At 38.0% G+C, this 142,287-nt stretch overlaps 1 protein-coding gene, 1 long non-coding RNA gene, 1 other non-coding gene and 1 pseudogene across 5 annotated transcripts; 2 read left to right on the forward strand and 2 right to left on the reverse strand.

Annotated features, from left to right (window-relative positions):
* Positions 1 to 6,975: 6,975 nt before the first annotated feature.
* On the forward strand, positions 6,976 to 7,458 carry LOC125168886 (peptidyl-prolyl cis-trans isomerase A-like; annotated as a pseudogene).
* A 21,813-nt stretch (positions 7,459 to 29,271) lies between these two features.
* LOC125168890 (uncharacterized) lies at positions 29,272 to 54,871 on the reverse strand. The gene is made up of 3 exons (XR_007153331.1): positions 54,789 to 54,871; positions 49,813 to 49,932; positions 29,272 to 29,400 (listed from the first exon to the last, which is right to left on the reverse strand). It is a non-coding gene; the product is annotated as an uncharacterized LOC125168890 (long non-coding RNA).
* A 229-nt stretch (positions 54,872 to 55,100) lies between these two features.
* On the forward strand, positions 55,101 to 113,584 carry CLINT1 (clathrin interactor 1). 3 transcript variants are annotated; one of them, XM_047864773.1, is made up of 13 exons: positions 55,101 to 55,312; positions 86,531 to 86,635; positions 87,175 to 87,271; positions 88,701 to 88,809; positions 89,760 to 89,924; positions 92,726 to 92,903; positions 96,281 to 96,527; positions 98,453 to 98,522; positions 105,582 to 105,656; positions 109,396 to 109,688; positions 110,388 to 110,438; positions 111,324 to 111,474; positions 112,495 to 113,584. In XM_047864773.1, the coding sequence occupies exons 1-13, from the start codon at positions 55,272 to 55,274 to the stop codon at positions 112,839 to 112,841; spliced, it is 1,929 nt and encodes a 642-aa protein (XP_047720729.1). In that variant the 5' UTR covers positions 55,101 to 55,271; the 3' UTR covers positions 112,842 to 113,584. The 3 variants fall into 3 exon arrangements, with proteins under 3 accessions (XP_047720729.1, XP_047720728.1, XP_047720730.1); XM_047864772.1 differs by lacking the exon at positions 110,388 to 110,438 and having other exon boundaries at positions 55,102 to 55,312; positions 111,270 to 111,474; XM_047864774.1 differs by lacking the exon at positions 110,388 to 110,438 and having other exon boundaries at positions 55,103 to 55,312.
* Positions 93,315 to 93,418, reverse strand: LOC125147326 (U6 spliceosomal RNA). The gene has a single exon (XR_007145150.1). It is a non-coding gene; the product is annotated as a U6 spliceosomal RNA (small nuclear RNA).
* Positions 113,585 to 142,287: the final 28,703 nt, after the last annotated feature.

The raw sequence follows: 142,287 nt of genomic DNA on the forward strand, positions 1-142,287 counted from the left end.
GGGTACTTAGTGTCAGTTTGGAAAGATGAAAAAGTTCTGGAGATGGATGGTGGTGATGGTTGTACAACAAGATGAATGTATTTAATGGCACTTTAAAATGGCTAAAATGGTCAATGTTATGTTATGTATATTTTACCACAATAAAAGAATATGAAGAAGTCAAGAAAAAAAACATACAATGGGCCTTAACAAAAACAGTAACTGACTTGGATATCCCTCTTACAATAATTTCTGGAAAGAAAGTGTGGAATATCCTCAATCCTTGGGCCAAATTTCCTTCTTATCATCTTGTTTTCCTCCTAAAGCATTAGAATTTGTGACAGGTCATGTTCATTATGCCAAAATGTTTTCCATTTGCTTTTGGAGTTACACTAATGTAGGAGAGATCAGTCAAGCGAGCACATTTTTATTTGGGCCTTTGGTTAGTTTACTTTTCTAAGTATCTTCATGTGTCTGCATCACAGTTTTAAACTCATACTCATCCATACACTTCCTCTAACACATAAACACAGTTACATACACACACATAAACCTGCGCAAGAAGTTAGTGTTGCTCAGACCCAACGAGTCTGTGAAGTGAATTTTTCACTGATTTATCAGTTCATTTGAGCAAACTGCAGACACAGCCTCAGAAAGACCATTCTCAGAATAGATGATCAACTTTTATCCCAGAGCAACAACTAGGAACCAATTAGAGCCATTCTCTTCAATGGGGCTTATTATTAGTGTTAATCTGTGAATAGAAGAGTCCAATTGTGAGGAAGGTTAGCAACCCCAAATAACATGCCAGTAAGGTTTATTAGGCTTCCGCCAACACCTTTAGGCTGCCTTAATTGTTTCTTCAGGGCTGGTTTCACACAGAGAATGGAGTCATTTCCAGTGCTCCAGCCTAGTTTCTCAGCTTCAGGTGCAAAAGGCAGGGAAGAGCCCAGAAAACTTGGGTCTCTCTACTAAACCTATCAGAGAGGTATTTTAAGGCACATACACAATGTTGCACATCTAAAATCAGTAGAATAGAACCTGGAGCCCAAATCTGTCTTACTCGAAGTCTATTACATTTCTACTACATCACACACTGACCCACTGCTGAAGAGTCAGTCCTCAGAAAAAGACCAAGCCAATGTATGCCTTCAACAACTCTTCTTCAGTCCTTCCCCTATATCCTGTCCCCCTTCCAGCAGCCCTCCCTCTCATTCTTTTACAGGAGCCTAGTCCCCTGCCATACACACCCATTAACGAATAAGGCAGTCAACCTCAAGCCAACCTTTCAAGCCAACCTCATCTAGAACTAACTGGGTGCTTTACTTTGGGCCTGAACCTGTGTTAAATGTCTCACATATGTTATGAAAAATATTTTGTAAAATCTTATTCTTGGATATGATTGGTGATGCTGAGGTCTGAGAAGTCATCAGCAAAACCAGAGCCTGAATTTATGACACCAGACCAAGTTCCAGGCCTTTCTATTCTACCACATTGCCCTTGGGGCCAAAACTTACAACTCCATCTTCCTTACCACAGTGAATGTCAGTAAGTGGAGTATAATATTGACTTTGTCATATAAACAAAGCAGGCAAGGGAGAGAATGGAGACGGCAAAGAAACAAGGAGCCCTTAGCCAAGGGAAGAAAGGACTTTTCTATAAACAAAGCTCTCTTACATTTTGCTTTCAAAGAATTTCTTTATAGCCGCAAGGACTCTATGAAATACATTTGTGTTGGAAAGCACAAGAATGTATCAATATTTCTTCTGTGTTTTCTATGCCTTGGGTTGAAGGAGCTTGGCAAAAATTGTTCCTTCCAGCAGGAAGCTGACCCTGATCCCAGCAGATAAATAAGGTAAGATGGATCCAGAGCCAGTCTTGATAGTGTCCCAAAGCCCTCTCGCTCCTCTGACCAATATCTTAGAAAACGAGATCAGACGTTTCCCAAGAGATTTGCCCACAAGAGGCTCATTATTCTTTGAATCAGTCTGGAGTAAAAATCCCTCTGTGAAAACAGCCTTCCCTTGGAGAGCTTAATGTTATTTCCTGTCTCAAGATCACCAGGGCTGAGAGTACTCACTCATGAGCACCCCTTTGCAAAGTTGGGAGCGGTGTGGTGTGCAGGGAAAGACTTTTTATAGAGATTCAGGTCAAGGAGCAAGAGAAGATTCAAGCTGGATCTTGATTTTTCTTTTCTTTTCTTTTCTTTTCTTTTCTTTTTCTCAGCCAATAAAACTATCCAAGAAATTGCTTCCACAGACCAACAAACTGAAGGTTTGAAAGGAGGGATTCTAAGCTCTTAAATCTTTTTCTCTGAAATTAAACACAAAAGCAAACACTACCAAACCAGTAGTAAACAACTTTGATGAAAACTAATCAGTCAAATCAGTGTGGCAGGGATATTTGGTCTCCTTTGAAAGTGCCAGAAAATCAGACAGTTATCAGACAGTAAGTCTCTAGCCTGCAACCCAGGACAATGGAGGAAACTTGCCGTGGATGAAATTGATACACAGAAATCCCTCCCTGGGCAGCATGTACTTACCAGGGAAGTTGGCGCCTGAGCTTGGGAAGAATCAGAGTCAAATGTAACAAACAGTTCCAGGGCAGAGCTAAGCTGACCAACAACATGTGTTTTGTTTGTTTGTTTGTTTGTTTGTTTGTTTGTTTTTGCCTATTTTACAAACTCGAGTTTGTAAAACTTATGTTACAAACATAGTTTGTAACTATGTTACAAACTCGAGTTTGTAAAATTTAAAGAGTTGAAGAGAAGAGTTAAATCTTCCACTGACAAGTCTCCTGGAGAGCTTGTTTCTATTCTCTTGCTGGTTATGGCATTTGAAAACCCCAAGCCAAGTGGTCCTCCTCGTGGAATGTGCAAGGAAAATTCCACTTCATCTGACTGACACCACACTAGAGTCAAATTGTAAAGCTGGCCGAAGCCTCATGATATACGCGGAAAACAAAATGCCTTGGGTTCCCATACTGGCCTTGCCACCATGTCCATGGGAGATCAATGCGAGACCTTATTTTTCTCCTCTGCAAAATGAGGCTTTGGATTAGATCATCTCTAGCATTCCTTTAAGCCTTCACAATCTAGATTTCTAAATTTGTCTCTGGCCCTTTTTATTTCCCTCTATTCCAAGTCCTTCTCCCCAAGTTTTGTCACTTGCCTACTACATTCTAAGGCAGAGGACAAACCCAGACATTTCTGTAAATGGTAATGTCTGTAAATATTATGATTTAAAATACACACACACACACACACACACACAAAAGGATAAAGGTTTTGTGATCTTTGTTTTGCGGATGCAGAAGCTGAGAGAGATTAAAGCACTCGCCCAAGGTCAAAGGTCAAGGAGAGGGTTGTGTCTGAATTTGAATTCAGGACCATCAAACTCTGAAGTTCACATTCTCTTCGCTATACCCTGCAGTCTCCCTCTGTGGCCCTGGACCTTTTCTAAGAGTCCCGGGGCAAATGGCTCTTTTTTTTCTCAACTTGAAATTCCTAAGGAACAAACCTCTGTTCCCCATCAAAGCTTATATGTCCTATCTCTCACTTCCTCAAATGCTTATCAGTTTTGCACACATTTTCTTTGTAACTGAGATAGAATAACCTATTCTGATAACTTATTCCAACCCATTTATAAAAAAGAGGAAGAAACTGAAGCCCAGACAGGAAGCATTTTGCTCATACTCACAGAGTATTTACACATAAGACCCAAATATAGCCCATCAAACAAGCCCAGTAGTCACATTTTAAACTTTTTAAAGCTTTAATTTGTCACACAGCCATGACTACTAAAATGTCACTGAATTACCTCAATTAACATATTAACTCTCATAGGTAATATTTTTTTATAAATAAGATATGTTCTCTTTCATAATAAAAATAATACATGTTTATTTTTGACAATCTGGAAATTAAAGCAAAACAGGACAAGAAAGAAATCCATGTACAAATCACCCAAAAAAGAGGAAAGTTAATTTTACCAAATTTACTTCCAGTACTTTCACTTTCTTTTCTTTGGCATCATTTCAGTTTTATTGTTTATAAAACTTTTTTTTCTGATTTTAAAAATATGTGGTCCACAAAGAGACACCACTGCACCCCCATCAGAAGGACTAAAACTTAAAAAAAAAAATTTTTAAAAAAGACTGACACCATCAAATATTGGCAAGGATATGGAGCAACCAGAACTTGCTTATATTGTTGGCAAGAGTATAAAATGATACAACCACTCTGAGAATGGGCCTGGCAGTTTCTTACAAAACTAAATATATACCTACTCTATGACCCAGAACTTCACCCAGGTACCTACCCAAGAGAAAAACATATGTCCATAAGTGACTGTATAAGAATGTTCATAACAGCTTTATTTATAATAGCCCCAAACCGAAAACGGACTAGGTGTCCGTCAATAGGAAAACGGAAATACCAAAAGTGATACATTCATACCACCCTCACGACAGAGAACAACAAGCCTCTGGTACATGCAATAGCATGGTTGAATCTCTAAACATTACGTTGAATAAAAGAAGCTTTACACAAAAGACTATATACTATACGAATCTATTTACATGAACTTCTGTAACAGGCAAAACTAATCTATGCTGGAAAAAACGAGAACAGAAGTTGCTTTGGGGAAAGGGATTGACTGGAGGTGAAGGAATTTTCCAAGGTGATGTCAATGTTCTGTGTCTCGCTGCGGATTTGTCAAGTGGATGTATTTTCAGAACCCACTGAATGGTACATAGAATCTGTGCATTTTATCACAAGTAAATACTACCCCCTAAGGGAAAAAAAAAGTACCCAAACAAATTCTTAATTTTAAAAAATGCATAATTAAGTATTTGGGCAAATGTATAGAGGCCAACGATGTATCTTGAAACGCATCAGAAAATAAAATGGATAAACAGAGAAATGGATAGATCAGTGATAAAACAAATATAGTAAAATGTTAATTGTAGAATCTAGGTTGTGGGTATATGGGTATTCACTGTAATTCTTCCATATTTTCTGTATGTGTGAGAACTATCATAATAAAATGTCTGGGGGAGGGGCGCCTGGGTGACTCAGTTGGTTAAGTGTCCGACTTCAGCTCAGGTCATGATTTCGTGGTTCATGAGTTCGAGCCCCATGTTGGGTTCTGTGCTGATGGCTCAGAGCCTGGAGCCTGCTTCAAATTCTGGGTCTCCCTCTCTCTCTGCCCCTCCCCAGCTTTCACTCTGTCTCTCTCTCTCTCTCTCAAAAAATAAATAAACGTTAAAAAAAAATTTTTTTAATGTCTGGGGGAAAACTTAAAAAAAAAAAGTAGAATATATGGGAAACTCAAAAAGTTCAAAGAAAATAAGCCTCTCCCAAAACACTAATGCCCAACAACAATATTGAAAACAACGGTGAATTGCCTTCCATCCTTTTCTTCTGGATTTATGGGTTAGGTGGGTGTTTTTACAAAATTAGTATCAAGCAGATATAAATCTTCCTAGTATGAAGTAGCAATTTATGAATGACACTTTCCCAGATCATTAAATACTCTTCAAAAATATTGTATTATAATTTATTTAAATTTATTTTGAATATTTTAGGTTAATTTTCCACTACTATAAATAACACTTTCATGAACATAGACAAGTAAATATGCATTTTGTCTAGGGCCTTACAGCCACCCCACGCTATTACCAAAAGGAAATACTTTTCAAAACAATATAGCATTGTTGTTTAACAGGTGGAAATATGTCTACCTCCACCACCTACTAAACGGAAATGTGCTAAGTCTCCCTAGGTCTATTTCTTCTTCTGGGTTCCAAGGTAGTTATTACTGGAAGTGCCTAGCACTGTGCCTGGCACATAACTAACTCCCAATAAATGGCAGCTATTATATTTCACCCAGTCATGTTACTTGTGCACTGTGACAGCTAGTTGAGAATATTTCTGACAAAGGAAATATTTCGGGAAACACTGCAAGAACCATAGACATAACAAAAGCCTGTCTGATTTGACTTAGTATCACCACATCTCGCACAGTTTCAATCCTATAAGAGGTACTCAATAAATATAAGCTAAATAAATTAGTAATGAACGAACGCATAAATAAAGGGCAGCTACCTGACTTTAATTCACCTAGGTGTGATGGCAGCCTCAACTTCCCCTGTAAGTTTTTTTCTGCCTCTGTCCCTCTGGAAGCAGCTGAACACATCTATCCTTTGTTAGCTGAAATTGTATGACATGCCTCAACCAGGAGACCAGAGTTCAAAGCCTGGTTCTATCTCAAACTAGCCACGTGTCTTTGGACTGCTAAAAACATACCCATTTTTCTATTTGACTATTACAATAGTCTGTAATGAGGAAGGGGTAGAGAGCATGTCATTATTCCCCTTGTTCAGATGTGGAAACTGAGGCCCAGAGAAGTGAAATGATTTGTCCAAATTCCCTCCTCTCCTCCAGACCAGGAGGCAGTCAGGTAAACAATTTCCACAGGCCTTTCTGGCTGTAAGGGGCTTAGGCTGCATTGTTTCCTTTTGACCACTGCCTGGTTGCAAATAGATCCCCCCATCTACTGTTCTTCATGCTACATCCTCTTGTGTTCCCTCTCCCTGCTCCCTTTCCCACAGCCAGCTGTGTCAGGTTGCGCTAGGGATTTTTGACAACAGAGGGGGCTGCTGAGCCAAACTGGGCTTTCTCCAAATAAGGAAGAAGAGCTTGCCTGCCTGCTTAGATGTAGCCTGAGTTCCTCATTCCATCCTGAGTTCTGTGAAGCCTCTTAGGTCACAGTAGCACAAAATATTCTAGGGATTTGTGGTACAAAATATAATCCATGAAGAACATGTGCTCTGGTCCTAGCTCTGCTAGTAACAACTTGTCACCGCAGGAAAGTCCCTTCATAGAAATGTAAAAAAAGTCCTAGCGCAGGGGCTCTTAAACCTGGCTGCACATCAGAATCTCGCAGGCTGCTTACTGAAACACACAACCCTGGCAGATGCCCGCACTACCCAGCTATGGTCATCCCCTCTGTGTTCTTAGACATTGTCAGGCATGGTGAACCCTTGGGCCATTACTCCTTCGAGCTGTTTGCAAACAAAGCTCTAAAGACAGCAGAAACCATTTATGCTCTGAGCACCTGGAAGAAAGAATTTGGAGAAGGAATTACAGAGTTATTCTGGGATTTCTGTGCCAGGATGGTGACTTCACATGCTTTATTGGCACTGGTGGCACGTCCTTCTATGGGGAAAAATCTAATGGTGAGAATTTCATCCTGAAGCATATGGTCCTCAAATCTTGTCCATGGCAAATGCTGGATCCCACACAGAGTTCCCAGTTTTTCATCTGCACTGTGAAGATTTAATGGATGAATGGCAAGCATGTGGTCTTTGGCAAGGTAAAAGAAGGCACGACTTTTGTGAAAGCTAATGGAGCACTTTGGGCCCAGGAATGGCAAGACCAGCAAGACGATCACCATTGCTGACCATGAACAAATCTAATAAATTTGACTTGTGTTTTATCTTAACCATCAGACCATTCTTTCTGTAGTTCACAAAAGTACCCCTTCACCCTCATCTGCTCAAAATAACCTATAATCTTTGTGATCTCACTGCAAAGAATATGGGTTCCATATTTTTCTTATCCCCCTCCAAGTCTAGCTGGATTGCAGCGTTAAGTTTATTATTATGAAATAAAAACTAAACACAAGAAAAGGAAGAAAATACACAATCCAGGGCCCCATCTCAGACCTATTAACCAGAATCGCCAAGAGTGGAACCTGGAAATCTCTAATTTTATAATTTCAGATCCCAGGACTTTCTGATACAGAGACATGTTTGGGAACCACTAAATTACATAAACTCAAGCTCTTTTTTTTCATTCTAGATGTAAACTCGAAATGTCAACCTCTCTTCTGCTCCCCAAAAAATACAACTCCTTTAATTTCTGGTTTATTGGTCATTGAATGCCTAAAGAACTGTCTTAATAATGATTTGAAGGCAGCATTATACAGTGGAAACAGAACATGAGCCACAAATGTGAGCCACATTTATAATTTTACATTTTCTAGCAGCCATCAAAAAACAATGTTAAAAGAAATAGGTAAAAGTAAGTTTAATAGCATATTTTAATTATTATATGCAAAATATTATTTCAACTTGCAACAGATATAAAATTATTGAGATATTTTACATTTTTTTCTTTTGTGGTGTCTCCATGATCATTATGTATTTTACTTGTACAACATTCATCCATTTGGACTAGGCACATTTCAAATGCTCTGTAGCCACATGTACCCAGTGGTTCCCCATTGTAGGGCTGGTAAGCTGCATCAATAGCGGATAGGGCAATAATCAATTAGCAGTATCCATGATGAGCAGGATATTGCAGGCGAGACACATGTGCCCTATAGTTGTCATCACTGGGTAGTAAACACCAAATGACCTAATTTCCAGTTCTCTAGAGATCAGGCAAAAGGACAAAGGTCAAAGAAGACTCCGCCTACGACTCATTCATGATGAGGAGACAGGAAATCCACACTAGCGGTTAGTGGTTAGAAGCACTGCAATAGAGTGTAACAAATATTAAAATAAGTAAGACAAAGACTTAGCCAGGAGTGGGTAGAATAGCCCAAGCACTAGCACTTGAGAATATATGATCTTCCTAACTCAGGGTCAGTATAATGTGCCTATTGAAGGGCTATTGATTGATTTATACGGAACATTCCAGTGTGGTTGAATATCCACTATGAGAGATAGCCAGCTGATACATTGCAGAAAAAGGAGGGGAGGAAGGTACCTAGGCCACAAAAATAATAACATAATCAGTAATAACAATAGATCACATTGAAAAATTATAATTTTAAAAAGCACTTTATTATCCATTTTCATTTGTTCTTTATGACATGGGCAGGCAGATGAGATGTATGTGCCCATTTTAGACTGGGGAACTGAGGTTCAGAGAGGTATGTGTTTGCCTAAGTCTCAATAGCCAGGGAGTAAATAGCATAGTTTCTCCACATGAAGCTCTCTGGTCCATATAGGAATTCAATCCTGGTCTCATTATCAGTGAACTCTGGCCAACTACTTACCTGATGCAGCTATAAATATCATTAATTCACTTTTCAAAGGCCTTTCCTCTTCTAATAGATTAAGTCCTGTTAACTTCCTATCCACTCCCTCCTCTGTGTCTGCGTCTGCCACCTCCTCTGCCCCTCTGCTGTCTCTAATCATTCATCTCCCTGGAAGGTGTAAATGCCTTTGCCTGGGGCAAGGATGCCTTTTCTACAGCACCACGTGGAGCTGACAGCCCACGGGTAATACAGAAAGCAGCACTTTCCTCTGCTGGCTGAGCCCAGATAACAACTTGCAAAGTCACTCGTGGAGGCATGGAAAGGTTTTGAGCATGTGATGAAATGAGCCGATGTGTAAGGCAGACGAACAGTTGAAGTGGAAAGAGGAAGAACCAGAAATAAAAAGAGGAAGAAGGAAGGAATAGTAATAGTCAATATTGGCTCTTTTTCCCATTCAGCTCTTAGCTTCTATTAGTTCCTCAGAGAGGCCTTACCTGTATAGGCTACCCATCACGTCACTCTCTATCAGATGATCATCCTTTGGTTCTGCACAGCATCTGTCACTCTCAGATGTCTTTGTTATTACCTGTCCCCACCCCAGATTGACTATAAAGTCCATGAATACACAAATCATATCTGTTTTGTTCACTGTTCTATCTGCAGATATTAAAACCACACCTAGACCATAGTAAACGCTCATTAAATATTATTTTAATGAGCGAATGAGAGGTTGGGCTAAGTACTTAACACCATTTACAAGTCATATCATTGAGCCCTCACCTTAATCCAAGGAATGAAGTATTAACCATCTGCATTTTACATGTTCCAATAATCTAAGCATGAGGTGATAAGAGTTTATAACCTATATACTGTAAAGTCACTAGTAATTTCCTAATCCCTCAAATCCAAGCCCTTTTCTCAAAGAAACCTTTTCTCATTCATCCCAGCCTTGTTTTAACATTGGGAGACTGTTGACCTTGGGTTCCTCCTAGAAAATCTCTTTTGGATTCCACACATTCAGTCATTTAACAAAAGTTTATTAAGCACTGACTATGTGCCAATCGCTGTTACAAGGGTTGAGGGTGCAAAGTTTTGGCCAAGTAGAAATTAAGAAGGGACCTAATACAATAATGCTAGTTTTCTCTCCATCATTTCTTCTCAACTTCCTCCACTTTCAGGTCCCCATTTTTCCTCAATCTCTCACATGTGAGTATCCCCAAGGTCCAGCTGTAGGCCTCTTTTTATGCACATTCCCACCTGAAAGAAAATGGTGATTTCAATCTACCATTGCCTCTTAAGCAGTCACCTATATGCAAATGCCTTCGAAATCAATAATCTCCAATGCAAACCTTTCTCCTAAACTCCAAATCTACATCTCTTTTCTACTAGGACATCCCATAATCACCTCTTCTCAACTCTACAACCTGCAAACGGAATCCATCAAGTACCCTGCCCTCCCAAACTGGCCTGAATTCCTGGCATCTATTTCTACAGAGAGGTCACAAGGAAGAAACCAAAGAGACCCAACGATTTTTAGCTCCAATTAAGTTTATTATCAGCAATAGAAGCATCTGCTCCCTACCAGGTCTCTAACCCTGCCCTCCACCTCTCCAAATGTCATGGCAACCAAAAAAAAAAAAAAAGGTAAGTTTTCCATGGCTCAGCATGAGGAAGAGTATCCATAATGCACTGAGTCAGTCCAGTGGTCTGAAATAACTGAAATAGCAAACTAGTAGTAGGAGAGCTGGCCTCATAAGGTGACATACAGATTGGGAGAGTGGTCAAGTGCACTAGAAGTCAGGGCTGTAAGTACAATGGACGCATTTTCAGCTGCACTGTAGAGTCAGCAGAGGGCCCAAGGCCTTAGGCTTCAAGGTAGGAGGTGGGAACAGGGGCTCTACAAGAATGTTAAAATCCTTGAAGTTAAGTCATTATGTACTATTTAAAGGCTCTATTACACTGAGTCCACTTTGACCCCCATGCAGGGATGTGCTAGAGTCAAAAATGCACATAGAATTTGAGTTGCAAAACAAGTGGAAAATCCTTGGCTTAGCAGATTCTGGTGTAAGGAATGAAAAGTTGACAGACTTTAGCATTAGAAAAACTTCTGCAAGTTAACTCAACCCCTTGGAGGAATTCTCTCTACTGCAGAAAAGGTAAACTGAGTTTGAGGACCACCAGTAATAAGTAGTATTAAATAAACAGGACCACTGCTAATAAATAAATAAATAAATTATAAATAAATAAATAAATAAATAGTATCTATGTATACATTCTTTGAGAAAGAATGGCATGATTGATGATTTCTGCCATAACAAGGAATGAGAGGCAAGGTAATAACAGGATTATCCCACTTATTTGCCATCCCAAATGGTCAGGCATTTTTAGATGTATTCTGCTAATCATAGTCAATAAACAACAACATTTTATTTTTTTTACTACACAAAAATGTGGATTTAACTTAACAAAATACATTTTATTTGAATCAAGTTAAGGAACAGTTGCTAACATTCCATATTGCTCAGGACAAAGCCATGGGTTCAGTCTCTGAGGGCTAGTTAACTTTGCTCTGTCAAGCAATACCTGATTTCATCCCTTAAAAAGTCATAGATTTACTTATAAATATGTACTATTCCATATGGGAAAAACAGATCAAAATGAAATGCACTGTCAATATTAAGATGTCAACTCTTCCCAAATTCATCTACAGTTTCAGTGCAATCTCAGTCCAAAATCCAAGCAAGAAATTTATTATTTAAATTTCTATTCAATTCTAGAAATTGACAAACTGATTTTAAAATTTGTGTTAAAATGCAGATAGGCCAAATAATTTTTTAAGGAACAAAGTAAGGGAGCTCACACTACCTGATTTCAGGAATTACTATAAAGTTATTACAAACAATAAATATGATATTGATGAAAAGACATACTTATAGATCAGTAGAACAAAATAGAGAGCTCAGAAACAGATCCACACATACAAGTTCAACTCCTTTATAACAAAGATGTCAAGTCAGTCCAATGAGAGAAAGGATAATCTTTTCAACAAATGGTACACCAAAATTAACCACACCCTTACATTATACTACACACAAAAATAACTCAAAATGAATCAAAGAGCCAAATGTAAGAATCCAAACAATAAAACTTCTAGAAGAAATCATACAGACTTTGGAGTAGTCTTAAATCAAAACATGAATTTAATAAGTTGGACATCATCAAAATGAAATTTTTTTGCTATATAAAAACCACTATTAAGAAAATGAAGGCAAGCAAGCCCCATACTAGGAGAGAAGATCAGCAAAATAGATTGAGAAGGATTGTAAACATATATAAAGAATACTTACAACTCGGTGATTATTAATAAGAAAAACCAATTGGAGCCTAAATAAAATATTTGAACAATCATTTCACCAAAAAAATACATACATACACACACACACACACACACACACACACACACAGATGGCAAACAGGCACACAAAAATGTGCTGATCATTATTAGTAATTAGGGGAATGCAAATTAAATGACAATGAGATATCATTACAATTCTTAAAACGGTTAAATAAAAAAACGGACTATACCAAGGGTTGATGAACACATAACTGAAACTTTCATACACTGCTAGTGAAAATGCATAATGACAGAACCACTTTGAACAGTTTGGCAGTTTCTTAAAAGTCAAAAATACACAGGGTGCTTGGGTGGCTCAGTCAGTTAAGCTTCCGACTTTGGCTCAGCTCATGATCTCACGGTTTGTGAGTTCGAGCCCCGTGTCGGGCTCTGTGCTGACAGCTCAGAGCCTGGAGCCTGCTTCGGATTCTGTGTCTCCTCTCTCTGCCCCTCCCCAACTTGTGCTCTGTCTCTCAAAAAAGAAATAAATGTAAAAAAAAAAAAAAGAAAGAAAGTCAAAAATACATCTGCCATACCATTCAGGCATCCCTCTCCTAGGTATATACCCAAAGAAAAAGAAAGCATATATACATACAAAGACTTGTATGTGAATGTTCATAATGGCTTTAACTGTAATAGCCCCAAATTGGAAAAACTCAAATATCCATCAATATGTCAATGGATAAAGAAATCAGAAATCCATACAATGGAATACAACTCAACAGTAGAAATGAACAGATTATTAATACACACAACAGGGATAAACTTCAAAATAATTACGATGAATGAAATAAATCAGACAAAAAACACTATATACATGTTTGATTCCATTTATATGTAATTCTAGAAATGCAAAAATAATTTACAGTAGAATAAAACAGATAAATAGCTGTTGGAGAATATGGTTGGGGAGAGAAGAAGGAATTTTTTTGAATTTTTTTAAAGTTTATTTATTTATTTTGAGAGAGGGAGAGAGAGAATCTCAAGCAGACTGCACGCTGACAGCACAGAGTTTGAGGTGGGGCCTGAACTCAGGAACCATGACTGAGTCGAAATGAAGAGTTGGTTGCTTAACCAACTGAGCCTCCCAGGTGCCCCAAGAAGAAGGAATTATAGTGAAACATAAAGAAACTTTTGAGAGGTATGTGTTCATTACACTGATTTTGGTGATGGTTCACAAGTATAGACATACATCTACACTCATCAAATTGAACACTTTACATACATGCAGTTTATTTTATGGTTTTTATATTTCACAAAGCAGTTTTAAACATTTTTTTAACGTTTATTTATTTTTGGGACAGAGAGAGACAGAGCATGAACGGGGGAGGGACAGAGAGAGAGAGGGAGACACAGAATCGGAAGCAGGCTCCAGGCTCTGAGCCATCAGCCCAGAGCCTGACGCGGGGCTCGAACTCATGGACCACGAGATCGTGACCGGAGCTGAGGTCAGACGCTTAACTGACTGAGCCACCCAGGCGCCCCTCACAAAGCAGTTTTAAAAGCATGAGTAAAGACTAGAAATTTAAATAAACTAAAATGTTTAAAAAATTATATTTTATTATTGAAGTATGGATATCATGTATTTTATACATATTTCCTTTGCTCTATTTGCATTTTCCAAAATTGTAATACACTATTTTTAAGTGTTTTTCTTTTTTCTCAAATATACCTTTGTATTTGCTCTTTAAAAAAAATTTTTTTTTAATATTTATTTATTTTTGAGGGAGAATCAGAGCATGAGCAGGGAAAGGCAGAGAAAGAGGGAGACACAGAATCCGAAGCAGGCTCCAGGCTCTGAGCTGTCAGCACAGAATCTGATGTGGGGCTCAAACTCATGAGCTGTGAGATCATGACCTGAGCCAAAGTGGATGCTTAACCGACTGAGTCACCCAGTCACCTCTGTATTTGCTCTTTATAACAAGGATAAACAACAAAGAAGTTTAAAAGGCAAAATCTACTTACCATACTCATCATCACTGTCAAATCCCAATTCCAAATTAACCACCATTAACAATTTCATGTGGGGCTTTCCAGGGTTTTATCCATGAATATAAACTGACAGAAATTGTGTGTGTGTGTGTGTGTGTGTGTGTGTGTGTGTGTGTGTTAGTTTGGCAGTAGGATTTGGTGGTGGTAGTGAGTAATGGCCCCTCTTAACTTAAACCTTCCCAATCTCACAAAGCTCCTCTTTTGGCCAGCTTTAACATAGGATCATACAGGGAAGGGAACTCTGGGAAACAATTCTTAGCTGAACCAAGCAGACCCAGTATAATCTAACACATATAATACAGTATATCATGCTTTATTTCTTTATTCCTTTATTGATTATATGTATTTAAGTTGATTCTATGTGTTTGCTGTTTAAAATTGCTATTGGGGAGCCTTGCTGGCTCAGAAGACCATGCAGCTTTTGATCTGGGAGTTGTGAGTTCAAGCCCCACCTTGAGTGTAGCGATTACTAAGTTAATTAATTAATTAACTTAAAAAAATAAAACAAAATTGCTACAATAAATGCCCTTGAGTATTTCTATTTTTGTACCAGCGTTCTTTTGTAAGATAAATTCCTAGAAGCGAAATTGCTAGGTCAAAGGATATGTGCACTTAAAGTATTTATAGATAAGTCCAAATTGTCCTCCAAAATGGTTGTGGTAGTTTACTTCCTTTTCTATATTGCTTCTTTGTCAACACTGGATATTACTTACCAATATGATAGAGGGAAACAGTACCCTGTTTCATTTTGCATTGCTTAGCATATTAAAAATGATTTATGTTTCATATGTTTAACAGGTTTATCTTTCTCCTTTGGGTTGCCTGTTGATATTCTTTGCTCTTTTTTTATATATGGAATTGTCATTTTCCTGTTTTCTTGCTGTTCTATTGTGCTTGGCTTTTGTTTTATTTTGTTTTGGTTAGGGTCATATCAACTTATTTTATAATAAAAAAAAATTGTAACGTGTGCTGAAGGACTAAGTCATTTAAGTATGGTTCTATTAGTGTAAGGATTCTCCACTTCTAGAAAAACCAGAGATGTGCAGATTCTGTTGGTGGCAGGTCAGATGCTAAGCCATCTCAAATGAAGCAAAGAATTACAGTTGACCCTTGAACAACATGGGGGTTAGAGGTAACCCCCCATACAGTAAAAAATCCACATATAACTTTGGACTCCCCAGACACTTAACTGCTAATAGCCTACTGTTGACCTACAGCTTTACCAATAACATAAACAGTCGATTCACATATTTTATGTTATATGTTTTATATATATTATATACTGCACTCTTTTTTTTTTTCAACGTTTATTTATTTTTGGGACAGAGAGAGACAGAGCATGAATGGGGGAGGGGCAGAGAGAGAGGGAGACACAGAATCGGAAACAGGCTCCAGGCTCTGAGCCATCAGCCCAGAGCCCGACGCGGGGCTCGAACTCACGGACCGCGAGATCGTGACCTGGCTGAAGTCGGACGCTTAACCGACTGCGCCACCCAGGCGCCCCTACTGCACTCTTAAAGTAAGCTAGAGAAAAGAAAATGTTATTAAGAAAATAAGGAAGAGAAAATACATTTACAGCACTGTACTATATTTATCCAAGAAAAAATTTGTATAAAACTGAACCCACAGAGTTCAAATCCTATTCAAATCATGTTATTCCATAGGTCAACTGTAGAGCTATTCTGCACTGAGCAACCCAACTATCATTTTGGGGAAATCCACAGAATTCTAACTCCAAATATAGATACTCTCTCTGAATGTTTAACCAATATTCACATTGTCTGAGAACTCTGCTTGGAATTTTTCAGAGCCTATTCAACCAAGGAATACTAAGAATGAGGCATCCATACTATCATCACCACCATCCCCTTTTTGCACTCATGGTAGACCTTGCTAATTGATCACTCTTTCTTCCAGAGCTCAGATGTAGCCTAAAAAGCTTTCTCTATGGGTGCCTCGCTGGCTCCTTAAGCATGTGACTCTTGATCCTGGGGTTGTGAACTGGAGCCCCACATTGGGTGTAGAGATTACTTAAAAATAAAATCTTAAAAAATAAAAAGCTTTCTCTATGCAACATCCCAGGGAGCTGCTACCAATCAATCAGAATTGGTGTTTAAGATAAAACTTGTTTTGCTGCCCTGGTTCTAGTTCAAACTTCTGTTTTTTAGAGAAAGAAATGAAGACCCAGGGTGGGGGTGTGACACACACAAAAACACGCAGCAAGTTACTTGCAAAGCCAGAACTCAAAACTAGCCTTCTGCTTCCCAGCTGAATGCTTCTTCCCTGGCACCATTGTGTCCTATCTCTTCTGCTACCACCAGGGAAAGCCTTTTCATGGAGCATTTGGTGAAGAAGACCCTTTTACAGAGTGACTAATACATGCAAATGGTTTGATCACACATTTGTGTCAATAATATCCTGATAGGCTTACAGCTGGATTAAGAAGGGGACTAGTAGGGCAATCAAGAATCTATTAAGGGGCACTGAAAAAGAGGGGCAAATGTAAGAAAGTGGAGAACTCGTCTCAGCAAGACATCCTATGGAATTGAATGAAATATCAAATACATTGTGGTGGAAGTGGGGAGCTAGGGTCCCCTCAAAGAGCAGTCTCAGTAGCAACAGATGGTCTCTAACCAGTAATCTGATTAACTTTTATTTTGCAGAGTCGAGCAATAACAAATCCTTGGGGACAATAAAGAAAAGAATAAAGACGGACAAAAGCTAGCCTTCTTCTCTCTACTTCCTCCATGCATGCTCCTCTACACTAATGAACAAATATCTGACTATCAATTTAAAGGAACACTATATTTTTGGTGTGCTCTGAGCATCAAATCATTGATCCTCAAGGTGCAGTCATATGTCTCCAACCACCTTTGTTCCCTTACCCCCACCCCAACTCCACCCATCCTTCCATCTTACCTGCTCTGCAAAGGCTTCCCTAATTTGCACACTGCCCGTGGTTATGGGTTTCTCCTTGGGAGTATCATCTGCATTTTAATTAGGCCTTGGGAGCACACCACCTGTTATCAGCAAGTATCTCTGTATGGAAGGACAACCTGCTTCTTCTCTATCAGGCACAAACTGTGCCTTTTCTTATTTGTATGCCATATAGCACCTGGTTGATTTTGCCACTGCTCAAAAAGTATTTGGTGACTAAATGGCAGAAGGAAAAACTCCCGTTAACTTCTGGGTTTCACTTTCAAAGGGTCCATGGAGATCTTGGCAGCACACAGAATTTCCTTTCCTCAAAGGCCTATCTGATTGGGTCCTGTGTCAGTCATGCAAGGATTCTGCTTGGAGAGGCATGATTTTGGCTTGCCAAAATTCTTTCGTTCTTTCTTTCTTTCTTTCTTTCTTTCTTTCTTTCTTTTGTTATTTTTTTTTTTGTGACTGACTCTCATTTTATCATAGTATTATAAAAATTTGTTTCTACTTTCTCTCATGCCTAGGCTAACAACAGTTTATGGTGAGGCCTACAATGTAATTTATTTTACCCTTTATCTGAAGGCCAGATATAGAGAGAAAGAGGAAAAAGAAAGAAAAGGGGAGCAGGAATGAGAGAAGTATGAGAATAATGTGAGTCCAATGATAAATGCAAATCTTTATCTAGAATAGTGGTTCTTAAGTAGGGGGAGAGTCTGTCCCCCAGATAGGTGCCAGATTAAATATAGTACCCCCAGTTAAACTTATACATTCTAAAATTTATTCATTATTTCTCTGAAATTCAAATTTAACTAGGCATCCTGTATTTTTATTTGCTAAATTCAGCAATCCTATCCCAGGGGACACGTGGCAATGTCTAGAGGAATTTTTGATTGTCATGACTTGGGGGTTGTTAAAAGATAAACTGAGACATATTAAAATTATTAAGAGTTTGTTTGAGCAAAAATTGATTCAAATCTGTAGCACCCAACTATAAGTGGCTAGAAGCATTCCTCCAACAAGCTCTAGTGGCAAGACTTTTATGGAGAATACATGCAAGAAATGCAAGGATTGATTGGCTGTAGCTTGAGCTGTTACCTTATTTGGGAAAACCTAGTTGGCTATTTATGGTTGGTTGTCCTCAGGTTTTGATTTCTTAACCTTGAGGCATTTATAGGCTTAGGTTTTGGTTTGCTTATGTAGGCTGCTAAGGTTTTAGAAACACCTCAGTCTAATGGCCTCCTTGTTTAATCAATTTAACAGGGTGCTACTGGCAACTAGTAGGTAGAGGCCAGGGATATTGCTGAACACTCTATAATACCCAGGACAATCCCCCCACAACAAAGAATGATGTGGTCCAAAATGCCAATAGCACCACTGTTGAGAAGCTTTGGGTAACTTTTATGTCTGAAAAGCACGCAGTCTGGCTAAAATGGCATCGTAGGAAAACAGTACTCATGCGGGTATGGATAAGCATATATTTTTCCTCCAGAAAACTATTTGCAAAGTTTCTTTCTTTTAAATCTACGTACTATGATAATCTAGAGTTTCATAAACATAATTTCTCCAATTTCTCCCTGGGGAAATGTGACAAAATTCAGATCACATTTGGGGGGAAAAATACTCAGAAATATTAAGTGATTTTCCAGGACCCCACAGAGCCCAAGGAAAATAGAATTAAAACTCAAAACTGCTAAACACATCTCTCATTGCAATAAAGCCACCCTATCTCACTTCTCCTCCATTCTCACCAGACTCCGAATAAGGCAATTGCAACAGAGTTTTAGTTTTCAAGAGGAGATCAAAAGTTTTCACAACTGATTAGCATCCATCCAGAAAGCAATAGCTTCCCTTAACCTTGAGATGCAAATAGCCAAAGATTGTCAAGGGATCTGAAGGGCTGGAGGATTTGATGGAAGATCAAATTCCCGACATTTCCAGGGCAATTAGTTTCACATGCAAAGTCACAGGAAGGTCCTGCCTACTCTCCAGGAGCAGAAAAGCTGTAATAAGACCCTGCCTGAGCTTTACAAACTTGGACTAATTGGCCTGCATCTACCCAGCAGAATACATTATCGTTATCCCCATTTCATAGAACACAGAAGGTGGGTAGAAATCTTTTTATGCCACCACCACTAGGCACAGGCTTCTTTAATATTTCCCACTATGGATCACTATACATAAACTCTGGGTACTGGGACTGCTTAGCTAATTATTCATAGTAGTGGAAAGGAAAGACCTGAAATTAAGTCAAATCTCTTTGCAGGTGCCTCTTAAAATTCCACTTGAAGGTGAATCCTGGCCTCAAAAGGGTTTAAAACAGTTTAACATTTTTATCTGATAGTTAAGGAAACCATGGAGGAAGTTGTCAGTTACAGCCAGGACTTTGGAGCATGAGCTAAATTGATTTTGAAAGATCTGATTACTGAACCACTTCCCTCACACTGGCGGCCAGGGCTGGAGCCACGGCTGACTTCTCCGGACGTGCTGTGGCAGTCAAGATCCAGCCAGGTGGCCGCATCCATTTGGTGACTCAAATGCAGCCTGTTGTCATGATGGATTTTCTGCTCACAAATGTACAGTTATGTCTGCACGTCTTTTTGTTACCGCCATGGTTCTCTCAAGGACAGCATGTTCGCTTCCTCCAGGGCCATTTAATGACTGGGGAATCTTCCACTGGGTGACCCTGCCTGACTGACAAGGGATATGACAACCCCAAATTCTCTAGGGCTTTCACCTTGATGCTTCTTTTCCTCTAGCACTGATGAGGCTTCACCTTATGCAAGCTGGCAGCCTGCTTTCTCAAATCAGCCAAAGGACACTGGTTGCAAAGACTTGCCCAGAGAGAATGTGGCCAGCCAAAGATGCTGGTGGAATCCTTGCTGGCAAGACTGACTCCTGACTGAACATCTTAACATTGAACTACCTTTCATGAGACAGGTAGGGCTGATAACAGGAGGTCTAGGTCCTACAAAAGTTTCTGGCTTCTTTACCTCTCAAGGATGCTGAGTCAGGTGTTATGGTTAAGAACAGGGTGCAGTCTCTGACATTTTACTAGCTTTGTAACCTTACACAAGTTATTTTTTAACTACAGTTTCCTCATCTATAAACATTGGATAATTGGGACATCTGGGTGGCTCAGTTAAGTGTCCAACTCTTGATTTTGGCTCAGGTCATCATCTCAAGCTCATGAGTTTGAGCCCTGCGTTTGGCTCCACTCTGGACTGTGAGTCAGCTTAAGATTCTCTCTTTCCATCTCCCTCTGCCTCTTCCCTTCCTTAAAAAAATGTGAGATAATGATACTGAGACTGCAAAGAGTTGTAGGGAGCAATAAATGAGCCACTGGCACATGGTAAGAGCTCAATAAATATGACCTTATATTTATTAGTGGTGGTGGTAGTGATGGTGTTAGTTTGGGCTTCCACTATAAATCAAAGGTACAGGCAAATTCAAGCCTTCAGGCCCACTCTATAGCACCCACAAAAATGAAAGAAAAGAAAAGAGAAAAGAAAGAATGAGTCATAAAGGGGATTAAAAAAAAAAAAACCAAAAACCTCCAAGTTGCTGCATTTCCTTATTGCCTGTTGCATTCTAAAACCTCTCTCTACCCCCACCCAGTCCCAGTGCCCTCCTCCTGCCCTGTTTTTACCAGAAATCTATACCACCCATTGACCTTTACTTAGCCCTCTGACATGTGCCCTGGCACACATTAAACTCCTGCTGTCCATAACATCAAAGCTCCCACTAGCTCATTGCTCGGGTCTCTGCCATCACAGTATGCTCACTGGAACAGCATTGCATACTGGCAAATAACAATGCTACCTTCAAAGGGTGACCTGAGGAGTGCCAGGAGGCCATGCTTGCCCAAGAACCTCCCTGTACTGGTATGCAGTAGACCTTCCTTTTGTCCTTACTGGCCTGAAATGTCCTGTGTGAAATTTCCAGTTTAGGCAACATCATCCCGTGGACTACTACAGAGAGAAATCATTTATTACATTAGAGAAAAGCCACTTCCCTTTCTAAGTACTCAGTAACACACTGGTTCACAAGAATTGAGCTGATTAGAGAGTCGAGTGAGACCTGGGCCACAGGATGAGGAAGTTTTGATGGTATCTTAGAGAGAAAACATTTTACTGCAAGAAAAGCAGGCAGCTCTGGAGACCATAATTACTGGGGGAAGAATAAGGGCTTGATATCCAGGAACTTAGAAGGTAAGATGCCCAAGATTGTAGGGCAGATATATAGGAAAGGTCACCTTCTCCCACTTTTCGTAGATGCGTCTTGTCTCCCTGAACAAGAAGGTAATGCTGTCTGGCTGCGTATGCATATTCATGGCCCCACATTGCTGCAGATAGAAAGGCATGAATATCTTAAATCTATGTTTTCTGTTTCTGTCATGAGTGTGGAAACTTTTGCAATCACATTGTGGAAGGCAGGAGGTTTGAGGGGAGAAATCAATTACCTTTTGAGCTTTAAGAGCAATAAACTTTTTCACCTGCAGGGTCTGTTGGGTAACTGATATCAAAAAAAAGGGGGAGGAAGAGGAGAGGGGTGCTCCATGTGGGGCTTTTATCATGTCCCTGTAGTGGGTCACTTTATATGGGAAAAGGACCTAAGGTAGAAAGAGCAGCAATAAATGCAGACCAGAACAGTCCAGACTTCTAAAGTATCTCAATTTATAAAGTCATTACTTTGGGTTACCTGAAGCACCTGAATTATCAAATGTAATTTTTATTGGCTTGCATAGATGCCATTAACGTTTGGCACCTAACTCTTCCATGCCTGCACGCTTAAAAAAAACAATCAAAGAGGGGGGAAAAAGGCAGGCAGATGTATGAGGATAACACCTCTCCCCACAAAATCTCAGTGATTTGAGAGATAAAGGCTTATTTCTCATTCTCATCACAGTCCAATGTGAGATGCAGTCCCTCGGGTACCCAGATCCTTCCAGTGGATTCCCTCTTTGGAATGGGTCAAGAAGAAAGAAGGAGAGAGCACAAAGAAGGCTTCTCTGTGCTTAACCAGCTCAGCCCAGAGGCAACTTACATCATTTCAGCTTATATCACATTTGTGAGAACCAGTCAGATGCCCCAGATTTAATGCAAAGTGCTGGAGAAACAGAGTCTAGTATGTGCCCAGGCAAAAGAGAAAATGGATTGGTGAGCACTTAGTCTCTACCATAGCAAGTGACATTAATTTTAGCACCAAGCCAGTTTAACATTTGGTTTTCCCTTCATTAACACAATATATAATGCAGATATGACTGGGCTGAGCAAGATTCAAATTCATAGTAGCTGAATCAGAGAAATAAATCATCTTTCCCTAGATTGGCACGTCTTTGGAAGACTTACTGTCACTTCCTATTTCCTGACCATGGCAGACATAGCTAATTAATTATGAAGTTCTCCCCTATAACTCTGGTCACAGCCTCATAATCGCCTCAGTATAGAACTGCAGATGTTCACAACCAAGGGGTCAGAGTCAACATACAAAACAAAACCTATTTTTGTCCCTGATTCTTTCCACCCCTCATATTTTATAAAGGATGAAACTGAAACTTGGGAAAGTAGAATAACTTCATTTATTCATAGACAGAGTTCTATTTTGTCCCTACTATATACTAGACATTATGTAAATCTTAGACAATATTCCTTCAAACAAGATGCAGGCCTGCCCTCAGGAACTTAAAGGAGACTAGGAAGTCAGATGAGAAGACAGGTAATTACAATACAGTATGACTACTGCCATGAAGGGGGTAAGGGCAGAACACTATGGGAGAACACGGCAGCGACAGCTAACCTACTCTTGATGAGGTTAAGGGCAATCTTGCTAGCTGTCTAGCATTCATGAAAAATGAATAGACTTTAGCCAAGTAAAGGGTGATGCTGAAGGGCAAGAACCAGCCTGTGCAAAGACCAAAAGTAAAGATGAAGATGGCATATATAGAAAACTGGAAGAAATTTATCCTGACTGGAGCCATAGTGCAGAGAGACAGAATTAAGGGTGTATCAATTAGTCATCGCTGCGTAACAAACCATCCCAAAACTCAGCGGTTTAAAATAAAGAGCATTATTACTGCTCATGAGTCTGTTGGTCAGCTGAGTGGTTCTTCTAGCCTCAGCTGGGCTCATACACATATGAGCAGTCAGCTGAGAATAGGGCAGATAGCTCTCTCTCGCATGTGTGGGCATTAGCTGGCTGTAGCCTGGTTTCTGATAGCCCTGGCTATCACAACTGGGCTCTCCTCCAAGTAGTCTCTCATTTCCCAGCAGGCTAGCTGGCTTTGTCCACACAACAGTGGCAGGATTCCATAAAAAAGAGCAGAAGCACTCTAAGCCTCTGCTGCCCAGACTCAGAATTGACTCAGTGCCACTTCCAGTGCATTCAGTAAGCCAAAGCAATTCACAAGGACAGCCCAGAGTCAAGAGGTAAGGAACCAGACTCCACCTCTTGATAGGAGAAGCTGCAGTCTTTTTGCAAAGCATATGGATATAGGGAGGGAGAATTTAGGCCATTTCTTAAAATCAATCTACTACAGAAGGAAAACAGTGGCAAGAAGTAAACCTGCAAAGAACATAAAATGGGCTGTTTTCCAAACTCAGGTGCTTAGAGAGACAATAGAGAGCCATGGAAGAGTGAGATGTTCAGATACAAACTCTACAAAAGCATTGCTTTTTTATTTTTTATTTTTTATTTGAGAGAGAGAGAGAGCGTGCGCACACACAAGTGGGGTGGGGGAGAGGGAGAGGGAGTGGGAGGGGGAGAAAGAGAGAGATTGTTCAGGCTCCACACTCAGCACAAGGTGAGGCTCGATCCCACAATCCTGGAATCATGACCTGAATCGAGATCAAGAGTGGGATGCTCAACTGACTGAGCCACCAAGGCACCTCAAATCCAAAAGACAGTTGATAAAGGACTAGATCATGGCAGGAAAGATGCACTGCATAGTGGTTAGGTTCAAGAGAAATTATAGATACTACCTATTGTGGGGGTTAAAAGAAAGAGAAGCCTCTACAATTACATAGCTGGTGAAAGAGATAAAATTAAAGCCAGATCTTCTACATCCCAAACTGATGTTATTGCCATTCTACCCTAGGTACAATATGTTAACTTCAGAAAAATTTCCACTACTCCCCTACCAGTTACAGTGTTTCCTTAACTTCTTTCTGAATCCATCACCAGAAAACAGGGACACCAAGGTCATTCTAAGAAGTAAAACTCATTGAGATATGAAGCCCTGCTTATCACACTAACGGTCAGTAACAGAAAGCTTTTAGAGATAGAGAAATAACAATAGACCCTAATAACTAGCATGTCTACTAGGTGTGGTTTAAAGAATCATTAACCATTGTTAGATAAATAAATGAAGGCGGTTACTTACCCAGAAGCATGCTTCTCAGAGTTGCTTATGTGAGAAGAATCTCAGTTGCAAATCAACACTTGCTATACATCCACCCTTTTGACCTTCAATTTAGGGCTCCCATTGAAACCAGTTTACTTTCTCTGCCCACACCATCTCCATCCCTTGGCATGTCTCTCCCAGCCAGCAGCCTGCAGGCCTCAGTTTAGCGTCAACTGCACTAGAGAATGACTTCTCCCGAGCTCCTCACCGTGAATCACATGCATGCCAAATAAATATTGCCTATATTTTGTCTAATCATTGCAAACCTACCCTCCAAATCTGATTAAGTCTATCTAATCGATTTTGTGGGTCATGTGATAATAGAAACTACCTCTGTTTATGTTTCATGGATACTTGCCCCTGTCCTCTCACTGTACACTGCACTTTTCTGCCAAGGGGATCAAAACATTTTGTGAATGTTGTTTCATTTGACATTAGATCTTTGGGGTTAGGCTCACATCAGCTGTCATTACTCCTTTTCTTCCCCCAGGTCCAGTGTGACAGTTGGTTGCAAAGATGACCTCAGTAATTCTGCCCATCCCTTATACTGCACACCCATCAGCAGCAACTCCCACCAAAAGGTGGAGTCTCTGTCCCCACCTCTTGCATCTGGTTTGGCTTTATCATTTGCTTGAACCAATAGAAGTTGGCATATGTGACACTGGGCAACTCAACAGGCCCTGTAGCTTCTGGTGTGTCTCTCCTGGAGCTGAGGCCATGGTAATTAACGAGAGGCTGCCAGACAGCCTGCCAAGCTACGTTGCTAGAGGATTAAACAAGAGGATGTGTGCTGGGTCCCCAGCACATACTTGGTGTTACAGTCTGTGTGAGTTTCTTGCCTCATTTTCTATAGTAATCAGTTTCTATCCAGGTAAAGCTTGAATTAAATTAGTCATTTTTGCAACCTTTCTTTTTAAGAGTAGGAGAATAGTTTCCCCCTCTTCCTTGTTCGGAAATGTACTAAGGACCTGGTGTGATGATGGCCAGTTGGTATGTCAAATATGATTACAATCTGAAGGACAGAGGCAAAGCTCTTCAAAAACCTTCTGCCCCTTACTGAGAGAAAGGGTTCACTTTGTAATATGTTCTCAAGCAATGAGCACAAAGAGGACTTTGAGTTCTGAATACTAAGTATAGTTCAAACATCCAACTCATTGGAAGCAGAAAGGAAAATCACAGGCTTTACAACAAAGTCACTCTTCAGGTTCTCAGAATCACTTGAAAAGACCAATTTTACTGTTTGCCTGCCAAACCTGAGTTTTTTGTCCTATGGCTGCTAACCATGTAGGTCTCCGTGGGTCACCAAGGCCTCAGAAGCAGAAAGACTGGGCTGTGTGCGGTAGCAAGAAAAACCAGTCAAACTGGTGGAGGGCAGAGCAGCAGGAGGCAACTTGCTCCTTCCTTGGAGTTCTTTGAGGTTTACAGGAGAAAGGGGTGTGGTGGGCAGATGGGGGCAGTGGAGAGGGTGGTCTGGCAGTGTCTTGCCAAGACTGTATGTGTGAGGGCAGCAGCAGCAGAGCTGATAACGGTCTAAAGCCATTAACAGAAAAAGATACAGTGCCTGCTAAAATATCCAGACCACCAACAGGAAATACAATGAACCAAGGTCAGCCGTCTCCAGAAGCACCCACCCAATGCTCCCATACATGTTCCTCCCAGCACATAGGTACTGTGGGCACTAGGGACAGAAAATGGAGAAGGAGAGAACAGAGAAAATCAATAGCCCCCACAATGAGATGTTTTTGTTGGGGTGGTAGGGTGGAGAAGGCTACTCTTATGCCAGTTTTCTTTGGCATCTGAGTTGATGCTTGCCAATACTTGCAATGAATTGAAGTCTGTATGAAAGTTATTTTAATGAGTAGAAATTGTGACTCAATACTCCATTTTTGAGCAATGTCATATGTTTTTATTTTTCTAAACTACACAGAATCCACCTTCCTGCACCATGCAATCAGGTCAGTGAAAAGACTGGAATCTGTCATTTTTGTGGCTTCCTCTCTCTGCCTTGGTTTGTGTCAGAATATGGGGAAAAATGGAGATAAGAGCTCTAGTTCAGTCCCCATCGGTCACTGTCATCACACTAAGCCCTCTAATATGCACACATGGCTGACAGCTGTTCCGTCCATTTGTTGGCACTTGCTTCTCTGCCTCTTCCTTCATCCTTCCTCTCCCTAGGTCCTCAGGCCACAGAGGCTGAGACACTCTTCCCAAGAGCACAGCATCCACACAACCACCTGCTGGCCAAGGGCCTGCCATTTTTGAAGGGCTTTGAGCAAGAGGCAGCCTAGAATTCAGACACCCTACACAGAAGTTTATAATCCCTATCCCTGCCAATCCCCAGGACAGAACTTCATCACAGCCCTCCTGGCTGGAAAATGAAGAAAGTTGTCAATGCACCTTTGGATCAGGGAACCTAAAATTCAAGTCTGTCTGCCCTTCCTCAGATGTGAATGGAAAATTTACCTATTCATTCTTTGTCTCTGAGTTTACCACAATGAATAAAACAGAGCATAAGCTAAATAATAACTTTTAATGCTTATTTATTTTTGAGAGAGCACAAGCAGGGGAGGGGGTAGAGAGAGGGAGACAGAGGATCTGACAGTCTGACAGCAGCAAGCCCAATGTGGGGCTTGAACTCACGAACCATGAGATCATGACCTGAGCTGAAGATGGATGCTCAACTGACTAAGCCACCCAGGTGCCCCAAGTTAAATAATTATTAGTGACAGCCTGCTTGATGTCAAACCAGGGTAATTTCTCTGCCCTCCCACTTTGGGTAAATAATAGTAAACCTTCATTGATAAGCATAGAAATGCAAAGTTGCTTACACAACTTGTTCATGCTTTCTTTGTTCAAGTTAGTACCGTCAATAAGACAGTAAATTCCCTGGGAGTCATCATCAGATCTTTACTTTTCAGTATAATGACAATATGATGCACAACTAGGCAGCTATTTATGATAAACCCTTCTAATGATAGTTGTCATCATCATTATTGTCATATAGTTCCACTTACTGGGAGCATATTTTGCAATAAACAGTACAACAAGAGTTATACATGCATTACCCCATATTTCATCCTCAGAACAAATCATACAAGTAGGCATTATTATCCCCATTTCATAGCTGTGAGAATTAAAGCTCAGAAGAATTACATTGCCCATGATCACTAGCTAATACATATAAGAACTGGGATCAAGGACACAAGGTCTGACTTAAAATCCCAAGCATTGAACCTCTGTGATATGTAGTCTTCCTACCACATACAGGACACGTCCAAGTGTGGCTCACAAAGTTCCTGCCCACATTTCCAGATTTATGGACAGCCACACATCATATTTCAGGTCTATTAGAGAACACTCAGACTCTGAACACACTCTGCTGTTTGACACATTGGAGCCTGGTTCATATGGGTCCCTCTGGTAGGATCACTTGCTTCCCACTCATTTTGATCATTCATCTCACAAAAATCAGCTGAGACATAGGGTCCCTAGAAAACCTTCCCCAATCCTTTCCCCAGGCTGAGTTTGTGTCTTCACTCTGTTGTCCCCTAGTACCAAAGGCATTCCTCTGTCACTGTCCTTACCACACAGTATTGTAGTATTATATTTCCTGTTTATTTGTCCTACTAGACTTTAAGTTCCTTAAAAAATAGGAGATGTGTGTATATATTAGATACACACACATATATATACACACACATATACATATCCTTTTATACATAAATGCATTTCTTATTATATATAATATATATCCTATTACCTATAAAATATATTTAGGTATATTTCATATATTCATAATATACACATAGTTTTAATCTCCAACACTTAATATATTCTTTATTATGTATCAGATACTCAATAAATATTTTCTGACTTGCATTGTCAACAACGTTCAGTGATTTTCCAATGCTTATCTAAAAGTATTACCCACAGCTTTGGAACAATAGGTAAAAAGTGATCACCTTTTAATTCAACCAATATTTATCACAAAATCACTTATGAAAAGAGCATGAAGGGACTTTGGAGAAAATTTAGTTCCAAATGGTATATAGATGAAAGACTCTGAAACGGGAAACAAGGAACTGAGTTCAAGTCCCTCAGAGCTACTTTCCAGCCCAGGCAAACTTGTGACTGCTCTACATTTTGGGTTGCTTATCTATGGAATAGTTAGATTAAGTTAGATTAAGTAACTTGCCTAAGATTCTCCCTAGACTGTAAACTCACTGACAGCAGAAGGTTTTCGTTTTGGTTTTTTGTTTTTGGGTTTTTTTTATCCCCAGCTTCTATCACAGTGCCTGGCCCATGGTAGGTGCTCTGTGAATGTTTATGGAAGGAAGAAAGGAAAAGAGGAAAGGAGGAATGTCATACAACTAGTAGTAACTGAAAGCCCCAGAGTGCTGATTCTCAAGTCATAGGTTTTTCCACTTGATCATGGCAAGAGGTGCTGTAGGTCAGTGGTTCTCAGTGTGGTCCTGAGAATCAGCAGAATCAGCATTACTTGAGACCTGAGAAATGCAAATTCTCAGGCTCCATCTCACACTTGCTGAATCAGAAACTCTGGGGGTGGAGTAGAGCAATCTGGGTTTGAAGAAGACTTCCAGGTGGTTCTGATGCGTGCCAAAGTTTGACAACCATTGCTGGAGGAGAAACTCTTCATCTGCCTATATTTGAGAATAAATGGACAGAAAAAGGGTGAATTTATTTATAGCTTTTAAATAATTTATCCTAGAAATCTAATGCACATTATTTTCATTGTCATTTCCTACTAACTTGACACACTTATGATACAAGGGGGAAACATTTCTGGAAAGATTACATCAATAATGCAATACATTTGTGGTTAAAAATAACATTTAGTAAATTGTTTTCTAAGCATAGAAGACTACATAATCATGGTTAATAATATGGATAAAAATGAAAATTGTAATGACACTTATATAGAGCTTACTGTGTACCAGGCACTAGTCTGAATCTTATTACTCAGAACAATTCCATGAGACAGGTACAGTCTTTATCATCCCCATTTTATAGGGAGGAAATTGAGACATAATGTAGAAGTTATGTAACTTGCCAAAGGTCACATGGCCTCATAGATCCAGGATTTTTATCCATGCAGACCAGCTCCAGGGTCCAATAGATTAACCACTATGCTATACAATAAATCATCCATAATTGAGAGATCATCACTGACTATTATCAGTTATGGAAAATTTGGTATTTTCCTTCAGCTTAGTAGATGTGTGTGTGTATGTGTGAGTGTGTGTGTGTGTGTGTGTGTGTGTGTGTGTGTATACATCTGTGCATATACAAATGTATATATGCTATATTGGTAAATATACTTATTTATAATTGCTATATTTACATGTAAATAATTTTAACATAGTTTTTTACATTTTTAACATTTTAAAAATATTAACATATTTATTACAATTTAAAAAATGAAATCAGGTCATCTGCTACTGTAAGCTAATTCCTTTATTTAATAATACATTGTAGAGGTGCCTGGGTGGCTCAGTGGGTTAAGCATCCGACTCTTGATTTTGGCTCAGCTCATGATCTCATGGTCCATGGGTTTGGCCCCACGTGGAGCTTGGGCTCCATGCTATTAGCAAAGGGATTCTCTCTCTCTCCCTCTCTCTCTGCCCCTCCCCTGCTCTCAAGTGCATGCACACACTGAGTTGTTTTCCAAGTGCTCACACAAGCACAGGCATACTTGCTCAAAAATAAATAAACTTAAAAAATGATATAATGTAAATAAATACATTCCAATATTATAATTCTAAAACAATTGTAATGCTGTACTTAATTCTCTTCTATGATTTAATCAATTCTCTAGCAGTGGATAATAAGATCATATCCAATGTTTTGTATGATAAATAACATGTTAATGAACATCTCTGAACTCAAAGTGTGATGATTATGCACTTCATTTTTGAATCTCTGAATAAGACTCCAATGTAGGCTCACACAAATAATGAAAGATAACTCTCTCCAAATAGTGCATATGGTCCTTAAGCTTTCTTACTTAAAAACTTTATGATAAAAAAAAAAAGGGGGCGACTGGGTGGCTCAGTCGGTTAAGCGTCCAACTTTGGCTCAGGTCATGATCTCACAGTTCGTGAGTTCGAGCCCCGCGTCGGGCTCTGTGCTGACAGCTTAGAGCCTGGAGCCTGCTTCCAATTCTATGTCTCCCTCATTCTCTGCTCTTCCCCTGCTCATGCTCTGTCTCTCTCACCTTCAAAAATAAATAAAAACATTAAAAAAAAAAACCTTTATGATAGCAAAATTGAATTATACCCCAGATCCTAGCAACTAGACTATCTGATAATTATATTGGTCATTTAAAAATACTCTGAATGACAATTTCATTAGCTTTATGTTAAAGAAACCACAGATACTGTATCATCAGAAATTCAGAGATGCAGTGATGGAAGAACTGAATAGCAGTCAAAGGTCAAAATATTTGTGAAGGATATAAGAGCTCTCCTTGCATGTAGATTCATCACATGGTGAGACAGTATCTAGAACATAGCAAATGTTTTATAGCTGAATGAATATTAAGGCCTAGTAAATAGATGAAAACGTGAGGGAAACTATAGACCAGGAGAAGAACATAGGCCCTCTCTCCTGACTTCTCTGAAAAAGCTATTCATTACACTGTGGCAAATAACTTCAATATTATTCACATACCAACACTATAGAGAAATATAAATAGCAAAGCATTTCGTTTACATACAACCACATTCCTGGTACAGACTTCTAAGGCCTCAGCAAGTTTGGGTTTGGCCTGAGGTCTCCCAAAACCAATTTCCCAAGGAGTTTGAAGAAAACCAAAATACTTAAGCCAAACTGGAGGGACCCAGAATGTATGCTACAGGCCCCAAAATTAGGATTTCTGTGTTCACACTTATTACAGTAGGAAGGAGAGGCATGATTCTGCTAGACTTAACATGATTCTCCAGACTTAACTAGTGGGTCAGTGCTGGGGAAATACATGGGGAGGAGAAAGGCTGATAATGCCAAAATTTTCAGGAAAGCCCCTCTTTCTTTGCTGTGGGAGTGGGGGGGGGGTAGCAATCTGGATAATGAAATACCCCAAAATTCCCAAAGTCAAAATGATGCTGTCGTACAGGACTAGGGCTTATACTCAGAGTAGATATTATACATGAAATGGGAGAAGAAAAAAGTCATTGTTAAAATAAAGATATATACCGCCAGAAGAAAGCAGGTTATTTTGGTGTCAGAACCTAAGGAGACCTTTTTCCCCTTAATTATCTCATTCACTTTTGCAATCCAGAGAGATGGGTTCTTCCAGTATAACTGATCTTCTTGGATCATGTAACTTTTAAAGGCGTGCCCTTGATGTAAATGTTTGAGAATCCTTAAATACTGAAATTGGAAGGACTTTCATATTCAACAAATCTCATTCTAATATTTCTCAAATGAGAAAATTAAGGCCTAAAGGGATGAAGCAGCTTTTCCAGAATCGCAGAGCAAGTCCAGAGCAGAGCCAGGATGAGGTTCACAATCCTGATTGCCACTCCTACACCACATGGCCACTGCCCCATGTCTGTGGTCTTAGCCTAATTATATTACTTCCCTCAGACCATCAGCCAACAGATATTATTTTAGCCGAATGCTGCTTAATTCCTTTGCATTCCTTATTCAACACCTATTTCTGAGTACTTTCTACATGTCAGTGTCCTAAAGGCAGGTGAGAAATTAGCAAGATAGGTCAAGCATTCACAGAGTAGGGAAATAAACAGGCAATAAGCAGGTAAACATATAAAGAAGATAATTTCAGGTCATAATAAATGTTATGAAGACGACATAATAGATTAACATGGCAAAGGGTGTCAGGGATTGGAAGAGGCTACGTGAGACAGAGTGGTCAGGACAGGCTTCTCTGAGCAGGTGACATTTGTGGTAAAACCTGAAATATGAGTAGGAATTGGTCAATTAAAGATCTAGTTGAACAGCATTTCAAGCAGAGAAGAAAATAAGTGCAAAATCCCTGAGGCAGGGGTTCCAGTTCCAGGTGCGATGCAGTAAGCACATTCCACTCTATCTCTCCCTCCCACTACACATAGCTAGACACCAGGGTAGCTGTCTTAATTTAAACAGCAGAAGGCAAATTGAAGAAGACTAGAATTTAAAGCACCACCAGGCTAGCTATTAATTTCCTTTTCTTCTTTTCTGGTGTCCCAACCTGATTTCAAGGTATTTTGATATCTGGAGCTGGGCACTGAGCACAGAAAAAGGTCCAGAAGAAGCCCTCCAGCTCTGGCCTCAGGAGACAAAGGGGAACTCCTAAGGCTAAAGGAGACTGTTAAAATTGTTTGGAATTGTTCTGTTCTCTGTCCTCTCATGCACCAGCCCCCAGGTCATCCCATGGTGGCAACGAAAAAACAGTTTGACAGTAACAGCAGCCAGGGACTACAGATGCCTAACCTTGTGAGGAGAAGTGCCTTCCTCTCTGATCAGAGAGGCAGTGGTCCCAGGGAGGTGGAGAGAACACCTGTTGCTTCTTTTGTCTCTCACTGTCCTCCCACCATGTGGCCCCGACATAGGGGAAGCTGCAGGAGTCCAGCACTGAATGTTGTACCTAAAGGCCTGATGACTGAACAGGCAAGCACCAGGAACCTGGAAAGTACTGGAGATTATGGAAAGGGAGGAGCCAGAAAGAATCCTCCCTTCATAAAAAAAAAAAAAAAAAGAAATGCAAATGATTCAAACATACAAAAAAGATGCTCCATCTTGCTTATAGTGAGAGAAATGTGAATTAAAACAATGCTGAGGGGCACCTGGGTGGCTCAGTTGGTTGAGCGTCCGACTTGGGCTCAGGTCATGATCTCGTAGTTTGTGAGTTCGAGCCCCACGTCAGGCTCTGTGCTGACAGCTCAGAGCCTGGAGCCTGCTTTAGATTCTGTGTCTCCCTCTCTCTCTGCCCCTTCCCTGCCCGTGCTCTGTCTCTCTCTGTCTCTCAAAAATAAATGAATATTAAAAAACTTTTTTTTAAACTGCTGAGATACATTTCTCACATATCTTTTGCCACCTATTTGGCAAAAAATCTAAAAGATGAATGACATATTCTGTACAGATATTTGGGGGAAACAGATTCTTTTATTCCTTGATAATGGGAAGGCAAAATGATACAACCTCTATAGAGGTGAATTAGCAATATATTGAAAGTTTTCATTTTCTCTTTAACCCAGAAATCCCACTTCCAAGTATCTATCCCAAAATAACACTTATGAAGTATGAAAAATTGTATGCATATTTTGCCAAGTGTAAACTGGCATTATTTGGAATAGCAAAAAAATGGAAACAACCCAAAAGTTCACCAGTAGGGAGCTGGCTGCATAAATAATAGTACGTGCCTGCAGTGGAGTTCCCTAAGCTGTGAAAATGCTGTGAAGTGATCTCCAAAGTATAACAATGAGTAAGAAAGCAAAGCAGAGAAAACTTCTTTTAGTAAACTCCTGTTCAAATACATACATACTTACACAGACACTATGTCTATGTATAATGCTTATATACATTTAAAACACATTGTTACCTATTTAGGAGGGACAAAACAGGGTAGAGGTGATAGATGACAAACTAGACTTCCAAATATAATTTGTTTTGTAGATTTGACTTTCAACCATATAAATATCAAATGATTAACTAACAAAAATAAAAATAAAAGCACTCCCAAAGAAACAGAAACAAATAAAACAAAAGCTAACCGTATATTGAAAAATTATTTCACGTGACTTAAAACATAGTAATTTGACCATATATCCCTGGTGGAGAAAAAGAACTGCAAATACTTCCTTCAACTATTTTTAAAAATCATATTGTTAGCAATAATATTGCTATGATTATCCTGAAACTATTATACTCATGGTAGAATAAAGCAAACACATAACTGCTGATAGGAACCAAGATTTTCAGAATAAGAGAAAAGAAAATCAAATATATAAACCAAAGAAGTTAAGTAATATGCTGTAATAATAAACTTTGAATTATTATGAACTCATAATGTCTTTCTTCTTTAAACAAAAAGTATTTCCAAGCTCTTTCCATTGAAAAGTCCTAGAAACAATAAATCCAATAGTAATGAGTACTTCCAATCTTCAGATTGTGGCCTCTAAATATCATCTCCTTAAAAAAATGGCCAAATCCAGGTTGGGATGGGAAATATAAAAGATACCCTGCATAACTTGTCATAATAAAAAACAAGGAAGCAACAACAAAAAAAGTCTAGCATGAAGTCAAAATGACTCAGAAACCATAGTGAAAAAACTCCCCCTGGCCAAAGTTGGGATAATTTGAACATCAAAATGAATGGTAACAATAGTAACTGATTAAAATAAGTCAAATGTATTAAACTCCAGGAGTTCATTTTTAAAAATTAAAAAAAGAAAAGGTGGGGGGGCGCCTGAGTGGCTCAGTATGTTGAGCATCCAACCCTGGCTCAGGTCATGATCTTGTGGTTGGAGGGTTCAAGCCCTGCATCAGGCTCTGTGCTGACAGCTTGGAGCCTGCTTCAGATTATGGGTCTCCCTTCTATGCTTCTCCCCCACTTGCACTCTGTCTCCATCTCTCTCAAAAATAAATAAATATTAGTAAAAACAATTTTTTTAAGGCTTCTTATTTTTGAAAGATGCTAGGGAATGAACTTATTCTTCTCATCACTGGTGAATAGAGAGTATCAAGCATTTATCCTTGTTCTCAGAGTTTCCAAATAGTTGATGAGAGAAAAATTTCTCTTTAGAAAAGAATTCCAGTTAAATGGAGAAAGAATGATAGAATTAGACCATGACCATCTTTGCCAACCCTAAATGAAATAATGGATCTAGGCAGTAATCATCAATGGCAGCTAGTATTACCATGGAAGAAGACAACCTCTCACTATATGCCTCTCAATGGAAATTCCCAACACCACCTATATTAGTTTTCTAGGGATGTCACAATAAAGTACCACAAACTGGCTGGCTTAAAAACAGAAATGTATTTTCTAACAGATCTAGAGGCTAGAAGGGTGAAATCACACTGTCAGCAGGTTTGGTTTCTTCTAAAGCCCCTCTCTCATCTTGGCCTGTAGATAGCCATCTTCTTATACCTTCACATCGCCTTCCCTCTGTAACTGTGTCCAAATTTCCTCCTCTTACAAGGACAACAGTCATAGGTTAGGGCCCACCCTAATAGCTTTATTTTATTTCATTTTTCCTTATTATTTCTTTAATGTGTACATTTTTTAATGAAATTTATTGTCAAATTGGTTTCCATACAATACCCAATGCTCATCCCAACAGGTGCCCTCCTCAATACCCATCACCCTCCCTCCCTTCCCCCCCACCCCCCATTAACCCTCAGTTTGTTCTCAGTTTTTAAGAGTCTCTTATGTTTTGGCTCTCTCCCTCTCTAACTTTTTTTTTCCCTTCCCCTCCCCCATGGTCTTCTGTTAAGTTTCTCAGGATCCACATAGGAGTGAAAACATATGGTATCTGTTTTTTCCCTGTATGACTTATTTCACTTAGCATAACACTCTCCAGTTCCATCCACGTTGCTACAAAAGGCCATATTTCATTCTTTCTCATTGCCACGTAGTATTCCATTGTGTATATAAACCACAATTTCTTTATCCATTCATCAGTTGATGGGCATTTAGGCTCTTTCCATAATTTGGCTATTGTTGAAAGTGCTGCTATAAACATTGGGTACAAGAGCCCCTAGGCATCAGCACTCCTGTATCCCTTGGGTAAATTTGTAGCAGTGTTATTGCTGGGTCATAGAGTAGATCTATTTTTAATTTTTTGAGGAACCTCCACACTGTTTTCCAGAGTGGCTGCACCAGTTTGCATTCCCACCAATGCAACAGGGTTCCTGTTTCTCCACATCCTCGCCAGCATCTATAGTCTCCTGATTTGTTCATTTTGGCCACTCTGACTGGCGTGAGGTGGTGTCTGAGTGTGGTTTTGATTTGTATTTCCCTGATGAAAAGCGACGTTGAGCATCTTTTCATGCGCCTGTTGGCCCTAATAGCCTCATTTTAAATAAATTACCTCTTTAGAGACCCTGTATCCAAATACAGTCACATTCTGAGGTACTGGGGATTATGACTTCCACACAGGGATTTGGGGGAGACAGGTTAGCCCATAATATCACTCATTAAATATTCTTGCCAAAAACTAGAATCCAAATCACATCAAGTCTCCAGAACTAAATATCAGTTTACAGAGAACACAGGGAGAAGAGAAACATGTCATACAACACAATAAAAATGCAATCAGCAAAAACCAGAATTTGGAAAACTCCAAACTTTCCAGACAATTGACGGATGTGTTTCTGCAAAAAATACACTGCAAAACAAAAGAAATTGGGGAGCACCTGGGTGGCTCAGTCAGTTAAGCCACCGACTCTTGATTTCAGCTCAAGTCATGATCTCATGGTTTGTGGGATTGAGCTGCAGGTGGGGCTCCATGTTAACAGTGCAGAGCCAGCTTAGGATTCTCTTTCTCTCTCTCTCTCTCTCTCTCTCTCTCTCTCTCTCTCTCTTTCTGCCCTTCTTCTGCTCTCTCTCTCAAAATAAAGAAATAAACCTAAAAAAAAAAGAGGGGCTCAGTCCAACAAGCGTCCAACTTCGGCTCAGGTCATGATCTCACAATTTGTGAGTTTGAGCCCAGCTTCAGGCTCTGGGCTGACAGCTCAGAGCCTAGAGCCTGCTTCAGATTCCGTGTCTTCTTCCCTCTCTGTCCCTCCCCTGCTTGCAGTCTGTCTCTGTCTCTCTCTCTCTTTCTCTCTTAAAAATAAACATTAAAAAAAAGAAAGAAAGAGGGAAGGGGGTTACCTACAGGTTACCAGAGACTTAAGAAATTATGAATCAAAGCTGTCTATGCACCTCATATGGATCCTAACAACTTTTTAATGACAATTTTTTAAAGATGAAACACAGAATCGGAAACAGGCTCCAGGCTCTGAGCCATCAGCCCAGAGCCTGACGCGGGGCTCGAACTCACGGAGCGCGAGATCGTGACCTGGCTGAAGTCGGACGCTTAACCGACTGCGCCACCCAGGCGCCCCAATCTTTGTCTTTTAAAGATACATATTGAAATACTTACAAATGGGTGATATGAAATCAGGGATTTATTTCAAAATAATACAGTGGAGAAGGAGGCTAAGAGAGTATAAATGAAACAAGAGTGGCAATGAACTAATGATTATATCTGAGTGGTAGGTACACTGGGCTTTATTATATCATGCTCTTTATTTTGGGGTATGTTTGAAGTTTTCCATAATGAAAATAAATAAATGAATGAATGGATAAGTGGTCATACCAGGCATCCTACTGGGCAAGAGCAAACCAACTGGGATGAAAATAGGTAACACTAATGTACTAAAGGAAGTAATTGGAAGTAAAATGTGATTAATGAACAATTGCAGCTACCCTTTGTAAAATGTTAGCTAGACTCCATAAAAGAAACATTATCTGTCTGTATGTAAAATCACAAATCTCGACTGTTTTTCCTCTTTATAACATATCTGGAGCAGGGGGGAAATTGGGTTATTTCACAAATAGAGAACTTAAGACTCAAAGATGCCTGAAACCACAAGCTGGTGAGGACCTGAGACAAACCATGACTTTGGGCTACAACTGGTTGCACTTTTCCTTTACCACTTACCCTACTCTGCCTCTCCGGTCCAAACAAAATGAGAGAGGGACAGCCACTTGAGTCCATAGAATTTTCTTTCTTTGTTCTTAAGGAAAGCTGTTTTAACAGTTTACCTTGCTTTGTCCTCTATTAGTGCTATTTATTTTTTTTAAAGGTATTTAAAATAGTCCTTATCTAACAGAAATGTTTGTAGTCACATTTCTTCACTTCTACAGTAATGAATATAAAATCTCTCCTTTATGCCCATGGTGACATAGTTTGAACTATGACAACAACAGGGAGAATATGAAGGAAACAGAGATCATATGGAAAATACTCCTGCACTACTGGTCTTCTGCTGTGAGTTTCAGGTATTCCTCCATGGCAAAATGATACTCCTCAGACATGACTCACATGCACAGTATCTCAAACAAAATGGCACCCACCTTTCTCATTTGGAGAGGTTTTATTTCCATTTTTTAAATTTTTATTACACTCTTCTTAATAATGTGGGGAGGTAGACTCCATTTCAGAAAGATTTCCATCAAGACAGATAAAAATGAAAGGTTCACCAGAAACAGACTCTTAACCATAGAGAACAAACTGATGGCTATCAGAGGGGAGGGGATGGGGGATGGGTTAAATCGGTCATGGGAATTAAGGAAGGTACTTGCTGTGATGAGCACTGGCTGTTGTACAGAAGTGTTAAATTATTGTATTGTATACCTGAAACTAATATTACACTGTATGTTAACTAACTGGAATTAAAATAAGAACTGGAAAAAAAAAAAAAAAAAGGTTTAGCCCATGAAGCTGAAGCCTGTCTTCCCTGGCTTGCCTGGCTACAACCAGGCATTACTCAAGCTATGAATGTCACCTTCTCTCTCTCCCCAGATTTTTAACTCCCTCTGAATATCAGGAAAAGAGCTGAGGTGGGCATTAGTGATTTGTCCTTTTTGGAATCACCCTCTTGACACTGCTCTTTCAAGCTACTTGTTCTCTGGCCACTTCTCTCTCCACAAAGGTGGTGGGGGGAGGTCTGGAGAGAGGGGCGCTTACTTCCCTTTATGAATCCACCTAAAGCCCAAAGGACTGGGGATAGAGGGGTGCGAAAGGGCCTTTTGATTTGGTCTCCCATTCATGAAAGGACTAAAATTTGTCTTTAAAGTTATTTCCAAATGAGGTCATCTATAAAGATAAATAGATAGGCTGGCAGGACTGGAAGATACTGATGCTCGCCTTGCAGATTTAGGCTTGTGTCCTAACCTCCATGTACTGTGTAATTACCCTGTGAAGAGAACAGTTTTATTGCTCACATTTGTGTGTGTGTTGCAAAGCATTAATTTGTTGTATGTAAATGTTTAAAGCATACCACAATATTTTGCAAACACATTTTGTAATTTCCTTATTTTTTAATACACCAGTGGCCTCAAAAAATGAAAGTGGCCCTGGCCTCCCTTGATGTTTGAAGGGCCTTGAGAAGGGAAAGAGGAAGACAAGGTGTGGTAATAATAGTCACAACAGTTAACATATACTGAGCACTTTTATGTGCTAGGCACTGCCAGGAGTCCTAATTTAATTTACATTAACTAGCACATTAATTGACATGTACTAATTCTTTTAATCCTCACCTATGAGGTAGGTATTATCTTCATTGAACAATAAGAAAATTAAGGCACAGTTGATAATTAGCTGTGTATCAAACTTCACTGAAGGGTTAAAAGAAGCAAAAGGGAATTAAAGAGTATGAAGAAAATAGTGTAAAACTATATATACTAAGTATGACTTTTTGTGGTTAAAGGGGAAAGCACCTAAGAGATTAAATCCTTCATAAAGGGAGCTTTCTTTCTGGAAGCTCCCAGATCCTCACCTTGTTTCTGGATCCCCGTATTCTCAGATGAGAGCACCGTCTTCCTCTCTACTCTGGAAAATTTCACTCATCCTCACAAGGGCTGTTCTTGCCCCCAGGGTCATCCCTCTTCCTCAACCAGGTGATGTGTTCACCATAGGTGAAATATCTCAAAGTCTGAATTACTAAGTCTAGAATAACACTCAGAAATTTGTCCAGAGGTGGGTAGTAGAGGGGGGAGTTGTTGGTACTCCAAGTGTCCTGTCCTCTTTGGTGTCTCTCTGACACAATAGGTGACAGTTAAAGATCTTTATTCTATCTTGGCCTGTCAATAACTGTTGTATCTACTTGTATCTTCCAAATATTGGCATTAATTGTCAGAAGCAGTTAAGTATAAACCAACCCATAGGGATATATAGCATCATCTCTAAACACTTCATAATTTACAAATACATCTTTCTCAGCAAGGGAGTCAGTGCTTTAGATTACTATGTTTTGTTTGTTTGGTTCACTGACCCCTCCAATCAAATTGGGTTCCCCTGGGCATAAATGCCTGGGAGAGATGGGCAGTGAGTGGGTGAGGGTACACAGGCTTAGGTCTTCCAGCTCCACCACAATATCAATAAGGTTGTCTTTTTTAACACACTTCCTCTACATTCTAAGTGACCAATAAAAGACTGTGGTTGATAGTCTTTGGTCACATTTTACCCTAGCACCAAAAGCATTCACTAAGAGTTCCCTGAGGGCCTGGCTGTTATTAAACATTGTATAACTACTTTCTTTGAGCCAAGTACCAGGGCCTGGCCCTCACCCAGCTAAGCGGTGAGAAATCTCATGTTAATGTTTCATTATGGTAAACATTACTTGGAGCTGACCCAAGCAAAGGGAGAAATGGGTACTATAAACAATTCAAAGTCATTTTTAGAATGAAAGCAAGCAATTCTCTGTGAATTGTTCCCAATGCCCAGAATAACAAGTTAAGTTCTCCAAAGCACTTTTATACCTACTACATTGTTTCAATCTCACAATTATGCAGAAAGGTTGTTAGATTTGGCTTGACTACCTACATTCAATAGACCAGGAAATTGAGACTTGTGAGTTTAAGTGATTGGGCAAAGTCACCCAGCTAATTAATCATAAAGCAAAGCTTGTTTCCTGACAACCTAGTCCAACTCTTGCCAAAGCACTGACATTTACCTTCTTTGTATCTGTAAAGTATTTCACAGTTATTCCTCCTGTACATTTCCATAGTCATCTTTTTCTTTTTAATTTTTTAATGTTTATTTATTTTTCAGAGACAGAGAAAGACAAATCATGAGCAGGAGAGGGGCAGAGAGAGAGGGAGACAGAGAATCCGAAGCAGGCTCCGGGCTCTGAGCTGTCAGCACAGAGTCCGACGCGGGGCTCAAACCCACAAACTGTGAGATCATGACCTGAGCCAAAGTCAGACACTTAACCGACTGAACCACCCCGGAGATCCTCTATAGGCATCTTTTTAAACTCATTTAATCCCTGTGATAATTAATTTTATGTGTCAACCTGACTGGGCTAAAGGAGGCCCACCACAGCTGGTAAAACACTATTTCTGAGTGTGTCTGTGAGGATGTTTCCAAAAGAGATTAGCATTTGAACTGGTGAATGGGTAAGCAGATGGCCCTCCCCAATGTGGGTGGGCATCATCCAATCCACTGAGGGCTCAAATAGAATAAAAAGGTGGAAAAAGAGCAGATTTACTCTTCCTCCTTGTGAGCCATGATATCTGTTTTACCGGGCCCTTGGACATCAGCACTCCTTCCTGGATCTCGGGCCTTCAGACTTGAACTCTTAAACTGGGAATTACACCCTCACCCTCCCTCTGCCACCTCCTTTGGTAGGTTCAGTGTTGTTTTAATCAAGAATACAAGTTTGAGACACTGGAATGATCTCTGAAACAAAAGTGCTCGAATGGAAGGAGACAAAAGTTCTTCATGTAAACCAGGAGCCAGCAATAATTCTAGTCATTGTTATTAACTTAGATATAACATGAAAATCACATGTAACCAAAGAAAAAAATGATAAATTGGATTTCATCAAAACAAAAAATTTTTGTGCGTCAAAGGGCACTACCAAAAAAATGAAAAGACAAATCACAGAATAGGAGAAAATAATTGCAAATCATTTACCTGATAAGAGACATAAATGAAATATATAAAGAACTGTTACAACTCAACAATAAAAAGACAATTCAATTAAAGTATGACTTGAATAGACAATTCCCAAAGAAGATACATGAATGGCATACAAGCACACAAAAAGATGTTCAACATCATTAGCCATCAGGGAAACACAAATCAAAGCCACAATGAGATACCACTACATACCTATTGGAATGGCTGTAATCAAATGCTAACAAGGATATGAAGAAATTTGAACCCCTCATACATTTCTGCTGGGAACGTAAAATGGTGCAACCACTTTGGAAGACATTCTGGCAGTTCCTCTAAAAGTTAAACATAGAATTACCATATGACCTCATAATTCCACTCCTAGCTATATACTCAAGAGAATTGAAAACATATCCACACAGAAGTTTGTACACAAATGTTCATAGCAACATGACTCAAAGTAGACAAAATGTGGAAAGAATGTACATCAACTGATGCATAAATAAAATATGGTATATCCATATAATGGAATAATAGCCTTAAAGGAGGAATGAAATACTAATATATACTACAAATGGACGAACCTTGAAAACATCATGTGTAGCTTAAGAAGCAGACACAGAAAACCACATATTGTATGATTCTATGTATATTAAATGTCCACAATAGGCAAATTTATAGAGAGGAAAGTACATTAGTGGTTGTTAGGAGCTAGAAGGAGATGGTGACAGAAGGTAAGTGAGTGCTAATGACTGTGGATTTGGGGTGGGAGGAGGGACTGATGATAATGTTCTGAAATTAGATAGTGGCTTGTTTGCATACCTTGTGAATTTATGAAAAATCACTGAATTCACACCTTAAAAGAGTGGATACATACCATGTGAGTTATATGTCAATTTTTTTAAAAAGCGTAACTTCTGGCTTCTTGTGGTACTACATTAAAGGAAACAAATAAATCACTTAATTCAGGGCACCTAAGCCCATCATCAGGGAGCCAAGTGAGAAAAGAACAATGTTCATAAAGTCACCAGGGAGATCAGACTGGGTGTTATGACTCCAAACATATTCTAGTAGCAGTCCATGTCAGTCTCTAGGGAATTTGCATTCATGCTTCATACCATGACTAGCCCCAAAGTAAAACTGTGGCCTTAAGATCAAGGTGATCTCATTTGTCATTTAACCTCCATCTTGCCATCTTTCAGATGTTTCTTCTTCAATATCAGAAAGAATGAAGATCAAGTTTATGACTCTTCCTCAGATAACTGAACTCAAGTCAATTTAACACATTGTACTGAGTACCTGGGAAGTGGCAGACTCTTGCTAGCCCCAGGGAATCAGGATGGATGTTCCCCTCCCTTGATGAACTTTAAATTCTGATGTAAGAAACAGATAATAAAAAAATATTCTGGTTCTTCTTCAATGGTCCAATCCATTCCCAGTCCATTCAGTGGCCTTTTCCAGCCTTCTTTGCTTTCTGGGGAGGTGGGGTTGAACTCTGAATTACCTTAACCAGGCTGCCATGTACTAGTAGGAAAGAGATCAGGGTATTTCTTTTGTACTTCTCTGCCTCAGCCCCATGGTTCTGGCAGTATATTTCAATTACTGTATCTCCTGTAGGACAGATCTTCCTCCACAGTGCCAGATCTCATTAGAAATTCTATTTTTTCCCTTCGTCTTTTTGTACTAAAGCATATGTAGTAGATTATCTGCAAAGACAGCTACTAGTGATTCATCTCAACTCTGTATGCACATGCTCTCCTCCCCTTAAAAGGTAGTATCTATTTCACCTTCCCTTCAAGCTGCATTTGCCTCACAACTTGCTTTGACCAGTAGAATGTAGTAAATGGGATGTTTGGTCAAGTTCTTAAAAGGCCTGGTAGCTTCCATTTTGACTTTCTTGGGATCTAGCCACCTATTAACAGCTCAGGCTAATTATGAAATGAGAGACTCCATGGAAAGAGAGCCAAGCCCAGCTCACCCCATACCATTCCAGTCACTCTAGCACAGGTACCAGCTATGTAAGTGAACCCATCCTGGATCCTCACCCAGCACCACTTGAGTTGCCCCAGAGAACTCCACCAAGTGCAGAGTGGATAAGCCATTTCCACCAAGCCCTGTGCAAATTGAAGAACTATGAGAAAACAAATGGTGATTGTTTTTTTTAGACACTAAATTGTGTGGCAATTTGCCACACAGCAATAAATAATTGAAACTGATGGTAATGGCTCCTCACCACTGCAAGTTCCAAGTGCTTTGACATCCTTATTAATACACTTAACCCTGATCTTGACTCCATAAATGGTCTGTTTGCTTCATTCTTTTCAATTAAACCTTTTCAAGTTAAGTTATGTTTTCTGTTCTAAGTTCTGTGGCCCTGCCTAATACAAGCAAATAAATAGACAATCACAGATTCTTGTTGACACCAAGACGAAAATAAGCAGGCTGCTGTGACAGGGGATGACAGAATAGAGAATTCTTCCTATTAGGCTGAGTGTTTGAGTTGGAAAAGAAACAAACAATGGGAATAGCACTCTTGGCCATGCCTGCCTTCTATCTTCCAATATACTTGAAAGTGCAGTTTTGAGGGATGTGAGCCATACTGACCTAGAAAAACAGGACTGAAAAATGGGGGAAATGTTAAAAGAGACTTTTATACAAGGTATGAAAGTATAGGTTTATCTCAGTTAGAACTACTTTGAAATTAAGGCAACATGTTTTTATCAATCTAATGGGCAAACATTCAAAGGAGCAGCAGAATCTCGTGCTATGAGGATGTGACAAAATAGGCTTTTCAATATGTTGCTCAGTGAGAGTGAGAACTGCTATAATCTCTTTGGTATACAATCTGCCAATATCCAATTAAATAAAAAAAAAACACTTATCTTTCCCTACTCCCACTTTTTTTTTTAAAGTTTATTTTATTTTGAGAGAGAGATTGCACAGAGGAGAGGGGCAGAGAAAGAGGGAGAGAGAGGGTCCACACTGTCAGCTCAGAATGTGATTCAGGGCTTGAATTCATGGAACCTTGAGATCACAACCTGAGCTGAAATCAAGAGTCAGAGGCTCAACTGACTGAGCCACCCAGGTGCCCCCCTGTTCCCACTTTTGAGACTCTCTTCTAAACACCATATGTAAAGATAGAAGTACAAAGATATATTTTATTGTAACATTGTTTACAATGGCAAAAACAAAAAATAGAAACAACCTACCTACCCATCACCAGGAAAATGGTTTAATGAATTTTGGTGCATTCACATTAAGGAATTATACCAATATTTAAAAGAACGAGTTAGATCTGTATTTATTGAGCTAGAAGGATATCCATAATGTATTATTAAGCAGATATTTTAAAAAGCAAGCACTGTGTATAGCATGATCCTAAGGCAAAACCTGCATCTATTCACATGTAATTGTTTATATCGTAAGCAAGGGAAGAGTGTGAAAAAGTACATATCAGGCTTTTAACAGGATTACCATAGTGGGGTGAAAATAAATGGTAAAGGATTAACTTTTCCTTATGTATTTTTGGATTGCTTCACTTGTTGAAATGAGGGTTTATAACTTTTGTCTTTAATTCTCCTGTTTCCACCCCCGTCCTTCCACCTCAAGCAACAACAGCTCTCATTTATTTCACTTTCGATTAATTTTGCCTGTTCTAGAATTTTATATAAATGGAGCCATAACTTTTTGTGCCTGCCTGTGCCTTTTTGCTGTTATGTCTGTGAGGTTCATCCAGGCTGTTGTATATATTCATAGATCATTCCCTTCTATCACTAAATCATATTCCATTCAAATGACACATCACAACTTGCTTGTCCATATCCTATTGATGGACACTTGGATTGTTTCTAGATTTTGCTATTGTGAATAAAGCTTCTATGAACACTCTTGCACAAGAATTTTGACATAATTTCCATTTCCCTTGGATAATTACCTAGGAATTGAATTGCTGGGTCAAGGAATAGATACATGAGGATGTATGAACATATTTTACTTTTCTAATTTAAACAACCTAATAAAACATTTCAAAAAAATTGAAGAAAGAGAATGAATCTGTATTTTAAAAAGGTAATAATACTTGCTATCTTTTTTCCACTCCTTTCCCTCCCAATTGGTGTTTGTGTCTGTCAGATTTTAGGCTTCCCAGGCCAGGTCAGTGACCCACCACTCTTCGGGGTGAATCATCAAAGATGGGGAAATTCTAATGTTATACCTTCCCAACAAGAACTGTGTTTAGAGGGGTACCTGGGTGGCTCAGGTGGTTAAGCTTCCAACTTCAGCTCAGGTCAGGATCTCAGGGCTTGTGAGTTCAAGCCCCTCATTGGGCTCTAGGCTTACACTTCAGAGCCTCGACCCTGCTTCAGATTCTGTGTCTCCCTCTGTCTCTGCCCCTTCCCTGTTTGCACTCTGTCTCTAAATAAATAAATAAATAAATAAATAAATAAATAAATAAATAAAATAAAATAAAAAAAGAATTGTTTAGATACCACCCACTAGAAACCATAAAACTCACGTGGTAATTCAAGAAAACTGCTAACACACACACAGGAAAGGCAGCTTCCACACTTGGAAACCACTTGCAAACAAAACAAAAGAAAACTCATGGCACTCCTTTTCTATAACAAGGCGTCACCAGAATAGATATTTCACGTTAAAAAGAAGAAAAAGAAAAGAGTATGTTCTGAAACTAATCAAATAAACATATCAACAATGAGAGTAGAAGTAACCTCAGCACAAGGAAAGGATTTATAAACAAATTGTGAACCAAACCTTAGTCACTTCCAGATCTAAACTGAAAGTCCAAGATGCTACAATAATCCACTCACTACCATGAAGACCTACCCTTAGGAAGCACTGGCTGGAATATACCTCTATTTTTAAATGTTTAAAAGAAATAATACTGCAACACTGCCAATGACAGATTTTAGGGATACCTGCAGGGCCCATGGCCACCACCACCTCCCTTTTTCCTCAGAACTGGCCTTGGGTCATAGCCCACATGAGGGTGACCGTATCCATCTTCCTCCAGGATAACAACTGTTTGGACCAGGGATCGACTCCTGATAGGTTAAGTTTGGATTCTAACTGTCATGAAAAGCAATTGAAGTATTTTGTGCAAGTGGTAACATGGTCCAATTTATGATTTGAAAAGATGATGGGGGGACAAATTAGGAAACATTTAGTTCGTAAGAGATGATTATGGCTGGCATTGGCAATAGAAAAGGAGAAAGGTAAGTTCTAGAGAGCCCCGCAACATCCACAAGCTGGGGAGAGGAACAAAATGTTTCTAATGAACCCAAAATGTAGGAAAGACAAGAAGTCTGTAGGGTCGTGAAAGCTAAGAGAGCAGGAAGTTTTGAGAAGGAAGAATTGATCAACCGTGGCTTGAGAGGTAACAAAGAAGAGCCTGTTTGTGAAGACTGACAGCCTTCCTGTTAAGAAGAGATGAGAAGCAGGTTGTAGCTGTAAGAGGATGATGTGGCAAGAGAGTAACTATACCATGTTTGTAGCTTCCCACTGCACTTCAAATAAAAATCTGAAAGACCAGGTCCTATCTGGACATACAAGTCACCCCATGACACCCGCAGTGCCCACAGAGGGACTGGGCTCCTGCCAGAATCATATCGCTGAAGCAGGAAGGAAAGGGAAGAAAATAATATCAGGACCTAGCTCTCCATCATGTTCTGCTCTGCCCTCACAACACTGACAGAGCCCAACCAGAAGCCAGAAGCATGAGAATGTAGGTGATGGAGTTCAGAGAGGGAGGTTAGGAGGCACAGGGCAAGGCAGAGCAGGCTGGAGAGTGCACTGGGCAGGCAAATAAGCTCATCCTTGTTCACCTCCCCCTCTCATATTTGATCATTCTCCCCATCTCCCTCCAGCCTCACTGGGCCTTCTTTCATGTCCCGGAACATACCAAGCTGCATCCTACCTTGGGCCTTGGCACAAAGTGTTCTTTCTATCTGGAATACTCTTCCTCTCTCTACCTCATTAACTCAGAATCATCTTTCTACCTTCACCTTAAATGTCACTTTCCCAGAGAGGCCTCTCCCGAGAATGAAATATGAATAAAGTATCATTGCCACATTCTCCCATAGCACCCCATTCTTTTCTTCTTACAGCTTTCATCATTGTTTGAAATGATAGATTTGTGAAGTCTTATTTGCTCTACACCCATCTCCTCCCTCAGACTGCAAACTTCACGAGAACAGGAATGGTATCTGTTTTTCACAGTACAATTCTTGGCAATGGAATAACTTTCCAAATATATACTTCTTGAAAGATTTAATGAACCTATTCTAACACCCTATGCCATATCGCCCATGATCTGTGGACGATAACAGATGTTATTTAATGGGTCCTTGTTATATGTCAAGCAATTTAGTGTCATCTCATTCATTCTTCACAGCAATGCTATGAGTCAGGGACTCTTATCAATCCTGTTTTCCCAACAAGGGATCCAAGACCCAAGAGGTCCAGTAATTTAGCCGAAGTCCCAGAGCTACATGGTATGAACCAAGGTCCTGCTGATACCACAGCCAGGGCTCTGACCTCTCCCCCATGTTACACTGCCTCCTTAAATATCTTGCTGTGGTTTTTCTTTGTTTATATGCCTATCTTCCATATTAGACTTTAAGTTCTGTGGGTAAGAACAGGGTTGAGTTATCTATTTAATCCCATTGCACATTGCAGGTGCCCAACAAATGTTGAATGCTGACTCTTTCTCACCAAGAAAACATGCCTTGTACTGACAGACCTCCCCCTCGCCCACCCCTCCAGTCTTTAGTCACATTCATTTTGCTTATTGAAAAGCAGTGGTCTCTCCATCAGACTCCTTTGATGTCCACTGCAGTAAGCTCTTCCCCTAAAGCACAATTCTTTTGATGAACTGATGAAGTCCAAGGACTAGCAGAGCCTCTGTGTGAACTCTGGACACCTGTGGACTTTCCCAAGACACTTGACCTTATCCAGAAAAACCTTGCCTCAGAAACCCGCCAGCACATCCTTTCTGACATCTGCACCATTCACCCCTGAATGTGACTTGACAATGCAGGATCAGTTCCCACAGTCACAAGCTGCCTCATTGCTTCAATGACTGTACCTTGGCTTCTTGTGAATAGAGTTTTCAGAGACCTAGACACTAGGAGCAGCACATCCACTCTGAGTTTGCCTATGGTCCAGAGACAGGAGACAGAGCATCCCAGGAGGCAGGGAGATGATTCCAAAGCACTTGTACCTACATCTCTCCTCCTGCCAGTGCCTGCATGTTCTTGCAGAAGGACTGCGAATGTATTAGTCCTTTGGAGCACCTACCAGGCTTTCTGAGTAGGCCCACCTGAGCCCTGCTGACAGCCCTGAAAGGAGATGGAATTTCAGCCAAAAAGAGCCCAACTGTCAGCAGAACAGAGTTAGCAAGAGGGTGCCCTGCCACCAGCTTACCTGCTGCACAATGCAGCGATCCTCTTAACTCCTTCCTTCTTCATTGCTTCTTTTTCCTATTATCGCCCATGGTATTCTTTTCTTTTGCTGTCCCCAACTCAATTTTGTGTAATTTAGACCCTAAAAAAAGAGAGGGGAGAAAAGGTGTCAGAGTTACAAAGGACGTCATCTAACTCAGGGCATCCTAAACCCTGGAAAAATCATTCAAGAGGTTGTTTTTTTTTTTTTTAAATACAGATTCATACACCCTACTTTAGATCTACAGTTGTAAACAACTCTTGCTTTCTCTGCCAAGGCATGGCTTTCTTCAGGGTGTCTTCAGAGCACTCTCTTTTTCCCCACTCCATGTGGTTCTCCTAGGGTCACTGATTCCGTAATAAACACCTCTCTAGAGATGATTGGTCCCACAATTGGTACATAATCCAAACTGGGCCAGTCAGAGTCCTTCCCTGTGTTCTTAGACTCACTGGATAAAAGACAAAAGTGTCTCTTCCTCTTTGGTTGCCTAACTGAAAAAAATAGAACCCATTCTCCACAAAGTAGTAGCCCGAGTTCCTGCCAACTAAGAGAAACCTATCTGCAATAGAGGAAAATGAGAATCAGAGAGAGTTCTGACAGTATATGCTAAGTTCCTGAGGCAAATTTTATCTCTGAATTCCCCAGTCTCCTGTGTCAAAAAACTCCCTTGTTCTGCTTAAGATAGCTTTAAGTTTCTGTCACAAGTGACAGAAAGTATAGAAAATAATATACTAGTGAATCAGGAACTCATGGGGCAGGATTAAAAAACCTGAAATTTTTAAAGATGTCCAGGAATTTCTGATGTATGGCTAGGTTTAGGATACTCTGATAGAACAGCCTATCAGTTTATAAGGAAAAAAGCTGAGATCCACATAAGATAAGTGGCTTGATAATAACAGTAAGGTAGAATCTAGTGAGCACTTTACTACATGTAGGACCCAGTGTGAAGTGAGTCACATATATGATTTCATTTGTTCTTCAGCAGTCTGCTTTAAGTTTACTATGTCTAGCACATCTATTTGCTGCATACTCTGTTGGTTTTATCTACAGTTATATATCCACCACCTAGCACAGTACCTAGAACATAGTAGGAACTTACTAAATACCTGTTGACTATTGAATACATTTTACAGATTAATACAATTACTACTAGTAGTAGTAGTAATAATAGTAGTAGCAGCAGCACTGCTAACATTTACTGAGTGTGTTATGTATGTTACAGATTCTTTTTAAACATTACCTTATTTGATTGTCTAAAAAAGCCTTTATAAGGTAGGTTTCTACTACTCCCCATTATGATGGGAAAACTGAGCCACAGAGGTGTGAAATAATTTCCCCAAGGTCACACAGCTAATAAGTAGCAAAATTAAGATTCAAACCCAGGAAATCCGGCTCCAGAGTCCAGTTCATAATCACTGTCTTATACTGGTTTAATTAATGTATCCAAAATGACCAAGCCACTGAATAGCAAGCAGATGCAGTGTTTGAGCCTAGGTTTGTCTGAGTCCAGAATCTACTCTCTTTAACTGCTCTTTATATTTCTTCTCTGTGGTTAATTATCTGGCAGTTCATGGTGGTCCACGTAAATGGTGGCCCTTGTTTTGTGCAATATATAATATGCATGGCTCTCGTGGCAACTCTCACAATATGATTAGAAACCAACTATCTCAACTTCTAGAGAGGAATAGTCAGGTGTGATCAAAAACAGGACTCAATGGGCCAAATACTGAAACCAAGGTACAACTGTTTGCCTGTTGTGTCAATTTGGTTACTACAGGAAGCAGAAGCCAAAATGGAATTAGAAGTGTAAGAGATTTACTGGGGGAAACATCTATGAAGAAGAAAGGGGAGAGGAAACAACAGTAGGTGGAGACAGCCTCAGACCACAAGGAAGTTCTGACACCTGTTAAGGGCGAAAGAGGAGGAAGGAAGATTGGGTAGGAAGACTGCCTGATTGCAACGAAACTGGAAACTTGGAGGTAATCTGGGCGAGGCTGATGGGAAGTCCAGGGCAATGCTTGCCCGGTAGAGAAGTCTTGCACTGGGGAGAAATGGCCTGGCTCCAACATACTCAATCCCCGCCTGAGAGTAGCCCAGTGAGAGCAGGGCTTTGGTGTCAGTGCTGTGGTTGATTCCTGAGGAGCGGCTGCTGCAAGCTGTCAGCCATCCACACTCCTTGCAACTGGTTCTCTTGGAGAGAGACTTAGGCTGTGCCTTCCCATAGCTGCCACACCTATGTACCATGAATTAAATCTTCAGAAGGAAACACCAGGGAGCCACCCACAGAAGATAAGCAGTCAGGGCCTACAACAGCACCTCACATATCTGAGTACATTTGCTTTCAAACCTTGTGTTGGTTTGGCCTTACTAAAAGTGTCAGTTCATTTAGTGAAAAATGTATGTTTTCCTGAAGAGGGGTGAGTGGGACGTTTTCTCATTTATTTTTCGACAATGGACACATTTAAATTGCCACAAAGAAGTTACTATGGAAACTGCTCACAAACTTGCAAGATAAAAGGTAAAAATGGAACACTTTGTTGACATGCAAATGATTAGTCTTTGGAGACCACTTTTGAACACAGTCTTCTTGTCTGGTTCTTCTGAGTCCATTAGAATCAAAGGTAGACAGGCAAGTTTTTTGGTGTTACATTCTAGATGCCCCTGGTGTGATAACTCTGGAGTAAGTCTAGACACTTCCAAACTTGGTGTTGAAACAAGCAAAGTAGACAATGACATTGTACTCTCTAGGTAATTCTGGGAAGGCTGACTACGAATTGCTATGAATGTGCAAACAGGCCCAGGGCAGGGAAGGTGGTTGTTTTTATGCCAGGCCCATTCTTCTGATGTACTCTGGACCTGCTTGGTTGAAACTGAACTTGCTGAGCTCTTATTTATGCAAGGTAGTTTCTCTTTCTTATCTTCTCTGGCCACATTCCATCCTTTGAATCTTGGACCAGACAGCCTTTTCAACAGAAAACAAACTTCTCATCTGAAAGCACCATTTGTCTACCTATCTCTGCTCCTCTTTCCCTGCCTCTTCCCACCCACCAATCCAATTCACTTTATGTCTGCCTAAGCATTCCTATCTTGACAAAGCTTTGAGATAGCTTTGTCCCGATTTCTGCTTTTTCTATCTGGCAATTCTTTCAACTTGCTTCTCTCAGACCTTAATCCCAAAAGCTGTATTGAAACCCTTTTCAAAGCTGCTTCCAATAATTAAGTGGATGCAATGTGAAGAGGTGACTTGACCTGAGGAACTAGGGGTCAGAGGTTCAGGGTTCTTGATTTAGGACCATTGTTAACAAGCTTCGCAACTAGCAGCAATCAATTTCACTTCTCCCTTGTGAATCAGTCTTCATCTGTTCCCTCCACCAGGTATTTTTTCTGGCAGATCTTTCTTTTCTTTTCTTTTCTTTTCTTTTCTTTTCTTTTCTTTTCTTTTCTTTTCTTTTCTTTCCTTTTCTTTTCTTTTCTTTCTTTCTTTCTTTCTTTCTTTCTTTCTTTCTTTCTTTCTTTCATGTCCAGCTCCTTTTCATCATTCAATAATTATAGAGTCCTCAAAGAGGCCCTAAATACTCTGTATTGTTACTTTCCTCTAACGCCATTCTCTTCAACATTATCTTCTGTTTTCTTCAACAATTTTCTATTTGCAATTATCTTAAATGTTTCCTTGATTATTATATTTGCTCCAAAGACCTGTAAGATCCAAGAGAGCTGAGGCCTTGTTGGTCTTGTTCCCAGCTGTATTCCCTACTCCTGGCACACAGAAGATTTCTGCTCAATACATTCGTGTAGAATGAAAAGCACTGTAAAATTCAAGCAGTTGGGCCAAATGAATTTTAATGTTTCTTTTGCACTTCTAACATGACCATTGTTAAAAATGAATAAGCAAGAAAATGAAGTCACAGCAACCATTGCAATAAAACACTGAGTGCAGTGTGTATTTGTACTTATGCTTAAGAATATAAACCTGCCAAGTTCTTGCATGTGTTACAGTGTTGTCTTTCTAGTTTCCCATAGAGTGTGAACTAAGTTTCTGAGCTTGAAGATAAAGTATCTAAGGAGGATATTAGGTAGCTGTCTAAATATAAAACCACTGTATCACAGAATTAGAGTGCAATAGGTTTTATTTTTTTTTCTTTCTAATTTTTAATTTAAATTCTACTTAGTTACCATACACTGCAATACTGGTTTCAGGAGCAGAATACAGTGATTCATCACTCATACAACACCAAGTGCTCATCACAACAAGTGCCCTCCTTAATGCCCATCACCCATCCAGTCCATCCCTCACTCACCTCTCACCATCAACCCTCAGTTTGTTCTCTATCTTTAAGAGTCTCTCGTGGTTTGATTTGTATTTCCCTGATGATGAGTGATGTTGAGCATTTTTTCATGTGTCTGTTAGCCATCCGGATGTCTTCTTTGGAGAAGTGTCTTTTCATGTCTTTGGCCTTTTATTTCCTTGTGTTGTCTGATTGCTGAGGCTAGGACTTCCAATACCATGTCGAATAACAGTGGCGAGAGTGGACATCCCTGTGGCGTTCCTGACCTTGGGGGAAAAGCTCTCAGTTTTCCCCCTTTGAGGATATTAGCGGGGGGGTCTTTCCTATCTCAAGTAATTTTTTTTAATCTTTTATTTTTGAGAGAGAGAGAGACAGAGAGAGCAGGGGAGGGGCAGAAAGAGGGAGACACAGAATCCAAAGCAGGGTCCAGGCTCTGAGTTGTCAGCACAGAGCCTGATGTGGGGCTTGAACCCACCAACAGTGAGGCCCTGACCTGAGCCAAAGTCAGATGCTCAACTGACTGAGCCGCCCAGGTGCCCCTCAGGTACTATTTTAACAAGACTTATTTCACAAGAAAATCCTTTCAATGAGGTATTCGAAGACTCAAAATCATAGCACGCTGTGGTATTTGTTACACATTCAGGACTGTTTCTAGGGAGAAACAATACTTACTATTTGGAAAATGTGTCTGAGGGCTGCTTGATCCTATACCAGTGCTTCTGACACTTGAGCACGGAGGACTCCGTAAAGCACAGATTCCTGGTCCCCACCCCAGAGTTTCTGGTTTTGAAGGTCAGAGGCATGGGGAAGGGTGCGTAGGACCGGAGAGTCTAACAGAAATACTACCAAGCTTACCACACTAACTCTCTCAGCTTAACCTGTCCGCTAGGCCGGGGGAGAACTACAAGTCCCGGCGTGCCCCGCGCGCAGAGGGCGGAAAGTCGGGCACTTCCGCTCCACGCAGCGCCTCTGCCCCCGCGTCTCGACGTGTCACCGGCGGCGCCGCGGCTGTGGCTAGAGAAGGACCTAACTGGGGGAGTTCGAGGCGGCGGGCGGCGGCGGTGACCCCGGCCAGGATCTGCCCCGGCGCAGAAGTGTTCCGGGGTCTGTGGGGAGCAGGGGAGGGAGCCGGCGGCTCGGCCCGCGCGGGGCACGATGTTGAACATGTGGAAGGTGCGGGAGCTGGTGGACAAAGCGTGAGTATCGGGGGTCAGTTGTGGCCAAGGCCCACGCAGAGGAGGGGAGGAAGGGGGAAGGGGAGCTGGCCCTGCGCCCGGGGCTGCCCGCGTCACGCCCCCCGGCTTGGCCAGTCCCATCATGGCGGCGACCGGCTCTCTCTCCGACCCGGAGCAGGTCCCGACCCGCGAGGGTGAGAAGGGACCCTTCCTCGTTTCGAAACATCCTGTTAGCCCCCTCCTCTCCTGTGCAGGCCTTCCTCACCTTGCCCCCACCCCCATCCCTCTAGGCACAGACCCTTTGGTCAGGGGAGGGGGCGGGGTTGTCCAGAGCTGGGTCACTGCCCTGGTTGGAGGACTGTCTTGGTCCCAGGCTGTGGGTTTTGCCTCCGGAGCAGCGGGGAAGGCTTGGAGGTGGGGGACGCACTGCACCGACCCTCTGTGTTCTCAGGGTGTGGTGCGGAGACTTAGGCCTGGTCGGGTTGCTTACTGGGTTTCTTTTAATTCCTAATGAACCTGAAGTGTTGGAGTGGGTGGTAGGTGTAACAAGTGGCCATTGTGGTCAGGCTGAAGTTACTCAAGAGGAGATTCATCCTTTGCTTTTCTAACACTAGTGAAAGTAGATCACCACATTACTTACTGTGATTCTTCTTTTCCTCTGTTTCCTTTTCCACCACATTTCATTTTTGGAGGGTCACTTGTTCCATTGGGCTTAGTTAACAAGTCATTAAGAAATTTACCCTGAAGAAGGAAACAACCCGGGTTTATATCCCCTTGATCTGCTTTTAGCTTCCCTGACAGGTAAAATGACTAATGCATAGATGATTTCCTATAAGAGTTAGGTTATAACTTTAGTGTCTCACTACACCAGAAAAACCTTCACACTTAACAGACGTAACATTAAGGACTTCTAGGCCAGCAGGAAATAAAGTTTAAGAATTTAACCAGTCCTCTTCCTTTGGCTTCTAGTGATTGTGCAATACGTGTGGTGACAGAAACATTGGTGATACCGACCCAACCTAAAATCAGGAAGTGTTGATGGCAAACTTTTGAGTTTTTCTTGACACCAAAAAAAAAAAAAAACCCACACCAAAAACCAAAAAACACAATTTATAGTGGCTTGGATAATCATCAGATGGAACTTAGAATTTGACCATATTTCCAATTTGCTGTGCTACCAAGAAGGCAGTAGAGCACCAAAGGGACATGGGTTTTAGAGCCTTCAGAGCTGGGTTCAAGCTCTGTAACCTTGGCAAGTTAAGTAACTTTAGGTGCCCCAGCTTTCTTAGGTGCAGTATGAAAATAATGATAGATACCTACCTTACAACGTTGTAAAGCTTAAGGACTAAGGACTTTACATATAAAGCTCTTGCCACAGTATATTTAGATCAGTATACTTTGGATGACTGTAGCAGATGTTCTGCATTGAGAGGGAGATAAACATTAAAAGAGAAACTCCACGTTTGAGAAATGGTTTGCTTTAATAATTTTCCTTTATCAGCTGTTCATTTGATCATTAAGTCCTCAGACATTTATTTTGGGTTTGTTTTGCTATTTATATGCCCTTTGCTTCCTAAAGATAAAATCATGGTTCTTTTCCAGATACAGGTTCATTAGTTTTTTATATTTTTAATTTTTTTCCAGTGGACACCGTGCATACCTTATTGGATCACTGGTTGTTTATCCAAGTGTAAAGACTTGGATACTAGCTTAAATAGTTTTGGAAGTCCAAAAGTCTCTACAAAACTCTTTATTTCTAAGCCAGAGAGCAGCAAAAGGGATCTAAGAGAAACCTTGTTATCTTAGAGAACTAAGTTTGTGGTACTCACAAATTTGCAGAAGCTATATACGTTTTTCAGGAGACAGAAATCAAGGCAACGTTCCTGCTGATGTTGTACGTTTGCTATTGTTTGTCTTTATCACTCATGTTACCAATCTTCAAGTGTTCAGGTGAAATTTGGCACATAAGTAGTTATCAAGTCATCTAATGGAAGAACTGTTGTTGAAAAAGAACTTCTGTCTTCCTTTTTACTACCCATTTTAAAATGGAGACTTGAACCAAGTTCAGGAACGTGTAAGAATTCTGCCACCAAGGACTTTTTAAAGTTTTTTTGGGTGTCTGACACATGATATTAAGATTAGAATGTGAGGTTATTTTACTGAATACTTAGAATTTAATTTTCATCTTTCATTGGCAGGAGAGAAAAAAATTCTTCCCTCAAAATGTAAGCATCTTACAGAACCAGTACCTGTGGTACAGTGTCCAGTTAGATTCTTCACCTTAAAATGCCATAATGGAGGAGAAACCAATCTGTAGAATGGCTGCTTTGATTATTAGAGGAATAAGGTATTGAGGGAACTTGGAAATGAAGAAACGAAGTGATTAAGGACTGCTCGGAGAGTTTGGATTAATAGAATGAGGTCTTATGTATTAGGAAGGGCACAAGTTAGGGGTTTTAGAGAGCTGGGTTCAGATTCTGATACTTCCTTTTAAGCTAGCCATATGTATAATTTTGCAGAGAATCACATAAATATCCAAATGATAGATTCCTTATCAGTAAAATGAGAGGATGAGGGTAGACAAAGTCTGTTTTCAACTTTACTGGCTATTTGGAGACATGAATTTCCATTGCGTGGGCAGGGGGAAGATATGGAACTGGTATTTCATAATGGCACATAGATTTTGGAAAGTCATTCTCCAGCGACAGTTTTGGCTGAAAAAGGATTTTTTTTTTAAGTGGTAATCAATAATTGTTATATTTAAATGCTTTATGCAGTAAATAAATGCAACCAATGACTCAGGAAAACTAGGACTTTTATTTAGCATATATCCCTACCCAGCGAGGTTTACCTGAGAAAGAAAAATGTTTTCTTTCAAAATGTGTTCCCTAGAGCTGCAGTTAGATCAAGTATGGTGGCAGTTCTGAAGTATAACGATGTATTTCATATATTGGCTTTTGAGAGCTTGAAGACATGGAGGGTGAGGAGATACCTTCCACAATTGTTGACCTCCTGGTAGTATTAAATGGCTTGGTGTGCAGAATACTGTGGAACTGAGGAAAAGCAGATAAAGTCATAGGCCAGCCAGAGCTTAGAGTACCGGTTTCCTCCCACTTGTACTCAAGTTGCATGAAAGGCAGCTGTGGCAGGAAGGGATAAGTGGCACCACTCCCACCAACTAGGACTAGCTTGACCATTATCATCGTGTGACCTGCCTTCTTGTAATAAAGTTGGATTCTTTGATATTTTGTTATCCCACACATGGTATAAATTAAAAGTTGCTACAGTTCTGTTCTGTTTTTTCTCCAAACTTTGGGAATGTAGTCAACGTGACAGATAGTGGTAGATCAAAATGGCTACTTATTATTCAAGCCCAGTTAATCCTTCTCTTCCATTGCACAGAGTAGTACTAGTGGTAAATCTATTTCATCGGTGGCCCTTACTCTTTTTATGATAGTGATTCAAATAGTGCTGGCCAGCTACTATTGGTGGGCAACTGCTATTGGTAGTCGTTTCTTATTTTCTTAAGCATAGCTTGCGTTTTCCCTTGTAAGTTGATTTTTGTTGGTGTTAACATGCGGTTTTATCCCCTAAATGTTTGTAGAGCTATAGAAACTACTGTTGCCTAGTCTAGACTCCAGAAGGAGAACCTTTTACTTTTTAAGAAAATATTTCATTCAGTTATTTCAACAGATAATACATTTTTTTTTTTTTTGAGTAGTACTGTATTTTCTGAACTTGAAAAGTACAATACAGGTACCCTGCCTTCAAGAAACTTGCCATTACAATTACACTATATTTTGAACTTACTGTCAGTTTTGCTTTTTAGTCACCAGATGGTTTTCCCCTTATTTTCCCTGTCTTCCCAGTAAATCTCTGTTCCGTTTGCTTCTTAGAATTTGAAAGCAGACATGATTGTCAGCTTTTTAGTCTTCCCCTATCAACTTTTTTGGGAACCAATAATAGATCATTGTTATTAGTGAAATAATTAATTATCCGCCCTCTCTTATGGTAAGTGGATATAAGAAGATATTAAGAATTTAATTCCAAAGACAGAAGAGTTTAATTTATCTTCTGCCAATATTTCTGTAGTTTAAATTAGCCAATTTAGTACTACTGTCAAAATGCTTTTAAGAATCACTTAGTTGTCTCTTATGTTTTTCTGTGCCCTGTAGTGTTAGTTTACAAGTAGTTTTTCGTTTGTTTACTGATATATCCACTGAAAGTACTTGTGTGTGTGTGTGTCTTTTTTTTTTTATTTAATTTTAAGTACCACTTATTTAGTTAATACTTCTGGTTTTTACAGTATGGCTCCACAGTTGAACCTTTTTGTGTGCTCTTAAATTATTTCTTATTTCATTTTTTTTTAAACAAATTAGTTTTTAATGTTTATTTATTTAGAGAGAGAGAAAGTGCCATGAGGGGAGGGGCCGAGAGAGAGGGAGAGAGAGAATCCCAAGGAGGCTCCGTGCTGTCAACACAGACCCCGACATGGGGCTTGATCCCAGGAGCCATGACATCATGACCTGAGCTGAAATCAAGAGTTAGATGCTCAGCCGAGCCACCCAGGTGCCCCTCTTACTTATTTCTAGTGTTTACTTAATAATTCTTTTAAGAAAAAATAAAGAGTAAAGGCAGCTTTTTTTTTCTTAATTTTTTTTTAACATTTATTTATTTTTGAGAGAGAGAGAAAGAGCGTGCGCAAACAGGGGAGGGTCAGAGAGAGACAAAGACATAGAATCTGAAGCAGGCTCCAGGCTCTAAGCTGTCAGCACAGAGCCTGATGCGGGGCTCGAACCCACAGACTGTGAGATCGTGACCTGAGCTGAAGTCAGATGTTTAACCGACTAAGCTACCCAAGTGACCCAAGAGTATAGGCAGTTTAAATAACATTTTAATCTTGAAGAAATTTTATTGTTTTATCTTTCATATTAAGATATATCTAGCTGTGAAAAAGTACTTTTTTAGTATTTGTAATAGCTTTTATGTACAAAAAGCTAACTCCTTTTAACCTCAACTGACATTACTTAACATTCTTGGACAATGTATTTAAACTGTTTATTCTTTTATGCCTTTTTTTATTGTTTGTTTTTTGAGAGAGAGAGAGAGTGTGTGCAAGCAGGGGAGGGGCAGAGAGAGGGGGAGACACAGAATCCAAAGTAAACTCCGGGCTCTGAGCTGTCAGCACAGAGCCTGATGTGGGACTCAAACCCTCGAGTTGTGAGATCATGACCTGAACCGAAGTTGGATGCTTAACTGACTGAGCCACCCAGGTGCCCCTCTTTTATGCTTTTTAAGGTGTCACTTCATGAGCTTTCCTTGTTTGGTCTAATTACATATGTTTATCTATATGTTTTTATAGTAATTTGCTAGCAAAACACATTCTTCTACTATACCTCCAGGTGATATTTAATGGATCTAGGAAGCAGTTTGGTTCAGAGATCAGAACTGAATCGAAATCTGAGGTCTACTATGAAGAAACAGTGGTCTTGGGCGTTGGAACAACATCTCTTAAATTTTTCTGTCTGGAAAATGGAGATGATACTTATTTTACAGGGTTCTTGTGAGGATTAGGTTCATGTGAAACACTTAGCATATTACCTGACATAAACTCTTGAAATACCTATTGTTATTATGTAATGCAGAAAATCATTTATAACATAGATAAAAATAAAGGAATATAGTGTTTAAAAGAATAAAGAAAATATTGTTGTTAGATTAGATTATTTACAAGTATGTAAGGACTGTGTCTTAATCCATGCATCATTATTTTCAGTGAGCACTCTTTCATAAAACTCTTCACCTGAATGGACATCTTAACCTACATATAGGAAAACTCACATAAATATCTCTGATGTGTATGCCATGTGTTGTTTTCACCAAGTCATAAATGCTTTTACTTTAATATTGAAAACATGTTACAGAAGTAGAAGTAATTCTTTAAGAAGATATGTTGAGGAATAAAGTCTTTGGGGAGACATATTGCAATTTCTATCTGCTAATCTTTGTTCAGTTTGTTTTGTAGTTTCTAAAGATATTAAAGATAGTACTAATGTAAAACATTTTCCTAAAATGTAAAAAGATTTATTTTTTGAACTTGACAATTAATTCTTTTTTTAAGTTTATTTTTTTGAGAGAGAGCATGAATGCAGGGGTCAGGGGTAGGGATTGAGGGGGAAGAGACAGAGAGAGAGGGAGAGAATCCCAAGGAGGCTTCGTGCTGTTAGCATGGAGCCCGATGTGGGGCTTGATCTCCTGAACCACGGGATCATAACCTGAGCCGAGACCAAGAGTTGGACACTTAACTGACTGAACCACCCAGACATCCCCTAATTCTTAAAGAAACTGAACAGTATCAAGAAAAAGAACCCTCTAAGTAATCAAATTTGCTATCTCTGACAATAGATGAGCAATATATACAGGGAACGCACATTGCAGAAAGAGCTTTCCGATTATTCAGCCCATTCTCCCAAGTTGGCAAGAAATTCTTTTGGCTTACCAGAGTTCTTTAGCCTGAAAATTAAACACAGGTAAAAGAACATAATGTATTCCCGTGTTGGAACTAATTTATAGCTAATTATGATTTGTGGATAAATTTAGCTAATGAATTATTAGTTGGAGTAATTTTGTTAATGCGTAACAATAGGTATGTTTTGTATTTAAGTGAGTTTGCCAATTGTTTTAGAATGTCTTTTGACATGCAAATTTGTTTAGTTTCAAAATTCTTAGGAAAGTATTTAAGTTCTACATAATTCAAACATCAATAATTTTTTTCAATTTCCACATAAATTCACCACTCACCATTATGTGGTAAATGTGTATGCATGCTTCTGAAATGTTTCACTCAAAAATTCTCATTCAGATAGCCTTAAATTTTTAAAATAGCAAAAATATATGCATTGAAAATTCAGTTTCCTGGGTTTTTTTTACTTTTGTTTTCATGTATTTTTAGAAGATCGTTAAAGAACAATGCAAATAAATATACTGAGGATTTTTTTCTATTGATTTTTCTCATATTTGTTCTTCAGCTTAGGGTTGTTGATTAAAACTGTTTTTATTTGCAGCTAAACCACAATGGTTAAGTAACATCCTTAGTTTGATGTGTTTGCCTTATATTTAGAAGTTTGGTACTAAATGGGCTTTTGAAGTGTGGCTCATTTCTCATGAAGCCAAATAAAAATTTTAACCCTGCAGTCTGCTCTCCACACAGCAATGATTGATTCTTGAAAAATACTAAATCAGATCTGTCTCAGCTTTTCAAGTCACTTCTCATCTCCCTGCCTCTCAGCCTGTACTCGATCTGGCTCTCTGCTGCCCCCTCTGACCCCATCTTCCATTACTCTCTGATTCTCTGTTCACTTTCTGTTTAAAATAGCATGCATCCACCTAAGTCACTCATTTCCACCTCTGCTTCTTTTATTTACATGTATTCTGCTGCTGCCTCTAGGATGTGAACTCCTTGAAGGCAGGGACTTCGTCTTGTTTACTGCTGTATTACTAACTTTTTTTTTTTTTTTTTTTTTTTTTTATTTATTTTTGGGACAGAGAGAGACAGAGCATGAACGGGGGAGGGGCAGAGAGAGAGGGAGACACAGAATTGGAAACAGGCTCCAGGCTCTGAGCCATCAGCCCAGAGCCTGACGCGGGGCTTGAACTCACAGACCGCGAGATCGTGACCTGGCTGAAGTCGGACGCTTAACCGACTGTGCCACCCAGGCGCCCCGTATTACTAACTCTTAGAACAGTGTATGTTATATAGTAGGTGCTCAATAAATATCTTTGACTATGTTATGTTTGATAAGCTGATTTATATTACTGAAGAAATCTTCTAAGTCCATGTATTTCTAATAAAAGCTAATAGTTATTTAGTATCTCCCATGTGCCAATAAGAATTATGACAACATTGTTATCATCTTCAATTTATTGATGAGCAAATAGGCCACAGAGAAGTCCAGGAACTTGCTGAAAGTAACACATCTAGAAAATAGGGTCTAGATTTAAATATAGATGTTTACTTTCAGAACATATATTTAACAGTTTTTGCTAACTTTTACAAGACATAATTATCAAAAAAATATTTTACTATAATAAAGGTGAGTTGCCAGTGTATACTTTATACTAATTAAAAATTACTTGGAGAAATGTTCATAATATTTAAAATTTCTGCACCAAATTCATTGAGTGTTTATTCTTTTTTTCCCCCCATATGTACCTGTCATAAAAGAAAAATTTTCTGGACCCCTGATGTACTTTGAATAATGTCTATATGTTAGATGCCCCTCAACAGAAGGAAAGCAAACAGATGTTTATGTAGGTACAAAAGAAAATCTTTAGCTATTGTAATGAAGGTATTCACTACTTAATCCTAAAATTTGTGACATTTATGAGGCGCCTGGGTGGCTCAGTTGGTTGAACATCCAACTTTGACATAGGTTGTGACCTCGCAGTTCGTGAGTTTCATCCCTGCATCGGGCTCACTGACTGAGCCTGCTTTGGATCCTCTTTCCCCCACTCTCTCTGCTCCTCCCCTGCTTGTACTTTCTCTGTCTCAAAAAAAAAATATATATATATATATATTATATATATTATGTTATATATATTATATTATATATATATTATATTATATATATATAATTTTTTAAAAATGTGACATTTATAAACATTATGTGCTTCAGAATTAGTAGTCCTCTGTAACCAGCTTCCACAACTTATTAAAGTTTCAGATAGTTTTTGATTGTGGTCTTTGCTGTGCCCTTAGTGCTGTGTCATATTAATCTGTAATTTATGCCCAACTTTTCTCAGTTTTTCTTCAGACTGAGCATTTAGAAATAATTTTTCTTAGTCCATTATGTACTTATCCAAGTACTGTATTTTTGGCATAGATTGTTAAGTATTAAAATGTTATGCAGTAACTGAAAATATATTACTGATATCCTTACTAATCTTGGCCATACCTCATAAAGGTCCTTCAATGAGTGCTCATTTAACATCTACCATGAGCCCTGTAGGGTACTATGAGAGACAGACCTTATGGTTCCAGTGGCATTTATGATTCTGTCAAGCAGATGCACTTGAAAAACACATGAACAAGAAATAGAGAGTAATACAAGATGGTGTGATATGTGAATTTAGGGTACAGGATGTAAATATTTTTGAAATTCAGAGAATAAAAAGAACAGGACTGAGCAAAAATTCATGAAAGAGATACATCCTGAGACACTTTTTTTTAAGTGTTTATTTTTGAGAGAGAGAGAGAGAGAGAGAGAGTGTGTGAGCAGGGGAGGAGCAGAGAGAGGGAGACACAGAATCTGAAGCAGGCTCCAGGCTCTGAGTTGTCGGCACAGAACCCAAGGCAGGGCTCCAACCTACTAGGAAGATCATGACCTGAGCCGAAGTCAGACGCTTAACCAACTGAGCCACCCAGGCGCCCCCTGCCCCGTTTTTTTTTTTTTTTTTAAAGCATATTTACTTGAAAGGAAGATGAGGCTGAATAAGGTATCAAACATGAAGTGCAAAATCTGAAACAAGTGAAATAATGATGTAGATTCACTGATAAGAACCTGCACCCAGATGGTTGTGAACATAGGGTGACATCAGTGAATACTCTGAGAAGATGTCCCATTGCAAAAGGAAGTCCCCTTTCTATTCCAATCAAATAGTCCAAATTAAATAATTTGAAGTATAGTTACTTGGGTTTTTTTAGAGCTTGAGGGGGAATAAATTATAAAGGTCTCAAAATTTTGATAGGTTCTAGAAGTAATTTCCTTTATATCAGAAAAGTTGAATCTAGTTTTCAGGATTTGGAAGTACATTTGGATAAATCCATGTTTAATCAATCAAAGATGAAAATGAAAAACTATTAATTTAAATGAAATATCAAAGTATTTGACATCATATGGAGGTAGTTTTATAAACTTATTGTTGAGGTAGGTGCAGGATTTCTCGTTTTAGCATTGTTGATAGGATTTTTTAGTTACATACTTTTGGTTAGTGTTTGATATTTGGCAGTGTTTCTGAACTTAATCAGATAGAAAAAAAAATCTGTTAGTCATGTAATCACACTGTAAATATCAGGCATTTGTGTCTACAAAGATATAATTTTCATATGTTGTCCCAGTGCAGAATATCTCATCAATTTATCATTCTCTCAGAAGAGTTTTATGCTTTTTCTTTTTTTAAGGTTAACTAATTTCAGTACTTCCTTTTAGATTTTTTTCCTGAAGGAGTTAGGCAATATGTTTAATAAAATTATCTTAATAGGGTTATTTTAAGCAGAAGTAGGGTGCCACATATTTGAAAAAATAAATGGTCTTGAGTGTGTCCAAGTTGAGCAGATTGCTTTGGATTTCAACTTTATTTATTTATTTAAAAAATTCTTTTAATGTTTATTTATTTTTGAGAGAGAATGAGCAGGGGAGGAGCAGAGAGAGAGAGGGAGACCTAGAATCCAAAGCAGGCTCCAGGCTCCGAGTTGTCAGCACAGAGCCCGACTCAGAGCCCAAACCCACGAACCATGAGATCATGATACGAAGTGAAGGTGGACACTTAACCGACTGAGTCACGCAGGTGCCCCTCAATTTTATTTTTAAATGAGTGGTGGAAGGGGTATTGAAGGGGAGACCTGATAAATTAAGAGATTTTGTCCACTTCTACTGTATAAAACAGGATAAGGTCAACTTTCCAGGACTGTTAAGAGAATTAAATGAGTTACTGTATTGTGGAAATGTTACCAGTGAGTTGTCAATACATTCTTGTTTATTGCTTTCATTTTGTTTATTTAGTTTTGTCATTGTGAGACAGCTTTAAAAAGTGATAACCCAAAATTAAAAGATAGAGATGAACAAAGACTGTTCTATTAGAATTAAGTAGAGTAACAATTCCTTAGATTAGTTCCAGTTAATAGAAATTTAGAAGTTGGCAGAAATTTTTTAATAAACTTTTAAACCCCTTTAACAGTAAAATTTTACTATTAAAAGTATTTTAGTGGCTATTCTATCCATACCTGTAAAAAGCTAGAACACAAATAAAATTCTTAACACTATACTTATTTTTAAATACCTTAGATATTTGATCTGTTTGTGAAACCATATGATAGCTCCTGACAAGAAAAAGATCACATTGTCCTTTATAAAAAAAATTTTTGATTTTCTAACTAACTAGTGTAAGAGGCCTTAAACAACTGTCATCAATAGGGAAAGATTTGTTTCACCATTAACACACAAAACAATGCAAGTCTAAAGCTTCTTTAAATAGAGTAAGAGTGGTTTTGGTTGTTGAATAGGAATAATATTCCATACTTAAAAAAAAAAAAAAAGGACCTTGAGAGATTAGGCTTTTAAATTTTATTACCTTGGAAGCTTAGATTTTTAAAATTCATTAGAAATTGCACTTGAGGAACTTGTACCTGAATTGATAATGTGTACCACAGGATATACAATTGAATTTGTAATCACTGGTATTTCCACAACTTCCCAATAAACATTTTATGCTAAATATTTGACTAAAAGTTTTTCTAGCAAGTGGGAATGGGCGTCCTAGTTATTTAGAGTCATGAATATTCTATCACTATTGTATCTAAATATAACATTTTGCTAGCTTTTATTAACTTGCCATTAAATATGGTAATAGGTTACTGTGATACGTGGAAACTTTGGAATTAGAACAGTCCTGAGAGTTTCATTGAGGGTGTTTTTGTCCTATTTATTAGTTGAGTAAAATGTTTAACTGTGAGGATTTTTTTTTTTTTAATTTTTTTTTTCAACATTTATTTATTTTTGGGACAGAGAGAGACAGAGCATGAACGGGGGAGGGGCAGAGAGAGAGGGAGACACAGAATCGGAAACAAGCTCCAGGCTCTGAGCCATCAGCCCAGAGCCCGACGCGGGGCTCGAACTCACGGACCGCGAGATCGTGACCTGGCTGAAGTCGGATGCTTAACCGACTGCGCCACCCAGGCACCCCGAGGATTTGTTACTCATATCAATACTTAAGACTGCTTGACATGCTAACATGGTTTGACACAGGAGATGTGGTGTTTGGTTTACCTAAAGGATCAAATTTGTGTAAGTTACATTACTAATTGTTCCTTCACTATAACTTAAATATAAAATGACATTAATTATAAAGATCTGGTAAGCCTCAATTTCATTATGTGTTTTAACTCTGATAAACTTTAACAATTAAACTTAATGCATTTTGTATCTAAAAGCGTAATGGACACTCTGTATCTAAACTCTTTGATGCTTTAATGGAAGAGTGATTGGGCTTGAGAAAGCTAGTTCTTGCCTAGTTCAAGACTGAAATGTATGATCTCCAAATTGTAGAATCAAGAAAATGATAGCTCAAAATGAAAAGGAAATAAGCCCAACCAATGATTTTCATGAAGTTTGACTTCGTTCCAAGTTATGTATGTTACCTAGAGAGATAAATTAAAAAAAAAAAAATGATTGAGGTAAGAGTCACACAACCTTAACCATTTTAAAATGCTGAATTCAGTGACATTTAGTATATTCACAATATTGTGCAATTAGGCAGATTTTTAAATAAACTTTTATTCTGAAATTTAAATTTTAACAATAGTAAGGAAAACACCTGTATATCCTTTACCCACATTCACCAATTTTTAAGATTTTGCCATATTTGCTCGACATTCGCTCTTCCTCTTCCACTCTGCATGCGCATGCACACACACTCACACACACACTTTCCTGATTCCTTTAAAAGTAGGTTACATGCCCCCTTTGCCTCCAGAGTTCAGTGTGCATTTCCTAAGAACAAAGATGATTCTCTCACATGGCCATAGTATGGATATTAGATTCAGAAAACTTAACATTGAAACAGTAATTTTATCTCTTTGTAGTCCATATTCTAATTGTGTCAGTTGTCTCATTCCAGTGCACAATTCTGTCTAGAATCATGTATTTAATTGTCATGACTCTTTAAGTCTCCTTTAATGAAGAGTTCTTTAATCTTTCTTTGCCTTTCATGATGTTGGTATTTTTGAACATAATAGGCCAGTTATTTTATAGAATATTCCTCAATTTAAGGTTAGCTGGTGTTTCCTCAGGTATGTATTCTGAGCTGGGATATTACATTAAGTAATAACATGTCCTTTTCAGGAGGAAAACAAGATGTGTATGCTCTTTTAATTTTGAGCACTCAGTTAAAGGCGTTGTCTGGTTTCTCCATTATGTAGTTGTTTTTCTCGTTGCAACTAATAAATAGTCTGTGGGGAGATACTTTAATATCTCTCCTCATCAAACTCCGTCCCCCCTCCCCCCCCCCAATTTAGCATCTACTGATGCTTCTTCCTTGATGTGATAGTTAAAAATGATGACTCCTCCCTCTTCAACCACCTTCCCCCACAATCCATCCTTCAATATATAATTACCAGTTTACTGTAAGGAAGAGCTCTCATTTCCCCCCCTCTGTATATCCCTCCTTTGTGGATTTTCATTTTATTCAGTGCCTTGTAATCCCTACTGTCCTTATTTATTTCAGTACTCAAATTGTCACAGATTTGGTCAACAGGAGCTTTGTAAAGTTGGCTTATGTCCTTTTGGCACTTTTCTTTTTTTAAGCATTTTCTCACTTTCTGGCACAAGATGTGTGAACCTTTTTCTGTACTTTTACTCCCTTATCTATGGAATGAGCCATTTCTCCAAGGACCCTTGGTTTTGATTACTTTTAGTGGTGAGGCAGATTTTTAGAATGAAGATTATATCGTAGATTATATGTAGAGATTTTTGTTGTAATTAAGATGTTGCTAGAATTTCTTAGTATGTAGAAACACCTATAGTACAAAGAGTTGGCACATGGGACAAAGAGGTTTTTTGAAGTGTGGTGTGATTTTCTTTTGGATAATTAAGGTTTTATTTTCAAATTGAAACTTTAACGGAATTGCTGTTCTCTCCATGCTTTTCCCACTTATAGCAATGTAATTTGCTTTCCATAAATCAGTGAAGTATGAAAAGACAAAAATCGCAGCATGTGCTTTACAAGTGTATATATTGTAGATAATCTGATTATGTCAATAAAATGCTCCCGTAGAATGTATTCTTCCAGTGGTATTCCCTGTTACAGCCATCTACCTGTAATTCATATACTTCTCTCCTGTGATAACTTGTTTGGATTTTGAATTGTTTATGCTAGATGCTGATTACTGAGTAATTTAAGTCTCAATTATGGCAGCACTGTTCTAATTAGAATGCTGGATGTTGGCACTTAATTTAGCAAACAAGTGTAAAATGTGTGACATTTGTAGAAATAAGTATTGAGGATTAATTTTCTGTAGATAATCTTAGGATGTATATCTTAAGTATAGACTTATGCTTTATCTGCAAATCAAATACATAACTCATTTGGAATATGAAATCCTTTTGACTTAACTTGGAAAAAAATGGCTATAGTTGAGAGTGGCATTTTTCCAACAATTACAAAAAACATTGTGTGTGTGAAGAAGCAGCAAAATTACACAAGTTTAAATATTTAAAACAAATACAAGTAATTGGCACATTGAGAGTAGAAGAGTTTGAGAAAATTAATGGAGATGCAACATTGGTGTTTGATTTCAACATAGGTAGTATCCCTTTGGCCATGTTGGAATTTATGAGGAGTAATTTGAAAATAACATACCCACACTCCTTTTAGACTGATAACATTTTTTCAGATAGAGGTGTTTTTTGTTTTTTGTTTTTATAATATATGATGGTAATCCTCTTTTAGTGAATGAATTAAAATGTATTCTTAATGTTTATATAATCTCTGATAAAAAGACTGAAATTACAGGCATGCTTCTCATGTGAGATGGCCAAATGACAGGATGAGGTGTTGTACTAAGGATTGCAGGAAGCCACAGGATGACCTAGTTTATTTTTTTCACGAATATTTATTGATTATTTGGAACTCTTTAAGATACTCGAAGTGTAGTTGTATAAATAAGTTTTGGTGGGGAGAGACAAATAAAAACAAATAAATAAAATAATCACATTTTTTAAGTGTTATGAAGGAAAGGGACTGAAGTAGAATGATGAATGGGAGGGACTGTTTTAAGTAGGATTGGAGAAGGAGACCTTTCTGAGGACATGGCATTTATGTTAAGACTTAAAAGATTTTAAAGTATAGCACAGAGAGTAAAGGAAAGTATCCCAGAGAGAAGATGCTGTGTAGCAAGCAAAGTGGAGAAAGAGCTGGTGAGAAAGAGAACAGTGTGGCAAGAACATGGAAGAAGGTAGTCTCAGGGAATGTTTGGCCATTGCATGGAATTTGGATTTATTTTAAGTATAATAAAAAGCTGGTGAGGAATTTTGATAAGCAAGAACGTGAAATGATTCCACTTATGTAGCTACTCTTGGTGCCGAGTTGGATAATGAATCAGAGGGGGACAAGTAGAAAGAGGCAGTGGTTAAAATTGTGATTTTATCATAAGAGGTTAGGATCAAAATCTCTGAACTTCATTTGTGGATTCAGACTACCTAGGTTGAAATCCTAAGCATACCACATTTATCTCTGGATTCATACTACCTGTGTTGAAATCCTAAGCATACCACTTAATAGTTGTATTAAGCAAGATACTTAACCTCTTTGTGCCTCGTTTCCTTATCTGTGAATGGGAATGGTGATGTTAACTGCCTCATAAAGTTGATAGATCAGATGAATTGTTTGTAAAGGGCTTAGGACCTTGCCTGGGCCATAGAGTTAGGTAAGGCCTAACTCTTTTGCACAGCTCTTCTTTAGTAACAGATCGTGCAAAGCAAAGACATGGTTCCAGTATGTACCAGTTTCAGTTAACAGGGCGCCATGCAAAATGAGGGCTGTTTATATGAGAAGTACAGCAGCTGTAGTCACCCTTGATGACTCCTAAATCAATAGTTGACACTGAGCATAAGTAAGAGATTTAAAGTTTTTGAAGTATTTTTTTAGCCTTTGATTTCAATGTTTTAGCTCTACACATGTTTCTGTGGACATAGAATTCTGCCAACATGTCTTAACATTTTAAGTCTTTGCTAGGGGTTACTAAGTTAACTTTAGGGGATATAGCAAATTAACAAGTCTTTATGGCCATGCCTTCAGAAGACCTGAGATTGAAACTTTATTCCAGGATAGTCTCATTTCTTTTCTTTTCTTTTTTTTTTTTTAAGTAGGCTCCACACCCAACATGTGGCTTGAACTCACGACTCTTGAGATCCAGTCGCAAGCTCTACTGACTGAGACAGCCAGGTGCCCCACCATGATGGCCTTTTTAAAAATTTTTTGAGAAAGTGATATTTCTCACGTCATTCTCTTGTATGTTTGTTGGTCAGAGATTGTTTATTTTAGCCCCCTCTATTCATATCTTAATCTCCGTTTGTTTGTTTCTTTGTTTGTTTTTGTCTTTGTCTTCCATCACCCTCTCTCTTACCAAGAGATTATAGCTTTCATTTGTGTATTCACTGGTCAGTTATTAAATACCCATTTTATATGAGACATTCATGGTTAGGTACTAAGAGGGGAATAAAAATGCATAGTATATGCTATAGTCAGTTCTTGTTATTTGAGGTGCATAGGTTCTACCAGAGTCACCACAAAAACTGAATTAGCAAATGCCGAACCATTGTTCCCAGGTTAGATTCCTCTGGGCCTCTAGTCACATTTCATCATCCAGTCAGTGCATAACCATGTTCTGTGTCTGTTTCTGTATGAAGATGTCTCAATATACATACTGTTTTCAGTGACACTGAGCTCAGGGCCCAACAACACATTACAAAGCTTATCTGACAGGTATTTTTTCTGTAAGGCACATTACAGCATACTTACACATAGAAACTCTAGACAGCACTTCAGCACCAGGCTTAGAGATCATTAAACAGTGAAGTCACCAACAAAAAGCACAAAGATGTGAAAAATAATGGCATTGCATAAACCAGGGAACAGACACTTGTTTATGGCATGAGAACTAAAGGCAGAACATCGCCTTTTGGCCTCACCTGAGAATGTGCCCAACAGATGAGTCAAATCTTTCACTCCTCTGCACATATTCACAAATGACCATGAAAGTGCTGTGAATATTGATTTTAGTCTTAAAAAATTTTAGTAATGCTAAAATTTTAGTAGTGCTCATTTTAGTGAGCACATTCACAAATACAGAATCCTCAAATAAGGAAGATCAACTATACTTGTTTTTTTAAAAACTTACAGTGTTTTAAGGGGGAATTAAGATATGTTCATACATAGCTATTACATAGGGTACAATATAATTCATAAAAGTTATAAATGTAATGTTTATTTTACCATAGGAAGGGGAGGTTATGGGTTGGCAGGAATCAGGAGGACTTTACTTTTGCATCTTTGTTAAAAACTAGGTTTGAGTGTTACTGAAAGGAGATAATTCTGGGAGTGAACAGTTACTGAGGTAAGAAAGGGCATGTTTAAATTTCAGTTGTTATCCCGTAAAGGAAATAAAACAGAAACAGTGGGAAGAAAGGCTAGGCAGGTAGATTGAAGCCAGATCAGGTAGGTCCTGAACACCAGAACTTTTTGAGTCAAAGGGAAGAAGCTATTTAACCTATTTGCTCAATTACTTAATAAATATTATGGAACATCTGCTATCACCAAGTCTGTTACAGACACTGGGGATCTTTATTTATTTTTTATTTATTTTTGAGACAGAGAGAGACAGCATGAGCAGGGGAGGGGCAGAGAGAGAGGGAGACACAGAATCTGAAACAGGCTCCAGGCTCTGAGCTGTCAGCACAGAGCCCCCGACGCGGGGCTAGAACTCACGGACCGCGAGATCATGACCTGAGCTGAAGTCGGACGCTCAACCGACTGAGCCACGAGACACTGGGGATCTTTAAAGTGAGAGACAGGGGTGCCTGGCTGGCTCAGTCAGTTAAGTGTCTGACTCTTGATTTCGGCTCAGATTATGATCTCACAGTTTGTGAGATGGAGCTCCACGTCAGGCTCTGTGTTGACAACACAAGACTGCTTGGGATACTGTCTGTTCCTTCCTTCCTTTCTTTCTTTCTTTCTTTCTTTCTTTCTTTCTTCTTTCTTTCTTTCTTTCTTTCTTTCTTTCTTTCCCTCCCTCCCTCCCTCCCTCCCTCCCTCCCTCCCTCTCTCTCTCTCCCCTTCTCTCTCTCCCTCTCTCTCTCTCTCTGCCCCTCTGCTGCTCATGCTGTCTCTCTCTCAAAATAAATAAACAAAAATTAAAAATAAAGATAGAGACAACTTGTGTCCTCTGGATGTTTTCAGTCCAGAGGGGGAGACAAGAAAACAAATGTGCCTGTTATAGTACACTAGTTTTAGTTTTAGTTCAAGATAAAGAGCAGGGTGCTATGAAGAGCATATAGGCAGATCCCCAGAGTTAAAGGAAGGTTTCTTGGAGGAAGTGGCATTTAAACTAAACCCTGATGATAAGGTGAAGTGAGGCTGGTGACAGGGCTGGGTGAGTAGAGGACTTACAGACAGGAAACAATTCATGCAAAGGCCTTGAGGTGAGAATGATGGTGATGGGACTGAAAGAATAAATTGATATCCCACATGAAAGACTTTTTGTCATGTTAAGGAATTTGGACTTCATCTTGAAGGCTTCCAACGTAAGCCTTTGTTGGATTTAAAAAATGGGGGCTCAGTTACATAGGATTTGTATTTCAGCAAGAGTTCACTTTGGCTCTGGTCTGGTGGGAGATAGAGGAAAAACAGAGACACTAGTTATAAGATTGTTGGCAATAATCTGGGTGGGAAATGGTCGTGACCCTGCGCTGAGGTAGTGGCAACGTGGGTAGGGAGAAGTAGATGGACATATTAGAGACACTTAGGAACCACTGTAGGTAGAAAAGTCCAGGAAAATGGACTTTTAATGCTGAATAGGAGGGGAGGGAAGTAATGAATTATGATGTTGAAGCCGTAACTCTGGATGGTACTGTCCACTGATAACACAAAGAGGAAAATACTTGGGGAAGGTGGTGATGAATTTGTGGTGGACCACATGGCCAATGGTAAATATATTAGGAAGCTGAATCTAGTCACGGTTTGAAGGATAAGTGGAGAACACACCGCAAATGGAGACATTGTTAAATGTTGGAGCCTAGACTAGAGATGTAGTCTCTGAGGGAAAAGGCTCCCAAAGATGACTCCAAACACCCAGCACCTGCATGCAGCCTGCCTGGCCTTACCATGTACCCTGCAGATCATGTTTCACCCTGAGAAATCGTGAAGCCGCCTGAATGTTGCTCCTTCTCAAATACATGAAAACTAATAATTTTATTGTTAAAAAGCATCTTTAATCTGGAAGAAGAAGAATTTTATCACCCCTTGGGACTTAATAAAGCTAATCTCATTTTGAGTATCTCATATACGTGTTTCATTGATCCTTGTGAAAAATGTTACCCCTGCATCGGGAGGGCCAGAAAAACAGCAGTAAGTGTGAGAGTTAGGGACTGTGAGAAGAGCCAATTCCTCTCCTTTCTTGAGCTCTTTGTGCTGTTTCTGTTCATTCCGTGATGTGTTATAAAATGTAAAATAAGTAAAACATGCAAGAAAAAAGGAAAGACGTTATTAAATGAGGATTGAGAACTTAAAGCTAAAAATAGAGAACTTTGAAGAGGTTGGAATAAAGTTTAAAAGTTTTTAAAAACTCAGTGGAAAAAAAGGGCCCAAAAGTAATACTGATGAGACTTAAAATAAACAAGATAGGAAACTGAAATCAACAGTAAAGATCAATCAAGTTTTTTTTTTAATAGGTTAAAAATAAGTGAGATGTAAAGCAAGATAAAAGGCCTAAAACCAGCCATCAGATAAGAATTTAAAAACATAAAAGGTTAAAAGGAAAAGCTATCCATTAAAAAAGAATAAGAAATAACAGATACTAAAAACAAGAGTGGTAAGATGAAAGGTATAGACATTTTTGTGAGTCTAATATTAAGGGAAGTTTTAAAAAATAGTGTAAAAACCCCAAAGTGGGTTTTTTGGAACACTTAGAAAATGCTCCAGGGAGAAGGAATGTTATCACCAAAATTTTAGCCATGTTTAATATGATCCCCTCTTTGAGATTCTCAAAGCATGTTAGAATATAGTCTCTGAGAAGTGCTGTAGTAATAAAATTGCCTTAGTTTTACATAACATCTCCAAAATTTTACCATGTTTCACAAAATACTAGAGTACTGTTTTAGAGGAAAGTAAAAATGGAAATCTTAAAAATTACAGAGATAGGGGCGCCTGGGTGGCGCAGTCGGTTAAGCGTCCGACTTCAGCCAGGTCACGATCTCGCGGTCCGTGAGTTCGAGCCCCGCGTCGGGCTCTGGGCTGATGGCTCAGAGCCTGGAGCCTGTTTCCGATTCTGTGTCTCCCTCTCTCTCTGCCCCTCCCCCGTTCATGCTCTGTCTCTCTCTGTCCCAAAAATAAATAAACGTTGAAAAAAAAAATTAAAAAAAAAAATTACAGAGATAGAGGATAAAGAAAAAATCAGCTGGAAGTAGAAAATAGAATTGGGTTGGGGCTAGCATTCCTACGGAATAGTCTCCAACACTGTTTTGCAGCTAGCCAAGAGAAGAAGGCAACTTGACACCCTTACCTCTGGTCCTTTATCCAAAGCGGGTCTTCAGAAAGCTTTTATCTGTGCGGATAGGGCACTGATATAACATAAAGAGGCTGCTGAGCCAAGAGAGTGGAAACTGATCCTCAGCAGAATTAAATCAGCTCAGCCATGGGACACTGCCCTAACAAGTGAAGAGAAGTTTTATACACAAGTGCTGTTTTTCTTTTCTTTAAAAGTGATCGATTTTTTTTCATCGTATAAATAAAATTGTAAACTAATGTGTCCCCGTCCACATACAGTTTTTCACGTTTTTTTTTCCTTCTAGATTTTGTCCACATGTACATGTGTTTTTATATAGTTGATAGTAGTTACTGTTCATCAGATTTGTGTTGTGGGAGCTGTTTTTCTATGGCAGTGAAAGGAAAAGAATTTTCTAGTGTGTAGCCTCTGCCTGTTTGATTGTTATATTGTCCCATGTACCATTGCTGCCACGTTTTAGAAACAACTTATCTTACTTTCCTGAACCACATAACAAATACCTTCTTTTGCCAGCCATAGAACATCCCTTCCCCAAATCTTAATTGGCACCAGAAAATTTCTCTGGAAAAAAAATAACTCTTTAGCATCATGGGACTAGCCAGTGGTTGGGACAGCTTTTTTTAAGTTTGTCATCTGCTACCCAGCTCATGGTAGCAGCAGCACCTATGCTAGAGGGAGAGTAGAAGGGTTTCTACATAAACCATCAAGATCCATGAACATCCAGACATTTCTTCGTTTAATGATTTGTGCTCTTGCAAAGGAAGCAGGATATAGAAACCAGGTATTGTGGCCCTTCTAAAATGCTTTCTTCAGACAGCCACCTCATGGAATGAATTATATGACCTTATTTTGGGCATTTTGAAAGCTCAGAATTCTGCAGTTTCTGATAATGCTAGATAATTTCCCTTCTTATAATAGCTTAAAAGTCTTTGTTTTTGCTTTAATTTTGCTTTGGGATGTGCAACTCCATCAGTAGATGTGAATGAGTTTAGTGAATCCAAAAAAAAGGGACTTTTTATTTATTTGATCAGATGATGTCAGGTTACCACTAAAAAAGAAATTGCTACTTTATGTAAAATAAAACTGTAGCTCAAGATTAGTAAGAATAAACTTCAAAATAAAAACTCTGTTAAGCATGAAATAGTTGTTCTCTGCCAGGGCTTGCATTAATAGTATTACTACTGTAATATTATATTATTAGTATTATTAGTGTTACTAATTTCTTAGTAATACTCATTTCCAGGTCTTTGGCCACTTCTTAATAATAATTGTTTTTACCTTGCCTATATACTTAACATTTTCAAGATCTTCATTTCAGTATCTATGCTTTGGGTCAGATAGGCTGCTAGTTACCATGACTGTAAAGTTCTGCAACAATGAATGAGATGTAAGTAATAAGAATTAGTTTACTCTAAGGGACCATATAAAGAATATCTTCAAACTAAAAATAAATATTGGCAGAAAAATGACCATGTGTGCTAAATGGTACCCTTAACCATTTCATTTAATCTCTGTTATACATAGGAACTATCTTTCAGATGAGGAAACTTGAGACACAGAGTGGTTGATTTGTCCAGGAGTCCGCGACAAAATTCAGGCCATATTAATCTCTAATTATTGGTCAATTAATGTACATATTACTTTGCTTTCCTACAAAATAGCCATAAAAGATGAAGCAGATTATGAAAATACATAAATTTGCAGTATTTTCCTTTAGGGTGGGCTTGTGTTTGGAACAGTTCCTAGAGCCCAGGCCCATTTTAAATGTTTGGAAATGGGTTGCTATCAAACAGGTTATTTTATTTCGTATTGCTAACCACTGAAGTTGTAAGGAAGGGGAAATAATTTTATAGTTTCTTCCTCCCACAGGTCATAATTTAGTTGTGGACATCAGGATGTTTTTCTTGGCTTATCTCATTCATGTAATTTTTTTTGCACATCTGTTACATAAATTACTAAAACTCTTTCCTTGAAAAATTGCCAGTTTAAGTCACACTTAATAGTGATCAAGAGGTCGGTAACTTTTGGAAACAAGAATTCAATGACAGACTTCGAGGGGCAGAAATCCAACTACCATCCTGGTTTAAGTATTTTTTGTTTTGGATCAATTCCTTAATTTTTTGAGTCGTTGGAATAATTATGTGTGGCTTCTAATCTTTCCCTGAAGACTTTATGTTGGACTATAAACATTTAACATATAAACTTTTATATAGAAAAGTATTTTAGTCATTGCTTCCATAAGTTTGTATCTTTTAGTGATCAATTTATGTATACATTCTAATCTGGCACATAGTTTGGCATGAGAAACTAAACTTGGAGTATTGACTTCTTTAAGGCTTACCGATTTTATGTAACCTTTCCTAACCCTGAATTCTACATAAACCGCAAAATAATGATTTTCTGTGGGTTTTTTTTTTGTTTTTTGGAAAAAAGTTCATAAGACATTACTTCTGCTAGTTGCATTTTAGAACAGCTTTATTATACTTAAGTGATAAACATATCAGTTGTTAGAAATCTCAGATATTTTAGATGTAAGTTGTTAGTTTGGGCTCATGTAAACTGATATTGAGTCAGTACTGGAAATTTTCCTGGAATGTTAGGTAAACTCTTCCTTAAGCAAGGGACCAACTATTTATTTAACACACAATTTGAAATTATATGGGTTTGGAATGCTAGGTTTTAAGCTTGAAATCTTTAGATAATGATATCATTTGGACAGTACTAATCATCTGTAATGGGTATATTTAGAGATTAGAAAATATGTGATAAATCGGTTAATGTCAGTTACTGATAAAAGTTCTTAAATATTTTTTTGTATTACATTTCCTACTGTGTAACCATCCTCCTTTCTAAAATGTAGTAGATTTTTGGGGCGCCTGGGTGGCTCACTCGGTTAAGCGTCCGACTTCGGCTCAGGTCACGATCTCACAGTTCGTGAGTTCGAGCCCCGTGTCGGGCTCTGTGCTGACAGCTCAGAGCCTGGAGCCTGTTTCAGATTCTGTGTCTCCCTCTCTCTGACCCTCCCCCCGTTCATGCTCTGTCTCTCTCTGTCTCAAAAATAAATAAACGTTAAAAAAAAAAAAATTAAATAAATAAATAAAATGTAGTAGATTTTTGTTCAGTTTTGACTTTGTAAAACAGATCTAGATTTGTTAACAGGAAATAATGTACAATTTTATTATGATCCAAATCTGATTTGCAGCTGTGGGGACAAGTCACTTAGCCAAGCCTTTCATTGGCTTGGGCAGCTCAGCTTTGTTATGTTACAGCTCTGGGGCTGTTGTAACTTAATTTCTTTGTGAACAAATCAAGAAAGCCAACCTCCAGTGCTGGTAGTGAATGTGGCAGAGCCTGAGAAAAATATTATTAACAGAAAATAGTAGCTTTACAAAGGGTATTTAGAGAAGAACACATTGGGTTTGGTAGTACCTTGGATTAATGACACAATCACATCATACAGAATCACTAAAAAAAAAAAAAAAATTATGAAAAATGTTCTGCCATGCATAAGTTTCCTACCTAAGAAAGAAAACTTGATGACTCTAACTATTTTTACCATGTGTTGGGGAAGTATAATAAGTACAGGATACTTTAAAGTCTTGATCGAATCTGGGAGATTGTCAGGAGTCTGTACAACCATTTTTGTCTTCGTAATTTTTAAGATAAAGGTTTTCTGTTAATCGTTCATGAATGTTAGAGGTTTATTCTTAGTCATTTCTACGTGCAGAATATGTTCAGTGTTTAATTTGTTCCCCATTGTCCTCTGCAAAAAAACTGAAAATATACTTTTTATATTTTTTATCTTTCTACTATATCTGTAAATAGTACAAACACAGCCTAAAGTTTTGAGTTAAGATTACAAGAATATCGAGCCATATTAATCAACAGTGTTCAGTAATAGGAAAACATCAGGGGTGGTTAAATTTTGAACTCCCAATTCTCCATCCCCATGGACTAAACTATTACTGGAATTGAAGGCCAACATCAATCAGAATGGATCAAAGAATTTGTTAGTAGTATGGTGGAAGAATAGCTTTTGCCTTAGAAAAGAGTAGATACACCTTAATTTTCTTACATCTTAAAACAATTAGAATTTCAGTTAAGAGTTACATCAGCTAGAGGTGCTTTTCTCTTGTCATATGTGGGGAATGAACAACTCAAGTGGTGTTTTTGAACGTTAATACATTTTCTGCGGTTTTCATGTCGTAAGCAGGCAGCTTGTGTTTGGACTTCAGCAGTTTTTCTGTCTGTACTGTTTTTAAAATGTTTTAGGTATCCGGTTATAGTATCTAACTTGATCTTTGAGTATCCAGAATATTCTAAAGGTAGAAGCTTTAAAAAGAACTATGGGAGTCCCCTCCTCCCTCAGTAAAACCTGGAAGTAAACTGTTCTTTAATATTTATTTGGTGTTAATTTTTTTTTACTGTGATAGCTAAAGCATAAAGTATACTATTTCAGTGCAAAGTCTTGATGGTTATTTTAAAAAGCAGAAAGTCTCATGTTTCAGCATTTAGTATTTTAATGTTCCCTCTTGAAAAGTAAAGAGGAAAACAGAAGGTACATAATCCAGCATAGTCCTCTGTGTAAATAGGTGAAGTCATAAATAATATGCACATGAGCATCCCACATATTTATGATGTAAATAGATTGAAATAGGGTATATGTTTTTTAAATAACCAGGTTATTCTTCTGAAGTCTTGTTACTATAGAAGAATGGATAAGAGAGCCTGAGATTTTAGAGGTCTTCAATTTCAGTTTTTCCCTATTCAAAATGTTTTTTTTTTTACCTTGCTTTTAAGAGTATTTGTGTTTAAGAGGGGGGAGGAATACATTGGTTTTCTCCTTTCCACTTGGATAGTTCATTATTTAATATTTAGTAAAACCAAAGAAAATATAATTTCCATAACTGGGAATATATTTCTTTAAAGATTAATTCAGCATTTCTTTTAGTAGCACAGTTTGTGATGTCATCTTAATTTATTAACTAAGAAGCTTTTTCTTTTAGGTCGGATGATATTATTAATTCTCTGATTTTAGGGCATTGTGGTATAATATGGGCTTTAGAATTAGAAAACCCAGCAGTTTAAACATCAGCTGCTTACTAGTCTTGTGATAATACAAGTGAGCTTATTTAATTTCTCTACCAAGGAGTTGCTATTAAATATTACGATATTCCTATTAAATATTGCTATAATACTGCTATTATATTGCTATTAAATATATTATATTAAATATACTTTTCCTCTCTACTCACTCATTTTCTTTCTGTTTGGTAGAAGGGGCCGCTGCTGCTAATGATGGCATGGCAGCTCTAGAGAGAAAGTGGCCAGCAGTAGGTTTGTTGTATTTGTTTTTTTCTCTACTTTCCAATATTTATTATATTAGTTTTCTTCTGGTGTGGAGGGTACACTGTAATTTATTCCTTATATTAGCACTGTAGCTATTTTATAACTAAGATACTTTATAATCAAATATGATAATATTTGCTTTAGCAATATTAATTCTACTGAACCAGTCCTTTTGTTAAGACATTTTTCGGGACACCTGGGTGGCTCAGTCATTTAATCGTCTGACTTCGGCTCAGGTCATGATCTCACAGTTCATCAATTTGAGCCCCATATTGGGCTCTGTGCTAACAGCTCAGAGCCTGGAGCCTACAGCCTGCTTCTGAGTCTGTGTCGCCCTCCCTGTCTCTCTGCCCTTCTCCTGCTCATGCTATGTCTCTCTCCCTCTCTCAAAAATAAATAAATCTTAAAAAAAATTTTTTAAAGACATTTTTCATTGCTTTGTATTTTACTTTCAGGTCAAGAAAATACTTTTTTTTTCCCATGGGTAGCAAATATCCAGCCAAGTAGATGAATCAGTTTTTCCACCTCCCCACACCATTTCTGTACAGCCTCAGATTTTCTGCTGACAATGAAAGTTATGTATTTGTTGAATTTAGAAGTGGTAGACTTCTTGGTTGTTGATCATAAATATGATTCTGTTCACAGGATTGTAATTACCATGTACTTGGTTTTAAAATGAGTATTGAACCTATAAAATGTTTAGCTTGCAAATAAGGGTAATGTGGTAAAGGCGGTCCCCTGATGAAAACTGAATATCAAATGGTCTATATCATACTTTTAGAGCAAGTATTCTTAAAACTATTTTCCTAATGTTTTGGCCAGAAGCTTAAAAAAAAAAAAAAAAAAAGGAACAAGCATTAAAAGAAGGAATTTGTTACCTGAGAAAACTTTCTTTTTCAGTGTTTATTTTATGGGTGTTTTATTATTTTTAAAAAGTTATTTAAAGATTGATACTTTATTAATGGGAGCATAATAGTTTTACCTGTGTCATAAAAGTATCTTCTGAAATCTTTGTGGCATTAAGAGGTGAGTTTTTAGTGTAAGTTTTAATGTTCAAGAATTATTCTTTCCTAAAAGTTTCTTAAAAACATGTTAATTTTAATATTAGGTACTTAAATTGATCCCTGTAGTTTTACACATATAGCACTTGGTATACATATTTTAGTATGTATACATATACATTAGTTACTAGTTTGCTGCACTTATTAGCCTGATAAAAACAAGATGTTGGAATTACAAATAATACATATGTGGGCTACCATGATGCTTATTTGCTGATGAAAGTTAAAAGGTTGCTAATGATGATACTGTACTTGATTTCTATTTTTAATGGCATTTAAAAGTTTTTCCTTGGTTAAAGTTCATGGGAGGAAATTTGGAAAATACAGGAAAGTATAAAGAAAGAAATACTGTTATTTAAAACCATTACTTTGAATGTTGTGTCTCTGTCTCTTGCTGCCTGTTTTCCTGTTAGTGAGACTCTAAGTGTGGATGTATGTGTGCATGCATAGAATAAAATACAAATTTAAAGGTCTAAGAGAAAATACTGCTAAATATTTTCCTGATCTCAGAGTGAATGAAGGCTTTATATAGTAAGTTTAAAACAGAAAGAAGAAAACATGAAAAATATGACTTTTTTTTTTTTAAGGAGGTAAAATTAAAAGGACAAGCTGGGAAAAAATACTTTCTACTCCATCAGTCTGTTTCAGTTTCCTTATTCCTTTGCTGGTAGTTAGAACTGAATTGTACCTAAGCTTTACCTTTTCTCTTGCTATACAGTTTTTTTTTAACAAAGCATATTCCTGAACTTTTGACAGGAAAATATATCAGTAAGAACTATTCAAATGTTTTCTTGTCAGTTATTTTACTGATTATTCTTAATGCAGATTAGAAGAAGCATTGGCCATCTATAAGTAAAAGTCCCACGTTAGCTCACTTTCAACCAATATTGCGTCTAAAACCTGTTCCCAAACTGTTACTAAGTAAAATAATTTGGTATTCTATCAGTAGTGAGCAGTGCAATAAACAGAAAATGAGGAATAAAGAACAGAGCCAAATGAACACTAATAATTTACAAATTGAATAGTCAGCCCTTGAATAATTGAACATTGGCCATGTGAATACAGTCACAGAAGTATGTGTACAGAAGTTGAGGGCAGTAACTTTTAGTCTTTGGGCATTAAAGATCCAATGAGTGAGTGGTGCTGGGTTGTCGAGGGTTAAGTACTCTCACTGGATCTCCCTTAGTCCTGTCCTGCCTGTTAGGGTGTTGTGAGGGGCAAATGTGAAAGCATGAAAAGGACTGTAGATGCAGTGAAGTCTTACTGATAACAAACAATAGTGAGTGTGGTTCAATACTGCTTTAAGGTAAAATCTTCAGAACATGAGCAGATTCTTAATATTCTTCACTTTTTGGTTATTTCACGGTAATTTCCTAGAATTTTATTTGCAGAACACATCCCAGACCTTTGTCTGAATTTGGTGCTTTAAAAAACTGTTGAGAGAGCCCCCTCTAGTGTCTGAATTATCCATTCTTAAAACATTTTTGTCAATCATAGGAAGTTTTAAGAATTAAACTAGCTATTTTTTCCTTTCACATCTGGATGTAATTCCTTTTTAACTTTTTTTTTTTTTTTTGGTGGGGGTTGGGAAGAGGTTACTTTCCTTTTTAAAAAAGGTCACTGGAATTATGGGTAGGGTGTGGATTGAGGGCAACTGAAAACATGGGAAAGGAAGGATCAAAATGCCATTTCTACCTTTTTAGAAATAGTTATTTTTAAATGACCTGGAGTAAGGCCAAACTATACAGTAGTGTGTTGTTTTGTTTTAGTTTACATTTGTTTCTGAATTAGGTGCAGCTTAAAAATACTTTATTTTGGAATTCTTTATAGCCAGCGGATCTCATCTTCAGAGTTCTTTGCAGTTTCTGAAAGCAACAGTTTCACTGGAAAAATGGCTTTAAAATAGAGCCATTCTCTTCATGGAAGTGTTCTAACTTTATTATTTTTTGTTATTGTTGCCATATTTTTTGGATGTACTTTGTGTACTTTGTAACTATATTGTAAGTGTGTTTTAATGGTAAGTTGTCATTTTATATAGTTCCCATTGTTTTTCAACCAAGGAAATAAGGAGATTCTTAAATTATTGGCTGTCTGCCACCTCTTCCTGTAAACACACAGCACTCAAACACACAGGCCTTCAGCTAAGAATCTTGTGAAGGGTTAGAGAAACAGGACCTTTCTCATTTGACCCATGGGCTTTTGTAGCTTGAACAAGGAAAGTAGTGTTCTGAAAGCTACAGCATTTATGAAGGCTCTAGTAAAAATATTTCATGTGCATGGACTAGAGATTAACTCCTTTCATCTTGTTCTCTTGAAATTAAACAATGCAAACAGATTTTAAGTGCATTCTTGCTAATGAAATGCTTGGGTGAATTATAATCCTAATTGCTATTGTTCATTCCCACAGCTGCATGTTGACACTTATAACTGCCTAAGCCACGCATTCTTCAGCCAGTAGGATAAACAAAAGCATTTTGAAATCCATCATTCTGTGGCATCTTAAATTGCAAATCTGTCATTGACTGCCTTGATTTTATTTTGTTTCCATTGTTGAAAAAAATTGGAAAAAATGTTACTCCTTTGTATCTATACATAAAATTATTGTCAAGAGGATCATTACTGGGTTTTTAGGAAAATTCATTCATTAATCGTCTCAGTTGGTAAAGGAGGCATTGGAAACTATGTCCCAGGGAAACAATTTATACTTATGTTATCAAACTAGTTGATACTTTAGGAGGCAGCTTTCGCCAAGATTTGAAAGAAAGTGATAGGATTTCACTGTCCTTCCTTAGTAGAACAGTATTCTGAATGTAAATCTAGAAGCCAAATTTATTCTGTGATTTGGCAAGTTATATATGTGTAATGGTCCCTTTCAAATTTTACCCCAAACCATTTATTAGTCTTTTTTTTTAAGTAAAGAAAGAGAAAGGTTTGCAATGAATTTGAAATTTGTATTTCTTTATATTTGAGAAACAGATTTGAATACAAATTATATCCATACCTTCCTTCCTTTAAAAAATAGAACTTTCTGATAACTGAAAAACCATACAGCAAGAGTGAGATGTATGGAAGTCATAGTTACCAAATTCTGATTTTTCTGTATTTCTAAGCCTTGATTTTAAGTGAAAGATTTGAATGATCGTATTCATAGGCATGTGTTACAATAATTGCTCAGTAATAATTGGAGTTTTAGATGTCAAATGGATACGACTATAGTTTGTCACTTTTTCACAGTATTTCTTTCTCAGAATGTCATTGAATTCTTAAATCCATATGAGTATGTAAATTCTATTTTAATAACCAAACATTTTGCTATCTTTTATCTTAAGGGACTCTTTTCAAAGTCCTTTCTTATAAAAATATTAAGTAATATTTTTATTACTCCTAATAAGTGTTTATTATCTTTCTTAATAATAATGACAGCTGGCCTGTATTGAGCAATTTCTGTGTGTCAGGCACTATGCTACTAATAGATTTCATTTGAGATGCCACCCTTTTAGGTAGTATTCTTTCTTACTCCCATTTTGCATTTGAGGAAACTAAAATTAAGATAATTAGAATAATTTTGCTAAAAGTCACAAAGTAACAAGTCAGATCTTTCTGATTCCTAGAACCCATGTTCTTCATCACTGTTGAAGGCTTAAGTGAAAGTTAAATGTTATACAGACTCCTGATGGAATATTATATAGCCATCAAGAGTGAGGGTTATGGTGACTAGTGACACGGAAAACCTATATGATGTAATAAGTGAAAAGAGACCAAGGGATTACAGTTTAAATGTTCATAGTGATTGTAAACATTTTTAATGTTACCTTTGGCTTGTCATTGCTTCTTGAAAATGCAATATAAATAATGTGTAGCTCTTCTGTAATTTTGCTGATAAATTTACAGAAATTCTGTAAGGAAACAAAAGTGCATGTAAACTAGATCTGGTTAGGAAACAGACAACTTAGTTTTATAATAGACTGTAGTGTGTTCAATTTCCTTTTCAATTTGACCCAAAGCCATTTTTGTGCTGGACTTAGGCCAGCTCTAATGTAATCAGTCTCTCATCTGTTTTCTGGAAGGCTAATGGAATAGTAAAATTTTCTTAAATATAACTTAAATGTGCTATATAGTACTCTCGAAGTAGCTTATGCACAAAAGATGTTTTCTTTCCCACCCTGTAGAGGTATCTCATTAGGACACCCAGTAGTGTCATTATTAAGTTTTCATGTGTTTCTCAGTTTTGATGCTAATCTTTGTGTGTGTGCGTGTGTTTTTTTTCCTCTGCAGCACCAATGTGGTTATGAATTATTCAGAGATCGAGTCTAAGGTTCGAGAAGCAACGAATGACGATCCTTGGGGACCTTCTGGGCAACTCATGGGAGAGATTGCCAAGTAAGTGATAATTTGACTCAGCAGTGCAGAAAGAATCCAACTATCTTTACATAGAAATATGAAATTTGCTTTCAGTTTTAAACAGTTTAGCTGCCAGACAGAAATTCTGCATAATCATTCAGATATTAGTGGAGGAAGTTCTACACACAGTCCATTTCCCCTTAAAAATTAGCTCAAAAAAGTAAAACTATTTTTCAGTGAAGTTTAGAGACTTACGTAGCTTATCATAGAATTTTGACAAATGTGTATAAAATAACTTGAAATAAAGTTAGGAAAATTTTTTTTGATGAGCATCTCGACCAGTATGCTGGTAAATAAAGGGCTTGTAAAAGATGATATTAATTAGTGGGGCTTACACACGTGCTAGATATTACACAGACCATGAGAAAAATATTTTTATGGAAGCATATCTAAATGTTTTGAATTAAGCTTATATTTTTTAAGCTTTTTGGCAAAGCACAGTAACTTAGAACAAGCATGCCATCTACTGTCAAAATTAATGTATTACAGAGTCTTGAGGAAAATTATTCTTTTTTCAGGGCTACATTTATGTATGAACAATTTCCCGAACTTATGAACATGCTTTGGTCACGAATGTTAAAAGACAACAAAAAAAATTGGAGAAGAGTTTATAAGGTATGGGCATCAGTTTTTATTATTTGACATGTTGGAAACAAATGCTTGAAATTTTAACGTATACATACATAAGTGGTTATGAAGAACATTAAATCCCAGAATAGAATATTCTTACACAGATGGAAGAAGTAGATTTTGCTACTTGCGTTCTGTTTTCTCGTCACCATAAACAGCTATTCTGAATCTAAAATGTTTAAAATTAATATAAATAATACTTCTAAATATTTTAATATTAAAATTTTTCTTGCTTAAAATATATTTGTGCATATCAAAGTAATGAATCTGCAGTTGGATGCATATTTAGTGTATGAGCGATTAAAACGAAAACCAGTCTAATATGTTTTCTCATCTCTACATAAAAATTTGCTTAATTTATAATAGTATTAACACCGCTGCACCAAAAATGTTACTTTAAAACCTAGTTAGAGATTCTAAAACATACTAAAATTCTAACATTTTAAATTCCCAAATATGTACTTTTTTACCAGATTCTTTTTATTTAGTTCTGATTTCATCATATAACGTAGAATTCTAAAACAAGGTAGTCCTGTTTTCCAAACCCACCGTATTTTTTTGCTATCGGAGTAAGTTTTCCTATGCTTTCAAAATGGCATATAATATTTATATTTGGAACTTTGAAAGCATCATTTTAGCTTTCAGGATTGAAGAGCAGTCCTGTATTTATTTCTGTGGTTTTGATGTTGTTTCTGAAAACATTCACTGTCAGTCCCTCAGCTTGTATAATATTTGTGATGAAATAGTATTTCTTTATGTGAGGTTTGTTCCAAGCAAAGGTAAGTTCAAAATGCATTAATTCAGTGGTTTTTAGTATATTCACAAAGATGTACGTCAGTCACCACTACTTAATACCAGAATGTTTTCATCACCTCAAAAAGAAATCCCTTAAATGTTTTTTTTTTTCTCTTTTATTTGTTGGCTGCAAGGTTTTGAAACAAAAGTCACATCCTTCCAAATTTAATTTCATATGCAGAAAACACTATGGGATCATATAATTACCAAATAATTGCTCTGTTTAAACCGATGTTTCTAACAATTTACAGTTCCATACTGCCCAAATGAAAAGTGAAAACCGAGCCAGCTTTCTAAAAGCTTAACGTTCTTTTGTATCATACATTCAGGTATTTTTTAACATCAGAACTATTTTTTTTTTAATCTTTTGACACATGGTGTCCAATGGACAGTTTATAATTACTTACTATGCTTGGTTATAAGAGGAGTTTCAAATTGATAATATAAGTTATACTATGTATTTAAAGTCCAGTATAAGGTAAAGAGACTCTCTCTGCCTCTCCCCTACCCCCACGAAGATTATTTATTTGCTAATGTTGGAATTATTTTTTTTAACCACTTACCAAAGCTCTACCAGAATTTATTTTGTTAAATCATTTGGTGCCTTGTATTTTTACAGTCATTGCTGCTTCTAGCTTACCTCATAAGGAATGGATCAGAGCGTGTGGTTACGAGTGCCAGAGAACACATTTATGATTTGCGATCCCTGGAAAATTACCACTTTGTAGGTGAGCAATAGAAAAACCTTATAAGCAAATTAAAACAGTAGTTGGAGTTGTCAGTCACCTGAACCAGCTTAGAAGCTTCTCCGCTCTAATTAGAATGTGACTATTGCTGGTTGTGTGACGAGTGCAGAATCCAAGACGTGGGGCCCTAGAGTATTAATTAGTGAAGACAAGAACTTGCAGAAAAGACTGGCTAATAACAACAGAACCAACACAACATGAGTGTTCGGGTTTATATTAAAATATGCACTGGAGACTGGTCCCCTGTGGTGTCCATAAAGGAATAGCTTTAATCATATGGGAAGAAAAGGTTAGAGCTCCAAAACACACACATCTGTTTGAAGCTGGGTTTTTTTTTTCCTCCCACCAAATAATATTTACTGTGCAAAGGCAGCAGGGCCAGAGTGTGTTTTGAATGTGAACGAGGATACAGAATAAACCACATTTCATTTTGTAGTGTACCCCAGTTGAAAGCACTTTAAAAATTCAGTTTTTCAGCTACACTAAATCCTGGTAATTAGTGTTTCCAAACTTGTATTGGGGACACCAAAGCATTTGGGTGCATTGTAGTCATTAAAATGGTAAAGTGGATTTTTTTGTTGTTGTTGTTAAAATACTATAGGAAAAGAAAACATTTATGGATATAAGTCTTTTTCGTATAGTCATCATTAGTAATGCTTTTTAGTAGATTTTTCATTGATCCTGCATGGCACCAATATCTGTGGTCCTTGTTAATTCATCTTTATTTGCTCTTACAAGCCAGAATTGAATCTCAAGACTTAGAATTTGCTGATGAGAAAATGACAAAATTTAGTAGCATTATTTGTCTTTTTCTTTAATTTTAAATATTAAAGTTGGTTTTTTATATTGAAATTTTCATGTCTGTTTTTTGTGTTAAAGGGCTTGATTGACTGAACTCTTAAGGTTTTGTTTCTCCCTTACCATCCTCACAGATGAGCATGGCAAGGATCAAGGTATAAATATTCGCCAGAAGGTGAAAGAATTGGTTGAATTTGCCCAGGATGACGACAGGCTTCGTGAGGAGCGAAAGAAAGCAAAGAAGAACAAAGACAAATATGTTGGGGTTTCCTCAGACAGTGTTGGAGGATTCAGATACAGTGAGTATCAAAGACAGACTGACACCTAAGCATCAGTCTAGCTTCCTGGGTGTATTTTAAGAATCACTGAAATACGAAAGAACAAAGTACCATTTTTTTTTCTAGAAATAGAATGCTAAAGTATATGAAGTACTCATTTTGGCTCCTATTATATGGGTATTAGGAATCATCTTTTCTGTTTATATGATTTGAACCATTAATTGTTAATTAAGTGACTACGAACTTTGAGTTGACAGTGAATAAAACGTATGTGCCCTTCCATCTTGGAATTAATATTTAAAAGGAAAAAAAAAGATTTCTCTACCTCACCATTTAGAACATAAAAATATAAAGTTTGAGAGAGAGCTTCATCTTCCCAATCCGAAACTAAATTAGCTCTATTTTGGGCCAAAAATAGGTAAGCTTCCTATAAGTTAGTCCTGCCTCAGTCTCTTCCCATAATTAATTTGACGTAGAAAAAAGGTGACTGGTAATACTGTCAGTTTTTCACCTAGGCCTATCACTTTTTTGTTTCTAACACATTTAAGAACATTGTCGCTCATGTGTATTTTTAATGTAATAATATAGTTTCCCTAAAACAGATCATTAGGTACTTGAAACAGGAACAGAAAATAACTCTCTGTTACAGACATGTCCCTTTGGACTCATTCTGTCTTCTCTAAGCTCTGACCGTCCCCTGGTCATTTTGTGTATACACAGACAGGCTAGTGTTATGTGTACTTAGCTACATATGGGGGCTCCCCAGTTCCCCCAACCCATATCTGAGGTAGTTTATATTTGGATTATACTGGGATCTCAGAACTCCTGCATTGGAACCGTGTAAAGATTTTCTATTTCTTACCTTGTGATTATTACAAAATAATATCTTCACCCTTTTGCTTCTTTGCTTCCTTGCTCTCAAAGAAAAAATACTGTATGTACTTAATTAACTATAAAGGATGCTTTTACCAGGAAAATTTCTTTCTTTTATGTCTAAGCATCACATAAAAGTCAGTTCTTGAATTAAGCAAAAATGTTTCTCTTAAACAATGTTAAATATGTTTTGGAGTTTTTATTTGTTTAGGGGAGTAAGAAGTTTTTGGATTATTTGCCTACGTAGTTATTTTATTCTTTAGCTTTTTTAAAGTAGCTAGAGCAATTTAATGTGTTTTTGAAAAGAAATTGCTATTTGCAGCTCATTTTCTCATTCCGATTGCTTGTAACCCTCTTTTTACCAGCACAATATGTAATTAGATAAATTTAGAAAATTGAATAAGTTCTCAGACTCAGTCACTGTGAACTAATTGCAGCATCTGCATTAGAGAGTTGAACATCCTGTGTATTTGCATCACATTCTTGTAAAATTAGTTTTAATGTTATATATATTATTCAAAGACTTAACTGACCAACGTTAACTATTTTATGTCTTTTCATTCTGACCTTAGATGGTGCCTTGCCAGTAAACCAGTATTTTTGGTATTCATTCAGCAGGATGTCCATCACACTAATCAGTTTAGTTTCGTCTACTGTACTTTTTACTATAAATTTGTCTTTTCAGAGTCTTATCATGCTTTTATTGAAATGTACATTCACATTATTGGAAAACCACTCATTTTTATAAAGCCATCTGGTTAAAATTTTGTCATGTTCTCTTTAAGTTGGTGGTCACTTTCAAGTCTAGTAGACATATTTTGAAATCTTCTTACAGAAAATTTTGGCTTTGTAGTTTTTGCAGGCATTTCTGCAAAATGGTTTTGTTCAATCTCCAAAGGGCTTTTTGCCACCAGAATTTGTTCACCAAAGGTCAACACAAAGGCTCAGGCACCTTTTGATTATTTTGTTACTTTTCATTGCACTTTCTCCTTTCTCTCCAGCCTGTCTTAATTTTCATTGTTTTCTTCTTTTTGACCTCATGTTATTTCTCTGTACCTTCTACTCTTGTCTTTTTAGTTGTGTTTGGGCACAGAAATGGAGAGGTTCTATTTGGTGCTTACAGTTTTTCTCCATGTGTTAGGTCCCTATGGTCAAGGACTAAAACAAATCTTGACATTTTGGGGTCTTTGTTTACTGCCATGATCTATTCTTTTTATTCTCAAATTCACACAGAGTCTCCCCAGGTTTTGCCAGTCCCAGCATATGTTTGGACTTGGTGTTTGAATAGATCATCGCTGTTCTGAACTGCGTGAGCATATTTCATGATTCTTGTCTATGTACTTTCAGATAGTTAGAATATCCTTTTCTCTTTACAGTAATTAAAAGATGCTTTCATATGCTATGAAATCCATTGAGTTATTTTTCTAGTATGACATTAAAGATCGACAGTTATTTTCAGCATATTTACAGCATATGGGACATGTAGCATTCAGAGTGGTGTCTCTTAGAGTTGGTATTTTTCAAGAGACTATTGCTGTTCAATACTTTTTCTGATAATTGAAGAACCATTAAGAGACAGGAATGAAATATAATGTCTTATGTGACTTTTGTAAAAACAAAAAGATTTCCATTTCTCTTTGGCTTATATAGCCTGTGTTGGTTTTTGTGTTTTCCTCTACTCTTTTAAGAACTTCCTGATGTGCTGTGCTGTGCATTAAGGTTGTGTAAGTTTTCATAAACAAAAGCTTTTGAATCTGCATTCCTGCCACTTAATGACTGGCACTACATGCTGTGCCTTGCTGTAATTGTGTTGATTCAGCACTGTGGGAGCTTTCTGTTTTCCTTTGAAAACTATTTTATTATGAGGAAAAGCTTCAGAAATAAGGACTATAGACACCTTTTGAATTTAATGCCCTTAGAGTTGCCTTTCCTTTTAATGCTTTATATAGGTGAAAGATATGATCCTGAACCCAAATCAAAATGGGATGAAGAGTGGGATAAAAACAAGAGTGCTTTTCCATTCAGTGATAAATTAGGTGAACTGAGTGATAAAATTGGAAGCACAATTGATGACACCATCAGCAAGTTCCGGAGGAAAGATAGAGAAGACTCTCCAGAAAGATGCAGGTAGTAACACTTTGTCTCCTGGGTCTCTTGGAAAGGGTGCTAAATTTATGTAGCTGGGTTTTTGTTTATCTGAAGTTTAGTTGTTGTTGTTGTTTTTTCCTCTTAAAAGATTTTAATTTTTAGAGCAGTTTTAGGTTCACAGAAAAATTGTACACAAAGTAACAGGGTTGCCATGTTAACCTCCCATGTTGCACACGCACATGCACACACACAATTTCTCTTGTTATTAACATCTTGTATTAGTGTGGTACATTTATCATAACAGTTGAAAACCAATGTTGATATACTGTTAATAACTAAAATCTATTGTTTGCATTAGGCTTCACTGTGGTGTGTAGTTCAGAAATGCATTATATCCGCCGTTATTGAACCGTACAGGCCTAGTTTCACTGCCCTAAAAATGCCCTGTGTAGAAACACGGAATGATTCGTGAATTTGCATGCCATTCCTGCATCGGGACCATGATAATCTTCTCTGCATTGTTTCAGTTTTACATTTGCTGCTGATGTGAGCACTGTGCAACTATTTTTCAGATGCTAGGTCAAACATTGTTTGTAATTAGTATCAATACACTGTATTGTTGTCTGTGTCCATTTATTTCTAAAGTTGATCACATTTTCTGTATGTTTTTCTTCAGGCTCTTTATTGAAATTTTTTTTCCCCAGTGAGAGCTTTCACAGCTTACTTTGCATTTGGGCATCAGATGACCCAGCCATCTAAGTTATTGCTGAGGGATAGTGAAGCATATTAAGTTTAAACAAAAGTTCAAGTGTTTGAAATATAACTCTGTGACATTTTATTAGGACTCCATGCCAGTGTATACAGGAAAAAAATCTAAATGATTTTTTAAGCTAAAATGTTTTCGAGTCAGATCTGTATTAGGGTATTTGTATTTAGTTTTATGTAGAACAATATTTGGAACTTTTCAACATTCACTTTTTGTTTTTTGTTTTTGAGGGAAATGAGGGCTCCATTTCACTATATAAAAGTGAAAAAGGTAATATATATAGCATTTCATTTGTAAAGCAGTTTTTACTAGTTCTTTGTCATTTGTGCCTTACAGTATTTCTGTTAGGCTAGATCAAGAACTTTACCTTATTTTTTAGAAGTAAAACCTGAAGCCTAATCAGACTATGGAACTTGCCTTAAGTAAGTTTGTGATGGAACTGTTTGTTCAAGTGATTACCTGTAACTAAATACCATCTTTTTTTTCCCTTAAAAAAAAAAAATCTTACCAGTTCAGATTTAGGGGTCATTAAAAAGAAGTAAGTATAAAAGCATAATTTTGAAACAGTTTTGAAATACGTAGTGTCTTTGGTATGTTTATATATTAAATCTCTGAAATGCCTGTCTTTTTCAAGACTGTTTCTGGAATATGATCTTTGAAGAGCCAGAATTTACTTTTAGTACTTTAAGTATATCCGTTTTACAACTACATTTCTGGCTCTGTTATACTGAAGAGTATGCATATAATAGTAAATACTAAACTTGGAAAGCTGTGTCTATTTAAGTATTCTGTGGATATTCTACTTTTTTCTCTCATTAATGTTCTTGTGGCCTCTGTATTTACATTTTTAGTTTGGTTTAGAAAACATAGTGGCCATATATTCAGTTGCTGTTTCCTAAAGAGATGTGGAGATCAGGTAGGTAGGCTGGTTAGAGATCTGACTGTGCATTCTTATGTTGTTACTTTCTCTCCTTTGCCCTTCTGTCCTCAGTTTTTCTTTCTTTGCTTTGTCTTTTTTTTTTTTTCTTTCTTCTCCCTTGATTTTCTTTTCTTTCTTTCTTTTTTTTTTTTTTTTTTTTTTTTTTTATGTTGCCTCTAAGACAAGATCTTCTAGAGTCCCTAAATCTTTCATATAGAGTATTGGGGTTTAAAAGAGTAAAAATAGAGTGTGTATTATTTATCATAGTAACTGAGGAGCACACCAGGGACTTTACATCTTTGAGTATTTGTGAGGGAAGAGTAGATTTTGAGACAAAGTTGCATGTGACCTCTCTGGCATGTTACCAGAATGTCAGACTTACTAGTTCATTATTAAGTTCAGGAATTCATGAACATTGATCAGATATTAAGTTTCCATTTCACTGGGTACTAGTCAGTTTTATATTTTTAACATATACCTTCCACTGAAATCAAATTGGACATCAAAAAGGTAAGAAATTTTAGTGGCAATCTGTAGGTCATTTGTTGCTGCGAGAAATTGGTAAGGGACAGGGGCTTTTGAACACTTAATCAGAACTTGTAGATTCCTGAAAATGCTTATAGATAAAAATACAGTTAACGTTTGTACTCTGTGGGAAGCTGTTCTTGATCCTTGATTTATACAGGTTCCAAATTGGTTTATATTTAAGTAGTAATTGCTTTAGATTTGTGTGGGTTAAATTAGTATAGTTTTAAGAAGAATTTTAAGTGTTTCATTTCAGAATATTCATAAATTAAACCATCTACTCCAAAATTAAGTAATGTAGATAATGGAACGTATTTTAGGTAATTCCTCTGTCCTGCTTACACTAGGAAAAAAAAACCCAATTGCTTTATTACTGAAGAACAGATTAATGCTGATGTTTGTAATTCATGGCATATGAAAATACCCAGTTTTTTTTCTTATTGTGTATGTTTTTCTTTTGCCCTATTAAGATAAAAAAAATCATTTTGAATATGCCTAAAAAGGAATTATTTCAAAGCATTTTAAATATACTTTTTTCCTCTAAAGCAGTTTTCATAGTTATGTAAAAGTTTGTTTCCTCATGCTATAGTAAAATAGAGCACTGTTGTACTGTGCAATACCTCCTTTTGTTTTTTACATTTACAGATGAGAATTTAATCATTTGAATATAGTTAGGATAGTGGTTGAAAAGGTATCCATTGGAATTGTAATAATTTATTATGTATTTGTATTAGTATATAAGAGTCAGTGACAGAATTGTTATTTAAGTGGGACTGTAGTTTGCACACAATCCATTTCAAGAAAGTGGTTGTCAAATGCAGATGTTTAAGCTCGCAGTCTCATCAGTTGATTCTGATATGGTAATAATCCTGCCATTTTATTTTTTAATTAAGCTTTAAATCTATAATGCATAAACATTTGAATAATTTCAGGCTTTTTTTATTTGTACACGTTTATGTAAATATGTTTTTTTAGCAGTGTTTTAGACTTACCTAGGGAATTGAGTGGGTTCCCATTTCCCCTCCCCAACACATATGTAACATTATTCAGATAGCTTAGATAATATTCTATTGATCTCTGTCAAATAGTCAAAGTATGGAATTTTGGAGTTACTGCATTTGAAATTCTTTAGCTCAAATCACTGAGGGCTCCATTTTAAAATAATCCCTCATCTTATTATTTTGCTTCATTTTTAATATCTTTTAGCGACAGTGATGAGGAAAAGAAAGCAAGAAGAGGCAGATCTCCCAAAGGTGAATTCAAAGATGAAGAGGAGACTGTGACGACAAAGCATATCCATATCACACAGGCCACAGAGACCACCACAACCAGACACAAGCGCACAGCAAATCCTTCTAAAACCATTGATCTTGGAGCAGCAGCACATTACACAGGGGACAAAGCAAGTCCAGATCAGAATACTTCAACTCATACACCTCAGTCTTCACTGAAGGTGGGAATGGCATGAGCTTACACATTGAACACAGTTTTATTCTTATGAATTACTTTTAGAATTACTGAGTTAGTAGGGTTGGGCGTTTGTAGGCAGTCATATTAATTATAGATCATTTGGCCTGTATTACTCAGAGTCATTAATAAAAAGAAACCTCTTTGGGGAAAAAAACCTGTCCAATTGCTGAATGATTGTGCACTTTCTGTGAAAGTAGAAATGACACTTTTGGTTCATTTGGGAAGGGTGGTGAATCAGAATGTAGCGCATTTGTTCCTTTCTAAGAACATCACTGGTTGCCAAACACAGTAAGATTCACTAACGAAAATGGGAGTATTATAGAAGATGTAAGAAATGACAAAAGAGGACCAAGTAGATATACAGAGGAGACAGTCCCATTTAATACAGAGTCATTGCCTATAAAGAGAGGCTTATTTGCCTGGTGGTCACTACTGATCAGTGGCAGCACTGCCTTCTTCTACCTTCTTCATTTATTTTTTATTCACCCACAGAAAATGAAATCTACTTAGTAGATACCTGGCCACAAGCTAGTGTTTTGTCTGTCTCCCCCCCACTAGTGTTTACCTGGCTTTGCATCAGAAGCAGCTAAAAACTAGGGAAGACATTTTTCTAATGTATCCTGCAAATTGTAGTTAACTTTTGCCAAATATCTTCTTTGTATAATTTCACCCATCTTTTTAGTTTTGATGAAAATCTCAGAATTAGAACTCAACTTTAGTTGTAGTTAAAAAGAGGAAATGGCTCTTTTAGTGTTTTGTGGTCCTTTCCCCTGCTGTGGAGACAGTTCGCTTACTCATGGCCATATTCAGGATGTGGTAGATCGTTATAATTAAAACCTGATACATAATGGCTGTTATAAGGAAAATTCATGTAAGCCTACATGGGGAAAATCATCCAAACTGTATAACTTTTTTAATGATAAATTAAGACTTGTATCTTAAAGGATTTTAAATATCAGTTTGTAGTATAGACTAAATACATGTCACTCTGCCATAAATATTTTATATTTATAGTGTAAGCTTTATGATTTTTTTTAATACAAAAAAAACATCAAGGAGGCCAGAGTTTTTGGAAAGTTATTCAATTGCTTGGATCTCTTTTAATCTCAAAACCTTTTTGAACCAGCATATAGTACTTCAGGGCTCAAATTAACATACCTAGAAACTTACAGTGTTTCCCTATTGCCTGGCGTTTCTGTTCTAATTTGTCATATACGTATTGAACACACAGGACATACACATCAAGGTGCTTAGGACTATAGGGAAGAGGAAAAATAGTATTATAAACTCCAGCCCCACATTTTAGTTTGGGAACTAAATGTGAAGCAATTAGATGTGAAGGTATATTAAACAACATAGAATGACTTGTGTGGTATACAAACAGTAATCAAAGAATCATCGAATCTAAAATCATAGAATTTTAAAGCTGGATAGGATCTTGGTCTCTAATCTAGTGGATCTCAGACCTTCTTATGCCTTAGAATTCTCAAGTGAGCTTTGTCAGACTTGTATAGGCCAAGATCCCACCCTGGGCAGTTATGACTCAATATGTTCTGATGGGCTGGGGCATAAGTATTTTCTAATGCTTCTTAAATGATTCTGATATATAGCATTAAGATTTCAGTGGGATCTGGAAGGTATATTTTCCATAGTGAAATGCAGTTAAGAAAAGAAGTGAGTTTGGGAAAACAGTGTAGAGGTTAGGGATTTTACGTTGCTGTGGATAGAATTACTTAAAAATAACTATCTCTCCATAAGGATTCAAGGTCACATCTCTTTCTTCAGAAATCTAAATGTACCTTTATTAAGATATTACAGGTATTACAGAATTAGAGATGAATAGAGCAGATTTAGGATAAGTAGTATTAATTATTTTCTGAACTTATTAAGTTCTGTGTGTGTTTTCAGACTTCAGTGCCTAGCAGTAAGTCATCTGGTGACCTTGTTGATCTGTTTGATGGCACCAGCCAGTCAACAGGTAAGCTTCCACATTGGCTTCTTTCTTCTTAGTAGTCTCGATTTCAGAATAATTTTTCAAAATGCCATATAAATGATAAAATGAAAAATAAAATTCTTTGCATTGGATTTATTTTTAATGTGAGATTAGTGAGCTTTGAGCATTGTTTGGGGAAAATTGTTTATTGCCTACAATAGAGAAGTGTGCTTAAATATTTGACCAATAATTCAGTAATATCTGTCTCCTTAATTTCTTAGTGCTGAGTATTTGGGGTCCTTTGCTTTCTCTATAAGCAAAATGTACTGTGCTCTGCCCATTTTACTCTTTCCTTAAATCTTAATTCTGGCTCTCAACATCAGCTATGGTAGTTCACTTCAACTTTCGTTCAGTTATGCAATAAGTATTTATTGAACCAGACACTGGTCTCAGCGCTTGAGGTATAATGTTTAGTGAAACAAACTTCTTGCCCTCGTGGGAAGGTCAGGTGGAGGAAGTAATCATTAATCAAAGAGTCACACATAGTTATCTAGTGATAAACATGCTGAGAGCTTTGGAGGAAAGGGGCATTCTATGAAAGTAGGTAACTACCTACCTGACATATTTTAAGGGGGCGGTAGCAAAAGAATACTTTCTTTACCAAGATTTTCTTATAGTTGGGATTAGTGATTTCTTCAATTAGATTTTCAGTAAATGCCAGATTTTGAGTTATTACCTACATATTGTTTTCAAGAAAGTTGATATTTTAGGTTGCATTTAATGATTATGTAGTTCTAACAAAGTCCTACGCTGCAAGTCAAAACAGCTTGAGAAATACAACTTTTGTTCAAAGACCATCTTTCCCAATCTGTTTAAAGTTTATTTCACATTAAAACGTAAATGGCAAGATTGGTGTATAAGCAAAGTAAATCTATTGTTCCTTGATATGTGTAGTGATTTTTCAAAAATGAATTGTTTTGAAATTTACATTAGTGTTTGAGTGGAGGTCTGTGATGGAAATTACTTTTCATTGACAAAGACATGTAATTAATAGAAAATCTTCTGTTATTATCTTCTCCTTGTTCATTATTGTAAAATTCTTGGACTCAGAGTGAACTTAATGGGGCATCTGGTTCAACCAAGTTTCTGAGCTTCAGTTCCTATTCCCTTTTTTCTATAACTCTAACTCTTTCTAAAATTATACTGTAAACTCTATTGAACTGTCATGCCAAAGGTTACAAACAACTACATCAGTGGTTTAACAATTTATGTGCTATCTTTCTGTATGTTTAAAATTTTAACTGTAGTATTAACTGTTAGTTAGCATGTGGTCATATAATTCAGACATAGTGTCACAGAATATCAACTATTTTGGACTCCCTGGCATGAAATATTAAGGACCCCTTTTCATGCATTTGTGGAAAGTTTTAATGGAGCAATCAGAGAAAAATTAACTAGGAAGGGCAGATAAGTGATGTAACTTTTTTCCTCCGTGATACCAAGATTGCTTTGAACAGAGAGAATTATTAAATACCAACATGCTTCCTTTGCTTGGCAAGAAACTGTTGAGTGGTTTTTCTTCTCCAGTGCAAACAGTAGGTTGACTAATTAAATAGAAGTAGTGATTAATATTAATACAATAATTAAGACAAAACTTGAATGAAATCTGGAAGGCTTCTTGCCTTAAATGTTTGTTTTATCATAGCATTCTCTAAAAACAAGCTGAATGTGGGTTGACGTCAGAATTATTTTTTTAAAGTTATTTGAAATAGTATGTTTAACCAGTTTGTGTAGACCCCCCCCCCAAGTCAGCACATAAATTTTGTTACTCCAAATCTCTATTTAAATACTTTAGTAATATATTTTATTTTTGTTTTGTTTTTAAGTTTATTTATTTTGAGAGAGAGAGCTTGCATATGCGCGTGTGCAGGTGGGGGAGGGGCAGGGAGAGAGGGAGAAAGAGAATCCCAAGTAGTCTCTGCACCATCAGCACAGGGCCTGATGCAGGGCTCAATCTCATGAACCATGAGATCATGACCTGAGCCCTATATCAAAAATTGGACACTGAGCCACCCAAGTGCCCCTTTAGTAATATATTTTAAATTGAATTCAGCAGTGGAAAAAATATTGGATATTAAATCTTTAGTACCTACACATGAAAAAGTCTAAGAATCAACCATATTAGCATTGCTATTTGGCATGCCATTTGGGTGTCGTTTACCAGATGTGCCTATACTTACGATATTACTATCATGCAAGTAATATGGGCATGAACTGTAAACCTAAGTAGATATGGCGGCATCTGTACCTCTCACCAGATAAATACCTCCTTTGAGAATATGCTCAGGTTTTCTTTTTTTTATGTGTTACTACATCCTTTTTGTTAACATCTTCAAAAGCATGTGTGGTAAAATGATTGTAGAATATCTACCAAGTTTTAAAATACACATGTGAAACCCATTCGCCAAGATTTATTTGAGACTGTCTTGATACATATCCCACTATGGTGATGTTCTTATAAAATCTGCACTGAAAGGATATTTTGGTGACTTTTACATATAGTACATTTCTAAGTAAACATTTTTAAAAATGAATAATTCAAAGTATTTAGAAAATAAACCAACTAGAATGCCAAAAACATCCCATTTCATTTTTTAGTATATCTCATCTCTTTAAAAGTCTGCATCGTCTCCTTTGTTCCTTTCTAATTAAGGAATTTAAGTCTTGATTAACGTACTATTCTGTAAGTTAATAAATAAGGTTGAAGAGGAAATACGCCATACTCAGTGCAAATAGAAAGACATTACCTGACTTGCAGTATGTTTTGAATTCTTTTTTTTTTTAGTTTTAAAGTTTTTTTAAAGATTGAAGTACGTCAAATTTAAAATTTTTATTACATTTGTATTTGAACCTGTTGCCTTGTACCTAGTAATCACAAAAATTAGTTGAGGATATTCACTTGAATATGAACCATGTTGTTATATATTCAGTACACCAATTTATGTATTAGAATTTCCATGGGAGTTATCTGTAGTTTAAGCCAAGCTTACTAAAAATAAAAAGGTTTAACATTCTCTTCACTAATTGAAAGTAATGCATGCTCATTTTAGAAATTTGATAGAAAACAAGTGATTCGCCATGACTTGGATACATAAACTGTTAATAATTTGGGTGAATACTCTTTTTTTAAATATACTTTCTATGTATTCAGTCAATATATTTGTTTAAACATTTATTATGTGGCAAAATGTTTTCAGGCTTTTGGATAAGGGTTTTTTTTGTTGTTGTTTTTCTTTTTCCCCTGTGAACTGCTTTTCACCTGAAATCTCATGACTGTTTCCCTATGATTGTTGGTATTCCTTTACAGATTTTTAACTGCCTTATATCTTAATCCTGTATGGATATACTGTAATTTATTTAACCAATCAGTTTCTTATTTGGGGAGTGTTAGGTTTTGGGTGGTTTTTGTCCAAATTTTTCTCTATTATAGTAGTGGAATCATATCTTTCAGAACCATCCAGTTTGGTAAGGAGAAAATAACATTTCATTTAATTTTGCATTTGTTTGGTGAGTTTGAAAACTTCCCATGTTTTTATAGACCAGTTGTAACCTGTGTATTCATATTCCTTTGTCCATGTCTTTGAGTGGGAGTATTTATCCTTATTGTTTTATATTTAAACTTCTTACGTATATGTATTAATCTTTGTCATAGATTTATAATTTTTTGCATTTTGTCATTTTAATTTTGTACTTAACTAGAATTCTTCTTGCAGAAGTTTGCTTTTTATATTGTAATCTGGATTAAGTTCTTTGTTGAAGAAAATTTCCATTTGTAGCTTAAGCACTGTCTAGTTCAGCTATATTTTTCCTGTTCACAGTATTGCTTTGGAAAATACATGTTCCCAGCTGGTGATTGTAAATAACCTCCTTGCTGTCCTGAAAAGGCAGATGGAAATGGTTCATTTATAATGACAGCTCTCATGTGGGAATCTTGAAGAATAGCTCTTGTTGTGAAATTTAGCAGTCTTCCACATGCAGCAGTTTTTGGTGCACTCTTTTATTTAAATTCCCTTAGATAGAAATTATCTGGGAAAATGGTTCAGTATAGAAAATTTGTGTTGAATTTAAGATATTGATATGAATAACATCATACATCTAGGTAGGGACAGTCCTCCCTAGAGAGAGAAACTTTTCCTAAAAGAAATAAAGAGATTTTGAATTGTTGAGATAGTTTTCAGAGTTGAAGGTCACATTGTGTAAAACCTATGTAGAACCATAATTTGTGGCACTTCAAAAGATTAGAGAAAATTTTAAGCCCTTTTCAAGAAAAGGTGACTTCCTTTTGTAAAATATTTATGTGTGTTTCCATTCTTTACTTGCAGTGTTTGTAAATTGGTTATGTTAAAATCAGACTCCCTATAGTATGAAGAGGTAGAATATTTGCTATAGATAAGTTATAAGTACAGTATAATTTCAGTTTAGATGTTAGAATGTAGGACAGTGGAATAACCAAAGTAGGTAATTATCTGAAATATCAAATTAGGATATGACAAAAATAAAACATCTTACCCAGTCTGAAGTTAGGATCCTGTAGTATTCAGATGCCTTTTTCTGCATCATGCATTTTCTTTGTAGCCCAGACTGGAAAAGATTTGAAAATCCCTAGCTGTTTTACCATAATAAATTACATATTGATGTTTATTCACTGTCAGATGAAGCAAATTAAAATAATCTCCAATTTTCAAATCCCTTAATGTTACCATAAATGATTAACTGTCATTCTGTTACCTAACAGTATACTTTGATCAATATTTTTAACATGAAGGAACAATACAGAAGACAAATTTATGAATATAAAGCAGCAGCCGTTTGCAACATTCATTTCCCTGCTAGCTTTTATTAATATATGTCCTTGTTTATATAGTTTAAAAATATAGCTCATGGATTTTTTATGCCCCTCCCCTCATTTTATCATGATGTATGTATCTTCAAAGAAGAGAAAAACAAATCACTGTATTATTATCCTTTGGATAAAGCAAAAGTAGCTAGATGAGCTGTAGTGTTGGTAAGAGCAGAGAAACTTGGCCTTGGTAGGAGTTAGTTCATGGTGAGTAAGGATATATGTGAATATGTGCATCTGTAATGAGGTAAAAAAATGAGAAATGTTTATGCCTGCTGATAGTTGCCTACAGTAAATGTGCATTAAAAAGAAATACCAGGTACACATGTATAAGAAACTGATTTGTTCCTTGTATTACTGCTGGCCATTTATTAAGAAGGGGAGATGGTTCTAGTTTAATTAACCCAGTTGAGTGTAGCAGATGGGGCAGAATGTCTTGCAGCGATAAGACAATTCAGAAATGGCACCAGATGTTGGAAGCTGTCCCCGGTGGTATTTGAGTGCAGCCCAGATGTTCCAGTCCCACCTGGCTAGTTTCTAAGCACTGCAGGCTAAGCAGCTGTGATGTAACCTATATAATGTTCGCATAACACTAAAAGCACCATAATTGAACTGCCGCTCTAAACTTCTAAGGTTGTGACTCTTAAGAGGTGAAATCTTTAAGGACAAAGAAAAATAAGGACAGGTATTTCAGGTTTTAGATCCTTTGGCTATTGCTATTCCATTGATAACTGAATTGACAGAAATGGAATATTAAAATTGAGTTTAATATTACTGTTCAATTTGTAGGTGAAAGTAAATATTTGTAACCACATAGTGTTTACAAATTAAAAAATTTTTTTTTTAATTTTTTTAACATTTATTCATTTTTGAGAGACAGAGTGTGAGTTGGGGAGGGGCAGAGAGAGAGAGGGAGACACAGAATCCAAAGCATGCTCCGGGCTCTGAGCAGTCAGCACAGAGCCAGATGCGGGGCTTGAACTCAGGGACTGCGAGATCATGACCTGAGCCGAAGTCAGACGCTCAACTGACTTGAGCCACCCAAGCACCCCACAAATAAAAATTTTTATCAGAATGTGATGTTATGCACACAGAGATTGATTTGCAGCCTTTGGATCTCATTTCAAACCTACAGAAAATTTGCCACATTTTCTTTATCTCTCTCTAGATCTTTTGTTTTTAATTTGCTGTATACCATTTGTTTATTGTGTACCATTTGAGAGAAAATTGGAAATACCAGGACATTCTGCCCCCAGGATACTTCAGCATATAACTTCTTACAACAAGGGCATTCTTCTTTACAATAATTGCAGTACAGTTATCATACTTGGGAAGTTTAACATTTAAACAGTATTATCTAGTATACAGACCATATTCAAATTTTCCTGATGTCTCAATTATGTCACTTCAGGATAGCACTTTTTTAAAAATCCATACTCCAATCAGGGATCATGCATTTCATGTACTTGTCATGTTTCCTTAGACTCCTTTAATCTCTAGTAGTCCCAGCCTTTTTTGTCTTTTATGATGTTGACATTTTCTGAAGAATCTGGAGAGTTGTTTTGCAAAATGTCACTCACTTTGTAATTTGTGTGATTCATTCCTTATGATTAGATTCAGGTTAAATATTTTTGGTGGGAATTCTTAACACAGGTGATGATCTCCTTTTGAGTTCCTTGCATTAGAGAGCCCATGAATACTATTTTATCTGATTACTAGTGACATTAAATTTAATCAGTTGTTTAGGATGATATCCATTCAGTTTGTCCAGTGTAAAAGTAGTTTCATTCCTTTGTATTTACCGAGTAGTCTGTGGGATGATGTTTAGCGATTATGTATCTTACTCCCTAGCAACATTTTACCCAGGTTTTAGCATCCACTGAAGATTCTTACAAAGAGCATAATTGACTGGATAAACCACAGGTCCACACTATGTTCAGGCAATGTAAGTGAGGGATAACTTTAATCACAAATGTGGTGTCAATTACTTACAAGATAAAGAACTGAGGAATGTAAGAGTTTGTGGTAGTTTAAAAGGAACATGGTGATATGAAAACCTAGATCTACAAACTAGCTTTTCTAATGGCTCTGGAGCCTCTAATATTGGGTAGTTTGTACGTGTGGTGCTAAAATGGCTTCCTGAAATTGCTGTCAGTGGTTCTGTGGTTTTATCAGTTTAACTTTTCTTCATGCTTAATTTCTAGGAGGATCAGCTGATTTATTTGGAGGATTTGCTGATTTTGGCTCAGCTGCTGCATCAGGCAGTTTCCCCTCCCAAGGTATGATACAATTTGGTCAGAAATCTAGAGGTTATCAAAACCAAATAACTCCCTTCCCCACCAGATCAGCTTCATTTTGGTATTTTACTCCTTGTAGTATTTATCATTCACAAAAGTATTTTACTGGGTCAATGTCTTAATGTGCTAAATGGATTAATGTGGTTGTAAACAACTCAGGCAGGCACACCTAAATAAAATTGCCCTTATTCATAAGTGACTCTTGTTTAGTTTTGGGGGGCGGGGCAGTTTGGGTGGGGAGTGTGAATAAGTGTAAATAATCTCAGTTTAGTGGGATGAATATTATGGTTTATGTTTAGCTTATATGTTATGATCCCAAGGATGGGATTAGGCAGACTATCTTAGTAAAATTTATGTCTTTGTGATTTAAATATATTAAGAGGATTTCTGTAAAAAAATAAACTTCATTTTGACACATCCTTAAATAGTGAGCAATTGGACCTCAGGCAAAACTTCTCTTCATGTCAGATTAGAAATTTTAAAAATGCCCTAGACTTATCGTAGTGGTCATTTTGCAGTATATTCAGATATCAAATCTTTATGTTGTATACCTGTAACTAACAACGTAGGTTTAAACATCAGGGATTGAAATGAAGCGCTTGTCTTTTTTTTCCCTTTCTTCGTTACTATTTTTTTACCTTACTGTCCCTGCCATATACTATGGTAGCTGTTTAACTTTGGAAAAGCTTCTGAGCCTCCCAACTTTAGAATCAGGAACATCACTTGACATGGTTCTTTATAAGGACAGAGTAATGTCTATAAAAGTGTATAGAAAGGGACTAAGTTCATTAAGTGTCCTTTCTTCTTTAAGTTATAAAGGAGTTGGCTGTAAGGTTTTTTGTATAAAATCTTATCAGTCTGAAGTTTGAGAGAGAGTATGAACATTTAGTTATAACTTTTAAACATGAAGTGAGGCAGGGAGAAAAATGTGTAATTTAGCTGAATGAGCCTTACTCATTTCAGGTACAGTAACCATTCGATTAATGGAATTAAAATTTATATTTACTAATGCCTGATTGAGGTTTGTGAGGATTTAGGAAGAAAGATGCATAGGTTTTAATCATCTGGGGTTTTGATAGCCTACTTGTGTAAATTCTGAGTATTTCCCAGAAACCAGAATTGTGGAGTAATTAACTTCATTTCAAAAGCGTGGTTATGCCCTCTAAGGGTTAATAACTTACTTTAGGCAAGTCAAGTGGAAGATAAACATTGCCCTAATTTTACAGACTGTCTGTGTAATTCTCAAAAGTTTTTATGTATATAAACTTGCCTACTATGCAAATAATTCGAATATGTTAATGTTGCTAAGTGATACATCTCTTCATCTGTATGCATGTGATTAATATAACCTGATCACCATTACGCAAGGGGCTGAAACTGTTGCAACAATGATTAATCATTTCTGAACAATATATGCCCTACTAGAAATCTCTTCTTCCTATGATTAATCATCTCAGATAAAGTTTTCGGATGGGGCAACACATTTTGCCCCAGTTTCCATTCTTACTCTGTTTTATAGATCAAGCAAATAGAAAATCATCATAAAGTACCTTTATCCAGCAGTCTTTCTTAAATTAGTTTAAATTGTTTAATATATAGAACTAATTGTAAAACTCTTAATTCAGTCTCTTTTTTGTAAGGAAGATCAAAGACATGTTTTATAGTAAAACCCTGAGGTAATGAAGATTAGCCCAGTTCTTGTATTAAATTGTTGGCAGAGTGTGGATTTTCTAAGTGACTTATTTTCTTTTGAAGGGGCTTACATTTTAATATGGTAATAGAAGAAAATAATTTTAAAGACTTAATGTTATTGTTCTCTTTAGATATTTAGCATAGTGAGAGACAGTATTGCAATGGCTGGTTACCTTTAGGCTAGACAAAATGTATTTCCAAGTTGTAAGTGAACATGGAGTACAGAGTGACGGTGTTTTTCACTTGGTAGTATATACTGTTCTCTTTCAGATGACAGTTTATGTGTAGCTCTGTCTTCACCTTTTTCAACTTCCATTAATTCTTATTTACTTGTCCCTTTCTTAAGGAAAGGTTTATTTACTTAGAATCATGCATAGTCTACTTAAAAAAGAACATTTTTAAGTATCAATTGCCTTTATATTTATTGTGTTCCAAATAGTAGATGTATTGCAGAATTTATAGAAGCGTGACTTACACTTTTTTCTGGCATACCTAAACGAAAGAGATTGCGGTACCTTTGGTCCTCCCCTGTGTTTTCACAATTAATCCATAGTAACAATAACAAACTATAAATGGCACTTACTGTATATTATTTAATCTTTACAACTTAGATTTTTTTACAAAGTGAGACACAGAGAGGGTTATGTAACTTGCCCATGGTCACTTAGCTAGTAAGGTACAAAATCCATGCTGTTAAGCATTGTAGTCCATCCGTCAATTAACCTCTTAACAACTTTTACATTATTGAATGCATTAAATCTTAAACTTGTTGTAATTATCTTTGTAGTATTGAGGGGTTTTCCCTTTTTTTTTTTAATTTTTTTAATGTTTATTTATTTTTGGGAGACAGAGACAGAACATGAGCAGGGGAGAGAGGGGGAGACACAGAATCCGAAACAGGGCTCCAGGCTCCAAGGTGTCAGCACAGGGCTTGAACTTAGGAATCATGAGATCATGACCTGAGCCGAAGTCAGACTCCCAACCGACTAAGCCACCCAGATGCCCCTTCCCTTTGTTTTAAATATTAGCATTGAGTTCCCCTCTTAAGACTATACCCTGTTTTTTATTTAAATAAATAAATTGAGGGGCGCCTGGATGGCTTAGCTGGTTAAGCGTCTGACTTTTGGTTTCAGCTCAGGTCATGATCTCACAGTTGGTGAGTTTGAGCCCCGCATCAGGCTCCACTCTGATAGCATGGAACCTGCTTGGGATTCTTTCTCTCCCTCTCTCTCTGCCCCTCCCCTGCTTGCTCTATCTCAAAATAAATAAACTTAAAAAATGTTTAAATAAATGGATAGACTAGATTAGATAGGTAGGTAGATGAAAGAGAGAGAGAGAGAGAGAACGGTCCCACTGGAAGCAAGCACTGTGCTAGGGTTATACCGTGGCTATCTATAGCCCTTGTGTTGTCAATGGAAGCATGGCCAAAAGAGTGAGAACTTCTTGCAGAAATTTACTAACCCTACTCTTAATTTTACTGAGTCCTTTTCTCTGTGCTTTTTTTTTTTTCATTTTTTTATAAATTTAATGTCATGAATTTGGGTTTTTATTTACTTGAGACCATGTAAGTCATAGTTTGATTTCTCTTTGAACCTTTCCAAGTAATGAATGGGTGAAATGAGTTGAATTCTCTAATTTTGTTGAGTGTCTCTTCACATGAGGATTCTCGATCTCCCCAAAAAAACTTTTACCAGTTAAGTTTTCTTTTTCCTTTTCGTATTTGTTGAGCTGGCAGCATATTTAATATGCAAACTCAGGTTGAAGAAACTTTTGATTGTAATTTCTACGTATCACCCCAGACCTGCTATGAGGTGAATTTTACTTTATATGTGGATTTTTTTTCCTTTCCCACCTTGTTAACATTTATGGAATATTCGTGAGAAAAAATAATGTCCAGATGGAGATGGTATATGCAGATGTTAATCTGGGTGGACACAGATCGGCTCTAATTTGTTTCAGTTCATAGACTGTTCTATTTGTTCTGTGCATTTCAGAAAGTTTCTTACCCCTGTTGTCCTTTCTTTCTCAGTTACAGCAACAAGTGGGAATGGAGACTTTGGTGACTGGAGTGCCTTCAATCAAGCCCCATCAGGTCCTGTTGCCTCCAGCGGTGAGCTCTTTGGCAATGCCTCACAGCCAGCTGTGGAACTTGTCAGTGGCTCACAATCAGCTTTAGGCCCGCCTCCAGCTGCCTCAAATTCTTCAGACCTATTTGATCTTATGGGCTCGTCCCAGGCAACCATGACATCTTCCCAGAGTATGAATTTCTCCATGATGAGCACTAATACTGTAGGCCTGGGGTTGCCCATGTCAAGATCACAGGTAAGTTGTCTGTGTCCCTTGCAGATTCCTCATCTTTGAGATTCCGTAACTGATGTAATGATAAACTAACATGAAATAGAAAAATAAGCCATACATAGGTTGTTTTGGCACATTGCATTTACCTTACATTTTTTTCCCCTACTATAGTCATTCAGGTTCTAGAGGGCAAGGCCTCTCACCCATCTTGTAGGCCATGCAAAGCGAAGCGTGATGCCTTACACAGAGGAGTCACTTCATAAAAATTTATTGAATTAATAAATAATTTTGTATTTAATAGTTTAATAAAAACTATTTTTAAGAAGGAATAGAGCTATTGCTTCACCCGTGGCCTATATTCACTCAGTAAAATCTCTGATCCTTAAAGAGGTGTCACTCAATGGTTATAGGCAATCGTTTCTAATATAGAAAATCAGTCTCTAAAATGACGAATACTCTTCCCTATTTTGTGCCTGTTCTACATTATGTAATCTTTATATAGGCTCTTCTTTCAACTCTCATTTTCATACAGGAAAACCACTAAGTGGGAATTTTTTAATTCACTTTTTTACAGTTAAATCTAAATTACCTAGTATTAATTTGGAATTCAGACAAACACAGGGTTAGAATATATGTCCCTGAGTTATACCAGGAGCTTGCTGTTTTTGATTCGAGCAATTCTGAATATTTTTTATGATACTAATTACTCATTTTAATACGTAGATTCTCCTCTTTGGGTGTTGGGATGGAGGAAGAGAAGAAAGAAGCAGAAAGGTGACTGTTGTGCATAACAAGTTGGACCTAATATTAAGAAAAGGACATGAAGGGCACACCAGTACCATTAAATTGAACGGTGCACCACTAAATAAGCCCAAGCCAGTTGATTCTTTGAGAGTCTTTCATGTGGTCTAAGTGTAAAGCCAGTCTACTTACTTGCAGTCTTAATTGCAACTGTGTTGTAATTCTTTGCATTGGTACATTTTAAATTATTTTTCCTATTCCTTTTCATTTCCCTTCGTCTGCCCTTTTCATAGTTATCCTTAGTAACTACCAGGCATCCCTGCTTCTTTCTCCTGAATTTCTCCTTTCTTCTGAACTGGTCCACATATATCAAGTTCCGCTAGTGTTGCTCACTTTAGCCGATAGAAGTGTACATGGAGCAGGAACATGTCAGTCAAGATTTGTGCAATATAATTCGCCGCTTTGATGGTTTTGCTTTTTATAACATGAGAAATCATGTCCTAAATTCTATCTTGTAAGAATAAATTTCCACTTGTATATTTCCTTAAAGCTGTACTAACCTGAAGTTGGCAATGGCCCTGGGATGGTGGCTTCTAGACTTTGGGTGATGGGAGGGTAATTGTTCGTGTAAATATGTTGGGTTTTTTTTTCACCCCAAACATGATTGGGGATTCAGAGGAACATTCTGGGGAAGGTAGTGATTCAGCTTGAAGAATTTAGCCTAGAACATTTGTGGTTCTTTTGGTTTCAAGAGTTTATTACTAAGTCTCATGTATATCTGGAGTTACTGTGTTAATTAAATTGCCATTTGATAACTTTTATTGAGCAAATGTTTAATTTTTAGAGCATTTTTTTATTTTCCAGCCTTTGCAAAATGTTAGCACAGTGCTGCAGAAGCCTAATCCTCTCTATAATCAGAATACAGATATGGTCCAGAAGTCAGTCAGCAAAACCCTGCCCTCTACTTGGTCTGACCCCAGTGTGAACATCAGCCTAGACAACTTACTACCCGGTATGCAGCCTTCCAAACCCCAGCAGCCATCGCTCAATACAATGATTCAACAGCAGAGTAAGTTACCATGAGACACCTTGCTTCTTTGTGCACTTGTAATCTTTACCCTTGTGCCAAGACTAGTGTAAGCCATGAAATAAAAATACATGGCATTGATTGTACTAAAGGCAACTGTGTATCGCTTAGGACACCCCCCCCCCCCCCCCCCCCGTGATACTTAATTGATGTACACCCTGTACACCCTGGCATATTCAGATTACTTTGTATCCTGCTCTTGGCATGATAACATGATTGTGTATGTATTTTGGTGAGTTTTGGGAGTCTGATCACTAAAATAAAAATATTTGTTGTAGAAAATGTTTTAAATATAACTAAATATGACCAGAAACAAAAATCATCTCCCCTCCGTAATCCAGGGATAATCGCTATTAATTCGTATTTTCTATCTTTTCTAACCATATTCCATATTTTTAATACTCGAAATCACTCTGTGTATATTGTTTTGTTTCTTGCAGCTGTCATTCAGCATTAAATTATCATTTTCCTGTATTTAATATTTTTAAGAAAAAATGATTTTTAGATATTTATAGTTATGTGTCATACCAGTGTTGAATTTCTTTATTGTTGGTTATTTCTGTTGTTCCCGGCTTTTTGCTATTGTAAATAACTCCATGATTTTATATAAATCTTTGTACTTGTGTTTTTCTTCCTTAGTGTAATGTTCTAAAAATAGAGTGAGTCAAAGGGTATAAACTTTTTTAAGGCTTTTGATACACAACAGCTCCTGACAACTTGTTAGGTCAGGTTGGATTCAACACTAAATTCTGTCAGAATGATATCAAAGTGCCTCGTGTTTTCCCCCACCCCACTCTTAACTGTTTCTGCATCTTTGGGAAACCAGAGTTAACAGCCACAGAGTATGTTTCTAGAGCAAATAGTGCAAGTTAATTGACTTACCTTGTAAAATCACCATAAAAGAATTTTAGGAGTTACAAGTGTTGATGGTCAAGAAGATTGTTTTATTCTTCTGCTTGATGAATCTAATGTGAAGTTCTTTTGTCTCTTTTTTTCTGGTAGATATGCAACAACCTATGAATGTGATGACTCAAAGTTTTGGAGCTGTGAACCTCAGTTCTCCATCAAACATACTTCCTGTCCGGCCCCAAACTAACCCTTTGATGGGGGGACCCATGCCTATGAGCATGCCCGGTGTGATGACTGGCACAATGGGAATGGCCCCTCTTGGAAATACTCCAATGATGAACCAGAGTATGATGGGCATGAACATGAACATAGGGATGTCAACTGCTGGGATGGGCCTGACAGGCACAATGGGAATGGGCATGCCCAACTTAGCCATGACTTCTGGAACTGTGCAACCCAAGCAAGATGCCTTTGCAAATTTCGCCAACTTTAGCAAATGAGAGATTGTAAAGGAGCAGATTGAATGAAGGATTTTTAGTGGTGAAGATAGGTGATGTTGGGATGGAAAATGCTAATCAACTCCCCTTTCTTTTATCAATTGATTAAGATTTAAACCTACATAAAGAACCAAAAAAAGGCTGTTTTATAAAAGTGAAGTATCTAGTATTTCAGATGGACAGGCAAGGGCACTTCAGATGAGGCAGTCAAAATCATTTTTCCCAGTAAGAATAGACCACACATGGGGTAGTGAGACCTGGAAAGCCTTTATAAATCGAAGAGCCCATTTTAACATCATGATTTGTGGGAAGTCTGGAATAGGGCTGAATAAATGTGTTTGAATCTCTAATTTTATACCTTTCTTTTCCTGAGGAACTTGATTTTTCTGTCCCTGAATCGCCTTGTCATAATTGGGTCTGTTCCTTTTACTACCACTCTTGAGTCCATAAATGAAATCATTAAAGTTGGATGATCAGTTTTTTATAAAAATATATATTTTTGTCCAAAAAAGGCATACATATGTGATTATGGCTAAATCAAAGGTAACTGGAATGTATATACTTTTGCTAATGTTCCAGCAACACTGCTATTACTGTTATACTATCCAAATTTTTATTGTAACGAAACCTCTTTAAGCGATTGGTGATAGCTGTGGGACTTTTCCCATGTCTTCTGCTATAATTATCCTTTGCAGAACTAGGAAAAATATTTTTTTCAGGACTGCTCTATGGTTTCCTTTAAAAGAGAAAAAAAAAAAAAACCCTCCAGAGTTTTTGTTTGTTTTTAGCAGTCATTATTTACAATTTGCAGTGGTTAACTTGGTGAGGCTTCCTTCCGTGTTTATCCCTGTAGCCACCATTTATCAGTCAGGAACAGTCAAAAGAGAAAAATATTTATTTTTATTTTTTTTGGTGTCTTTTCAAAAAATTGAAAAGGTAAAAATTCTTAAAACCTTAAGTTAAATATAAATGTTAGAATTCAACGATGTTGGCTTTTAGATTTTATACAATATTTGTTTTGTTTTGGATTTGAGTGTATATAATATGGCATTAGCAATATGGTTCCAATAGAGAGGAGTTAAATATATATTATTAAAGGAGACCTGTAGCAGTCAAAGATTTTATTGATTTAATGGCAAATAAAGGAAATTAATTAAAGTGTTTTTGTTTTCCTGCTGTAATTCTGCGTTAAGCTCACATGAAAATCATGATTCTAGAGTTTGGAATGCAAAATTAATTGTTTTCACCCTCAAGCTGGGAATATTTTTAAAAATAAATACTATAATATAGGTATCAAATTATTACCTCCCCACTTTGTGTTGAAATTTTTTTTATTGATAAAACTTTGTTTCCATTGTATTCATAATGTTCTGTTCTACATAACATTAAAATGTTCATTAAAATCAATGTTGAACTGCTTTTTCTTTCATTCTGTTAGACATTTGAGACCGTTTGGGGAAAAAATAATTATAATTTGGGCAAAGTAATTTTTATAAATAATTTAAAATTATTTAATGGCTTCTCTCTTCTTTCCTCTCAGACTCTACTGTTAGGAATTAAAAATGAAGCAGCAAAGATATCCTGACCCGCTCCATTCTTGCTAATGTTCCATCTACAACATTTCTAATTAGGCAGAAATTCATGTACTTCAGCTAAGTGGTAATGAAAAGTGATTCATTTGCTGAATAAGAGATGAGAGAGAGTGTAATTAGCTGACTGTGGTTTTTAATCTTTCAACAATTCAATGTGTTTAAATTGGTTTCAAAGAATAGGAGCTTTCAAGTGTAGTTAGTTCAGAGCAGTCAAGCCAGGCTCTGGTGGCAGCACGGAGGAGATCTTCACTCATACTTAAAACCCGTAATCTTCAATGAATGTTCTCATTAAACAGAGAGGTGTAGCATCGCCTTTTCAGATACATACGATTCTTGGAGCAAATAAATACTGTTTCCAAACTTTTGTGTTTAAAGATGCTTTTCTAATAAAATAAGATTTCTCTCTAAAGCATTTCCTGTACTATGCCTCCTTCCTATATCTCCGAAGACCAAAGGGAGCCTGTCACACGTATTACTGCACCTCAACGTACAGTTTGCTGTCTTACCAGTGTGTTTTGTTTCAGAGCCCATGAAAGAATTGCCTTGCTAGGGGTCCATCCAGTTTAACAATTTGTTACTGAAGGGGTCACTAAATGATACTTCAAAGAAAAGTCTGAATACCCCCAAGTAATTTGGACTTGACAAGAAACTACTCTTCTTTAGTCTGTTGGACTCCCTCTGCCTGTCCTATACCCCTTTACCTTTTTGAGCTTCCGCTTAATGTATTTTTTTTGCTGGAGAGGAGGAGGTAGGAACTGTTCACAAAATTTACAAGTGAATCTCCACCGCCAACCCGGATTTCATCTTTGTCCCGTTTGAAAATTTTTTTCTACCTCTAATACAGTCTTCAGGAACCACACATGGACACAGCGTACTTGTATGGTACTTGGGATGTTTCCTCTGGTGTCTATAACAAATTGCCTGAATGATAACCATAATGCTGCTGGTTGTGGGGTCGTCAATAAGTTGGGGTCTAGAGTTCTATTTGGAGGGAAGGGGTAATGCTTTTTCTCTCAAATATTTTTGAAGCACGTTAGTAAAATGAAGCTAACTGTCCTAAGCACAGAGCACACCTTACGGTAAATAGATTTCTGAAATGAACTGGTTTTGTTGTTTGAACTCTCCCGGGAGCCAGCATAGCGTTGTGGAAAGCACGGACTTGGAAGCAGATCTAATCCCATTTCAACCATGCACTACCTGTGTGACACCTTGATCAACCTGCCTGACTTCTCTGGGCCCTGATACATTTTTTTTGAAATGAACTTAAATCTGGAAGCATTAGATAAATAACGAGTGAGATCTACCGGCACTGACACAAGTACACTAAATATTTCTCTGCCACCCATTTTTATTTCATGTAAATGTGCCTACATGACAAGACCTTCTATGTGCCAGTCACTGCTAGACGCTTGGCATGCATGCCATTTACACAACAAACCCAAAAGTTCATCTTCTGGTGTATTCCTAAAAGCAGTGTGTAGTTAAGAAAGCCTTGGAGACTTCTGCTAAGTTGTTTTCTGAGGATTTTTCTGCCTGAGTTTAGTTCCACTTTGTTCTTAGACAAGGAGATTGTAAGTGAGCTATTTTGTGAATGTATTGACTGACTCCTTACCACATTAGTGCAGATGGGAGGGAGAGAACTGTGAAAGTGAGCGCTTGGTATCGGATTTGCCGCACAAATAACCCTCATTAGAATGTTCTCAGCTTTTAGAAGCAGTAGAAGATCTCAATTTTTCTATTGACTTCTTGCAGTTTTGTTGACTAAGATCTTGCTATTCTTATATCCAGAGAAACAATCAGATATAGAGACTAAAAAAAAAAAAAAAAAAAATCTATCCATGAAGGTTTTTTTTTAACTCTTACTCATTATGCCCTTAATTCTTGCGTGCCTTCTTAATAACGGCAGCCTTGCTAATAATGCGTTGTTCCTTGCAGACGTCATGAGTATCTCCTGGCGCCCCTTCACACTGCCCTTGCTCACCCCAATGGGTAAGGGAATCAGCGTGCAGCCAATTCAGATGGTTAGCTTCCCAGGGATTTGGGAGGGATTTGAAAGTCCTGATGGGCAAACATGGGTTTTGTTTGTTATTCTTTAAAGTAAATGTCATTACTTTAAATAACTGCTTCCTGGGCTGTCAAGCCCTGCATTTCTTTTCCATTTAAGTTAACTATACATCTTGCAGCTGTGTTCTTTAAGTAAGTGCCCCAGGCACACTCTGCCATTTCATGGTGAGAAAAGAGTGCTTAGAGTTGTGTATGGAACAGTTTGGTCTCAGCACCCCCTTTACACCCTAAAGATGATTGAGAACCCCAAAGAGCTTGTGTTTATGTGGGTCATATCTGTTGATATATGCTGTACTTGAAATAAAAACTGAGCAACTTAAAAAATATTAATAGATTTTATAGTAAACCCCATTACCTGTCAAAATATAATTGTATAAAAAAAATTCAAAATCAAAATTTGAGAAGAGTGGCAGTGTTTTTACATTTTTGAAAATCTCTTTATTACCTAGCTTATTGCTGGATTCTCTTATGCGCTTCTGCATTCAGTCCACTGTGCAGTGTTGTTTTGGTGGAAGTACATGAAAAAGGTCTGGCCTCAGGGATACCAGGTTGGAAAGGGTGGGAACCCGCAGATGCTCCGGACAGGTCTCAGGGCTCCCCAGTGGTCCACAGGCCACGTGGCTATAATATTTTATTTTATTTTTTTACTTATTAAAAAAATGTTTTTAATGTTTATTTTTGAGAGTGAGAGTGCAAGCGGAGGAGGGGCAGAGAGAGATGGAGACAGAATCCAAAACAGGTTTCCAGGCTGTGAGCTGCCAGCCCAGAGCTCAACGCAGGGTCCAATGCACACACGAGCTGTGAGATCATGACCTGAGCTGAAGTCAGACTGACTGAGCCACCCAAGAGCCCCTCCCCACTATAGTATTGAGAACAAATAAGATTACTTCATGGTAACTCTGTTTGATTTATTCTGTTTATAAGGTGATCTGCTTGAGGTACAAAGCATTTAGTTTTGCCTTTCAGTCACCAGCAAAATGACTGCCACATGAAATTACTCTCTGGATACCCAATACTAGAAGTTTGTGGCATCATGTTTGCTCAGTTTTCGAGATTATTTTCTGATACCTAGTGCATATTTCCTAGCTTCTATAATATGAAGAAGTAAGTTTCTTATCCATTTTGATTTTTTAAAAGAACTTACACTGAGCGACTGGGTGCTGAGTGATGAGTTGTGAACCTTTCAAACGTCTCTTTCTGTCCCTTGAGAAGAGAGAGCAAAATGGCTCAAACCTGAAGACCTATGACTTGTTTGCAAGGCAGCCTGGCAGCTTCGTATACTGTGTTCTCTACCAAATATCTCAAGGAAGCATGTGGCTATAGAGGTAGTGCATGCACATTCACGGTATTCCTTATGAACCTAGATGAATTTTGATCCCTGAAATTGGAGGAATCTGGCAAGGTTTCCATCCATTCACGGAATGGCAGGAGCAAGTTCTGGGCTGGGCACCTTCACCCGATGTACATCAACTCTCCTCATTCTCACAACCTATGGAACAATGACCTCCCTCTGGTAGATATGGAACAGGTTCATCCAAAACTGGTCAAAAGTAGCTTTAAAAAGATTGTTATGCAGGGTCCCCAAAATGGAGACTGTCAATTTTCAGTAACTGATCAGCAAGGTCAGACTTCAGTTAGTAAGTCTGTCAGAGTTTTTGCCATGGAAAGAGGAAGGAAATCCTAAGCAGGACTCCCTCTCACCCCAGAAGAGCTTCATTTTGGAAATTGGTGTGTAATGGGCACAGAATCAGCTTCTGTTAGTGAAGTGTTGAAGAGGTGATGTTTTGTGTCTGGTGACTTATACCCCTTTTATTAAACCCTATTTTCTAAAAGGCAGCCCAAACATTAGGTAGTAAACTGGGCCCCAGCATTCCTATTTTTCATGATATTTTCACTTCTCGATTATCAACAATTAAATCAAGAGGAACAATACCAAAACAGTCATCATAAAAATGCAGAAAGTCCAAACCCTCGTAGCTAAGAATCTATGGAAGTGTGTGCATGTTTAAGTGTTCTGAAAGAGATAGTTAAGTGGCTGTTATGCCAAAAATAGAAGGAGAGAAGAGCCTGGGTGGCTCAGTCAGTTAAGTGTCCAACTCTGGATTTCAGCTCAGGTCATGATCTCACCGTTCATGATCGAGCCCCACATCAGGCTCCAGGCTGGCAGTGTGGAGCTTGCTTGGATTCTCTTTCTCTCACCCTCTCTCTGTCCCTCCCCAGCGACCTCTCTCTCACTTTCAAAGTAAATAAATAAACTTTAAAAAAAAATACGGGAGGCCTAATTTAGGTAGGGTAACTCAGGAAGGCCTCTCTGAGAAGGGAGCTTTTATATAGAGATCAGAAGAACGATGAAGCCCACATGGAAAACCTCCAAGTGGAAAAAGAACCATCAGTAGCTTAGTGGGTGTGGCTGGAGCTCAATGAAACAGGAAAGCTGAGGAGATCGGCAAGGACATGGTAATCGTTGAGGTTTAGAAGGCTGAGGTACGTAATTACTCTCCTCGAAAGTTCCTCAGGGGATTATGACCACCAAGGATGGTGTATTCTGAAGGTCCCATGTGCTTTCACTGCCATTGTTTTCACAGAGCTCACTTGGAAAAATTTGCCGTGGGCTGTAAAACACTTGAGTGGAAAATTGTGTGGCAATGTTTACTGTCGAACTTGAAATATATCAATTGTTGACACATATGTGAAAGATACAAAGGGGCCATTTATAAATACAAACCGAATACTTCAAGAAGTAACAACACAAGGGCGCCTGGGTGGCGCAGTCGGTTGAGCGTCAGACTTCAGCCAGGTCACGATCTCACGGTCCGTGAGTTCGAGCCCCGCGTCGGGCTCTGGGCTGATGGCTCAGAGCCTGGAGCCTGTTTCCGATTCTGTGTCTCCCTCTCTCTCTGCCCCTCCCCCGTTCATGCTCTCTCTCTGTCCCAAAAATAAATAAACGTTGAAAAAAAAAATTAAAAAAAAAAAAAAGAAGTAACAACACGCATTTGCCTATTATAGTTTACAGAGTGGATTCACACTCATTTCCTCCCTGATGTTCACAATTACCCTAAGCTGAGAAGGTAAGACCGTTATTAACCCCTTGTTGTAGATGAGGAAACCAGCTCCCAGAAGGCCAAGTATAGTTAGTGAAACCATGTCTCCTAGCACAGATCCTCAGAATCCAAATCCAGTTTTATTCCACTATCCCTCATTTCTCCTCTAGAATATTTCAGACCTCTTAAAGATTGTACATGCCATTCAGATAAATTATCAGGTTTTTCTTGCATATCCCTGATCTCTGACCATGTTGTCTTAGGTGTCTTGTCACGCTCTACACAGAGTAGCCAGTAGATACTTGTTAAATGATACTTTTTTTTAAGTAAGCACTGAATGTTTATGAAATCTTGTTGCATTTTCTAAAGGTCGCCAGCAGGAGATGAGCCACAGAGCAAATAAAAACTGATCTCTTCTGAAGAGTGAACCTTTTGTTTGTTTTGTAGAAATGGTGATGTAACTTAGCCTAAGACATTAGCCACATCAGAAGCAGAAAATTCCAGCAGGTTTGGAGTATAATGCGAAGGCTCCTCAAGGGCTCAGAAGATATGTTAAGAGCAAGCTGCCGGAAAGGTGGATGGCCTTGGATTGCTTGTTTAAGGAATCCATTTCAAAAAGTGCACAGCAATGCCTTTTAAAGATTGTGTGCTCTTTGCAATTTTTTATTTGCTCCTGTGATTCTTGCGTTTGAGAAATAGAATTGAGATGCCCAGCTATCAAATGAAAGTACAAATGGAATTTCTAGATTTAAGGTGTTCTTAAGGGAATATTTGAATTGACATCTTTAGAATAAGGTTTTTATTTACTTTTTTATATTTCTCAAGTTTATTTTTTTTAGGTTTCATTTTTTAAAGGGCAGTTAGAAATATGTGGCAACTTGAAAACTAGTTTGCCAATAGTTGAATTATTTTTGATATGGAAAAAATACTTTTTTTTTTCAGTGTTTATTTGTTTTTGAGAGAGAGATAGCATGAGTGGGAGAGGGACAGAGAGAGAGGGAGACGCAGAATCTGAAGCAGGCTCCAGGCTCCGAGCTGTCAGCATAGAGCCCAATGCAGGCCTCAAACTCATGAACCGGGAGATCATGACCTGAGCTGAAGCCAGACGCTTAACCGACTGAGCCAACACCGATGCTACCCCCAAAATACTAACTTTAATGAAAAGTATCAAATGAAGTTTGAGACATAAGTTACACTAAGCTGAGATGGTTGAGTGGTTGAAAAAACATTTTTCAAGTTGTCTTTCATAGGAAAGTGATAAAATTAAATAAAAGAAAATCAAAGTGCCCTGAATTTCAATGAACATACTGGCTTTATCAGTGCTGTCTTTTGGACCTAATTCCCGTGATGAACCAAAGAAAGAATACTGTAGCTGAAAATTTTTCAGTTTTTAAGAACTCTTCACATACTTTTAATTCCTCCAACAGAGAAGCGTGTGTATGTATGTCTCCACACACAATCTCTCTATATAAATATATAATAAAGGTTGGCTCTTAAATACTCTCTTCACCAAATTCTTTAGATGTCCCAAGAGTTCTCAGATTTGAATGATAAAAGGGGTGCCATAAGGTACCGCTTTAGTAATTAACTGGTTCTTTAATAAGGCCTCAATTACTTTGTTTCATGATAAGGAAAAAAAAACGTTCCAAGACAGAGTTACATTCGACATCTGGGAACCTCCTAACAGCTGGCTACCTAATGAATATGCATCTGCTTAAGAGGCTGTAGACCATTAATAAACCAATAGATGTAAAGCAGAAACAATCTTTGTCAGCTTCAAATGAGATTGGATGCAATGTGCTGTGAACTGTCACTGTCACATTGAATCGAGTTTGGGAGGTTAACAATCAACTGTTAGCTGCTTGTGTCTTTGTAGCTCTACACTTGGGCTAACACTCTTCCCAAACTGGTGGCCACGTTTCTGATGTACAACTTTTTGCTCCTGATTGCCTGGTTTGAGGCTGACAACGTCTGTGTTTCAAAAATCCCTTCCGTTTTGTTCAACTAAACCACACATTTGCCAAGACACTTTAAAACAAAGGCGTCACCTCCAGGTAAGAAAGGCAGTTAATATCAGGATCAAAGTGGTGCAAGATGGGCTTCCAGTGAATTGGAAAATGTTTACAACAAAACTTCTATGTATCTGTAGGTAAATTGGGAGTTGTTGGGTCCTCCTGAGGGAACCCCTCACCCCAGTGCAGGCGACAGTTCAGGCCTTGATAACTGGTCTCAATGAGACCCTAAAGTAAGTGGTACACCAACCTAACAGTTGTGTGATTAGGACCACACTTGCCCAGTTTAGTGGCTGAGATTTCTTGAGGGACATATTCATAGAAGTCTTGATTGAAGTTATTATCCAGGTGAAGGAGAGATTATACCTAGAAGAGCATTTTCACAGCCAAACATACTCATCACTCTATTCTCATCAAAGTGCTCACGTATATGTTTTGGGGTAATATTAATAATGGGCAAGGAGAAAGGCTGGCAGTTTAATTCTTTTTTTAAATTGCTTTAATGTTTATTTTTGAGAGACAGAGTTCAAGTGGGGGAGGCGCAGAGAGAGAGAGAGAGGGAGACACAGAATCCGAAGCAGGTTCCCGGCCCTGAGCTGTCAGCACAGAGCCTGCCACAGAGCTCAAACTCACAAACCACGAGATCGTGCCCTGAGCTGAAGTCAGACACCTAACCGACTAAGCCACCCAGGTGCCCCAAAATTTTTATTTTTTTTAACTTTATTTATTTCTTTTGAAGAGAGAGAGAGAAAGAAAACCAGATGGAAAGGCCGAGAGAGAGGGGGACAGCAGATCCGAAGCAGGCTCTGTACTAATAGCAGGAGCCCGACACAGAGCTCGAGCTCATAAACCGTGGATCATGACCTAAACTGAAGTCAGACTCTCAACTGACTGAGCCACCCAGGCACCCCTGGAAGCTTAATTCTTATAAATTCAACTATCTTTTCTATTTTGTATCATCTCTTTAAATTGTGGTAAAATATACAGATTTTATTTTATGTGTATAATATAAATTTATGTGTGTAAGTGTGGTAGAATAAAAAATTTACCATTTTAAACATTTTAAGTGTATTTTTCAGTGGTATAATGTAAATCACATTTTTGTGCAGCCATTATCACTATCCATCTCTAGAACTTTCCATCTTCCCTACCTGAAACTCTGTACCCATGAAACACTAACCGCCCCCCCATTCCCCACTCCCCTCAGCCCCTGGCAGCAACCATTTTACTATGAGTTTGATTACTCTAGATACTTCACAAAGTGCCATGATACAGTATTTTTCCTTTGTGTCTGGCTTATTCCAGTTAGTACGTCTCATGGTTCGTCTATGTCATAGAATATGTCAGAATTTCATTCCTTTTAAGGCTGAAAAATATTCCCTTGTATATACAACACCACGTTTGGTTTATCCGTCCATCTGTTGGACACTTACACTGTTTCCACCTTTTGGTCATTATAAATAATGCTGCTATAAACATGAGTGCACAAATATCTATTCAAATCCCTGCTTTCAAGTCTTTGGGGCATATATCTGAAAGTGGAATAGCTGGATCATGTGGTGATTCTATGTTTAATTTTTGAGGAAGTGCCATTTGGCTCATTTTGGATTTCTGCTTTTTTCCTTGACACAAGGCCTTTGATCAGATTCCATTTTCTCCCCCTTGGCCCTTTTGAAGAAAAAAACCCAATACGACCTTGAAGTTTATTCTTTTTTATTATTTTGTTTTCTAATTTCAAGCCTGGAAAATATACGAAAATGCACACCATGGGAATAAGTTTTTTAAAAAAGGTGAGGGGGTGAATTAAGCCCTACCCATTCCCTATAACATCACAAATGTGATTTTCTATCAAAAGCTGAGAATTATGGTTCGTTGTTTTTTTTTTTTTTTAGGTTTACTTATTTATTTATCTTGAGAGAGGCAGAGAGAGAGAGGGAGAGAGAGAATCCCAAGCAGGCTCTGGGCTGTCAGCACAGAGTCCAACACGGGGCTTGATCCCACGAACTGTGAGATCATGACCTGAGCCAAGATCAACAGTTGAACACTCAACCTAACGAGCCACCCAGGCGCCCCAAATTACAGTGTTTTTTTTTAATCCCATAGCATCAAAAACATATGTAAAACCCTATTATCTCCCAGTTGTGGGAGTGACTCCTTTATTAAATAAAATGTCACCCTGAATTCCTACACAGAGACTATCACCTTATTCATGGGAATGTAAGATCCAGTTCCCCCCAAATCTATATAAAAATTACCACCACAACTACCAACCCATCTAATATGTTCATATAACAAGTAGAAAGCCAAGTAAACACCATAAGCTTCAAACGATGGGTTTGGTCAGTGACAGAGGAAAGTGGTTTGGTAGAGAAGGACAGGTTGTATTGGTCATGTAAATATGACAATATCCTATACCACAGTATATCTAGTAGGAAGTCATATTTGGATATGCAGTGATTATTCTCTAACTCTGAGCAGGTGGGGAGATATTTGAAAGAATCCCAGTGCAATACTCAGGCAGATACTATCAGGCAGATACAATACTGTAACATTTTCAGTCCAAGTACAATAACAAAACAAACTTTTCTTAAGAAAAAAATTCCTTTAAAAACTTATGATGCATCCTGTATATACATAGATATACATATTTTAGTTACCAGCCAATAAATGGCTTAAACTCAAGTGATGTAAATAGTAGTATTTATTCATCTCTCATAACGTATTTGTAAGACAGTCTCCTTTTATTATTCAATTCTTCTTTTTTTCCTTCACCTCACCACAGTTCAAAGCTATTTGGGGCAGATGATAGTTTCAGTTCATTTCATTCGGGAGTGCAGTCTTAGGTGATGGTGTTTTTCTCTGTCAAGGGTGTAGATTTTGATTGTTCTAAAACAAGTGTGGGTGGGTCCCAGACCCCACATTGAGGATTTTTCCATGGGCTTCCCATAACAGTTGCTTTCTTAGGATTCAGCCATCAATTCTGTGGTTCATAAAATCCTTCAGTAATGGTAAGTCATTATTGAAATTCCCATTAGTTATAGCTTCAGAATTCCATGTTTTATACTTGAAAGGGATTTTTTAAATTTGTTGTTGAATGGTAAAAACTTTCAAAAAGATGGAATAAATAACTGTAGCAAAAAAGAACAATAAAATATCCGAGATCTGCTCTGAGACCATACAGGATTATCATTGCTCTAAATCAGCTAGTGTCTTTTCCATTCCTTGGCCACCACTTTTGTTTGAGCTCAGAACGACTTCTCACAAATGTCTTGTAACAGCCTCCTAATTGGTTTCCATGTTCCTTGCCTCTTCTTCACTTCAAATGTCTTGTTCATCTCTCCTTGGTTCATATACCACCGATAGCTCCCCATTCCTGGTTGAATCAAGTCCAGGTATTCAGTGCCATCTAACCACGGGCTACCCTTTCAGACTTTTATGCTTGGTCCTCTCTCATGTGGCGACAAAAGGAAACCACTTCCCAGTGCTGGCATACTCGGCTCCTGTTTCTTTCCCCCTAACACTGTGCCAGGCCAGTCCTGGCACCAGGACCCTGGAGGCCTTCACCTGGACCCAGGGCTGTTATCTGAAATGCCCATTCTTCTCTGTGAAGAGTAACCCCAGGAGAAGTGATCTCTCTCTGTCTCTCTTTCCTAGGATAATTATATTCATAATAACCATAGAGTAGGCTCTTACAGCTGATAGTTGCCACCCTAGATAGAAAACAATAATAGTACCCTAATTATCATGGTTATATTAACTTTCATTATCAGCACTGTGCCAGGCACTATGCTAAAGAAGTTTATGTACATTCTCCCATCGAAGTCTCATGATGATCTGTGAGCTGGTATTCCAGTGAAGTTACAGCTTCCCTTGGGGTTTGATTGTAGAAGCAGGAATATAGCAGATATGGGGTAAGGTCAGAATTGCTCTTGAAAATCTTTTAAATTGCATATGGTGTTATGTACAGAATCATACACAACATAGATGTATACATACAGAGTTGTGTACAACATAAAATATACCTAATTGGAGTATAATTGCATGGCGCTGGATATGAAAACACCAGGATGCACTTGAAGTCCACATTTTGAGAGGCAGGTGGAAACTGAACCCACTCAAGGAAACCGCAGACTCAGGTCCCCCAGCATCACCTCTGGGACAAATGAAAATGAAGAAGGGGCCACAGAGGAGCCTACATTATCTCGACTGTTACTGAAATGGCATAATAAGCCACAGTGTAGGCCCCATTTTACAGATTAGGAGCAAACTGGGGCTCTGCAGGGTGGAAGGAACAGGCATCCAGTCCCTCTAACTCCATGCTGTTAACCAACCTGCTGAAGGCATGGAGTGTGGTCCCTTCCATCTGTGCTCCAAGGGCGCGCTTACCACACGCTGCCTTGAATTGTGCTCGAATCTTGACAGAAAGCTTGTGGAGCTACAGGCCCTGCTGACATGACCCATCACAGTGCATGGGACACATCTGGTGAACTAGGACTGGCTATCAGAAGTCATGCCTGTCTGGGTGTTACACAGATTGGTTAGTCTTTCATCATGCAGCACACTTTTTCCAAGGAAGGAAGGAAGAGAAAAGTACAGGACTCAGGACTTTTTCTGTCCACCATGCTTCAGTTACACTAGGCCAGTGTGTTAGCTTCCTTTTCCAGAACGAGAAATGGCAGTCCCATAACTTTGTTGAGAGAATCAGGAGAAAAACTGAAACTAAATATTTCCAGAAAATATAAAAGTAATTTCTCAAATATTTACTGCCACCAACACCAAATTAGGTCATTTTTCTTAACACAAAACAAATCTGTGACATGGGAAAAGAACCATGGGTATTTGACAAAACTAAGAATAATATTGACTTCTCAGTGATTCTGATCCATGGATGGGGGGTGGGGTGGGGAAACAGAGGCCCTGCTTCACTCAGCAGGTCCATCAATGGGAGAGCTAGACTCCAAGCCCAGGAGCCCTGGCAGAGAGGGCTGCACTTCGTAAATTTTATGGCCTCTCAATGGAAAAGGAAAGTATGTGATGGAGCTGATGATATAATCTGTTGCTTGATTACAGGTGTCAAGACAGCCAGAGAAAACCATGAAAGGAAGATCCAGCAAGTATTGTATTAATTTTTAAATAACTTAAGGCAATAGTTCCCAATGTGTGGTGCTTTGGGTTTTTTGCTTGTTTGGGTTGATTTGGTGATTTGGGGGAGCATATGGAAGAATTTGGGGGGACATTTTTAAAGGCTATTTTTCAGTTTTATTGAAGTATATTTGACAAATAAAATTGTAAGATATTTAAAGTGTACATTGTGGTCATTTGATATATTCATATATATTGTGAAAGATTCCTCTCCCCACCATCTAGCTCATTAACACATCCATCCCCACACATACTTATCTTCTCTTTTTTTTTTCTTTTTCTTCTTTTCTTTTCTTTCTTTCTTTTTTTTTTTTGTGAGACCATTTATGTTCTCTCTTAGCAACTTTCAATTATACAAGTGTTATCCATCAACTACAGTCACCATGTTTTACATGAGATCCTCAGACCTTATTCATCTTATAACTGAAAGTTTGTATTCTTTTACCAATCTCTCCCTATTTCCCTCACCCCCACCTCCTGACAACCACTTTTCTCCTCGTTGTTTCTCAGTTTAACTTTTTAAAAAATTCCACATATAGGTGATAACATGCTGCATTTGTCTTCCACTGTCTAGCTTATTTCACTAGATGTTCTCAAGGTACATCTTTTGTCACAAGTAGAAATATTTCCTTCACTGTCGTGGTTGAATAATATTCCATAGGATATACATACACCCCATATTCTTTATCCATTCATCCATTGACAGACACATAAGTTGTTTCCCAATCTTGGCTATTGTGAAGAATGGTGCAATGAACCTGGGAGTGAAGATATCTTTTCAATATCTTGTCTTCATTTCTTATGGATGCATACCCAGAAGTGGAATTGCTGGATCATATGATAATTCTATTTTTAATTTGTTGAGGGATCTCCATACTGTTTTCCATAGTGACCGTACCAATTTATATTCCCACCAACATTTACCTCTTGTCTTTTTTGTTTTTGTTTTTTTTTTTTTAATTAAAATAAATTAGTTTTTATTTTCCCCTTGCAAAGGGAAGTCCCTTCTGAGTTTGGACAGTGGTGACTGAACATGATCAACCTCTGGTTTTCCATTTAACATCTTGGTTATCTAATGGAACTCAGAAGATGAAGGTTTTTTCCTTTTCCCTTCTGCGACAATTTCAGAGGAAAATTGACGTCACTTGGACTTCCCCTTGCCCATTTCCTCCTCCTGCTTGGAGTTGCTGGTGCAGTCACTGTCACCTCAAGGTCTTGAGGCTCAGGCTCAGGCTCATCTCTTGTCTGTTTGATGACAGCCATTCTAAGAGGTGTGAGGTGATATGTCATTGTGGTTTTTAAATAATTACACAGATAAATTTTTTATTTCTTTCAATTTATGGCAAGTGAAGTTGACATTCCATTTATGGTAGTGCTATAAACAATCTTTTGAATATAATAATTTAAGTGAAAATGAGAATATTTAAAGAAAATATTTCTAAAGTAACAATACTACAGTACTATGATGAGGCAAAGAGTAATATGGGAAGGGCAGAACTTGGGGAAAAACTTGTATATGACATGATTGAACCTCTCTTTGAATGCTTTGACCCGTGATCTCCAGAGAAGATCCACAGAAGGTCAAAGGCCAGAATGTTTTGTTTAATGCACTTTCTTTTTTTTTCCTTTTTTTGTTTATTTATTTATTTTGAGAGAGAGACATAGAGCATGAACAGGGGGGTGAGGATGGGGACAGAAAGGGAGAGAGATAATCCCAAGCGGGCTCCTCCCTGTCAGCACAGAGCCCAGTGTGGGGCTTGATCTCACGGACTGCGAGATCATGACCTGAGCCGACGTCAGTCACTTAACCGAGCCACTCAGGTGCCCCTGTTTAATGCATTTTCCATTTATATTCATATGTAAGACTCTAACTCTTAATATGCTCTTAAGATGCTCCTAGTAGTAGGTCTGTTCCCCATCAACTGGGACATGTTTCTGCAAGAAACCACGGCTATCTTAAGTTACCTCAATTGCTCAGCGTGGTGGTCATGAAGAGAAGGTTTACACAGGCCCTGGGAGAACGCCAGAGAATTTGCCACGGCATGACAAGGATAAGATATCTATTTTCTATCTATTTGTATTGATTTTATCTAAAATATAGGAAAATAAATTTTACTAATGATCAATGCACACTGACAGAACAGATATCTATTTTATAAGTATATACTTTAAGGGATTGGACACTAAACACTGTTTTATAAATTGGATGTTTAGTCAGAAAAATTCGATCACTACCATATATGAGGAGAGAATTGAGAGCCCCAGGCCAGGCACTATTAGTTCAGTTACAGTCTGTTGTGCTAGGCACATTTGCTCTCTCTTATTCTATCCCTGAGGAAGACAGGAGACTCTGAAGAACCCACTCTGGAGGAAAAGAAGTGTGTCCAAGAGGTCACCCTCACATGTGAAGGATCATTTTTACAGCCCTTTGGAAATCTCAAAACCCAACCATCTTCTTCCAGTTCAAATTTAAAAAAAGGAAAGAAGACCCAGGCCACAAATGGACTATGTTCCCAGATTTTCTTACTCTTCATTTATAACTCAGAATTTATTTTTCTGTAAAAACAGTTTACAGTAATTCATTTTCTTAGCAAAGTTTTATTTAATACTCAGTGTGTCAGAAACAGACAGTTGCAAAGACAATGTACAGATTACAATGCTGTTACAATGCTAGTGAATAAATAGAACAAAATTTGGGTAAGAATAGTTTATGTTGAACTGTTGGGAAAGCCACAAGAGTGAGAAATGGAGACTTTTGTGAACACTTTGAAAAGGTCCTCTAGTCTAGTCTGCTTCCAGGACATGAAAGATGCACAGAACTAGCTTTTTCTTGTAGAGGTTCACTGCGAAGCTCACAGCTCTTCTCCTCTTCAATACTAAAGTATCACTAGCATGCTCTTTTCGCATACACTCAGGAGTAGGGTCTATTTTGGGCCAGTGAAGGGGGGAAGAGCTTCATCCACCAAAGTAGTTATTCATTATATAGGGGTCTGCTTATAACTAACCTTTTCTTATCTCATTCTAAAAGGATGTTTTTAACATACCTCTCAGAGATCATTCAGTTAGTGTTGGGAATTGGATATACATTGGTCCCCATGGGTGTGATAAAAAGTCCCAAGGGCCCTGGAAGGGAGAGGGGCACACTTTGATGGAATACTATTTAGTTCACAATTGACAGAGATTGTGGGGAACTTTTCTGATGTTTTTCCTTAGCGACCCAGGCAGAATGATATTTTTTCTCACAGTTTTGAGCAGTAGTCTACATCAGATTTGTTGTTTGGGCTAGGTTGCTCTTCCCAAAGAACCTAACATCCCTGGGACAATGTGGAAATGTATGAATATTTTAAAGTTCCATCAACACATCATGAAGGTGCTAAAACAGAGTGGTAGTACATAAACTAGAGCCGTAATCACTTGCAGAGCATGACAGTGGCAGGAAGAAGACAGGGACGAGAAACAGCTCTCTCTGCAGTTTTTCACCACCTACCAGCACACGTAACCAACGGCAGGATCCACACAAGTTCATATTGGAGGCAGACTACAGAAAAGTGCCTGCCTTTGCAAAGAATGATAATGATAATGCTGGCAACATAGTAATGCCATCTTGTGTTTTTCTTCCATCTCTCCTACCTGCCACTCTCACCCCTACCCCGCCGCCCCCCTCCCTTATTGCCTTCCCCACTCACCCCCATTACCTTAGAAAGGACACTAAACAGAAAACAACTGGTGACGCTGGAGGAAGAACAAACTCTTAGGTTGTTCAAGACCCTCCTGTCCATTGGCAAATGCTGCTTTCCTCTGAAACGCCTTGCTGTCACCCTCCCAGTCTCCCGTTTAAGTTTTCTCATGGCACTCTACGTTGTCTGAAGTTGTTACTATTTTGTTTCCTTGGGAATCATGGGTCTTGTCTCGCTTCCCCAGTAGAATGTAAACACCATGAGAGCAGGAAACTTGTCTGTCCTTGTTCGTCCCAGTATCTCTGGTGCCTAGAACAGTGCCTGCTTCTAGAAGGTGCTCAGTAAATAAGTATTGATGAAACAGATACCCTGAAATATCCGGGAGGATGATACAGGCATTCAATACATGTCTACTCACTAGATAGTAAGCACTTAGTAAATGGTGGTTATTATGTTTATTATTAAATTGTTGGTTGGTAGCCAAAAAAAAAAAAAAAAAAATTACCAGGCCTCTAGGATCTGACAGTGTTCTTTCCCAGCCCAGCAAAATGATTTGGTTCCTCTTGCTTCACCCTGATCCCAGAAATAAAATTCTATTCTGAGCCTGAGAGCTGCACCCCCAGCCACAGTCCCAACATATCTGTGTATTAGCCATGCAGGCTTAGTGCTATGATGCGATCTCCTTTGAGAATATCGGGTGAAAAATCCCCACGGGTTTGGCCCCAGCTTTCTTTGTTCACATTGTTTGCTTTATAGACCTTAACACGGTGCTGAGAAATCAATAAGCAGGGATGCTGCCGATCCTGTGTCTCCTTCTGATTCTCCTCTGGGAAGCTTGGCTCACACCAATGCACTGATAAGTCATGAAGTGTCCAGCTTCATCTGTGAATTAAGGCCCTTGTAACTAAATAAGGAACACCAAGTTTAGCATGCTGTGGATTTTCCATCCGGAGTGTCATTAGATGAAATGAAAGTACACATTACAGGTTTGTGTAATGAACAAGCCTCAAGTTAGGTTTGCCGTGATAGGGTTATCAGTCATTGCACAAATTAATTATTTAGGAAAGCACTTTTTACAATGGGGTTTCATTTAAGTTTTTCCCCTTGATATATGTGTATAAAAATGACTAATCCATCGGACACTGCTATTGTACTTGTGCATCTATCACTATCAGGCCTTTTTTGGTAATTGGTTTATTAATTATAGCATCTTAATGATCTGTTTAAAATAAATAAACCATTTGCACCATTTCAAAGGTATTTTGTGAGGCTCAGCTGATATTAAAATAGCACCAGCCTTATGTGCTTTTTCAGCAAGTGACCTAATTAGTTAATAAAGTAATTGAATATTAAAAAGGATGTTGCAAGTGATTAAAATTTAAGAGCCTTCAGAATGTTATTAAAGCTATAAATCATACATCACTGTTTTAATTTGCATAGCTACAGAATTACTAATGGTCCCACGTGCATACGGGGCTGGCAATTAGTCCTTTAACAAAATGTTGGTGATGTTAAGGTACCAAATTCTTTCAACCTCTTTTGATAGCTACATAGAAACCTGCTTTTGCCAGATTAAATATCTAACTATTGAAATTTCTGCTTGCTCGCTTTGACAAGTATAGACATTCACTCAACAAATATTTATGAATACCCACTGTGTCCAAGAACTGTGTTAAGTATTGAGTATAATGGTGAGCAAAACAGACACGGTCCTAATGGAATTTAGGGACTAGAGACACTAGTCATGCACTTCCCTAAATTCATATATAATTACAAAAGGTGATAACGGGCTATGAAGGAAAAGTATGATGCTCCAAGAGGATTTTGCTCATGAAATCCGAACTCCTCTACTAGATTAGGGACCAAGCATTTATTTCCACGTGAAGAGACAGGGACTTCACCCAGCAGGCTGAGAACTCTTGTCCAAGCAGGAAATGCCTGATGAATCACCAGTAGTGTGTAGGTAGGACTGACTGACATTGTTGGTTGTTTACCCAAGAGCCTTTGTTCTTTCCTGGCTATCAGAATCCCAGTTCTCTTTGGCTATAGAACTAGTACTATGCTTAGGGAATGTAGGCCCAGGTCCAGGGATAAGTGATGAAAAGTCTAAACCAATTATTGTAATTCCATTGCCCTTTGCCTGTGTATTGGTTTATGGTGGATGTGTCCTGAGGAACTCTAAGAGGATTTCTGGAAGAATCTTCCTCTCTGATAAAAAGAGACACACAAGAACTCTTTCCTTCCATTCTTTTGTATATCATCATTAGTGAAGATAATTCTTAGCACTATGGTAGCCATATTGAGACCATGAGGGGGAAGGCCAAACCAAGAAAACACTATACACACACACACACACACACACACACTCCCTAAACCTGAAAGATCTGATATTGTTGAGTTTCTGAACCAACTCTGGAAATTTTGGATGTCTTACTATATGAAAGAATAAGTTTCAGTTGGATATTCTGTTACTTGCCACCTAAAGCATCTTAATCGAACCAGATAGGTCAAAAATGAAGACACTGGAAACTGAAAGGTAAATTAAAATGCTAGTGTAATTGTCCAGACGAGCAGTGAAAAACACTAAGTTATAATGGGATGGAACGGGAGGAATGGAAAGTAAAGAACAGAGCTGAAGCATTGTGGACAAGATTCAGAAGAATGTGTCACCTTATTAGTTATCCAAGTTGCCAGGTGATAGGAATTGCCATCCATTGAGTATTTCCCATGTTCTGGACATTTCTCTAAGCACTTTGCATGCAGTATCTCATGTAATAATTTTAACAGCTCTGTAAAATACTACTAATTGTCATCATGGTCGAATTCTTTCAGTTGTGCCTTGACTTCCCAAGTCAAAGCCCGATAGCCTCTGCCACCATTAGTAGGTGAAAACAGATGAGTTGCTTCTGACTCCTTGAGAGAGCTGCTGGCTATATTGGTGCTTTCAACATTTTTCCTTTGTAATACACATAGAAAATGATGATATTTTAAGATACACACTGGAGTAAACTGGAAGGGACTTGGGGCATCTATATATGGGTCTTGGCAAAAACCTCCATTAGTCTTTCTTTAATATTATATAATTATAAGAAAATAAAATTCAAAATTTAGGAAAGATGTTACATACTGAATTTGTGTAAAATTTCCAAAAAATAATTTCTTTAATTTTTAATGAGAAATTAGCATTTGCTTTTTATAAATATAGCTTTTTTAATATCAGATTTTATGCTTCAAATAGCAACTCCTGATGAAGACTTTTAATACAGTCAAGACTTTAATCATGGTCTCTTCAAATTCTTGATAGTCATCACTAACGATAAACTTTGTTCACACAAATTAGTAATACCAAGAAAGTAAAACATTTTTTGAAGCCATTTCAAATTTTATAATATTTGGGCCTTATTTAACGGATCTAACAGTTCTTTTTTCTTTCATTGACAATTGCACTACTGAAATTCCTTGAGATTGTGTGACTGGATTTCAAGTCTTTGGGAGCTTTCTCAAACAAAATTATTTCAAAGTAATAAAAATGCTTTAATTCATAGGCCACTCATGCATAGTTATAGTAGTTACTAAGCACAGCCAGCTTGGAGACCTCTGAAAGGGCATGTCAGTCACAGAGGGAAGAATCCAATATCTGTGAAGACAGATTCAGCGCTGTGCCTGCCAAGAACCTCCTTGCCCCTCTCCCCACCCCTGTTGAACTTGTGACTGGCTCCAGTTTGGCCTGGTGCTGTGCTTCCTGCAGGGCTAGCTTCATGGGTGTGCAACCTGTGCTGTCATACAGGACCCCACACTTAGAAGGAGCCTTTTCTTGGTTTAATGCTCTGTTGTTGGCATCTTGAAATGAGTTTTGAGCAAGTAGCCCTGCATTTTCATTTTGCACTAGGCCCTGCAAATTACGTAGCTGGTGTTGGTATCTGGGGTACCGGGAACACAAACTCCTCCAATAGTAGCTACCTTGTGGCAATGGCATTTGTCACCACTGGCTTTTGAGTTATGAAGCAACTTTTTAGCTTCTGTATTCAGCTTCTTAACACAGAGCATAACAATCTGGATATCCTCAGGCTCATGGGGTTCAAAGTTCACGTGACAATGGGTCATACCTTTATACTTTGTTCCATTCAGCCACCCTCGAGGGTCCCTGATGAAGCTGTTGATGCTTCTGGTTGGAGGCGACTGGCCCAGAGGTTGCAGCTGCCCCAAGAATTGAGGCATCAGTTATATTACTCAAGATGTCATGGCTTACCATTGGGGCAGTCCTGTGCAGGATGTGTTCCTGGGTACGTTACTTTCTGGTAAGAAGATCTCTGTGACCTAAAATAGATCTACTAGGTCCTTGCCAATACTTTTCAATATGAATGGTTAGGATTTTTAAATTTATTTTTATTTATTTTTGAGAGAGAGAGAACAAGCAGAAGAGGGGCAGAGAGAGAGGGAGACAGAGGACCTGAAGTGGGCTCTGTGCTGACAGCAGAGAGCCCAATGCGGAGCTCGAACTCACTAACTGTGAGATCATGACCTGAGCTGAAGTCAGACGCTTAACTGACTGAGCCACCCAGTCAGTTAACTGAAGAGTTAGTATTAAATTTTGAATACCCATTCAGTGCAAAAGAACCTAGATTTGGTATGATTGAGGTATGATCACTGAGGGATACATTTGGGAAGGACTGAAGTAGAAGTGAGAGCTGGAAGGGAACGTGCTGAATCCTTCCAGGCTCTTCCTCTGTCATGTGAGGGTTTTAATTAAAGCAGTTTCTCCCAACCATTTTGGAATTGGAATCTAAATTACTTTTGGTTTGATGTCATAATGTTGGTCTCTCTATTAAAATGACACATATAGGGGCACCAGGGTGGCTCAGTCAGTAGACCGTCCGACTTTGGCTCGGGTCATGGTCTTGCAGTTCTTGGGTTCAGGCCCCGCGTCAGGCTCTGTGCTAACAAACAGCTCAGAGACTGGGGTCTGCTTCAGATTGTGTGTGTGTGTGTGTGTGTGTGTGTGTGTGTGTGTGTGTCTCCTTCCCCTGCTCGTGCTCTGCCTCTTTCTGTCTGTCAAGGATAAATAAATGTTAAAAAAAATAAGTAAATAAATAAATGAAATGACATATATTTATACATAAGGGTATATAAATGTGTGTGTACAGATATATTTTTAAACAAAGTAAGCAAAAACAATTCCAAGCCAGTGAGGACAGATGACTCCCAGCACAGGAGAGGGGAGTTTCTGCCAAAACACTTTTCATGGAGCAACAGATGTGCTCAGATGAACTCTGGGGACCGGGGAGAAGGAGGGGCAAGAGGACTCGCTGAGGAATAACTGGACCTGGCAAGGGCAGGGAGGAGTCTGTACACAGGCCTAAGATTTCTCACACAGAATACCAAATGAACTAATTGCTTTCGGGCAAAGATCACAAGTATGCATCAATCTTAGAACAAGGTCATACAAACAGAATTCTAACAGATACTCTTAAGTAAATACTATTTTTGCACTGTTTTCCATAAATACACACACAACATTCCCCATTACACAGTCTTAACTATTACAGCAAGAATCATGCGATGAGAACTCTGTAAATGCTAACGACATGGAGCCATTTCCTTGCCCTGTACCGTGTGTGGGTATGTGTACATGTACATGTGTGTGCAGTCATTAAGTAGTTCTTGCAGTTAGAGTACTCATCTGTTCTATGTGCAACGGAAGAAAACTATAACTGCATTCCTGCTTCTTAATATTTTGATTTTCTGATTTAAGTAAGTCTTGTGGCACTTATAAGATGGCCTGGCCCTCTTGCTATCAATCAATGGCTTTCCAAGGATTCTGAGGAAGCTATAAAAGTGTGAAACCCAAGCAGCACCGAATAACAGGAGTGGCTTTAGCAAGAGACCACAAGGTAAGGGAGACAGGAGCAAAAATATACCCTGAGCGACTTGGTGTTTCCACACTGCTAAAATGTTACACTCTGCCTCATGGTATATTTGAATCCATATCCCTTTATAAGTCCATTTTTCTGTCAGAGCCCATCTCTGGACATTGGGGGCAGAGAGGGAAGACCTTCTGGACTTCACATTCACAAGACCTCACATACACACTTGTGGCTCCATTTCCAAATGAGGCTTCACAGCCACTCACAGATATGCAAAGAGGATTGATCAAGTTGTGTATCATTCAACTAGGACTTTAAAAATATATCACAAAATTTACAACTTTGCTTTGACATTTCTTCATTTTTTTAAATGTATTGGGAGCCTCAAATAATGGAAGTGGCCAGGCCCGCTCTCAAACTTGAAGAGCCCTGTGTGTGTGTGTGTGTGTGTGTGTGTGTGTGTGTATCTTTTTATGTGTATTTGTCCTCCAGTGCACATTTTCATAACTGGATTAGACGTAACATGCTCAATTAATTAGGGAATACATTTTTATTACCAACACCACTATTGGTTATAATTTGATCTCTGTAAGGGACTGGCCAACCAGGCAGATTAGTGTGAACTGGCTTATGACTGGAGGGGAACAAAGATGTTGTGCAGTCAACACATCTGATTTGCATGTTTGGGCTTTGTTTATCATAAAACATGAGATAATGATAAGGATGTGTAAGAAGCACAGTGTTAATGATAGTGCCAGTAGAGAGTGCGAACAAAAGCCATGACTTTGAGCAAAAGCTAGATGTAAATTAAACCCTGGATTTGTTCAGAGTTGAGGTTTTATAGCTATATATTTATGGCATTTAGAAAGACCCTTGGTGTTGAAATTCCTGCAAGAATAATTTCATCACTTCAAGTGTGAAACTCTCCAGTCACTGATTCCAACTCTTTCCACTGAAGCAATTGCTTTATATAATATTGTTTTTGCTGATGTGACCATTTTATTACAGAACAGTGGGTATATTATAAAACACACAAAGCTTATAGAGTGCAACATTTACTAACACACTTGATCACTTGTGGCTCAGGAGGTGTTTGCAGATAGTATGAAGACTAACATTTAAAAAAATTTTTTTTAATGTTTATTTTTGAGAGAGAGAGTGTGTGAGCAGGGAGGAGCAGAGAGAGAGAGAGAGAGAGAGAGAGAGAGAGAGAGAGACACAGAATCCTAAGTAGGCTCCAAGCTCCGAGCTGTCAGCATAAAGCCCAAGGTGGGGCTCGAAATCACGAACCACGAGATCATGACCTGAGTCTAAGTTGGACACTGACTGAGCCACCCAGGCGCCCCTGAAGACAAACATTTTAATTTCCATAGTTGTATATTTCTTTCAATGTGTACTTTCAATTTAGGGCAAATATTCCAACTTGCCATTGATGGTAGTGATAAGTGTAAGCTAAAAAGTGAGTCAATTTATAGAAAAATATTGAATCAATAAGCAGTAGTCTGCCTAGGATAAGGCAAAAATCATGAAAGTGCTCTCCAAATGACTCACATTTTGGAAACAATGGGCTATCTAATAAAAAGAAAGAGGATGTAAGCTTTGGGTTGACTTTCTGATAGTGATGATGGCCACACTGAGCCATCCTGGTGACCAGTGCCACACACACAGGTAAGGCTGCTGCCTGATGCCCCAGGAGCGTGCTTTTCCACGTGACACTAATTGGCCCACACAGGAGTGAAACCATGACCCTTCCCTCATTAGCCACATGCTCAGACCAGCTGAGCTAGCTCGCTCTGGGTCACTGGGGTCCCATGTAGGAAATTACCATTCCAGTGCCCTGTGGTCCTCTCGTAACCCCAACTAATGAATGTCCCGTGGAGCCTAATGTCATTCCTGGGGGAGCACACAACTCTCCCAGCAGTGGAGAAGTTGATGATATTCTGAAGTTTTAACCCAGGGAAAGCCAAATAAGAGAGCACAGAGAACTCAGGGAGAATAATATTTCACACACCTGTATGCTAGAAAAAAGAATGACAACACCATTCTGCTCTGCGCATTTGTTTTCTAGGCCTGGTCTCAGGACATAGAAAGCAAGCACAGGGAAATGAAGAATGCTGCTGGGCATCACATAGCAAGCTCATCACAGTGTAAATGACATTAAGTGCTTACTGTCCAGGCCAAGCATTTTCTGTCACCAATGCTATGAGGTGGGTGGTATCATTCCTATTTAGAGATCAGGAAATTGAGGCTCAGAAGTAACTAGTATAAGAGCCTAGGACAGCAAGCTCCTCCGAGGATTGGCTATATTCTGGAAATTAACACATTATCAAGTTGAAAGGAAATTCTAAAAGATGGACAGACAGCCTGCCAAACCTTTCTGCTTGTGCTCCTTTTCAGGTCTCTGGAGAAAGACTATAAGCCTTCAAGTAATCTTTATTTTTCTGTAGCTTTAGCACATCCATAGTTTAGCCTTGACAAGAGTTTCTTTAATAAGATGAATTTACGGTCAAGACCAGAGAAAGCATTCTTCCCAAGTGTTGGAGACAACTGGAAGGATAGGGACAGCAGATGTTCTAATGCATACTGAAGAGCTGGGAAAGACCACTAAGTCACTCCATCTGTTTTTTAACAAGACTATTGGATCAATAACCCTTCCAGGGCCAAACGTACTGGTCGATGAAATACTTCCTGGGGCTCACTTGACAGCCACTATTTCCAGAGCCACAGTAGACCTACTGCCCTGGGGGGCTCACCACCTTTATTTTCTTTGGAAGCCATGAAACCCTGTGCGCACGTCCACTTCCAGCTAAAGAACTGTATGAATCAGAAGGCACTAGAGATGCCTGAAGCAGATAACCAAACCACATTTTAACTCAGCATTCTGGTTTCTGGTCAGTTTCCTGGTCAATGCCTGAGAAATTTAGTATTTTTGAGGTATAACTGGCTAATAATAAACTTGAGAGTCAGTCAGATCTAGATAATTTCCCAAATTTGCCATTGATTAGCAGAGAGATATTGGCAAGTTATTTTTAGTTCCCTCACATACGGAAGAGGGATAAAATCTTTCGCTCATGGTGGTTGTATTCAAATAAAGTATTGCATGTATGTTTAGTACAGGGCTGAAATGCTTAAAAAATGACAGTATTTCTTTATTGCCTGACCTGTCCTCTGCCCCTTCACATAGCATGACTGAGTGAAATGTGGTGCAAGTTGCCATAGTGCAAAAAGGCATGAGATAAAGCTTTTTATTATAATCTTATCTGTAGTTATTCATTTGGAGGACTTATCTATTTATTATTTCACATTCTGTATTCCTCTTCACTATAGGCTGCTGAGAAACTATTTCTTGAGGTAGAGGGGAGAAGGTCTTTGGAAGGCCTTGACTGACTACCACTGCCCACCCACCCCATCTGCCCCCAGAGTCCAGCCTATAACAACAGACTTTTCTGTGTTTATTATAAATTTTCCTTTGACTCAGGAGCAAATTTGCTTGGTCTTGGGATGGAGACTCAATTCTGGTCATGGAATCACGAGACAGCTGCAACCTTTCTTACAAGCGGGCTCTCAGGCATCAACACTGGGTAGAACAGAATTGTTTCCAAAAGTGAGACAAGTGCTGAGAAATAGGGGCCTCAAGACAGTTTCCCTGGGGTAATCCTTAGCCAGCAGCTGGGAAGAGTCTGGGTGGGGTTGACCACACTCTGAGAAGAAACAAGGAAACCCATGACATGAGAACAGTGATAGAGTCCCTGAAACAGTGGACGCTGGGCAATGTCTCCGTTTGCTACTTCTCTCCAAGCACATTCACTGGCTGGTTGCCATCAGTCAGGTTGTCTAGGCTTCAAATTAGGCACATTCGATATTGGGAAGAAACGTTTATATTGCCACTTGGGTTGATCATAGCTTGTTTCTCCTTGATTATCTCTGTTCAGACTGGAGCATTTAACAATGAATTGTAGCAGTGACTGGAGATCCGGAGACTCAAGTCCTTCTAGGGCCTCTGGTTAAGCAGTTCTCTTTAACTCACTGCCACCTAGTGGCAACTGAACAGACTGAAAAGTGCTTCACTTCTGCTCAGAGAAGAATGTGGTTGGGCAATAAACTTTTTTGTCCTTGCCACTAGAATCCGGGAAGCTTAGGGAAAGATAATAGATATATCTCATTCCACTGGCCTCCATCCCCCTGCTAATATGCAACAGTCACTGTACATTTTAAATGTACAGACCAGCTGACTCCTCTGCCTTTATTTTGATTAATGATGATATTATTGCTTAATCAGAAGTCTCTGAGATACAAAACAAATAAGCAAGGGGTTGAACTGGAGCATAGTTCACCTTTTCCACCACTGAAGTGGTTAGAAATTTCTTGCATGTTGGCTAAACCCAGCTCAATATATTCTTTGAAAATGGGGAATCGGGTCTTAACAGTTAACTTGAGGTTTCCCTCTGTAAGCATCCGTGTGATTTTTTGTCTGTCTCTCTTACAGGTGACTCAGTTATGAAGCAAACAGAGCTCAAGTAATCAATGTCACAAATCTTTGGGCAGTTCAACTTCCTGTACATGCACAGAGGGAAGCTGGTGGCAAATTCAAATATTTCTGGAACCATGTAAGGATCAATTAATCAAATGTGGTAAAACCCAAGGGAGCAGAGTGAGGGGTGATCTCAGCAGATCATGAAGAGAGGGGGTAATGCCAGTGAGCTATTAGGTAGAATAAATTTACAGGGAAATTACCAGTGCTTGGGGCTTAGAAGAGACAATTCACAATGTGGGCCAAGTTCCTTTTCTAAGCATAAACTTCTAATAAACATGGAAGACCAAAGCCACCTCAAGGATAGTTGATGTAGATATGTGTGCTTTGGTGAAGAAAAGGCACAAGGTTACAACAATGAGATGGCTTGGGATGCTTTCACTTTCTAGGTCAGTATCGTCACCTGGTAATAGACTCCCCTGCCTCCTCCCCTCCACCGCCCCTCAAAATCAGCAGAGACAAAGCAGTCAGTACATTAACACAATCATATTTATTACAGTTTCCAGACTCCCATGTGACACATACCTACAGCAGAACACTGCAAACTGACGTTACTAGCAGCAATCCTCCATAAACATGAAGAATTTAGGTGAACTTCACAATTAAGAGTAATTTCAAGACAAGATGAGAAGTTATGGTTTTTCTTTTAGCAGCTTATATATGAATAGTGAAACTATAAATACAGAGGGTCACCATGTTTAGCCTTGCCTAAAAAACACATTAATAAGTCACGGTGCAGAGGGGTATCCCCAGGGTTGCCAAACAGAAGGCTAATGTCTTTAGATGTCAGTATGAAATAAGCAGATCACTTTTCAAGACATCGCTTGCTATCTGTGTTAGTGTCAGGACAACAGAAAAAGAACTGGACAGCTGCCCTAGAACCTAGCTCACACATAATTCAGCCAGATAATCATTTAAATAATACCCCCTAAAATTGTTTAGACATTTTTCCCCCACAGCTCTAAAAACATAACATCAGACATAACATCAGACATTTGCTCCAAAGGAGTAAAAATCAAAAGCAATTGCAATGTATTGGGAATAGCTTTTATAGCTTTCCTGAGGGACAGTTGCCATCTTTTCAGAGAGTGTTTTTAAAGCAACACTAACTCTGGTAGCTTATCAAACTACTTTTTATTCTAAATAAATAAAAGACCAACTGAAGGTCTCAGGTGTACTTATTTCTTTTCCCCTAGATCTCTGAACCATGCAAAGCCATTCCTTGACAGATAGCTTTCATTTTTATTAGAGGGGCACAAGAGAACTTACAAACATTTGAAAAATACTCAAAACACTGAAAGTAAAAAAGGCGCAACCCTTCCTCAGAGCCCAGGAAACTGTGACAGGCATCCCAAAGGCTTATATAAAATCCATCAACTCAATTTGCCAGAAAGTAGTGACAGACCACCCACCTTTGCAACATAAGCCCAGATAAGATTTTCTTCCTTTATAATCACTAAGAAAAGCCTTCTGGGAGTTACTGCCCAGGAAAACATAGGTTGATGAACAGAAGCTACTGGAAAGGG

This window comes from Prionailurus viverrinus, chromosome A1, assembly GCF_022837055.1.
Source record: "Prionailurus viverrinus isolate Anna chromosome A1, UM_Priviv_1.0, whole genome shotgun sequence".
Classification (NCBI taxonomy): Eukaryota; Metazoa; Chordata; class Mammalia; order Carnivora; family Felidae; genus Prionailurus; species Prionailurus viverrinus.

Coding starts and splice junctions, on each gene's coding strand:
- CLINT1 (XM_047864772.1), top strand. CDS start 55,272: ATGTTGAACATGTGGAAGGTGCGGGAGCTGGTGGACAAAGC. Junction 89,925..92,725: donor TGTTGGAGGATTCAGATACA/GTGAGTATCAAA, acceptor TGCTTTATATAG/GTGAAAGATATGATCCTGAA. Junction 109,689..111,269: donor TGCCCATGTCAAGATCACAG/GTAAGTTGTCTG, acceptor TTTATTTTCCAG/CCTTTGCAAAATGTTAGCAC.